The 125,314-nt window shown below is 41.2% G+C and overlaps 2 protein-coding genes across 8 annotated transcripts; one reads left to right on the top strand and one right to left on the bottom strand.

Moving 5' to 3' along the window:
• Positions 1-6,652: 6,652 nt before the first annotated feature.
• CBLB (Cbl proto-oncogene B) lies at positions 6,653-62,777 on the bottom strand. The gene is made up of 19 exons (XM_081198959.1): positions 62,636-62,777; positions 61,859-62,033; positions 53,457-53,707; positions 39,888-40,034; positions 37,298-37,454; positions 35,729-35,850; positions 34,979-35,116; positions 33,979-34,066; positions 32,384-32,515; positions 28,811-29,014; positions 25,180-25,365; positions 22,009-22,377; positions 20,605-20,699; positions 16,933-17,073; positions 15,653-15,729; positions 15,432-15,560; positions 14,258-14,398; positions 13,000-13,119; positions 6,653-7,641 (listed from the first exon to the last, which is right to left on the bottom strand). Exons 2-19 carry the CDS (start codon positions 62,024-62,026, stop codon positions 7,379-7,381), a joined length of 2,928 nt encoding a protein of 975 aa, XP_081055085.1. The 5' UTR covers positions 62,027-62,033; positions 62,636-62,777; the 3' UTR covers positions 6,653-7,378.
• Positions 62,778-62,795: 18 nt separating this feature from the next.
• Positions 62,796-97,783, top strand: LOC308589694 (uncharacterized protein). Of its 7 annotated transcripts, XM_081199112.1 has the most exons (5): positions 63,566-63,811; positions 64,125-64,214; positions 64,304-64,474; positions 96,683-96,725; positions 96,947-97,783. In XM_081199112.1, the coding sequence occupies exons 1-4, from the start codon at positions 63,736-63,738 to the stop codon at positions 96,721-96,723; spliced, it is 378 nt and encodes a 125-aa protein (XP_081055238.1). In that variant the 5' UTR covers positions 63,566-63,735; the 3' UTR covers positions 96,724-96,725; positions 96,947-97,783. The 7 variants fall into 7 exon arrangements, 1 of the variants encoding a protein (XP_081055238.1); XR_014009412.1 differs by lacking the exons at positions 63,566-63,811; positions 96,683-96,725; positions 96,947-97,783 and adding an exon at positions 62,796-63,485 and having other exon boundaries at positions 64,304-65,447; XR_014009415.1 differs by lacking the exons at positions 63,566-63,811; positions 96,683-96,725; positions 96,947-97,783 and adding an exon at positions 63,480-63,551 and having other exon boundaries at positions 64,304-65,447.
• The last annotated feature ends 27,531 nt before the right edge of the window (positions 97,784-125,314 follow it).

The raw sequence follows: 125,314 nt of genomic DNA, 5'->3' as shown, positions 1-125,314 counted from the left end.
GGGAGGAAGGGGTCCTGTGTGGGTTGCCACTATCCATTCTCAGCAAGGGCCATGGCAGGGTGCAGACAGCTCTGGCTTAAACAATGGCAGGCAGATGCCAACGCCATTCTGGCCAGTGACCCCTTCGAAGGAGACAAGCTATTTGGGGAGGGGCTGGAAGACACCCTGGCAGAGACCATGTTAACTCTGAAGTAAGGATTGAGAGAAAGGGTAAGGAGGGAAATTATTCCTCCTTTGGCGCCTACAAAGGCTCCTTCAACAACATATATACCAAGGCCTAGAAGCCCTCCGGGTGGGCAGGTGGGGTTCTTCTCAAACAGAAACCAGAATAACCAGAACTCTTTCTTCAACAGGCCTTAAGATAGTTACCACAAGAGGCAGCAACAGGCCTGACTCCGACCAGCTTCCAGGGAAGTGGGGCAGGGAGATATAGCACTTCCTCAGTTACAGGAGGCCACAACTACATACCGGTGGTTGCTCAGCATCATCCAGCAGGGTTACAGAATAGAGTTTGACCAGCTACTCCTTCCCCATTTCCCCCCTTTGCTCCTGATGCTTCAGGCACTCCAGCATTTGCTGGATATCAGGGCAACAGAGCATGTGACAGAACCACAGCACGGATCTGGCTGCTACTATTTTGTTAATGGTTCCAAGGAAGGCGTAAAAATTGAAGGCCATCCTGGATCGCAAGACGGCCAATCGGTATTTGAACCAGGACATCTGCTCAGACACTCTTCAACAAGTTGCAAGTGATATAACAGAGACCCTAGTCTGTCTACAAAACCACAGCTTAGCGGTGAACATGGGGGGGGGGGCTCAGCACAGATAATGGTGCACGAGGCAGCAGTGATAGACACCAAGTATGGCATGGTTAGCCTTCATGCAGAGCACACAGCCAAGATTTGGAGGACAATCTGACAGGTCCTGAGAGCAAAGAGCACGGACACCCTTCAGCTGGCCCAACTAGAGGGGCCCATGAAAGATAAATGCGCATTCAATCATCTTAATACATGACAACCTAATAGTCTTCAGAGTCTATTGATTTTCCATTTGGTCTAATACCTACCCTTGAAAGCATGAGTGGGGAAAATGCTTCTGTTAGAAAACAATTCTTGTTTTATTGTGGATCATTCTGATTTGATTGTTGTGGATAGCCACATTTCCCTGTATGACGAACATCATACATGGGGCACATTTGAAAATCTGCTGAATTAAAAATGACTTCTTCAGTCTGATTCCGACAACTGCGCCATTGGCAGCTCCTAATGTTGGCTGCCGTGGATGAGAGCTGCCAACCATTGACCTGCCATTTTATGGAGAAAGTTCACATTACAACCCGTGACAAATACAGTGGAACCTCGGGTTAAGTACTTAATTCGTTCCGGAGGTCCATTCTTAACCTGAAACTGTTCTTAACCTGAAGCACCACTTTAGCTAATGGGGCCTCCTGCTGCTGCCACGCAATCTCTGTTTGCATCCTGAAGCAAAGTTCTTAACCCGAGGTAATATTTCTGGGTTAGCGGAGTCTGTAACCTGGAGCATATGTAACCTGAAACGTATGTAACCCGAGGTACCACTGTATTACAAACAAATCTAACAAGGTATAGCATACAGTTGCTTCAAGAATTGAGTTTGGGGCTATCAATGTTATTTTTACTGTGGGCTCATGAAAGCCCCACATTTCAGTAACTTGTTTAAAGTGTAAATTGCCAACTTTCCACCTGGTACATTACTCATCATCCATATCAACTGATAGCCTTCCATTGGCTCCATAGCATTCTCAAAAGTGTTGTCAAAAGGAGCATTGTGCAATTCCTTTTTAAAATGATCGCTTATCGTTCCCCATCACTTAAGTATCCTTGCTTCAGCAGAACCCTTTATCTTGCATTAAGACTTAGCAGTTTATTCTAACTTAAGAGAATGGGTCTGATTTCTGTATTACATTGGGTTCTTGAAAACCATGAACTGAGTTGTTTCAAATACTTGTTTCCATAGCTTCAAAGTATTATTACAACTCAACTTTTAATTGCTAACAGAAGATGAAATGCCCAACTCTCTTCTAAGCCAAAAGTAGTATGTGTTAAGAGTGCTATCTAGTGGACACCTCCTCTGAAGATGAAACCAGAATGAGTGCTAGCTTTTCCTTAAGAAAACTGAAATGCCAGCCACCAAAACAGGGACTAAAAGGATACAAAGTGATTTAGGCTGGGCAAGAAGTCCACACACAGAGATCACATCCCTACAAGGATTCGGACAGAGAAAGTGAAGTGCTACGATGCTGAAGGAACCAGATAATAGGAGAGAATAAAACAATTGTATCTCATCAGTGATGCCATTCTCAGAGAAAGAAGCCAGTTATTCTATATACAGTTGTCACTAGACAATTTATGAGGTAGTCCCAGACACACTATAACATACTATTGTTACATATCCCCAGTCTTATAAAACAAAACGAATCCTATTTTGCTCATCAAACTTGAGTTCTCAAATAGGCCCCCATGCCACAAAGGAAGACACTTTTGAAACTGATACGCCTTTTAAAAGTAGTCTGTGTTATGGCATGGTGGTCTGTTGTTTACAGGCGGAAATGCCATGATGTGAAGTCCTCAAGTATGTCTATCATCGCTCTTTGGAGTCTGACCATTTTTTTAAAAAAGGAACCTATTATGCAAATGGTGTATTCACCCAACATACAAGGACTATAACTGTAACTATAACAGGAACAACAATTCCTATGCAAGACCAGTGGAAACTCACAATTGCTATGCAAACACACACACATGAACTTGAGAACATGTCAGTGGTACAGAAGTTTCCTGGATATCAACATATTATTTAAAAATTGTTAATCTTCACAAGTCCATATAAATAATATCAAATCCATCCATTTGCAGGTTAACTGTGGAAATGACATGATGCTTGGGTAAGACAAGTTAATAAACACACTCCAAGAAAATGTATGAATCTGTTAACATTTTTATAAAATACCTTACAAGAACAGATAAAGTAATTTGAGGTTACATAATATTCAGAATTGAAAAAAGAATGTTGAATAAAATAGGAATTGATCACATCACTATGTTTGCCACGTTAGACAAGTTTATAAAAAGGCTTTTTTTCAGATAAAATAGTTATTTAGAAGATAAACCTTCAAAAATGAAAACTATTGCAGTCCTTTCAAGAAACCAGTCCTAGAAGCACTACGTTCCAGGTCAACAGGCAGTACCTGATTAAAAACACACTTATCTGCTTCCAAGTTTGTCAAGCTTTTAAGACACAAATTAAAATATTTACCAGGTCAGTGCAAAGTAAAGCTTCAAGCTGGAAATATGATTCTGGTACAAATAAATTCACATTATGAAAAATCCTCAAGCACACACATGGGATTTAAGCAAACCTGGCACAAGACTAGTTGGCTATTTGAGGACACTGATCAAGCATTAAAATGGCAGCTCATTTAAGAGACGTTGAGTTTGCTTGCATTACATATTGTCTGCATTGTCGATGTGCCCCATCATCTGAGTCAGCAATTTTAGAATTCTTTAGCAGAAAGCTGACATTATGTTGAAATGATTAATTAAAGCTCTTGAGTGAGTCTTCGATGTAGGAACAGGATCACCATTATGAGTAGCTTAAATACCTCTGAAATTGATTCATTGAGAATTATGTGCTACCAAACACAACAGTGTGCTTAAATATGTGTGAATATTTGTACGAACAAGCCCTTTTTCTGTGGTAGAGACCTTGTTCAGAACAGAACTCTTGCCATATTATTCTGCTAATTCATGATCAATAACCAAACCATCAGAGAGATAATTTTGCATGGCTATACTATTAAGAATGCTTTTCAGGACCATTCTGTCATCCATGGGATGACTTTGAGTGGGCATTAGTGTGAACATTCTTCACTGGGATATGATGGCCTTGTAACTTCTTCAAAGACTTTATGAATCCTAGAATCATTAGATCCAGACTTGGGACAGTTTATGACAGGCTTCCTCAACCTCGGCCCTCCAGATGTTTTTGGCCTCCAACTACCATGATCCCTAGCTAGCAGGACTAGTGGCCAGGGATGATGGGAATTGTAGTCTCAAAACATCTGAAGGCCGAGTTTGAGGAAGCCTGGTTTATGAGTACGTTGACACATTCTTTCACAAGCTTTCATCTACTGGAATTAGTCCAAGTCATCCCAGTAACACAAAACACCACACTGTGCACTTTAGGAGAGTAGAATTAGTGCTTTTCCTAAATACCCATACCAGTGGTTCCCAAAGTGGGCAGTACTGCCCGCAAAGGGATGGTGGAATTACCTAGCATGGGCATTAAGAGGCAAGGGGATGCTGAAGGTGTAAATGACTGTCAGACTTTGAAAAGCAGGCATCACTGGATCAAATGCATCAAATTTTTTTTTTACTTTAAATAATTTAATTGGATTGTGAATAAATGTGCAATTAATTGTTACTGTTTTGAATTTTATTGTATTATTCTCTTCCTTTGTGGGTTGTGCATACCACTATTTTGAATAATGCTTTTTATAGGGTAGGGTAGAAGGGCACTGGGGCTGAGTTTATGGAACCCAGAGGGTGGTGCCCCCAAACAGTTTGGGACCCGCTGACCTATGCTAAAAAGAATGGTCTCTACTGCAATGAAGGTCTTGTGCTATGACAAGTAGTCCTTTCCCTCTTCATAATATATTAATCTTTTAAAATGGCAGAATATAACTTGTGTTTTCTGTAGGAAAATTGAAGTTTTTTAACTTAGCAGCACATCGACAAGGTTCTTATTAATTAGAAGGCTCAAAACCAGTCTTAATGATCTTTTTCGGGACTTATAGATAAGTCCTCTTCATGAGGACTAAAGAGATAGTCAAGTATGATTGCACAGAATTACATTTTGAATAGTTTAGAAGTGGGTATGTCATACGATCAGATCTTTAGGAGAAAATAGAGGATATGAAAAACTGGAATTCCAATATAAATTATATTTAAAACTTGTCACCATAAATGAGCTAGAGTGCCAAAATCAAATCAAGTAGTGTTGTGACAATGAGTTGCTAGGTGAAAGACCTTCTCAAAACTGGGCCAAGGGAAAGGACTGAGGATGTGCACCACAAACTGAGATGTCCCTGATCTTGCCTAATCTGATTTCTGGAAAATGGATCACAGCCTTAATTTTGGAGACCTGGTTCCTGATTCCCTCCTTGCAGTACTTTTTTCCACTAGTCTATATTCAATCAGGAACAGGAGTTCCTCTGAATGATTGCATCTGTTTTTATAAAGTCACAACAGCTTCATTGGATGTTGAATCACTAGGCCAGGTGATGTTGGGCATGTCACATATGGTGGTAGGGCTGAAGAGATGGGTGCCTTATATTGGCTCTAAACCAGGGGCAAGGAACCTATGAACATCTACAAAAGGAGTGAGGAACCCTCAGGCCTCCCTGTCTGGCCTTGGGACTCTCCCTGGACCCTTCCTCCCTCAGATCACATCCCTCACCGGACCTGCTCCATGCCTTCCTTGAGTGCTTGTGCTCATCTGGAATGTAGCCTTCAACAGTGACCATATCATGCTTGATCAAGGATGCAGATGTGTAGATAAATTTCTGTCTGCATGGCTGAAATGTAGCCTATTAGTCAAAGGTAAGAGTCACATCCATTGCTTCACCACTTTTGCTGCTGCCCCACTCCTCATAAGTATGTGGATCCCAGAAGGTTCCTCACAAGAGAATGTAGGCCTTGGGTTGAAAAATGATCCCCACCCCTTGTTGTAGACGTTGTTGAACTCCAGCTTCCATAAGGCGAAGCCAACTTGGCCAATGATTATGGAGGAAAGGAGTTGCAGTCCAGCAACATTTGTGGAGCCACACCTTCCTCATTCCTGCTCTGAACACAATTGTGGTATCAGAGCAGTCAGTGTATTCAGACTGTATTCTTCACAACAGCTACATGAGCAATAGACGATATGCATTTTCCCCATCTCACAGCTTGTATTCATTTGACCACCTGTCATTCCGGCTAAACAATGTCAGGGAGTGTATGTGAAAGTAAAGGGGGAGACTTCAATGTTGACAAGAGAAGGAAGAATGAGAGCACATGTGGATTTTTTTCCTGGAGCTTACCAATAACACTTCATTTAAGAAGTCAAAGGTCTTGATTCAGCCTGTGCTTTGGAACGTCACAGTGTGGGGCACCACTAGGAACTCAAGGCAAACATATTTAAGGTATCTCCAAAAAGGAAAATCCTGCGCAATTGGTTGATCTTGGCACTGAATGTGCTTTTAAGGTAATAATGTGAGCTTCGAAGAAATAGTGCCACAATAAATGCATTTGGATTCAACAGGGCAAAGATTCAAAGTACCTGTGTTAATATGAATTTGTCCCAAAAGCTGTGATGAACCAGCAAATAATTCTTCACACAGGAAATTAACTGATCCCACCTTCCAGGAGTGCAATCTACCTGGTCACTGCTAATATAACTCGACACAATGGATCTATTTGGCATGCCTGATAATATTCAAGGCATGAACATGGGCACCTTTCATCAAGCTCATCATGGAATGAAGGGCTAATCTGAAATGCATACAAATGGATTTTTAGTATATGTTCCAGGTACAATTTACATTTCAGGGAAACTATCATATAATGCAATTGAATATTGTGAACGTTTAATTTATTTTAAAATTGAAGCCATCTAGACCTTGAAAGTTATCGGCCATATGTCAAAGAAAAGCTGCCCACTGTGTTGCAGTCAAAATGCCCTCCAAGAGGCAGACCAAAGACAATACAATGTATTACACATTCAATTTTCTCTCTCTAAATAGCAAAGATACAACAGTAGGGAAAAATCAGTAGTGAAGGCCACATTTTCCCTTGCATTTGCTTGATGCTAAAATGCAAAAGAAAAGAAGAAGAAAAAGAGATTAAAGCTTCTTTAAAAGAAAAAATGGAGATAAGAAATAAGTGACTTATAGTTGATGGGGCAAGTCAGTACAAAAACAGTTGGAAATGCTACACAAGAGTAGAAAATATGAACAAGAACAAAAGAGGACTATCAGCTTGAAAATGGTCACTCACCACCTTGTAAACATGAAAATGCATTTCACAGATTAAAAGTTTATGGGAAGTAAACTTCTTTAAATTATTTGTCAGTTCAACCCTGATTCAAAAAAGTATGGCTAGCAAAAATACAGAAGATCAAATCCACTTATGTCTTGAAAGGAGCAGTTTCCCCTCCCTGAAAAACTGCTGGAACTCTACTCTTTGAAAATGTCTAGAGAATAATCTCTCTCTTGCACGCAGTGTTGCACTTGCATGTTAGCTCTCATGTTCACACTCACAAACTTCTGAAGGACAGGCTTGCTGCAAGGTTTTCCACACTGCTATAGATTGAGACGTGGGGAAATGGTCGGAGGAAAGCAGGCAAATTCTCTTAGAATGCTCCGTGCTACATCAAGGTTGTTTTGGGCTATTTCAAGCGCCCGCTTCACTTCTTCAAAGGAATAGCCTTCTCCCATAAGTTTTGCAATTTTTGCATCAACATTTTCTATAGATGGGTCAGAGTTATGTGCCTTCCTATGGTGTATTTCTGGAGCAGTCCGGCGGGGCAGTGGTTTAGGAGGTCTGGCTGGTGCTTGTGAACCATCTGCACAAGAAGAAAATCAAAAGAAAAACACAATTTGATATTCAATAAATGTAACGAGAGCCAACATTCTTAGTTATTCATAGCCAATGTTTCTGTGTGGAATTTTTTATTAATTAGCTTAATTTGTTAGGGTGCTGGGGAAGTGTTTGCAGCAAACCTGAATCATCATATGCCATTTTTATTTTTACACATACTGTTTCCTAAATGCACCATACGATTACACTTAATGAAGAAGAAGGTAATATGAAAAAGCAGATCACTGATAATCAAGATTGGGACTAAATTTGGCTTCTTGCCTTTTTAAATCTAAGGACCAATCTTACATAGTTATCAAAGCTCACAATGAAATCTGAATGGAATTGGAAATCTGGTACAACGCCATGTACCAAAACAACCCACAGTTCCATTTAAATTTTGTACAGGTAAGATCAAAATGATTTTCCATTTTATTTGGTGGCAGAATTAGTCATACATGCCTGAAGCCAACAGCAGAAAAAGAAAGGACACAATCAGTCAAAATTAAGCTTCTTAAATCCCACTGGTTTCAGTGCAAGAACTAAGCTAGGGTTTAAATACCGTATTTTTCGCCCTATAGGATGCACTGGCCCATAGGACGCACCTAATTTTTTTTGGGGGGGGGCGGAATAAAGGGGGGGAAAATATTTTTCCCCCAGGCGCGGGGCTGGGGCGGGGGAAGCCCGAGCTTCCCCCGACCCCAGAACATGCAGCTCTCCGCAAGCGTGGGAGCCCAGCGCTGGGCTCCCACGGCTTGTGGAGAGCTGCGCGAAGCTAAGTCTGGGCACGCTGCGCCTCCACGCTGTCCCCCGAGCTTGCGGGGCTGGCGGCAGGGAGAAGCACGCTTCTCCCCGCCGCCAGCCTCCAAACCAGGTCAGGAGACAGCGGGATGGCGGCGTTCCGCCTCCCCACTGTCCCCCGAGCTTGTGGGTTGGCGGTGGGGCTCTCCTGAAGCCTGCATTCGCCCCATAGGACGCACACACATTTCCCCTTCATTTTTGGAAGGGGAAAAGTGTGTCCTATAGGGTGAAAAATACGGTATCTTCCATGGATATCAACTATGGAGTGTGAAGCTTTATGTCTTCACCACACAATTTGCAATTTTACAAAGAACATAAAAAACAATGAAAGCAATTTCTATGGTGATAGATGGCTGATATTTCGGAAAGAAGCCGGAACTGGCATGGCCAACACATTCTCCAGTAAATGAAGAGGAAGAGATGGCACTGCAGGACCTTGTCTATCAGCTCTCCTGAAAAACTAGCCCAATCAGGCTTCTCCCTCATTGCACCAGCCATTCCATTAGACTAAAGAAGAGAGAAGATGGGGGTTTCCGGCCACACCCATGATCAATGGTGGATGTTCTTCGGAGCCCTCTGGGGGTTGAGAGGAAGTTCAGGCAGGGGAAAGAGAGGATTTATGAGGCATAAATCCTCGCAATGCTCCCCAGTGGAGTCTGGGGAGTTTACAGTATCTTGCATGCCATGCAATCCTGTGTCTGCCAACTTGAAAGGCAAAGTGGGAGTGACCTGGGAGGGTGTCCCTGCTATGGATGATCCTCCGCTACCGGCATGGTTTGCAGATGGTTCCTCCTTAATCTGAACAACTGGCTTTAATCAAGAGGCGCTCCTGGACCAAGTGAAGGATGACAACTGGACACTAAATAAGAAATGCTGCTGCTATGGGAGGAAATGATCGACTTGTATTTGCAACAGGAGCGGAAAACCTGATTTTAAGAAATTGTATTAAAGTAATTTGGCTTAATTTGTAATAATTCATGGGAATTATAAAAATAAATTTAGAGGGACAGAAAGAGAGAGAAGACTGGGGTACAGCTCTATTGACATAGCTGAGAAACCAGTAACAGTTGGTGTCTCTTTGAACGGTTGTCTTTCAGCTGGCCACTATAAGGGCTCTATAGCTATTAACTAGTGTTTTGAGTTTGTCCCCCTGCCCCCCCAAATTCCTTTTTCCTATTGGGGTGTGTCCCTCAGATTATAAACCCAAGGGCAAGGACCGTCTTATTATATATCATGGACGGGGAACATAGAGTCTCAGAACATCTGGAGTGTGACCACTCCCATCATTTTTACACATGATAAATTAGTGATTCATTTGTCATATTTTAAGGTTCCTATTCTGCCAAATAATTAAACAGATTCTGATCGGCCATAAAATGAGCTGGAATGAATATAAAATATGCATTATGTGTTGAATTGCTCAACACAATACAGAATACAAATGCTACCCACAAGTGTTTTATTCAATTCAGGTTAAAGGTGGAACAGTTCCTCATGAATATTATTAATTACACAGACTATAAATCCAATAAAAAACTTTCCAGTTTATACTATGACATGATTTAGTACACAGATTTTCATTTAATTCAGCTTAAATTGAAAGTATTGATACAATTCACACTGCATCATTATTTGAAGTGCTGGTTGAAACTCGTGGATATTTTAGAAGATTGTGGTAGAAATCATCCAAATATTGTAGCCCACACAAATATCAAGACGACTATAAGTACGTCATGCAGCAATTTGGTTAACATTTAAAAAAGAAATTTAGCTAGGATCAGAAGGACCACCAATAATGGAAAACAATTAGTTCAAGTTAAAGAATCACACCCTAAGTAAGTTAAAGCATGGATAAAGTTAACTATGCAAGCTTTAATGGTGGCATTTTATAAAGAGAACTGTTTTGTGTTCATTGTGGACTAGAGCAAGGGGTGGGGAACCTCTGGCCCAATCTTGGCCCACCAGGGAGTCCAATTTGGCACTGCATGAGTTGGCATCACTTGTGACATCAGCGGATGGTAGGAGGGCAGGGAATTCAGCATTTCCTGCAGGTTGAGCAATGCTGAATTCCAGCAGGGAACAGGCACCAATTCATGGGTTAAATCCTGCCACGTTGGATGCAGGTGAGTGACAGATTGGCTATGAGATGCCCATTAAATGCTGGCTTCTTTCTCCCCATCCCCCAATGGGGAAAGCAGAAAGAATGGCTTTGCTACCCCTGTGCTTTGTGAAGTGCTGAGCATAGGGCTCACAACAGCATTTGTGCTGCTGTTTCTAAAAGCCTGACAGCAAGCTGGCTGTGAGGCACCTGGGAACACAGTGCAAGGGCTTTTGGCAGGTCGGCGGGACAACCAACCTGTTCATCTTGTCATGCAATAATGACAATATGTGACTGAGAGTTAGGCAGGCCCACCCACCTCTTCAATTTGGCCCCTTGGAGCAAAAAAATAATAATGTATCCATCCTTGGAATAGAACCAAAGAACCCCAGCTGCAGCCATGGTCTTCTGAGGGGAAAACTTCTAAAATCCCAGTTAATGTTTATCATGGAAATGTTTAGGAATAAGGAGTTCATTTCCCAACACCAGCTATGTTTATCTAAAGAGTTTATCTAACTATCTTCAGTTAGGTATGCTTGGTCTGTAATGTCTGTTTCCAATTACAGTGGTACCTCAGGTTAAGTACTTAATTCGTTCCGGAGGTCCGTTCTTAACCTGAAACTGTTCTTAACCTGAAGCACACCACTTTAGCTAATGGGGCCTCCCGCTGCTGCTGCGCCACTGCTGCACAATTTCTGTTCTCATCCTGAAGCAAAGTTCTTAACCCGAGGTACTATTTCTGGGTTAGCAGAGTCTGTGACCTGAAGCGTATTTAACCCGAAGCGTATGTAACCCGAGGTACTACTGTACATGAAACTATACTTCATTAGTCTAGGTATACAAATGAACATTCAATACACTGCAATGTGTAATCTTATTTGGTGGAATGCAATATATATCTATGTCAGTGGCTTTTCTATTTTAGTGTTGTATTCTAATGTGTGTAAATGATAAACGGGCAAGTGCCTCATACAACCAGGTCCGATTTTTAAAAATATACATATTAATACTAGGCTTCGCCTTGCAGAACTACATTTTCATCTAACATCATGTGAATGTAGGGTCAAGTTTTCACAATGTGCATATGCTGCCTGGGCAGCTGCTGTTGCATTCAATAACTGTCCAAACTATGAACTTGTGGAGTACAAATCACACACTTAGCACATTCCTGAGGGATCTTGGAAGAATTCTTGTTGGCATAACGGGCACTCCTCTTAATTTCCTAGGTTACTCTGTGAAATGCAGATACCACTTAAGTGGTTGACAGGATGGCTCCCAGGTGCCTTCTCCTGCTAGGTAGAGCATGTTCAGCTACCTCAAGTAACTGAGAGCTAAAATCAGGCAGGGAGAATGCCAAAATATAAGCAGCAAAACTCACTGTGACTCTGACCTAACAAAATTCAGAGCTCATTATCAAGCCTATTCTGTGGTGGTGACGACAGTGAAGAAGTAATACTTCTCCACGGCTACTGTGTCCTTACAATGCTTCTTATAAGAGCTTTTCTGAGTGATTCATGGCCTACTTCGACTTGGCCCAGCTGATGATGTCAAGTTTGATGCATTTACTAAGTGATGATGTGTATACCACTTTGAGGACAAGCTCACTCATGTACACTGTGATTTGATGCTAATGTTGTGAAAGTTCTAGCTAGTGATAAAGTGCCCCATTTGATCCTGCATTACTGGATGAATTTCAGTTGCAGTGGCGGCAGGACACAGGCAAGGCAAACACACCCAATTCAGGTGAGGCAGTGGAAATGTTAAATTGGCCACACAGAGGTGCGTCTTGCATCTTCATATCTTCATCATGCAGTTTCTGTCACATACTGAAGATACACTTCTTTATCCTGGCCTTTTGACACCTGAGATGTATATTTTGCATGACTCACCCTATATTGTGATTGTAACTTGTTTAAAACTGCTTTTAACATTGTAGCTTAAATTGTTGAAACCCTTCATGGGGCCTTGTGGTGAAAGGTATATACATAATGTTAGCAATAATCCATCAGTCGGACCATACACCAAGATCTTCTCCTGAGGCATTCTTGTGGTTGCCCTGCCATCTGAAATGTGACAGGCAGGGACTAGAAGAGGCTATTCTTAGTTGTGGCACACCTCTTGTGCTGTTCCTGCAATATTCTCCTAGACCTTATTTCATATAGTATGATTTCCATTTGTCTATATGTAATATTACCTTTGTGTAGGGAGGGAAACTAGTATGTAGTGTGGGCCTGAGAAACACAGCTATCTCTCTAATAAAGTAATAGAAATACAATAGAAGTTCAGATAAAGATGGACAGTGCCATAGATCACCAATTTCAAATGTTTTTTTCTTCCTTATAGTAATTCATTGTGTTCAGTATCACAAAAAGGACAAAGTTATCAATTTGTTCTTTGGGGGAGAAGGTGGCAAAGAAATGGTTCTGTATACTGTGCTTTGCTTACCTGAACAAGATGGAAGCTGGTCATAGTCCTGCGATGTTCTGTGTGTTTTCATATTTTCACCAGTTAATCTTCGAACTGGAGGTAAAGGAACTAAGCCATTTACAGGATCAAAGAAAAGATCTATACAATTTTAAAAACAAAAGGAAATTTAATGTTCATAGGACAATTATAGTAATCAAAGAATATGAAGATCAGAAATGAATACAAATGAGATCACTGGTAGGCTAATAAATACAGGCTTAATTCAAATGCCACAAAATGAGCTATGGAAATGTGCACTCCTCCATACCCACATGCAGATTTCCCCTTTCCTCCCATGCTATGTCAACCAGGTAAATCACAATCAGGTGAAAAAGGATTTATTTCTTCTAAACTATGGTTTGCAAACCTATTTCAAAATATAGTTTCAAATGAAGGTTGGGCTAGAGCTGCTGTGGATTTTTGCCTCCAAATCTCAAGGTGAAATATACAAATAGGCCTCTGGTGGCTACCCTACATCAAACCTTCTCATGCTGTTTTTCAGTACTGCAGCCATTGCTCCCCACTCCACCCACTGAGCAGCAGCACATTAAAAAATAAAATAAAATCTGAGCAGCAAGAGTGGAAATACATTCAGACAACAGGGCTTCTGTACCACCTCCTCCCCTCCACTACAGCTCCAAAGTTCCCCTGAAAAGTCATTCTTGAGGATACAAGACTCTCCAAAATGAGATGGAATGCTCTTTGCTGTAGTATAGCAACAGAGTAGTATGTATCAACAGTAAACAGTGAGAACAGAAGTAGATCCAAATGGTGGTGTTTTTGAAGGGTTATGGAAATATAAGGCTACTTCAAGAGATTTGGACAATGTTGTGCGGTAGGCGCTGTACACCGTTATCTCACTATTTCAGAAAAACCCCCTATAATTTTGCAATAGTCCTGTAACATATGCTTCTTCTGCTTCAGCATGAGAAAGAGAGTTTCAGTTTGAGACTTAGTTACGTGCACGCAGACACCTGCTGCGTGATTTCTCCAATATGCCTCTTTGAACTTCAAGTGCCCTATCCAGAAGTGGTGCATACATTTGTATTTGTCCTTGCAATTTATCATTCACTATAGCATACATAAATCATCCATTTTCTTACGATGTCTAAATGGTAAGTTTATAGTTAGAAATACGACCAAAGCTAGCTAGCACTTGATGACAGTTCCCACCCCCATCTGTCTATGTCTCTACTATACTAGAAGATGAAAAATGTATTCCCTTTTGAACTCTTACCTGCAGGAGGAAGGTAGAGTTCGTGTCCCGACAAAGGTCTGCTTCCTGCAATGAGTGGCTTTGATTGCTCAATGAGGCTGTGGCGTGCAGGGGGTGGCGGAGGGGGAAGCGAGGGTGGCGGGTTGTCAGATGCATCTTCGCCTGCATTGAGAGAAAACTCATTAAATAAGCGAATCTTCATTAATGCTATGATCAAAAGTGAATCTTAAAATTGATTTTCTCTGGCCAGGAAGAGAGGTGCTTCCTCCAAAGGTTTATCAAGGAGTTCAGTGACTCCAGTAATGAAATTGTGCATCATAAAAGTGAAGCTTCCAGACAACACTTAACGCATGCTGTGAATGACCTTTCGCTGTATCGTTTTTAGAAGTTTTCTCTGTGTTGTAAAATTATCTGTACATCTGCATTTGAGCTTTTGTGCATTGTGGGTTCAATGATGAATGCAGGATGAACTTTCTTTCAGGTGATTATGACAGATCATAATTAAACCCATAAACAAGTACATATATGAAAGCTCACATGAGCTGTAATTTTAGCATGTAGCATCACTACCAGGAAATGCTTATTGACAAGGCAAGGGTCTAAACAGCAAGAAGAAACATGGGCAGGATCCATGGACCTGTCAGCTCAATTCACTGAGCCATGGAACATCTTCAGTGGGAAAATGCAATGGCAGCAAAACAAGAAATCTTAATGACTTTAAAACGAACACCGTAGTATAACGAAGTAGAATAAGGCTTGTGATGTCATTTCTTAAGAGCTTTTGAATTCCATTGTGCTTTTAAAACTTTGCTTTATGCAATAATCTTCTCATCTACAAATGTATTACTTAAGTTATAGCCTGGGTTACAAAGAATTATGTAGGGAAGTCCACGTGCAGGAGAGTAGTTCTTCCCTTCTAAAAAGCAGCACCTAGTATCATGTTAGAGTCATTTGTATTAAACTGTTTGACTAAAAGATATTTTTGCTGTGCTACATTTTATATCTAGTTGTATATGCATGTGTGTTCATTTATGTCAAGTTTAAACATATACACTATACCTACAATTTGTGGCATTGTTTGGTCTAATATGTTTAAGTAGTCCAACTATGAATTCATAAAAGAGAAATTCATTATTCCACCAGCTCTCCTCTGCATAATTTATGCTACAAAAATAGATGTAAAATAATGTATTACCTGGAGGGTGCACAAGCAGGTCATAATCGGAGGGAGTCCTGTTGACTACTGAGCCATGTTTTAAGTTTTCCCTCAAAGGAGGTCGGGCAGGTGGTAAAGGTACTGGAACAGTAGGCTCAAAGGTATCACCTAAATAGCAAAAGTAGATTTCTTAAAACTGCACCTTAAAAAATAATCTGATTTTCTTCTAAGCATGGAAAAACAAAGTTTAGAAGTCATACCCATCTCTGGATGTTTCAATCTTTTCATCTCAGAGGCAGAATTGTGTGTTTCGCTCATTATTCCATTCTCACATACACTGAAAGCAGAGATTGAACACCGGCATGTTAAGTTACATGAAAACAGAAAAAGGACATTCACCATAGATGATCATTAATTTATTAAGCCATTGTATTTCTAAAAAAACCTACTGGTTCACCTTTCTAAAATGGGGACGGGGGTCAGAAAACAAAACATTACTAATTAATAACAATTTTTAAAATTGAAATAGTTTTGATGTAATTTTTATTACTATCTTTGTAAACCACTTCAAGGTGCATTTGTAATGGTATGTGGTACAAAAAATTATTTATAAATAAATACTATCTCCAGAAAAGAATTCAAGAGCAATGCGTTGGGTGCCACCCACTTTTGTTTTGTACTTGGTTACAAAATGGAATTTTTGTTGCCCAGAGTTAAGAGTCTGGATTGCCCTAATTTTTTTGCTTTTCAGAGTTGCTATACCACTCAGTGTGAGAGACCTAACCAATATAGGGATGACCCTACTTTGGCAAGAGATGGGGAGGGAGATGTCATGTGGCTGTTTGCATGGCATTACATTGCCTCAGATGGAGCTGGGTGAATGAGCTGGTTTTAAATTACGCTTAATGTTGCTATATAGTTTTAATGCCCTGTAACAACTGGTTGACTGGGGATTAGTTGAGTTATCTGTATGGCTGGAATAAATGAATGTGAGTGAGGTTTGGCTGTGGAAGATGGTTAAGGATGTATTTGGGAGTTGTTACAGGTGTAGGGATGTGTGGGTATAATGGAACTGCAGCTTCTATTTCAGTTATTTTGCTTAGTTACTAATTATACTGTTTTATGTAGTTCTTTTGCAGACAGTTTATTTTTATCTAATATTTTATGTTTTGTTTTCCTGTTAATTAAGTTATTTTAAATGTGCATTTTTTAGTATTTTAACATTGTACTGTAATGTTTTGTTTTATTTTGTAATGTTTTGTTTGGTGCCTTGATTCAGTCTGTAAATAGTATTGAGATTATTATGATGTTTTAAATATAAAGCAATGGAGACATTATGTAAGCAAACAAGCAAGCATCTGGAGGATACCTTCAAAAAAGGTATATTGACCACATCATATTTTGTATGAAAATGATAGTAGTTGGTATCACCCTAATTTGAACATTTGCATCAATAAATTAAAACATGAAATTAAGCTGAAACTAGATATACTATCATGCCAAAGAATGATTCCACCATTGCCTTCAAACCATGCCTTACCGAATGTGAGACTTTATATTATGACAATGAGGTGACTGTGAAGTCAAAGAAACAGGATGAGATGAAGGAATCTTGTATTCATCTTCTTCTAAACATTCTCTTGGTTTCTCAGGGAGGGAATTTTTAACAGGAACAGGAGACCTCAAGAGAAAAGTATATCAAACCCAGATAAGTTTCTTTGTTATAGTAGCAGATATTGATGACATTTATTGGTGATTTAAATTGAGCTTTTTCCAGGGCTGTTAGGTTAAGATTAGCAGGTGGTCACCTAATAGGCTTCCCAACTGAGGAGGGCTTTGAACCAACAACTTTCCTGGATCCAAATGCAACACTCATTGTGCCACTCATTTGGTGATTTTTCACACTGTATGTAACAAAAATATGCAATAAATTCTACATAAATATGAATGGAATATGATGCTTATTGATAAGGTAGCTACATAACGTTTTCCTCTTAGAGCTAAGGAAAATTATGAGATTTCTGTTGCCCCCTCAGTTAGATGTTAGAAGCAGGGGACACGACCCTTAACATAGTAATTTTATCTTCAGCTGATGTCCCAAAGGAGAGAGAGAGATAACGGGAACTTAATTTTTTTTTAATCATTCATCAAATGATCCTGAAATATATAATGTAGGTGCCCAATATTAAATGACAGAGAGATGACATGTTTAGCAAGATCTGCACACTTCCATTTTCATTAGTTTAGGAACAAACTACATGCAAGTTTAAGAAAGCCTGATTCAAAAAAAAAGACCAGCAACAGCCATTTTGGGTGGAGAATAACTAGGGAAGGGTAAAATAGGAAATGCTTAGTTGTTTCCTATCAATGGCATTTCCACTCAAATTTCTTCCCACCCTCTATGCAGGGTGGGTTCCAGATATCTGTTTTAACTATTACACTTCATTCAATGTACTACATAAACTGCGTAAGGTGATTCCACATGTTCAACCTGGCCATTATGGGCAAGTTAAGAGTGTAAAAGCCAAGCAGAGTGAGAGTTCTACATATATTAAACATACTCCAAAGTTTGAAGAAGAAAAGAAGAAGAAAGTCAGTTAAAAGAACTCAAGACATTTAAAAAATGTAAAGCAGAAATTTAACTGACAGTAACAGAAAATGGATTTTCAGTAGAAGATGAGAATCTGAAATTTAAATATTCCTGCCGTGCAATATTTAACCACCTTCTGTAGAGGGAGCCAAAGCACATCATATATTCAAACAAAGAGGTTTCTGCCTCTTGTCTGTACCCCAACTAAATATTCAAAGCTAAAAGTGTTATCATAATTTTAAATTTAATGTTGCTAACCCACAAAACCAGGAGCACAGGATAAAGCTTTGTGTGTTCCGAAAGCCCTTCCATTTTCTCTAGACTTAGTTTAAACCATGTTGAATCCTCATTTGCCTTCCTTAAATGAGGTTGACTATTACATCTGAATAGATTAATTTTTGTCTTAAAATCTAGTCTGTTTTTACATAACGTTAAGGGGAATTACCCACCTTAGTTCATTCAATCCAGTTTGGTATATCCAAATTAACTTAACTTTGAACCCATCAAATGATCTTATTGTTAACGAACTCAAAGAGGCTTACTAAAGCCTCTTATTTATCTGATGGGATCTCATTGAGTTTCCTGGCATATACTGATATGTTAGGCTGCAATCCTACCCACAACTACACTGAAGGAAGCTTTATGGAACTCAGTGAGACTTACTCCCAGGTAAGCAGGTCTAGGATTGTAACCTTAAACATGTAAGACTGGTTTATTTAAAGGTGACTCCCATGTTCTGCAAATAGCTTTGTAAACCTCATTCTGCTTTAAAATCTCCCTACTAAACTATTTGCACCAGTCTTTTGAATTCCCGTTTAAGTTACAATAGCCATAAAATATTATTGATGAATATGGCTAATTTTACAATGCTATTAATAAATATGTCAAGAAATGTTGTATGCTTTAAAATGTGCTCCTATTTATTTTAAGCGTTTATATCCTACTCATCAAAAAACCTATTAAGGGCAACTTATCAATAAACAAACCAGCATTGATTGATTGATTGATTGATTGATTGATTGCACTCAACAATGTTAAGCCAATACAATGACTTCTAAGCATATTAAAGTTCCACAGTTCCACAAGAGAGTCACATCATATAGTTTGCCCTGAAAATATTGTTTTCCAATCAGTTGAAAAGGAACATTCCATCTTCCAAAGTTTTACAATGAGTAAAAGCTCATGGAAAGTTTTTGTTTGCCATTAACAGGATTTGCTGTGCTTAAAGAGCATGGCACATCCAGCTTACAAAGCAACAAACATATAGCAAAAAGATGTTTCTTGCAACTACTACTAACCTATGTATGCTGACACTTGTTACGCTACCACTACACTATTATATAACACTTTTGCTATTTATGAGGAAGTATCATGTTCTGAGAGCCTGCTACTGGGTCAGCAAAGCAAGAAGTTAAAACAAAGAACATCTGGAAACACAGCATAATATTAGTATGGTAAGAGGTTACCAAGAACAATAACCTAAACACAGAACACATTCCACACATGATGCATTGACTTTATATTAATTCAATACAAATGTGCACAATAAAAGAATGTACATGCCGCATTATGACCAGTAGGAAACCAATATAAAAACTGTGACCATTAGAAGGCAGGGGAAGCATACTAATGAACCCAAGAAAACACTTCATTATTACTCATTTGAAAGAAGTGGTTTCTTGGGCTCATTAGTATGCATTTACCCTAAGTTCCCATTTGCCTTTGGCTAGTATCTTATGCTGGGCTGCATCTTTCTATGAAATAAAGGATGGGGGTGGGGAAGAGTGTATTTCTTGTTCAGTTATGAGAAGCAAACCATAGGATCTAATCAAATGGGGCGTAGAATTTATTTGGTGGGTTTTTTTCCTCCTGGCAAAAATGCCTCCTGGGGAGCTGCTTCAACAAAATATACAAAATGAACTGCTAACATGCTTATTTCTTCTATCACGATGAACTGGGAATAGGGGAAGAAGCAGAGTAGCTCTGACAGGTCTCTTCATATTTTAGAGTATCTCCTTGAGAGGCAAAATCCCCATTTCCTCCACATGCTAATGCTGGTTTTTACAACACCCCTGTCGTATGCGCCACCAAATCCATGCTTTTCCAGAATAATGCTCATCTCTTGTATAACTGACACATTGTCCCACAATGGGATTTGGAGGAACTAGAGCATGCTGATTTTTCATTTCATATTCCTCCAGCAGGAAATTCATCCCCAGTTTCTTGTAAATATGAATCTTTTTAGGGTGTTTTAAAATCACGCACAGACAAGGTATAGATTTAGGTAGGTAGCTGTGTTAGTCTGATGCAGTTGAAATAAAATTTTAAAAAATAGTCCAGTAGCACCTTAGAGACCAACTAAGTTTTTCTGGGTATTATATAAGGGTCTAGTGATTTCTGTTTTGGTGTATTGTATCTGAAGAACTGTGCATACACACAAAAGCTCATACCCACAACAAACTTAGTTGGTCTCTAAGGTGCTATTGGACTATTTATTAATTTTTTATTTAGACAAGGTACATTTTAGTTTTAACAGAAATTTAATTTGTTAACTTAATCAAGCCAACTTTCTTTTCCCTCATACTTTGTAAGCAGTATTTGTAACTTTAAAATAAAACTTACTTCATATTCGGCAAGACTGAGGCAACTGGAGGTGGTGGTGAGAGCCGAGGTGGAACATCATACTCTTCATTTCCTAGATGGCCATTTGAAAATATCTGCAAAGGATGGATTTCTCAGTATTATAACTCTTCCACAACGAGTAGGTAAAATCAATAATTGGATGCATTATTTAAGTCCTTCTCCTCAAATTTAATGTATCTCAATCTGCTCTTTGTAGTCCAATACCAATATAGGTAAAGGTAAAGGACCCCTGACTGTTAGATCCAGTCGCGGACGACTCTGGGGTTGCGGCGCGCTCATCTCGCTTTATTGGCCAAGGGAGCCGGTGTACAGCTTCCGGGTCATGTGGCCAGCATGACTATGGCGCTTCTGGCGAACCAGAGCAGTGCACGGAAACGCCGTTTACCTTCCCGCCGGAGCGGTACCTATTTATCTACTTGCACTTTGACGTGCTTTCGAACTGCTAGGTTGGCAGGAGCTGGGACTGAGCAATGGGAGCTCACCCTGTTGTGGGGATTCGAACCATCAACCTTCTGATTGGCAAGCCCTAGGCTCATAATTCTATACAAATAGTGGTCTTTTTCTGAACTCCAGGCATTTAACACAGACTGGCCTAGTTTGCCATCATGCGAAGACAAACCATGGCTGAGTGTGTACAAACAAGCTTCTGAGGAGAATATTGTGGCTGCTTTGTTCCTCTCTGGTTGTTTTGCTGCTGTGTGTCACACTGAGCTAAGCCATAAGGCTTCATATGTAATCTGAACCAGGGCTAGTGGTTTAGCTGTCTCCAAAGTAACTATAAATCAAAACCAAGGTTTGTTCTTTGTTCACAGCATATGGTTAGTCTGGAGAGAGCTAAACTATGAGCCAGAGTTTGAAAGACACACTAAACTATTGCTGAGCTCAGTGTGGCACAGCAGCAAAATAACTGGGAAGAAGCAAGGTAGACCCAATCTCCTTCCCAGGAGGTTGCACCAACCCATGGTTTGGCTTAAACTGATGTGCAATCCAGGCCTATATTCTATGTTCCTTTCTGCCTTACTCTTCTCTCTTACTTAAATAAATATATTTATAAAAACACAAAGAAATCTCCAGAAAACCACAAAACAGGAAAAAATGAAGCTATTGGCAATAGAAAGTCACTATCATAATAATTTGATTAAAGTTTTTAATAGCTCCCTCTTTCTGGCCTTTTTTTGTAACCAAGTAACCCCCAAATTAAAGTGTACAAGCTGTAGCGTTACTTTAAATGAGTAGATGTAATTATTCTTTGATTGTTAACAGGATTTCAATTATATAGCTGTCAAATGGTAAGTAAAGAACAATAAAATGGCACTTGAACTTGTGGGCCACAGTGCCAGAGTGTGAAATAAAATGAAGCTTCATGCACCATGGATCTCTCACCTTGGCACTTTCTGAAGGCAAATCATGGCGTCTGTGTTTTCGCAGAAATACTGGGTCAGAACCCATTCGACAGTGCCGACCATTCATATTTGAGCTTGCTGTGAGTCCAGGTTTGGGAGAACCATCGCCTCCTACTATTCGACATCCTGCGATATTATTTGTTCCGCACACTTCTCTGGGGCACCAGGCTTCGAGCGGCATAGGCTGGTCTCTAGAAGGCACACTTTCAGGATGATGCAAGTGTCTGCTTAACCTATTATCTGGTGGAATGGGCGGGGGTCTTTCTGGCGGAGGTGGGGGAGGATCTCGTACAGGCGGTGGTGGTGCAGGAAGAGGCTTGTCTTGCTTCCTCATCATGCATGGAGAAGACTAGGGAGACGCAACAGAAAGTAATATATCTATAACTGCATGCACTACAAACAGGTTTGCTTTATCCACAGAATTATCTTCAGAAAAAAACTAAGCAAGGCTTTAAAGCGCTGGGAAAACTATTCTCTACCTGCAATGTTTTTCATTTACCACACAGCCCAATCCTAATTATTGCAAGTGAGATTGTAATAATAATTCTTGACAAGAAGTTGAAATTTAAAAGACCTATTTTCTTTCCCATATAAGTGGGAAGCAATATTCTGCATCTATGACATTTATTGGCAAGAGAATAGAATATTCTTTGCATGTTCACGCAGCACCAAACTTTTGCTAAGTAATAATGATCAGAGTATAACCAGTTGAAAACTTTAAAAATAAAAACACTATAAAATAGGTAATGTGAGTTGTAAAGTATTCATTACAGAAAATCAGCAATATACTCAATTCCCAGAATACACCATCATGTTCATCATCTTAAACTAATGTCTGCACTCACGGCTAAAGACCAGCAACACTGACCCTTCACTGCCAGTTTAAATGACAGTTAATTAAAATTATGATAGCAATGAATAAACATTTTATGTACTTCAGTTGTCTAAGAATTATGCAGCTAGAATGAAATTTAATTTGCAAATAGAACTGCCAAGTTAAAGGCAAAATGCTGATAAAAAGTAAATTGTAAGTTATCACTGGTCATCCACACACATACAGGCAGGCACACAGACTCACTAATACAGTTTTCAAAGCATGCCTTCAACATTCAATTAAAAATCTAATTATATATGGTGTACCAATTACAACCCAAGTGATCTTGCTGTAGGAAGAATGCTTGTGAATGACTGTACTATTTTGTTGACTATTCTTTCTGCCTTAAAGAAAGCATATTTTTCTGAATGCTTTCCCTCTTAAAGAGCATTTACAATTTGCAGAGAGTTCAGCTTTTCCCTTTATGTAACTGTAAACCATGGGTCGCAAATTTCTCACCTTGATTTCAACAACATATGACAAGTACAAATTATGGGTGGTATTCATCCAAGTAGAGCAAAAGCTTCCAGCTGCACAATGGAACTTCATCTCCTCCTCTCCTACCAAACCCTCTAAATCTGTTCTGGTGAACCCTCCAACTATCTGGAACGGATTTGGAGAAGGTGCAGTGTATGTGCAGGAAGAGGAGAGGGAGGTGAAAATCTGTTGTGTAAATGGAAATGCTTATACTAATGAAACATTTTTACTTGATACCACTCTATGCAAATGGAAATGGAGATAAATTTGAAAACATTGCACAATTTAAATGTAAGTCAGATAATCAATTTTTCAAAGGCTGCATTTGGATGTAATGCAAAGCCAAGAACCATCTTTTATTAAGCCAAACTGTACACTGGTACACGATTCTCCCTTTATTCACGGGGGTAAACAAATCATGAAACAGGCTAGCATAGTGTTGCACCCAAGGTTGTGGTTTGTTAGGGCAAAGGAAACCATGAGGTCAAATTCACATGTAACACTAAGTTGGCTTCTCCATGGCTTTGGAAAGAGGTGAAAAGTGGGGACGCTTGCACTGTGTGCACCAGTATGTAGCTTGTGCACAAATGATTAAGCCAAGTTTTATGACTTCGTGTTATGTGTGAACACGGCCACTGTTTTTCACTTGCTATTTAGTTTTGCAAACTGGAATAATAAATAGTGTACTCTATTGGCATACTTAAGTATTCATAGAAAGGTGAGATACAAGTAAAATTTGACACCAGCATTTCTACTGCGTTAAATTGGTATGGCATGGGATGGGGGATATTACAATAGAAACATGTTGGGTTTTTTAATGTCATAGGGATGCCTATGTCAAACATATAGCTTAGATTCTAATGCCCAACTTAATGTATGCTTTGTGGTATTTTTACTAACTCTAAGTCACTGAGGATCTTTACTATAGCTCTGTAAGGGCTCCCAGGTTGACCGTAAAAATTACTTTTAACCCAACTCTGGATGCAGGGTTATGCGGGTCTACAAAGTGGGAGAACAATATGTGGTTTTTTGTGGGGAGGGGGTTTGAACAGTCCAGAATAAACCGTATTAAACTACAAATGGTTTTAAAAATTTATTTCCCTTTTTCTTACATCCTTACCAAGTGCATGCATAGAGGATAGGAACTCACACTGTACTGCCTACTCCTGCAAAGGCAAATGAATATTGGATGGGGGGAGGTAGAGGTATGGAGTGACAGATGACAAGTCAGTTGAGTGATGGAAGAAAAGCAGAGAAGATCAAAGATGAAGAGGAGCAGCAGTGGAGAAAGCAAAAGGAAAGCAGTGGGGATGAGAATCTAAGTGTGAAAGAAAAAGAGGCAGAGGTAGACCAGTCTTCAGCCAGACAGAACACTGTCATTCAACAGCAGCAGCCAGCACCAAATGACTGGGAAGCTGTAGAAGCAATTATTACTGATTCAACAAGAGTAACACTGTTCTTTATGGGTATATGAGTTATTTGTATTTGATTAGAATTGTTATGTTTATTATTTAGTTAATGTAGTCACTTGTGAAAAATCCAATAGATGTTCTCTCTCTATAGCTAGACAGACAGTGATCAAGACAGAGAAAGGATTTGTTTTCATCACTGGCTTGAATCTCTTGTGGTGCACTGCAGCCTGCTCCTAAAGCAGTAGTTTGCAAGAATGGTGAAAGTAGCAAGGGCAACTTGAGACGCCTTCCCATGTACCAGCAGGCATCACATATGTAAACACTTACGGATCTCATCTAATTTCTTGGGTGAGGGTGTCAAAATCATAAATGGTATAAATAAGACTACCTTTGGTGAGCTAGTAGGGCTGGCACAAGGGGATCGAGCAACTCCCTTTTGAATTAGATCTAGTCGAGGAGGCACTGGTGGGAGGCTAAGATGAGGTCCTTGGAGGGGTTCAGGAAGTGGCTTTCTTCTTTGTGCTAGTGGAGAAGATCCTGGAGATGTCACTGGGGAATTCTGTCTTTCAGTACACTGCAACAAAGTATTCATAAGCGTTATAAAACGGTTTTGGTTTTGTTTATTGGGATACTTTCATATACACTTTCAAATTCTTATGGCTTATGCATCTATCAACAATTACACTGGCTATATTGCTATGATGCCCATAATTTATTTTGAAGTATTAAATAGCTATTTTCACAGCTAAATGGCAATTGCAAAGAAATGCAGCAGTGCTAGAATTTGGACAAACAGAGCAGAGATTCATATTATGAGGAAGATAAAGATATTTGCTCAAAGAAAGAGAAATAAAGACAAATGAATATAATTACAAATTGGTTCCATATGAGAGCATAAATATACCCTACACCAGGGCTTAACACTTGCCACTTGCTGGAGGTGGCAACTCTCACACTAGACATCCCACTGAGTTCAAGGGAACGAACTTTCTAGTGCTGAGGATTTTAGTCTTAAGATTATTTAAGATTGCTCAGTTGGGGATTTTTAGGGTAGCATATTGCTTCAAGTTACAACATCTGGAGACTCTGTAGTCGAGTTCTATCCCAAACTCCAGCAATATTTTCAAAATACAGTTAATTTAATGCACGACAATAATTTAATTTAACACAAATTTCTTTGCTCTTTTATATTGCATCTTTTAAATGTTGGTGTACTAATAAAGCCTACAAGAAAGATACTTTAGCTAAAACTGAACACACTTGAATATCTTGGAATTCTTAGATACATAATCCCATTGAAGTTTTAAGTTAATTAGAAATGAAACTTATTAGAGCAGTACTTGGTTTCTGCAAGTAGGGCCATACCCAAGAAATGTTACTACGTTTGGAACACCTGCAAAGTTGCTTGAAGATCAAATCCTTGGTATTTCACATATCAACAATGTGCATTCACCGCAATATACATATATTCCATATATATACATATATTCCATATATATATACATATATACAATATACATATATTTCATATATTCCACAGTGATAGACAGAAGCCTAAACATCTAATTCACACACATTATCTGACACTGATGTCAGTTTTGAATACTTCTTTTTAACCTGTGTTGTTTTTGGAAAATATTTATTGCTGGAGATATTGCAGTGTGCATGCTATCCTTCACAATAAGTGATTATTTGTAATTTTGCTGAGCTTGTTAGCTCTTCAATTGTGTTCCTGAGGCGTTATTGCCTAACTAGTATTGATGCATTTAAACTGTTTCCATTATCATGGGTGCCACTGTGGTCTAAACCACTGAGCCTTTTGGGCTTGCCGATCAGAAGGTCGGCAATTCAAATCCATGCAAAGGGGTGAGCTCCCATTGCTCTGTCCCAGCTCCTGCCAACCTAGCAGTTCGAAAGCACACCAGGGCAAGCAGAGGAATAGGTACCACTGCATCGGGAAGGTAAACAGCATTTCTGTGTGCTCTGGCTTCTGTCACGGTGTTCCGTTGCACCAGAAGCGGTTTAGTCATGCAGGCCACATGACCCAGAAAGCTGTCTGTGGACAAATGCTGGTTTCCTCAGCCTGAAAGCGAGATGAGTGTCATACCTCATAGATGCCTTTGATTGGACTTAACCATCCAGGGGTCCTTTACCTTTATTATCACATCAATAGTACAGTCGTACCTCCGCTTACATATCCCTCTGGATATGTAATCTTCGGGATGCGAATGTGGCAAACTTGGAAGTATTTTTCCGGGTTTCGCCCCGAGCGCATGCACAAAAGCACTCTATGCGCCGCACACATTCACAGAAGTGGTCCTCCAGTTGCGAATTCCTCGGGATGCGGCCGTGACCTCCAGAACGGATCCCGTTCGCAACCGGAGGTACCACTGTAGTAGCTTATCAGCTTTAAAACCTACTTCTATGGATGAGGTAAGTATTCCACATGTCCCCTCTGCTCAAACTGACTGACTACTTTTTGAGTTTGAGCTATTGCCCTTGGGGGGCAGGAAAATCTTACCTTCAGGAAGGAGGTGCCAGGAGGAGAAGGGAATGATGACAGGGCAGGTGAAACCCAAGAGGGCCTCCTCTTGGTGGCCAGCTTGCTTTATACATCATTTATAGTGAGATGCACAATGTCTCATGATATGGTGGCACATGATCTAGGAAGCTTTGCTGCTGAGCAAAGCCCCTTTCCATTAAGATAAGCATTATTTCAATACGACATTTGGGAGGGTGGGGCAGAGCAGAGGAAATCAGGCTGCTTATAAGTCAAGCCCTTGTAAGGCCCATCATGGTTTTTCAAACTTTCAACTTGAAAACAAGCAGTCAAACTGCAAGTTCAGCTGAGCAGCTGGGTGTTTGCCTATCTCTACCATTTTCTTATAAGTAAATAAAGTCTGTAAAACATGAAATACTTTACAGTTTCAGTCTTAAAACTTTTACAATTGAAATAACATGTCCACACTTTGTTCTTTAGTGTTTGTACAGGGTGAATACACTTTTAAGAATCTGCAGGCTTGAGCCCAAATGAGACTACATGGAACGGAGGCATAGAAAAAAGGCATAACTGAATAATCATCAGCTTTAGCATTCTGAATCCAGACCAATTACAGTAGCTAGACTTTAATATTGTATGACAACTTGTGCTTTGAGAGCATTTGCACATGGTATATTGGTTGGGTCGATACAAGTTTAACGTATCAGCTATTCCCATTAGAGTTTTCCTGTGAGAAAGATTGTCACTTCAGTTTTGTGATTTATTCCTCAGACATTACAAATTTGCATTTTTTGCATGAAACAGAAAAACATATCTGAACCTCATTACTTTCTCTTCAGACATTACAAAGCAGCTACTAAATATGCTCAAGGCAATTGCTCTGGTTCTGGCAAAAGAGTAGCAAACCAGATGGTATAAATGTTTCACAATGCAAAGCAATCTGGATACTGACTCGGCATGATGCACAGCACCATGGAATTCCCAGATTGCTCTGAGACTGCAGCAAGTGGGTAGGGAGATCATGATTTCTGTTAAATGTTCTGAGCATGAAATTGGGTATTTCTGTCCGCAATTGTGCAAACTGTGCTTTAGAAGGTAAACAGGATTCATTTTATTAAATTAGGAGAGGGGTGGGGAAACTCCATCCCATGGTCCAATCTTGGCTTGCTAGGTGTTCCAATTTGGCCTGCTAGGCCATTTCCCCCAAACTTTTCCCATCTGCCCATCTACTGACCTCACTGGGTTTAATTCTACATTGGCTGTGTATCCTGTCTGAAGGGAACAGGATCAAATAGCCAAGGCAGCAGAATTTAATCCATGGTCATCAGTAATTAGTAATGGCAGCAGAGACTCCTCTTTTCACACACCTGGCTGCTGCCTGCCCATTCACTTAAAGAAGAACAGTCAGCTGTTTTAAGCGGCACTTTTGCAAAGTGCTTAAAAACAGCCTTGAAACTCCCATGTCAGCCTCCAGAGCTATATTTTAAAGCACATGATATATCTGGAAATATATATATACCTTCCGCACAGAAGCTAATCGATTCATCATTAAAGATTCTTCTCTGTCGTCGTCGTCGTCCAATTCGAGCATGGGTATACCAAAACTATCCATAATGCTGCAGCACCTTGTGTTCTCATCTCGGGGATCAAAGGGGTCCACAATTATGGGTTCAGTTCCTTTGATTTCACAGCGGCAGAAAGGACACCCCTGACCATCAGACTCCTATATGGGTGAAAAGCAAAGTCCTTAATTACTGAGCACTATTTTTATTTGTATGTATAGAACATTCCTCAAGAAAAGGGAAATCAGTGAAAAGAATTTTAATTGTTAATTAAAATTACTGCAAAAGAAAACCCAACTGAATGTCTGTTATTCAAATATAGTTCTGTTTTATTTTGTCTTCCAGGCTTGCCTCTTCATGAACGTTCAGATATACATCTGGACTTGCAGTTGTCACTAACATGTTGCAGTATTGTGAATAGCTACACTAATGGGAACCTCTTTCATTTGGTAGAATTCCAAAAATTAGGTCAAAAGCTTTCATACCAATGAATTTACACAAACATTTCTAAGCAATTAGGGACATATTATCTAATAGCTTTCAAAAGGTCATATTTGTTTACCTTGCACATGAACATCATTGGTATTATGTTCCCAAAATTGTTAAGAGGAATAAACATAAATTACCCAATCTGTTTTTCTCCCTACAGAAGTAAGTTTTTAATTGTGCATGGTTGTTTTTTACATTTATAAGTAAATGCAACACAAACATAAACAACCGGAGAAAAAATACATGTTTTAAAGAACGGAGCAAAAGAAAGGCAGGCAGGCAGAGAATATCACTGTACAGCATAGAGGTACTATTTACTTTACAGTATAGAGGTACTATTTGAGGGGAAAAGAAGAAATATTTTTTGCTTTTTAACCACAGGCTCTATGCTTTATCAAGTGCTTTTGAAACTTCTCTCTTTCTCTCTTGTTTATTTATTTCTATATCACATGCATCCTCACACCATTATGAATGTAAATTATATCTATTCAGTCAGACTTGCTTAAATAAGACAATATACAAGTGACTTTTCACACTGCCTACTGGAAAGGAGTCTCCACATTTTGTCAGTCCTTGATAACTTACCAAATACTGACTCTGCCTTATCCTCAAAATCAGAACAGGAGTGCTGTCCTGTGTCTGAAAACGCTCAAAGCTTTAGAGGCATAGGGAATGCTTCTGAAGCAAAATGCAAAAAAATAAACAAACTCTGAACTTGGTCTCACTTTGTGCAGGAAGGTAGTCGGATTAAAAGAGATGACTGTTACTAGCAACCTTGACAATGCATTTGTAGATAACCACTTTGGGCTTTAAAATAAGCAATGATTCTATACAAATGAGTGATTAGCTACGCACACATATAAATTCAATTCAATGTTATGAGCATACAGGAATATTAGGGCAGTGCATGAGTATGAGAAAAAAAACTATTTTTAAAAAAACCCCAAGATAAGTTCCTTTTTCTTATCTTATACATTTTAATTTTTATTTCAATGTTTATTTATCCTAGTTTTCTCTCCATTAAAAAGTACTGAGAAAGTTGACATTCAGTACAGAATACCCAGAATAACTGAAGACATGGAGTAGCTTATTTTATTTAATAACGCAGATGTTTCACTATGGGAAAAGGGGACTGGCAATTTCTCCTTAGGCATGTCTAATGAGCCATTATGACAGCAATTAAACACTAACCACTAGCAAGTATCAACTGACATTGCTACAGTATGTTCCTTTCATCAACTCATTAATTATACAGAAGTTAAATTTGCAATGAAGTTTGATTAAATAGGAAATGTGGCTGCTAATGCAAGAAAAGCCCAATGCTCTCTTTCTCATTAGAATTCACTTATTAAGGGTTACACTTTAGCTGGAAATACACGATCTGTGTGTTTGGTTTGGGCCATATTCTTCATCCCCACTGAGGTGTAGAAGGAGGAACAGCACTCCAATGGAAAGTTAACACCTGCAATCTCCTTCTGCACTTGTTTTTACAGCTGCTACACCTAAAGACCCAACAGAGAGTGCAATCCCCATTGGTGAAAGGAGGAAAAGGGATATTTTTAATTCAATTGCCACCATTTCTACGGCCTTCTTAGCATCCTTAATAGTTTTTTAGATTCCACCAGACAAACAAAAGCATGTAAAAACAGAGCCTAAAATTTATATACACAAAGATCACACTGGGTGCAATCTGAGAGAGTTTACTTCCTGAGAGTCTGCTAGATGTAATAGGACTGGACTCGCTGGTACCTTCCATCAGATTTAAGTGTGTTTAACTTTCTTTGAATGGTTTCTATTTTAAATGCTTAGGTACAATTTAGGTACAAGTAGGCAGAGTTCAGGCTTGTCAGATTAATTTTGCTTTTTCCGAGAACCCCAAGATCTACCAACAAGAGCCTGGCACAATATTCTAAGATATAGCCTCTGAGCATGACTGAGCATAGCAAATTTTGTTTTCATTACTAGAAACAAGCAGAGCGTACGGTACTTTCACATAAACATTCACGCCTGGTTAAGTTTTCTCATTTTGAGAAGCCGAAAGTTATTTTGAAGTGAGTTGCTTCAAATAGCCATTTTGAGCAGGATTTAATCTCTGTCCATCAGCTGAAGAGCAGAGGTTTCATCCTGTTGCCTTGTACCCATGATCATGTTCTCTGCTGGGTATACAGCAAAAAGCTGCGGCGGAATTAAATCCTGTCCATCAGTGATGTCAACTGATGGGATAGTGTGGGCATGATTTGGGAAAAATAGCCTTGTAGGCCAAAATTGGATCCCCTTGTGGACCATGACTGGCCTGGAGGACAGAGGTTCCCCATTCCTACAGTAAGGGTTCTCCAGATTTGGTAAAGCAAAGGAAGAGGGGTAGGAGAAAGAGAGATGATTCACCTTAGCTTCCTCCTCGGCTTGGTGTTTTATTGCTGGGTGAGTTATTTATCGCACAAGTTCTTAGGAGTGCTGACCATTTGAGAAGTCTCTCTCTTCTCCACCCATACACCACTACTTATCTTCTCCATCCAATAATTTTTAAACATCTTCCTTGACAAGCTCACACCTAATAATGCTGTTACTTGTAATTCTCAATAGCTTATTGATCTAGCTTTGAATACAGCCCTGCATTTATTTTCATATATGATAAAGTGTGTCAAAGTGCAGGGCCAGATGCCCTCCACCCCATTCCATATAAAGAACATAACTGGACTGGCAACTGAAGCTTATTTCAATGCTGGTAACACGATAGCATTGTCCACAGCACCTGAGGCAGCACAGTAGTTTGAAGTGGCTATGACAGTCCATGTAGCATACATAGGTCTGTCCTCCCACAAAGGGAAATAGCTGCTACTCTGTACCTCAGCATCTGCCTTTCACTTTGCCTATTATAGGACTGGCATGACAAAGTGGAAGCAAAGTAGCAATATTTCAAAGCATATTCCTGAAGCCGATACTGCTGAAAATGAACAGTGAAAAGAGGACCACAACAAGCCGGAAAATAAACCTACCTAAATATATACATCTGGTGAATGAATACAAGAAAGAAAACCTACCTGCCATGCTGTAAGGCAAGATGTGCACATCAGATGCCCACAAGGCTCAATCTTCACATCTTTGTCATTTTCTGCACAAATTTTACAAAGCTGGAATGTGGAACCCATTTCACAGTACAATTCATATTGTTCCTGAAAACAAGACTATTGCAGTTAAGTGGCTCTGTGGGATGGTAAGTTTACAAGCTTGCTTCTAACACAGTTTGAGGTTTTTAAGCAAAACAGTGTTTGAGATCACCTATTTTTGAAGACATTCATGTGACAGAAAATACCTCACAGTAACTGGCTACAGTTACTGGCTAACATTATGATAGAAAACTATTTCAAAACGGGCATAACTTGAAAACAAATGGGGTTGGGGAGATACCCAGAAGACCTGGAAATGATACCTGAAAGCAGCAAAGGAATTATCTTTTTGTTAATTCCTCCTAATTTGCCATAGCAAGTGAAAGTTCATGTTCCAGCTAGAAAGTTGTGTCCATTTCCCTCTGTTGGGAACTGGAACTGCACGACAGTATGAAGTATCTCTAGCTTATATTTTAGTCTTTTCTAACAAAATCTTATCTTTGCCAAAGTTCTGCTCTTCTTCCTTAATTTTCCTGTCTTTTCATTTTTATAGTAGGTGAAATACCAATCAAAGATGTGTAAGGAAATTATAATCTTCCAATATCATCTTCAACATGTCATCACTGCTAGAAGGATAATTATCTCCTAAGTGCTCATAACATTTGTACTCTAGGTGCCAATTCTTCCTTAAATGTCAGGAAAAAATGTCACAATGCAAGCAGTAATTACAGCATTGTTAGCATACTCCACATAGCATGTACAGGCAACTTGGGGGGTATTCGAGGGTTTGTTTGTTATTGTTTTTTCATTTTAAGTGATAGTGATTTATCTTTACTATGAAAAAATACTTTGTAATGCCTATCAAAACATCAAGTCTAACAACATGCATCAGAAACATTCAAAATGCAGCCAGGGTATTGGCCAATCCACAACAGCTACAAAGAATGAATAGACCACCCTCATCAATATGACAAAACTACCAATGGATGGTGCAGAGAAGAAGAGATAAGGATTTCTGGCCAACACTTCCTCATTTTTTTATCCTTTCACCATATACGACCAAAGGTCACTCAAGCCCTAAGATGTAATTATCACCAGAGAGGCATCCAGAGGGGCCAAGCCGCTTGATAAAAATAAATTCACAGGCTACCAAGATCATTACGGTTTTAAACACCCTCCCTACTACAGTTCACAACAAACACACTAATTGCTTTTCATGAAGGTAACTGAATAGAGATTGTAAAGCAATTAATTATATTTTTGAGGTTAAGGATGATTTTATTTGGATGTTATTTTGAGACTATTGAATAATATTATATTTAGCTTAATTATAAAGTAAATCCAAACTTTTTCAGAGAGCCCCTATGCAAACCCATCTCATATATTTCCACACTCCCCTGCCACACCTCAATAGTGAGTGCCCATTAATGGGTGTAAATGAACATCTTACTAAATTTTGGCATTTAAATCTGTTGCATTGTTTTTTATTAATGTTTTTGCTATAAATGAAGTGATAATATGGAACATACCTGTGTAACTTTTATGTGATCATGTGGGGTGGGTTCACACAGTCCTGTCAGATCAGGATTATAACTTCTTCCATCTGGGTACAGATAGCTGGATTACAAAGAAATAAAGTTTACAATTTTACATTGCTTCTAAATTTTTTAACATTTAATCACACAATGTGCACTAACACATATATAGCTACAAGTTAAGAAAACCCAAACATATGGCTTTCCGAATGAATTTGATAAAACTGGGACAAGTTCACAAGGTCACTAGACAACACAAATCACAATAGTTACACCTGAAAGCATTCTACCACCAAGCTATTCATGAATGGTAAATTTAGATGAGGGTTCCAAAGGTTTTCTCACCCCACTCTAAGCATTTGCTTCCAACAACTTTTTACATTTCCTCTTGCCATTCATTACAATGTCCATGTTTATGTTGTTTTTCTTTATGCACTATCTGCTGATAATTGTAGCCCACTTTTCCTTTCATTGTCGCATATAAGTTCACCCTCACCGCTTCTCTTCTCGTCTCGTTTTACTGTTAAGTCAGCAACATAGACTCTAGTTTGCCTAAATTTGGGACACTAAAGAAGAGTGTTTGTTTCCCTTTCCCTGCATGAAAATTATGAGCACTCATTGCAATAAAGATCTAATTTTATATTGGATAACTAAACATTGGTCAGACTGAAATACAGTGGTACCTTGGGTTAAGTACTTAATCTGTTCTGGAGGGCCGTTCTTAACCTGAAACTGTTCTTAACCTGAAGCACCACTTTAGCTAATGGGGCCTCCCACTGCTGCCGCGCCGCCGCAGCACGATTTCTGTTCTCATCCTGAAGCAAAGTTCTTAACCGGAGGTACTATTTCTGGGTTTGAGGAGTCTGTAACCTGAAGCATATGTAACCTGAAGCGCACGTAACCCGAGGTACCACTGTACATACCGCTCTTAGGTGCATTCCATCTGTCAAAGAACCAAGATTCTGTATTTAAAGTAGTAAACATTTATACTCACAATCCCTCCCGGCTGCCATCAATCAGAGCTTGAAATAAAGGCTTATTATGAGGTATTGTCTGTAAAATATTTCCATCGCCAGTGACGTATCCAATGGCCCACTGTCCTAGTCGAGTGCAGCTTAATCTGAAAATGTAGCTATAAGGCAAAGTTACAAAAACACACTTAACAACATACAAAAAGACCTCCTGGATCAGGCCTAAGGTCCATCTAACCCATTGCCCTCCATGTTGTTTCACCCTCAATTTCCATTAGCTCAAAAATATGGCTAATAATCAGTGATGATGGGAGATGTGGTCCTGCAACATCTGGAGGGCCAGAGGTTAACCATCTCTCCACTAAAGCTGCAGTATGTGGTGCCTATAGCCCAGCCTCTACATGAAAAACATGGGTCCTGTTAAAAGTTAGGAAAACTTTCATTTAAAATTAGACAGAGGGGTAATAATCCCCCCAGTTCTGAAAGAAAGGTAAAAAAATCCGGAAGCAGCACATTTAAAAGGCTCAGCACTTAAAACAAGGGATCTATGTTTATTAGACTTTACTATGTTCACATAAGTGCATTTTATAATTTTAAAATGCAAATTCAGTCAGGTGAGCAACACCAGGGTTGCAGGTTTTTCCAGTGTAGCTAGGAATCTCAGAAAATATACCAAGTGAACACTGGTCAAAATAGCACAAAGAGCAAAAGGTTTTACTGAAGACAAAGGTCAAATGACCCTCTTCTAAGAAGTATTAGCAAAAATGAATTACCTTCCTGGTTTGGTGCTGTATTTTTGTAACCGTGCTTTAACTTCATCGTAAGTCAGAAATGCCATATATCCAGGATGCGTTACAGCTAGGAAGTTCCAGTTTCTTAATATTGAACCCCAAGGCTAAACACAAAGTGAAAAAAATACTGTATTTTTGTCCCATCTTTCCTCCAATCATTGTGGTGGCATACACTGCTATTTCCTCACTACACTTGCGACCATGTGGGGTAGATTAGGCTGAGAAAGAGGGCCAGCTTGAATCTAACAAGCTCACTACAACATGCTTTTGTAAGTCAGGATTTTGTTCCATGATTTGGTAAAGCAGGCAATGAGCTTCATGCCTGTGGGCTCCCTGCATCTCTCTCTGTGTTACTGGTTTCTGCCATGATTACTTTAAATCACATTTTTTCATTTTGGAAATAAAGGGAAAGTGCTTTAAAGTAAGCATGATTTTTAAAAAAACACTGAAACCAGCACATGAGGGGACGGGGAGCATGAGAACTGTATCCATCTTAATAAATCATGGTTTATTAAGCCAGGATCTTTATGTCTGAACCAGCACATTGTGACTGAGCCAAGGCCACTCAGTAAACTTCATAGCTAGATGTAAATTTTTGCTCAGCTATCCTCAGTCCAAATTCAACATTCCAGACAGTCACCATATCAAAGTGTCTCACAATGTATGCAAGATATACTTCTGAAGTCTACAGAATTATTAACATAATTCATTCAATGTACGTGATTAACTTTGATACAATTTAACTGGGGGAAACATGCCTAGGTTCATAGCAGGTGAAGAAAAGCCTACTGTCAGCTAAATATAAACTGTTGCTCCTCATGAAGCAGGTATCAGAACTTCAATCAAAACTAATTCTCTCTCTCTCTTTATATACTGCCTTTAATAAAAATTATATTAACATGATTCACAATACAATAAAACAATGCAATAAAACATAATAGAAAGCTGTAGTACCCAACATCAGGGGCCCAAGAATACAGAAGCAATTTCTATAATCTTACCTAGTGTTAAGTATGCAATTTATCACAGCAGTGATGCATGGTAATATACTAAACCTGCCAACTATTACAATTCTTATTTGGAGGTATATAGAGTTCAAGAATATAAACAGATCCTATCTCATATTCCCATACCCAGATGTTTAGTTTGTCAGAGTCTTCAAGCTGCCCTCATAAAGGGAAGAATTTTTTTCTTTTCTCATCTGTACTCTCTCCTTACACCATTATATTTATTGTGAAGGTGAGAAAAAAGTAATAGAGGAGCTCTAAGCATAATAAGCAAATTGGCTTTTTTATTTAAAAAGTTAAGCCAAAGATAATTCACACAAATAAAGTTTCCACAATAAACCAAGCCTCAGCTTTTATTCAGTTTTAATCAGACTTTTTTATTAACATTTTCTCTGAACAAAATGTGGCAAAGATTTTGTTTTTAACTGAACAAAATGGTTTATTGACTTCAACCATTAGTGAATGCTTTGTAGGGTTTAAATAAACATACTTGGTTGTAGACAACATAGGAAGAGGATGTTCAATATTAGGCTGAATATTTTACCTGGAATAATCTGGTGAAGATATCAAATTCAAAGACTGAAATGTAGTCATTGCAGGTTAAATCAATAGTAGATTTCAAAGCCATTGCTTCCAAACCAGAACTAATCTGATGCACTTCATGCAGACACTGACGGAACACCTTCCAAGGCACTATGGTTCTGTAATGCAAAAACAGTATTGAAGTGTTACACAATATGCTACCATTTTCTAAGTAACATCACATCCTGTAAAATCAGAGCCATGTAGGTTCATGATTACACATCATGTTCGCTTACATCTCCAGGTGAAGGGTTACCAGCAACCTTCTCCTGGCAGCACTATGGCCAGGGGCGAGGAAAGAAGATAGATGATGGACGGAATTGGTGTCTGAACAGCACAGCAAGATTTTAAGTTGGCACCGGGGGGAGAGCACCATTCAAGGTCTACTTAGGCAGCAAAATTACTTGTGTCAGCACTGAACATGGCTCTGTATCTAGGTAAAGGATACACAAAGGCATGGATATGTGCCTTTGGTGGTGGCAAGCCACACTTTGGAACATACTGGAAATATACCTGGCCAATTCCTTTTTGTAAAAAATTGATTGCCCAGAAAAAACATTTAATACTGGTTCACAGCCCTTTAAATAATGTGCAGATTTTGGAGGCTTCTTAAAATTGGTATCTTCACATAATTCTTTTCAAAATATTTTCCACTTGTATGATGACAATTATTATCTTTCCCGTGGTTTCCAGTTTATAGGAATGAGTACTATTGCTCAGATCCCAGAATGCACCACCCACAAACGAGAGGTAGCAATACATTTGGGGAAGCCCCGAGGTTTGCAGAAGGAAAAGAAACTGAAAATAGGGAAGGGGAGAACCCAACACAGCACCAAGGACTCAGTGAGCACTTAAGGATGACTGACTATTGAGGGAGGATGGAAAACTGGATGGAAGGAGAAAGCAATGGAGCATCTTGGGTGAACAGCACTGGCTGACTGAAGGAAACACTGTACAAGAGCAGCCGACATTGCAAAACTGTGTTTCAGGTCCCATTTGCTATTCCTGTTATTTGTTCACACTTCAACTCTCTGACAATAGAGTAATTAAAATGCTAAATAAATAGATAACAGTTACTTAAGACCACCTGAAAATGTGGACTACAGGGGGAAATATTGCTATTGGCTTCAAAGTTAATAGCCCTACATTTAAATAATATTTAAAAATAGTTCAAACCAGGAAGATGCTGCCCATCATGATTCATATCCAGACAGTAGCTGAATGCTAAATTTTAGCAATAAACTTCTGAAGTCTTAGTGCCATCTCAGCAAATTTCCCAGCTAATATATAGTGTAGACTTTTTTCCTTTTGATTTATTACCGCATGTATTCTTTCCCAATATACCCAGATGTTTCAATAATGCAACTTGCTGAAAGACAAGTAGGTAGATAGGTTGTAGGGTGTGAGGTTTTGAAGAGCCTATACTCCAATAGTTACAGTCACAGACCTGCCATAAGCAATCTTGCCAAAGGAATTTCCTACCTTGAAGCAAAAATAGCTCACAGGGAGTGGCTGTGTAAGAACTCTGTGGTAAACTTCACAGAATGAAATTTTAGATGGCATCAAACTCGCAGAGGTGAGCAAGTTCATTAATATATGGATTACACAGAAATGAGCTTCAGTCTTCCAGATCATGCTGAATTTCAACACAACCTTCAGCACTAAATAAGGTCATAATCACTTTTCCTAGTACAATAAAGGCACATTTTCTTACTTGTGCAAGGTCAACATGTTACCTTATATATGGTCTGGTGTTTTTTTCAGGGGTATTGTATTTTCTGAGAATTTTAGTACAGTATTTTTGTGCATCAGGAAATGTGATACTTAGATAACACCTATCATGATAGCTGTGCAATATTCAAATTTATTACCTTATAAAACCTGTTATCAATAATCACAAACCCACTCCTACCATTTGAATACAGCTACTGAAAATGGACCTTTCAGTCCAAGCCTTCCTCAACTGCTGACCACTAGAATGTACAGCTTCATATTGTTAGTTTTAGTAATCTAATTTTCCTTTTGAACTTTTTATATCTTTTGATTTCCCTTTTGAACTTTTATATCAATTACCTGAATATCAATATTGAGTTTTATTGTGGGTTTTTTGAGTCTCTGACTCCTTACTGTAATCTGCTTCAAGATATACAATTATATAGCAAATTGGTCTAGAAACAAAGGCTAGAATACAAGCGGCAAAAGATGTGTTGTGAATTTCACTGAGTACAAGTTTAACATGCCTACTGTGTGGTGGCGAGGGGGTGTCTCACTTCTCTTCCTCCATTGCAGCCTCAAGTAACTGTCCAGCACACCTTCTTTGTATTGTCTGGGGTCTGTTAACATCTACTTCAGGCAATTAAGTCTGTTATGAATAGTTTGCAAAGCACTTTAGCCACATCTGGTCAAAACCTTACATGACAAGTGTCTCTTATGTACTTGTCCTTATACATAAATGTTAAAAGGATACTAAAAATGGGGGCGGGGAGACTTCAGGACATCCTTGGGAATCATATGCAACACAAAAAAACTTTTGCAAAATTGACTATACTTACTTCTCACCGAAAAACTTCTTCCAGAATTCTGCAGCATCAGCTTTTGTGATACGAAAGTTGTCACCCTGGAACTGACCATTAGGAAAGATTGCCTTGATTTCTGCAAGCATGTGACTGAAGATGAGGGACAGCTTTGTAAGATTTCGCCTTTCAATGAAATAAAACAGGGGGTAAACTAAGCAAAATATACCGAAGAAGTCTCTTGTTTGAAAGGAAAACGAAGACCTGAATTTCAAAAATTCAAAAAGCAACGTGTGTCCCATGTTTTCTTATTTTTAAGACCACATTCATACCACAATTAAACAGTGCTTTGGAAAACATTTGCTAAATAATAATGCCAGTTCTTGGGTACATTTTAAGGTATTTAAATAAAAACAAAAGCCATATATTAAATTTCATAAATTGTTTATGTAGATTCAAAAATCTTCAGTAAGGGAAGTTACTGCACTTTAAAAGGTAAAATATAGCCATATTCAATGCAGTTGTTTCTTAAAACTGTTGAGGTTATGTCATAAGAAACAACAAAAATTGATACCTCTATTGTTACAAAACAATGCCTCAAGTAGCCACTGTAGGCAATCAGCACCATATAAGAGAAGATTTGTAAGACATAGTAAGACAAAAGAAAACAACTTGTTGATACTTATTGAATGATATCCAGGGAAATCAACTGGTTTTACAAAAGGAAGTGGAATTTATTTTAAACCACACATTAAGTTATTCTAAGGGCAAAACTGCTTTTCACAAAGTTCTTTCTAGCATAGATTTATTTAATGTACGTAAAACAGTAAATTTCACATTCCTTCCTGCAGAAGCACAGTTTACTTTCAAATAAAAATGAAACATGTTCCAGGTGTACAAAAAGAAATGCAGGCAAAAATACTTTACTAGCCCATTTACTAATATCCACATGCACATCACTGGTCAGATAGTGAGCCCAAAGAGCTACTTGCTTTGATAAAAATTGCTAATTGTCTTAGGCAAGTAGCAAATTATAAGGTTGGCCTTGATCTCAGCTTTTCAACAGCCTGTAGTTTTCAGTGATTAACACATAGGGAAGCTTCACAGACTTGTATTTTTCAATGTACATAGTACTTTACACGCAGTAACATTAGCAAGGAAACAGAAAAATTCTGACCCCAGGGAGCACACAGTCAAAATCTGGGAACCATTCAGAAACTGGAAAAGCAAGGTTGACAATTTAATGTCCCATGATGACTTTGAGTGATGTTATATTGGGGGTATTGTGATTAATTAAAGTGACAGGCAGCTCAGAGACCCAGACCCTGAACAGGGAGGCCCAAGGCTGGCATCAGAGTGAGACCCTGACAGATGGCCAATGATGCCTCTCCTGTGTGCGTTCGAACATATATTTCTCTCCAAACTAGCACACTTTTCTTACTCAAAGTAGTCTGTGGTATGTCACTGATATTTGAAGTGTATGTATTATTAACTTTGTAGTGTTCTTCCTTTTCGTTCTTTTGTAAATTCTATTCTTTAATAAAGTTTGTATTTTTAAAAAAGTCATCTTGGTCCACTAACAAAAGGAAAAGTGCTAAGACACATCCTAAACAATGCTTGTATCAAAAACTCAGTATTAATGAAGTATGTTACTACCCAGGAAAAGTTCTGGAGCTGCCTGAGCCCCAAAGACAAATTTAATGCACATATTCTGGTAATGCTCAAAATCGTGTCTGACAATATCCAAATGTAAACCAAAACCCAACCCTCCAATTCAGTAATTGTCATACCAAACTGAGCAACAGTATCTTCAAAGGTGCCCAAATCAATGAAGTTTGGAAAGATTTGATCCATCATCTTGATTCAAAAGGGTATCCAATGGTTTCCAAACACAGACCCAAATCTGCTCCTCTAGCTCGGGAACTGTTGTATCAAAATGGTGCTATTTGTAAAGGTTTGTCCCACCGTTTTGATTCAAAATTGTATCCAGTGGTTTCAAAATGTAGACAAAAACAGCTCTATCTTGGGAACCGTCTGTGTGACAATACATCAAGAGGCACCCAAGTTCATAAAGGACAAACCACTTTCCAAAATATATAGTAGATAAACAACATAATTAAACAACTTAGTTAAACTCAGATAGAAAAGTGGTGAGAAACAACTAGGTGGTGAATAAGTTATATCAGTGATTAGATCTTCAGCCTATGTAAGCACAAACAACTATTTCTAAATGTCAACCGTGGCATGCCCTGACCCGCTCTAACAGCTAGAATTTCCCCCCAAAGTGTGTAACCATCATCTCCTACTTGTAGATGAAAACCACTGCATCTTGTTTGTAACCTCAGCAGATAAGATAAATGATCTGTTATCTTTCCCCTGACAACCTCTTAATATTTTCTCTTTAATCTTCTACTCTAGGCTAAACTTACCCAGTTTCTTTAGCTCTTCTTAAGATTTGCCATTGAAACATTTATAGTCTTTTAGAACAGTGTTTCCCAACCACTGTTCCGCGGCACACTAGTGTGCCACGAGATGTTGCCTGGTGTGCCGCGGGAAAAACTAAAAAATTCGAAAGATTTTTTTTTTTTTAAAGTCAAATTTTCGATTGGGGCGCCATCACTAGATGACCCCTGGGGTTCCCTCCCTCCCTCCCGCTCTGCGCCTCCCTCCTCCTCCTCCTCCTCTGGGGAGGCCCTTCCTGGCTCTCGACCAAGGCTTGGCGGCTGCCACTCACTCACTCGCTCACCCACCCGTCCCTCCATCCCTGCACCCGGCCTCTCCCCCTCCGTCGCCAGTGCGGGGGCTGCCGGGATCCGTAGTCCCCTCGCCCTTGGGCTCCGCGCCCGCGCGGGGTGCGCGAACTACGTTTCCCAGCGTGGCCTGGCGGGCCGGGCGTTTTGTTTGAAGCGCTCTTCTCCCGGCCATGGAATGAGCGCGGCAGCGGCGGCCGGGCGGGCAGGGGCTCTTCTGCGCAGACCCCGCGCAGCCTGCCTGCGCCCCCGCGGAGATCGGGCGGCAGGATGGAGCCCGGGGATCCCCGCGGAGGCGGAGCGGCGGAGGCTGCCCCCCAGGTAGGGCTGCGTCGGGGGGGTTATTTTTGCAATGCTGCATCCGCGCCGGAGGGGACGCATCGGACTGCGGGGAGACCCCTTGGCGGGCGTGCAAGGCAATGCATGCGTGCAGGCGTTGCATGGAGTGCAGTGCAATGCAATGGCAACGCGGCGCCCTGCATGCATGCATGCAACTTCCACCGGCGCTCCGGACTTGGCAGGTGAGGGGGGTCCCCAGTGGGCGGCAGAGAGAGCCGGGAGGGCGAAGGGGAGCCGGGGGGAGCAGCACTGCTCCCCGAGCCGAGCCCGGGGGGAAACTTCGGCGTCGTTGCACGGGTGTTGGAAGCGAAGGCTGGCGGGGGCCCCTCGCCTGCAAAACCTGGTCGCCTCTCATATATTTCGTGCATTGCATTCATCGCCCACTTTCTCCTCCAACGAGCTCCCGGGGGCGCGCGCGGTTCTCCCCGTGTTATCCTCGCAACAACAGCCCTGCGAGGTGGGTCAGGCGAGTGGCCCAAGGGAGCACCCAGGGATTGTCCTGGCCAAGTGGGGTGATTTGAACCCTGCTCTCTGCCCGGTCTTCGTCCTCATTTAGCCCCCACATGTGCATGACTGTGCATGACTGAGGTTTTCCCCCCTCGTCTTGGCTATGGTGTGAGTCTGTGCTGTTAATTAATGGGGTTCTGCCTTCAGAGAAGATGAGCCAGCCCTCAAGGAGGTGATTATGTAATTTGCTAGCAATTCATGTCCCTCCCAGCGTGACGCTGCGCGCTGACGTCACGGGGCTGTAATGGTGGTGTGCTTCGAGATTTTTTTCATGAAACAAGTGTGCCTTTGCCCAAAAAAGGTTGGGAAACACTGTTTTAGAACTCGTCTACTATATTGTTTCCAATTTGCCAAAAATATACACAGCTCCACGTGGTATTCCAGATGTGGTCATAATTTGAAAGGATGCTCTTTTCCCTCCTTGTACTGTAATGCCCCACCCCGAAAGCACTAGAAACTCCAATGAAACACAGATGAAAATGTATCTGCATGAACAGACCCTAGAACAGGCATAAGCAAACTTGGCCCTCCAGATGTTTTGGGACTGCAACTCCCATCATCCCTGACCACTGGTCCTGTTATTTAGGGATGATGGGAGTTGTAGTCCCAAAACATCTGGAGGGCCGAGTTTGCCTATGCCTGCCCTAGAACAAGTGTTTCTGATCAGACCACAAGCCAAGCTGGTACTCAGGAAAGAGTGGGGAAGAGACTTCAGAGCAGGAGAAAGGACAGCTCCCCCCCTCACTCGGACCCAAACCTGTTTGTCCAGAAATCAAAGAGGGGCAGATATTCAGCTTCAACACAGCTCTTGATACCTATCTTTCATATTCATGTCTATGTAATGCATTTTAGCAACACATAACCTTAATATGCCAATAAAGTACAGTGGCACCTTGGTTTACAAACTTAATCTGTTCTGGAAGTCCATTCTTAAACCGAAACTGTTCTTAAACCAAGGCACAGTTTCCCTAATGAGGCCTCCTGCCGGCCGGTGCCCTTCCACTGTTCGAATTCCATTCTTAGACCGAGGTAAGGTGTGCAAACCGGGACACTATTTCTGGTTTTGTGGAGTTTGTAAACCGAATCATTCGTAAACAGGACTGTTCTTAAACCAAGGCACCACTGTATACTGGGTGAAATTCAAGGAACCCTCACTAGCCTACAGAGAACACACATCTAGTGGCAACAGCTTTCAGCATGCAATCACTTTCCTTTAGTCCTGGTGTTTGCAGCTTAGCTTTTGAAGCAGAATTTAACTTGGTTGAATCGACAAATATAACAGGTTCTCTTTAAATACCTTCTTCCCAGACTCCAGCTCTGGTCAGGATGGGACTCACATCTATCCTCCCTTCTCCCCTTAGTCAGGTGTTGTCTGTGTGTATTACCTGCAACAGCTCTGCACTGACCAACTAAATCATTTTATTTCACCCTACTACAACCACAACCTGAAATAATATACTGTGGGCAGGAAGGAGGAGAGCACCAACATACATGAATAAATACCTTTAAAATACTTTAAATAAGGTATCTGCAACAAAATGTCCCTGTGTGTTCAAGCCTTCAAAAAAAGGGTTCATGTTCAATACACAAGCCAGTCTGGAATTCATAGGGTAGAGTGGGGAACCCCAGGAGGGACAAAAGGCCAGTTTTTCTTCTCACCCTCTCCTAACCTGTCAATGGATTCTCAAGTGGCTTCTGTGGCCCGGAGTTACTATCCTTTAGCTTAGGCAGGTTTGAGAGCTACAACTATTCCTGGACTGGAATAGATGGGACTTCAGTTGCCCATGCTTGGGTGACCTGTTTAGATTACTGCAATTTGTGGGGCTGGCCTAAAAGTCTGGAGGCTGCAGCTAGTGCAGAATATGAATGCTTGGTTGGTAAGTGGGTCAGCCTTATGGGATCATGTGTCAGCAATCCTGAATCATGCACTGGGTATGCAATTGTATTTAAATGTTTTTACAGGTTCTATATGTTTTTATTTTATTTTAAATTGCATTGTTTTATCATTTTGGTGTTTGCTTCCTTCCCCGGGCTCCTTTGAGTGGAAAGAGAGGATACAAATTAATACTAATAAAATAAAATGCAGCTGCAATGAGGCAGAAGCAAAAAGAACAGAAACAGAATTATCTAACTGCAAAAGTCTAGTTTAATAAATATATTTTAAGGAGGTACCAAAATACCATCGGAGATAGTGCCTGTCTGAATTTTGTGTGTGTGTTTGTATAAAATAAGTACTGCAGATTACATTTAACTTTCTAATGAAATAATGGGTTCTTATTACAACTCAGTATTTTGATCTATATATCATGAAAGGCACATATGTCTTACAAAGCTATTTCAGGACCAAAATCCCACTATTCTTTATTATTTTCACCTGTATGTTTCCCATCTTCACACATGAAGTGCTCTGTCTTTTCTTAATATCATTCTGAAGACTTCAAAAGTGAAAGGAAATAATAGAGCAAGTTTTCCTTTCATCATAAGCATCTTGTTGAATACTGCTCTTCAGTAATGAGCTTGTAGCACTGATTAAAGTGGAAAATAGTAGTTTTGTTTCTTTTCATAAAGCTGAAAGGAAAACCCTCCTACACTCTCCTTCTCAAGACTGAATCCCCACTTTGTTGCTCAAGCATCTTGCTCACATTATGGAACCTTTTTTTACAGATACAGAATCTCCCACACAACTTCTCACAACACTAATTTCTTATAAGCCATATTACTCAATGTAAGACTGGAGAGAAGGCCTGATCTCCCCATGAGGCTATGGGCATTTTCATTAAGGTATTGGTATGAGTAATACAACTAGATAATCCAAACTCAGAGCAAGCATTCAGCACGGTAACATTGCTGGCCATTTGGTCTCTTAGCATGTCAAATTGTAATTGGCCAGTACAAGCCACTACCTCTGAGCCACTCACCTTCTTCTCAAATAATCACAGGAAATAAGACAGAAAATCTATTATCAATAGACTGCAACTTGTTTAACTGTGGGCATTAGTCATACAAGGAAATAATCAGACACAGGTCTACATGCTGCAAAAGTTTTTCGCTTGATTGTTAAATGATGTGCTACTTGAGACTGTCTACCAACTTTAAATATTCATACACAACAAATATTCCACTTTTTGCAAATCATGATAAAAGCTGTGAATAAGGCACTTGCTTTATTTCCATTTCACTAATCTTCATATAAACTTCTTCTTCTTCTATTCCAAAGCGAACATGTCAAAAACAAAATTTCCCAAGCACTACGTTTGTTTGGGAGGAATATCTATATATCCCATTTACCAAGAGTATCTATGTATCCACAGTGCCAGAGCCAACACAGCTTACTAAGCAGTTCCCAACATCTTGATTTCCTGACTATTATGAAAATGGTTCAGATACGAGTCTTCAAACTCACAAGGCATAGTGTCTACTGTTGAAAGGGCAAACTATACCAGAACTCAAGTGAAAGATGTGTAAGCTGCAATATGCTACCAATAATTTAAGTCAGTATGACCATTTTTCTTCTGAAAGCTGCAGTGCATAATATTCCCTAACACTCTTTCCTCAGATTCAAAAGCCCACAAATAGCGTATATAAATGAGTTACATCAGATGCTTAAGATGGAAGAAATAACAACTAGAGAAAAAGCTACAAAAAATGTATGCAGGTAATTAGAAATTCCACTGCAGTAGGAATCCCATGTCCAGCCACAAATTATATGTCTATGAAAAAATATTCTGTGGGCCTGCAGAATGCTCACACTCTTCATTTGTTCAAAACGCTGCTACTGCTGAATTTGCATTTTGCTAAGCCATTCCTGCCTATCATTTACCTGCAGTGGAGTTGCTTCCAACAGCGTCACTTTTCCAGCTTAAGATTTCAGAAACCTGTATAGGCTTGATACACTTATCTTCATACTACAGGTCTATACTGCTAAGACCCAAATACATTCCACTAATTTGTTCTAGGCAAGGTTTTTCTGTTTATTATTTTATTGTTATTTTAAATATATCTATCTTTAAAGAACCCACTGAATTCAAGGGACTTACCTGGGAATAAGTCCTACTGCACTAAATGAGAGTTTCTTCTGAGACATGCACGTAATTGTGCTGCTATGCTATCAAAGGGAACAAAATGTTCAGATCTCTACATGCAATGAAAGGCCAATTCTATATAGTGGTACCTCAGGTTACATACGCTTCAGGTTACATATGCTTCAGGTTACACACTCCACTAAGCCAGAAATAGTGCTTCAGGTTAAGAACTTCGCTTCAGGATAAGAACAGAAATTGTGCTCCGGCGGCACGGCGGCAGCAGGAGGCCCCATTAGCTAAAGTGGTGCTTCAGGGTAAGTACAGTTTCAGGTTAAGAATGGACCTCCGGAACGAATTAGGTACCTAACCCGAGGTACCACTGTACACACATACGGCAAATTCCTCAATAATGTTTTAAATTGGACCAGGATCCAAAGAGCCCTACACTGGTATGGAAGCACTTGTGTGTACCTATGGGATAACTGCCAGTTTTCCTTTCCAGCTGCAGCCTGCAGCTCCTCACAACTTGACGAATATAATTCACAGTGTGCATGTGGAACACCACACACAGCACATTTCCAGCCTTTTGTGTTCAACAGAAACCTAAACAAAAAGCTATAGGATAGACCATTTCCATTTTGCTGAGTTTCCCTACAGAAGAGAAACTAACAAAAATCCTCCCTACAGATGCAACAGCAGGTTTATATCTAATGGGAGTGGGGGTTGGTTGCCTTGCTTATGCTTCTCTTATTAGTATCTCAGCATATAGTATTAGGGAGAAAAATCTAAGCACAAGCTGCTTGACAGTGGAATGGTGATGGACTCTCCTTTAAGCAGAAGTTGGATGGCCATCTGTCATGTGTGCTTGAGTTGAGATTCCTGCAATGCAGGGGGTTGGACTAGATGACCCTTGGGGTCTCTTCTAACTCTACAATTCTACAATACTAACCATAAAAGGAATGCATACATTCCATACAGATACAGTACAGAAAGTGGGGTGGGGTGAGCAGGGACAGGAAAAAGAAAACCATTAAGTTCTTAGCAGTAAGACTGACTTAATGTATGCCTATCTTTAAGGTTCTCCCAATCCAAATGTTATCAACAGCTCTGAAACATAAAAGCAACACTCATTTATTAAGTTTAATTGAAGATTGGATACATTTTGATTAGCTTAAGGGGCTTTAGAGGAGGCACTGTTGGTGATTATTTGCACTGCAGACCTTAAAGCATTTACTGTTCTAATCACTGAGAGAAGGAACTAGACCTAGTGATTTTATTCATAAACGGCACCAGCTCATTGCTTCTGCACTGCAAAAACAGTAGTTTACTGGTAATCTTAATTGCTAGCTTGGAGGGGAAAGGGTTTAACACCACAAGCACATTATTATTTATTGCTCTTATCATAGAACAATGATTAGGCAGGTTGTAACATAACCAGATTACACACTATTTGGCATCAGAAGGATCACTGCTTGCAAGCAATGTGGTGCTTTTAAAAAGGAAAAATATAGTTTGGGCTACATGAACAACAGGGATAATGCAAACATTTACTGTATAGGCGACCACCTCTCATCTGGATACCAACTGAGTCAACAACAAACTATATCACTAAATGTCTCTGATCAGCACTGATTTTATTATGAAGCTCTGAAAGCCATTACTGTTCATTCTTCACAGAGTATTAATTAATAGGATTAAAAGTAAAAGATCAATACCATCAGGATGTTGCTTCCTTTTCATATTTCAAATAAAATCTGTGTCTACTCTAATGTTAAGGCAGCATGCAAACAGCTTCTCTGGAACAAGGATGGAGAAATGTGATCCTCCAGATGTGACAATTGATCATGCTGGCTAGATCCCCAAAACTGGAGGGCCACAAGTCCCCTGTCCTGGATTAAACTGACACACACTCAGGAAATTTTGACAAAATGATGACACCAAAATACAAACAAAAGCAAACCAACAACACCCCCAACATGATCTGAGAAACATATACCAGGAAGAATCCGAGCCACTGCACATTGCATCAGCCACAGTTTTTTAACACTCCTCACAGGCACATCCAGAACACACTGCAATAGTAACATCTGGAAATGGCCAAGGCATGCAACATTATGGCCAGATCTGTCTTCTCCAAGAAAGGGTGTAGCTGTAGTGGGTACAATAGCCAAAAGCAGAACAAAAGCACTCCTGGCTACAAGCATCCACCTGGGCATCCAGAAGCACACCCAAACTGCAAACCTGATCCTCTACAGGGAATGCCACTCCATCAAGAACAGTATGTACTCCCATACCAGATCAATGTGTCTACTGGCCATCAATACCTCTCTCTAGTCTGGATTGAGCTTCCACCTGTTAGCCATCTACAGTCCATCACTGCATCCAGGCAATAGTTAAAAGGTTCTATAATCACCTGTGTGTTCCTTCATTGCTGTTTTAGTCCTCTACCTAAGCATTTCATTAAATAACCAAGGAACAGAGTTCAATACAATGAGCAGGGGCACTTGGGAGTGATCCTATCAACCAATCCAGGTCATCTTCCCATTCCACAGATCAACCAGGGATTTTGTGGGATTGTCAGCTGAATTGGCTGGCCTCCATGTTTTCAGATAAGAATCACCTCTCTTTTATCAAACTCTTTAACAGCAACTAAGTATGCTTAAATTAGCAATTTTAAGAAGTACATATTAACATTAGAATGCACATAAAACACTCAGGCAATAACTTCATCACGGCAGTATGCCTGGACTTAAGGAGGTTTTGATTTGTTTTTGTCACACACTGCCAGAATATATTTCTGAAAAAGACAGCAATGTGCCACTTCAAAGTACTTCCTCTTTTAAAAAAAATTCTACCAGGCTTTCATATTTCTAATTAAGACATTCTGTTCTGAAAAAACTGTTCAAATAAGCAACATTAAGTTACAACTAAACACAGCTTAGGGATATTTATTCACCAGTTTGAGCTCTCCTTTGCCATGAATTGTAAAGTTCACAAAGGATTAGCCATACCTATTTTAAAAACATTTTAAAAAATGTTTTAAAAACATTATCCTGTTTGCTTTAACAGGGAAATGATTTGTGTGACAATAGGAAGTAAACTGAGAATCACTGGCCAAGTTCAGACATAACAAGCCAACCACAGTTTGTTACATGAATATAAATGGAGGACCTCATGCTTCTAGTTACGTATGTCAGTGGTCCAGTTCAGATGCAAGAACCTAGCACAAGCCTCAAGTAAATGTGTCTTCCCCTCCCCCTTTGTATGCAAGGGACAAAGATCAAAGCTTTCACTAACAGTAACAAACTGTAGTTTCTTGCTGTTTTCAGGTGGCAAATGGTAATTTATTCAACCAGTTTTATTAATAAGCTATGAAACTTCAAAACTCCTCCTACTGAACACAAATAAGGGGGAGCAAGCTTGCCTGAGCATGTGCCAGCTCACCCATGTGGCAATACATGGCATGTTGTTACATCTGAACTGATTCACTAACTTTGAGTCATGAAGAAGACAGTGTTCATCCACCCTCTCAAAGAAACTGAAGACCCAGATCAGTATACTACTCACTTATGTTTCCACTGCTTCTTGGTTTTCATAGTTGCTCTCTAATATGGAGGCAGAAATGGGACTTGCAAAAATATATATATACAGTGTTCCCTTTCAGTGTTCATGCTGGGCAATCACTTCCTCTTTCAATATACAGGCCACTTCCCAACTGCATGTGTTTGGCACGCATATGAACTCTTTTGCACACTGTTTTTGCCATGAAAAGGAAGCGGGATAGAATAGGGCGGGCTTAAGCGCATCCCACTGATGCGCACGATGCCTCGGAATGCAATCCCCAAACAAATGGGGAGTTGCCTGTACTCCATTTCGCTCCTCCTCTTTCTTGATTTTCCATCCCCACTCCAGCAAGACACTGAGGATTAGGTTGGGTTGCGGTGGCAGCAGAACTTAGGCTTGTTGTTTTTTCTACTTCTGTAAATGTCCAGGTTCACTGAGAATGCTTATTACCTGCCTCTTGTTGTTTCTCAAAGCCGGATTTGTAAGAAGTACAATCCAATGCAAGTTTAGCGAGAAGCAAGTCTGGATTCGATGGGATTTATTCCCTACTAAGTATGTTTCAGATAGCAACCTACATCATCTATTTCCATTTGAATTTTACTTGGCATCACTCAATGATGCATACATTCAAATGCAACACCACATGGTGCTAGCCACAGTTATTATAAAAAAATTTCTCCACTCTTAAGCCTGTGTTTTGAAGTGACGTTTTCCCTTGCATCTGACATTATATTGGAGCTACAAACTGTGTAAGGATTTTATAAAGAAAGGGGAGGAGGAGGAATGTCCCTGTCAAATGCAAAGTAGCATGACTAACTTGCTATTTGCAGCTTGGCCTATTAACGTCAACAACAGAACCACACTTTGAGAATGAAAGAGTATCATAAGCACTACTATTTTACTATGCTCTTTAACACACACTCAAAAGTTCACACATGCTCCATTACACATAAACTCTTTATGGGTGTATTTGTTTTAAGTCAGAAATGAAGAAAACCTTTTCCATAGTTTAAAAAGCTTTGAGACATTAATTTCCATTTGAATCTTCCACCCTTGCTTAACATCCACGTCTCTTCACTCTTGCATGATTCCTTCACAAAGCAACATTCTTAATTATTATATTCTTTCCTGCTACTTTCTCAAGCACATACAAAACTTAACTTGCTCAGAAAATAATTTCACTCAAATCAATATATGAAGTAGCTTTTCTTGCCACTAGGATTCAAGACTAAAATACCTAGTATTAATGCCTAGTCTTTTAAATAAATGTTGAGCTCCATGACACAACTTTGGCCACAAAAGACATGAAAGATGAACAAATAAAATCAGAAATAAAGAAATGTCCAATAAGTACTTTTAACTGTTTGCAACAGTGATTAAGTCAGATTTTTTGGTGTACCATGAACACTGTAGAATTGCTCCTGCCCTGGAGTGGGATAAACTAAGAAACCTTAGCTTCCTGTTACTTTCAAAACCAGGAATCCTGTTTTTTCCACTAACTATCCATGATAGCTATCCCTAAGCCTAGGTTGTTACTGGCTTGCCAATTATACAACAAACCATAATTTCTGGTTCAGATACAATGGGAAGCTAAGGCTTCCTGGTTTTCTACAACAGAGAAAGAATGTTGGGGCTATGTATCTCAATATGCTGCTTGTTCACAAGAAACCATGATAAGCCAGAATGATTGGCTTATTATTAAGTATGATCATTGTCACCAACACCTTACTTCATGAAACCAGGAAAACAAGTGTCAAATTAATATTTTGGAAGTGTTGACAAATCCAGCACCAAACTCACATTGGCCACAAAGCATCTCCAAAACTATTTTACATAAATACTGAATGGAACTACCTCCATTCCACTTTCAAATTTCCAAATGCATAAGCAGGGTCACCAACATGGTTCCCAAAGGGAGACAGGCACCCAAGAGTCCTTCCCTGTTACCCTCAAGGTCTCTCTCCACACTGAAATTAGACTTGAATATGCATTCTATTGAAACCAATAGAATAGGATGCAGTGTGTGCTTGATTGCAGAGTGTGTTAGAACCCATAGCTGTTTCTCCAGTTTGCTATATGCCCATAGGCCCAAAAAGATAGGTAACCCTGCTGTTAGTTTACATGCATCATGAAAGCAAACCTCCAACTATGGCACTCTAAAGAGGCTATATTCCTGTACAATATGAACTGTACATAAAAAGTAAGACTTCATAAGAAAACAGTTGCATCAGAAGTTCACTTAAAAGTTATGAATACTATAGAAATTTAAAAAAATGCAATGAGTTACTAGTTGACCTTCAGGTCACTGTTTTCAGAAAATAAACATTATGTCCTCAAATAGTTAAGTATCCAAATACTGCTGAAATATACAAATAAAGTTGTGCTAGAATTGGCCATGACCAATTGGCCAAACAAAGTTTTCTTACCTGTCCTGTGATTGCTCTTCATACATCCTCTCTTTCCCCTCTTTAAAAAGTCTTATAGCCCGTTTTGATTTTTTCATGAGACTGTCAATATAGATTTTAAAATATTCATTTTCACTGAGCTGTGCAAGTTTCTGGTTGTCGTCATACTTGCTCAATATAAGTCGCAAGTGTTGATAGGTATCTGGTAAAATGTCAAGTATATAAGGTGGGCTGTTTTTCAACTGAAGTTTGGGGTTCTGACACAGTCTCACCTAGAACCAAAGAACAATTAAATTTCACGTGAATGATAAATTATCTAAATAGATAAAACTTTATTGTATATCAAAGACAGCATTGGAAGCATATATTTAAGCCAAAACATTGTATATTGTCCCAATCAATCCTAGCTTTGCTGATGAAACAAGAACCATTTGGTCAGGAATGCGCTGCAGACATTTGTAGCGTGGAAGAACATAAAATAGCTAATTTCAAATGTACAGGAAAACAACAGCTTTCACACTCCCTCCTCCCACCTCTTCTTTCATTCCTGCAAGGAAACCCAATCTTGATTTGAAAACTAAGAATACCACATGATGACCAAACTTGTGGGGCTGAAAACATGGTTTGATCCTGGTTCAGATGTCATATGGAAATATGGCTAGTTCAAAATCAAGAACAAATGCTTTCTATTTCCTGGTGGACATGAAAGAAAAGAAGAGGAGTGCATGTGAACCCAATGCCCACTGCAGCTTATTCTTATACTGGGAAACGATTTCCTGTTACCTCTGAACTGATTCAAGTTTATAAGACTGAAAAATATAAATCCCAAGCAACAATTGGAAGCAGTGTCCAAGACCAATGAGTTGTATATCAAGTGAAGTAACAGAACACATAACTGATGCCAGGTTAATGACATTAAAATTTAGGGGGGAAATTTAGCAGTCTTTTAACATTGTTTTCACTACCGGTGTGACTTAAGTATATTTATGAGGCAACAGCTGATGATGTCACACTATGAAGGAAAGGAGCTACCATTCACAGAACTTGTACTCATACAAGTTCAGCTCTTCATTCAAGATGCAACAATGCTGGATGCTATCCATTGCTGACATAAACTTCAATAAAGAATTTAGCGATGTAAACATGTGAAAAGATATCAACAGCAGGAATGCATAAATAGAAAACTACTGAAATCAAGACTGAATCAAGACTTAAGATGAAATGGGGAATATATATATAAAACACCACTGTTAATTCTACATCCTATGACAGGCATAGGCAAACTCTGGCCCTCGAGATGCTTGGGACTACAATCCCCATCATCCCTAGCTAACAGGACCAGTGGTCAGGGATGATGGGAATTGTAGTCCCAAACATCTGGAGGGCCAGAGATTACCTATGCCTGTCCTATGAGGATAGTCCAACACCACAAATATATGCATTAACATATATGCATTAACAATAAGCAAGAAGCCATCAGTTATTGCAATAAAAAAGCTGACCCATTCAACTGTAGCTTAGTTACCAATTACAAAACATGCTCCAAACTGAGGAAACATTTATTCTGGTAGTAAGTGTTCATTAACTTTTACTGGTTGGGTTTTTCTTTTCTAGTAAGTACCTAGTGCTTTAAGTGATATGAAATTAAACAACAACATGCATGCAACAAGTGATAAATATTTTCCTGACTACAACAAAATTATGCAGGAAATAAATATTTGGCCAGTTAAAATCTTAGCAAGGGTCAAATATCTGGTTCTGTGAAATTACAATATTGAGCTTTTGAGGGAGAAGAACCACAATATTTGAAGCTGCAAGCACCTGCTTCAGACATTATGAGGATTGAGAGTGCCTGACCAGGCTTCTATGAGGATCTTTGTTCCAGGCCAGTGTGGTGTAGTGGTTAGAGTGGGGAACCAAGGTGCAAATCCCCACAGAGCCACAAAGCCCACTGGGTAACCTTGAGCCACTCACAATATCTCTCAGCCTAACTTACCTCACAGTGTTAAATGGAGCTGGAGGGGAGTGCATGTGCCACCTTACACTAATAATAATAGTAATAATGGGACCTCTGAAGCATTCTACCTTAAACCATTCTTCCAAAGGGCTAACTCCATCCCAAACTGAAAATGCTAAGTCATTGCTGGAAAAAATGTAAACGACTGAAGCACTTACTTCATCTACTAACAAAATACTGAGCAGCAACCCAGTCATAGATAATACACTCTCAGAGCTCCATTTCTAACTTTTAAGTGTGAAATTTGAACACACAACTCCTCCAGCTACTCTTCTTTAAATATTCTGTAGTGTCCACAGTGGAAACATAGTCTCCTACTGGAATTAGCAGCAGCAACAATATCTGAGCACGGTGGGATTGGATATTTTACATCATACCCTAGTCAAATCATTGGTCTATCCAGTTTAGAAACTGAGATATGAAAGCTAGGAGCTAAATGGCACCTTAAACCTAGGTTATGGGCTCAACAACAGAATGTCTAGGTGCACTTTTTTATAACAAGAATACAAAGCTGAAAATGAATGAACTGCAGCTAAAATCTTATGTTCATTTTTCACGTGGTCTAGTCCTCATCTGAAGACTTCAAAAAACAAAGCCATGCTTCCCCTCCTGCCCCCCCCCCAATACTCCTAAGAGGGTTCCTTCTCGAATCTTCAGAAAGTGGCTGGAAGTGGGGAGGCAGAAAAAGGTCCTCCTTTCCTACCACTCTGCAGACAAGCCCTGGATTCTCCCTACACTCCCTTTCCTTCATATAAATATATATTTTTGGCACCAAAATGAACACATATTAAAGGCCTCTACAACTGATGGCAGAGACACCCACCTTGAGTGTTCAGTTTGCAAACCTAAGATTTAAGGGTCCTCCAATGATCCCACTCCAAAATTTCTGAGAGTGTGAGGTAGATAACTGGCTACTGTATTTCAAATTAAAAGCACATCATACATTAAAAGTACATTAAACAAGACAACTTAAACCTAAACAAAATATGTTGGGTTTAAAAGAAAAGAAAGTTTTTAGGTCCCCAATCCATGCACGTTTTACTTGGGAGGAAGGCCCATTGAACTTGGTTGGGATTTACTTCTAAGTAACAGTGGCAAATGTTAATCTGAAATCTTGGGCGCAGTACTGCACCCTGAACTCAGAAACTGCTCGCGTTTATGAAATTCCCGGTCTCAAAACGCGCCTAGAACAATGGGAGTTTCGAATGCTGGGTTTATCTAGTTCTATCTAGATAGCTCTTCAGTCTTTCAGTCAGGGGTATTCTGAACCCTACCTGGAAAGGCCAGGGATAGAACCAGGAATTCTGTGTGCAAAGCAGATGCTCTACCACTGAGCTGTAGCCATCCCCTATTCTTACACTGTGTGTTAGCTTTCTTTTATTGTCATCCAGCCTGGAGGCCAGATGTCAAGCAGAAATGCAAGATATAAATATTTTAAATAAACAAACAAAACATCCAAGTGGCTTTTCAAACTGTAATTAGCCTCTCCTATGAAGTGTATGCAATTTGTTTATTTCACATTATACAGCTCAACATTTGCCATCCATATAGATTTATACTGTCTGACATGTAGAACGTAGCACTGGACACAAACTTGTAGCACTGGATACAAACTTACTGAATCCAATCAAATTCAGGCAGCACAATCAATGCCCATTACCTTCTACTTACATAATAAGGTACTGAAATGAACAATAATTTGTGTAGCTTCCAAGAGTTCCAAACACTGCCTCCAAAGTTGTCTAGGGATGTTTATCTCCACCACTATCACCACCAAAAACAATATGGAGCTATGGACAATAATCTGTCATTTTTGTTTTGAAACGCTTGGAATGAAATATATACAGAAAAACTGCATAGTGACTATTTAGATATTTAAAAGATAAACCATCATTTTAATTTGTATACTGATTTTTTGTAGAATATGCAACAAACTTGTGCTTAGCTATCAGATCATCTGGACGATAAATAACAGGCTTTTAAATACAGCTCCAAACCAGAGAAGCATTTGGCACTATGTGGCTGAAAACGAACCATAGCAAGCCTTACCCTCATGTGCCACACACATGGGAAGGAGTTTAAAAGCTTCCACTTTCAGTTCTGTAAAATCTGATGTGCCCCCTTATCTAAGGTAGTGGGGGGTGAGTAGCTTAATCTAACTATATTTGGAGCAAACATGATTCTGCTTTTGCTTAACTAAGCATTGGTAGAATAAGCCAAATTTCCCCAAATTTGGCATAAAGGCTTCATTCGCAACACATGCTATGTGAAACTACAGCTTACCATTACCAGGACCACACAAACATGTGGATTCCTAGAGAGAAACTTGGAGCCACAACCACTTTATTCCTCCCTGCACTGAGCCTTTGGCTTATTAACATTCTATGCTCTTTTAAATGTGTTTGGGGGGGTTTTGTTTGTTTTATTATATATTTCATGTTTTCATTTTGTATTTTTACATTGGAATCTCCCGGGGAAGGGAAGTATACAAATTTAATGAAGAATAATAAGAAGAAGATGCAGGTTAGTATGCTTAAACTCTTTCCAACTAATCACATGCTATAGCTAGGAGAAAGCTTAAACACAAGCCTCGGTTTGGAAAACCTACTAAACCAAACACTTACTAAGCTCAATGTGCCAACAAAAAGTCCTGGAGATGACCAAAGCGGGTGTGAATTCCTATTTGGGAGCCCTTGCATTTATGTGACCCCAGGAAGCCACAGTTCTGTTTACCATATTGTGCAAACCAAGCTAATGATCTTACTAAAAAAAAAAAAAGAACTTTCAAAGGGTGGGCGTAATAAGAGTTACCATGGCTTTTTTTATATGGCTGAGTGCTACAATTGTACTTGGGCCAGTTAGACTCTAATCACAAAAACAACCTCATCATATTGAGCAGTCTCTGGTATTTTCCTCCACAGAATTTTGTTGCAAGAACTGCATTGCAGGATCAAATCATAAGCTGCATTTAATTTTGGAAATGCTTTTACAATCTAGTATTTATTTCAACTATGAAAAAACATCCCTTTGCCATCTGCTAACACAAAAGATGGCTGAATAGTTTGTTCAAATGCATCCTCTCCACTACAAGTACCAAATACTCAACTCTAGATACAAATAACAGGATTCTAACATCATGACATCATCCTGTCTGGTATACTTTAATTTAATCTGGAGATAAAATGTGATTAACTGACAAAAGCTTAAATGGGATACATTAAGATCCAACTGAGGACACTTAACCAATGGAAGAGGGGGGTGGGGGAAGGTATAGCATCTAGACTTCCTAAAGCCTTCTGTAAAACAGACCCTATACTCTCGTGGGCAAAAACATTGGCTTGGGCCCTAAAATAAGTTAACTTAAAGAAGTCAATTTGTGACAATTCCCTTGTCACTGTTGGCAGGGGAGTCCTCTGGAAGAGACAGAGGAATGAGGAAACTTTTCTTTCACGAACTTCCATAAATTAAAGGGATACAAGCCATTGTAGCAAGGCTTTTAAAAATCAAGCAGTAATGATGTAAACAATAATATCCTTCACAGTTTGCATAGTAACTGAAACAAGAAAACAACATTAGAAAGCTTTCTGAGATTTAGACCTAATACCACTTAGAGAAGAAATCTCAGGTTACATCCCTATATCTGATGAATACTGCTAATAATTTTACATTCCAAATGCTATTGTACTGAATGCCAGTTATAAGGCATTATAGAAGTTATGTCCAAATAAAACTTACATAGACAATTTAACAATACATTAATTTTAGACCTGAATAACAGTATCTTTTTGCCATTCAGAACACACCTGCTAAAGTCTATACCCACAAGGCAACTTCCTGTTCTCCTAGATTACAGCTACAGCACACAGACACAAGTACTGTAACTAAATCTGGGCTCGCTTACAGCTGTATGGATAGGGCCACTGTAATGAACTACAGTACTGTATTTAGCCATTCTATGAACTGATACTATGTTAATACTGGTCATTCATACTACTTTTGAAGTGTCAGCAAATCAGTGCTTAGGATGGGGCAACAATTGCTGCTTCAGAGAAACACCTTAAGTATGTTGTTACTATAACCAAATACGCAAGTATAATTCAGTAAATTAATCAGTCTACTTCACCACTAACTGCACATATATCCCAGACAACTGTGATTGTTTCCATCATACGTTTGTTTAGCACTACCAGTTTGCTATATAAATAGGATAGAGATGGCATGCCAAGGCGGTTTGCTATTTAAAGTTATAAACCTAAAAAAAACCTTACTTGGACATCAGTCCCATTGAAATCAGATAAATATGGTTAGTAAGATTGGCAAGATAAAGCTGTGAGGAAGTGACAGTGCTAGATATAGAAACAATGCACAAGGGATAAATGAACCTAGGTTCGCAAGGGGCAACTAAAAAAATTCCTCATTTTCCTCCAGGAAGGCTTTTGGGAAGAAACATGAATGTAAAAAAAAATGAAATCTTAAAAATGAAATCTTAACTTAATAGAAACATGTTAAAAGCAAAAAGATATCAGCATCTTTAAACTGAATACATTAAAAAAAAACCTGACCCATGGAACTCAAACAGTACAATAAGGATGTCTATATTATGGCCTCAATGTATGTCACAAAACAAAGATCCACAGAGTTTGTAGAGACGTCTGCTTTGTATTATGGATTAAGCAGCCCAACTCTAACTATTTTTTACTCAAGTTCTACTGAATCCAACTGGAGCTACTCTGGAAAGCATGGCCACAGATCAATGGTAGAGCACATGTTTGTTATGCGGAATATTTCAGATATGATCCCTGACATTTCTAGTTAGAAGGATTATATAGCAAATGAAGTGAAAGACACCACCTGAAAAAAGCAGAGAGCTACTGCAGACAGGACTGACTGGACTAAATTGACAAATAGTAAGGTAGACATGAACTGGTATAAGATGTTAGTCTCAAGTAATGTCCATAGCACTGGAGCCTGAGCAATACAGTTTTCTCAGTTCTCATGTTATGGATTTTGTACTATATCAAGCAGGCACCAAAGTGTAACTTCAGAAAGAAAAGAGGGTTTATGATCAACTTGCAACGCATAAATTATGGAAAATCTATAGGATATCTAAACTGAGACTAAAGTAACTTGCCCTAATCAGGTAGGTAGATAAGGTATTATAGGCACACACTTTAGCCTGAATTACTGCCAGTCTTAGCAGTAGTAGTAACCTTTAAAGTTGTTCTGAAATCTCTAGGCTGGCAACACAAACAATCAAAACTTGAGTTCCAAAGAAGTTTATTTCTAGACTTCAACACCAGGAATCAAATGTGCGACTTTTATGCAATACATTAGTCTTGAATTCCAAGTTAAGGCTTGATAATAATTGTAAAAGGCCTAAGAATCAGTTGTGGCTGTTTAAGCATCTTCATAGAGACATTTACTGCTTGTCAAATGAAAGTTCTATTGCTCTCTCAATAAACGTTCAATTCAAAGTTGTAAGAATTCCACCTAGTTATGTACAATAATATTCTTTACCTATATAGAAACTTCATATATTCATTGTAGGTGAAATATCAGCCATAAAGCCATGAGTAAAGACTATTCTTTTGTTTTAAGAATTTAATGCCAACTGATGTTGCTTGTTCAGTTGTGAAGGATTAAAAAGAAAGCCATCAATCATCCTCATAGCCAATGCTGCACACTTAATTAAATATCTGTCCTGTTGCCTTAGTAATGAACCATATTTTTCTGCAGTGAGAAAAGGGATGTTGCATGCAACTTAGTAGAAGTTGCAATGACTAAACGTGTTAACTATTCTACAGCAATATTTAACAAAATAAGTGATTCCAATTCAGATACAGGTTAACAGATAATTTTTGATTCGTACACCATGCCTCCATGGTAAACAACTCTCCAATAACTATTCAAGAAATCACATAATACATTTTAAGGAACCATTAAAATTGAAAGCCAAGGCCATTAAATTTTGTTCATTCCTACGAGAGAAAGCTGGGTTTTTTTTTATTCCCCTAAACTGCAAATTGAACTGCATGCATATGATTAACATAAGAGTGCTTCACAACTTGATTACCTTAACTGAAGTTTCATTTTCAAGAAGATATTGTAACAACATGCTCCAGTGGGGAACCAAAGAACATTTGGTTCACAGGAAACAAGCTGCTTACTCACAACCCTACAAATCTCTACTATTTAAAGAACTGTGCTTATCAAAAGGTACATTTAAAACAAATGTATTTTTCCCTCTTCTGTATTAAGGAGAAAACATGAGCCACGGTTAAATGGGGATCTGCCATAAATATGAAAACACTCACTCTTTCCAAACAAGGACACAAACTGATCTGACCATACATGTACACATATAAATAGTCTTGACTATTTTCTGGTACTCAACTGACAGACTCACCACTTTATCCATTAATTTCCAAGTTTTTTCTACAGTCCTGCGATCAGCAGCTGCTTGCTTGGGGGGGCCAACTGCATCCTGAATAGCATCAATGAAGCCCAGAATACGCCCTTTGCGGGGGTTTCCTCCTCGGCCACCTGGGTTCCGGCCGTTGAGGGAATTGGCCATCTGGGATCTTAATGTTGTAAGAAAAAGAAGAGTAATGTATAATATCATGAAATCTCCTCACCCAAACTGACACCCACACCCCACCTTCAGCTAATCACCAAAGGGCAAACACACAGTATAGTGAAAGACCAGGTTAACTTTTGACTATAAGCCCCCCTCCCATCACCCACCCATGGTAACTTTTAGTCAGAAGGAAATGATATTTGATGGATCACGTCATACACAGTCACTGACGGTACCTTAGCACAACTTATGGAAATATACCGCCTTAACAATCTTACAAAAAAACCAACAACCCCACACCACTAATTTTACCCATCAACTTCCTTAATACCTTCAAAATTTAAAGTCACTGGTGAACAGTGATAAACACTCTCCTCCGTTTTTTTAAGTTCATGCTTTGTCTCCCTCCTACATGCTCTCACAGATAAATGATTAATCTCCACACATGGTTTGCAAGGGCCACACAACACCCAATACCTAACCAAGGCACTGGTGGTGGTTGTTTTCAAGTGGCAAGTTCCCAAACACCAAGGCTGGGTGGGGTGGGGATTTAAAATAAACAAATACAATAAAATCTCTTATGCCAGCTATATTCAATATACCTACAAGTTAGAAACCTTGAGCGATATTTGTAGATATGTATTCTTAAAGTGTGGTTTTTAAGGGGGGAAAAAGAGGTGGGGGGAAAGGAAAATCCAAAGGAAAACGTTGCTAGTTTTTGTAGATCCCAACTCTCTCCAAGGTCAGTTTCAAGCAGCAGCGAACGTCGGAGGGGTCGGGGGTGAAGAAAGAGGACCCCCAAGAAGCAGCCCCTGACGCGTCTCTCTGGCCCCCTCACTTTGTTCCCTCTCTTCGCGGAGCCTCCCGTCCTCCTTCAGGCACACGCCATCCCTCGGCGGCGCAGCCCGCCGTATTAAATCCCAGCAGTTTTCCTGGTTCCGGTTGCTCGTCGGGCGCTTTCTGTCCCTTGCAGCAACAGCAGCGGCACTCTCCCTTCCTCGAAGCCTCGTCCCCCACCCGGAGCCTCAGGGGCGAGGACTGCAGCAGCAGCAGCACAGCCAACAAAGAGGACGGGACGCCGCTCCCCACCACAGTCTGTGCCGTCGCTGGGGCTCCTCGGGGAAACATGGGGGGCTAATCCGTCCCGGCGGGCCCGTCGTCGTCGCCGCCGCCGCCGCCGTCTCCTCAGCAGCAGCAGCAGCCCCGCTGCCCTCGCTCATCGCTCTGCCCCGGTGAGGGGCGTGCGGGGGCGGCGCTCGAGGGGCCGGGCCGGGCGGCGCTAGGACCCGCCCGCAGCCGAGCCCTCCTCGGGAGGAGGCGAGCGAGTGGGCAAAGAGCTCGTGCAGCCGGCGGCACCGCGCCTGCGTACTGTGAGGGAGGAGGGGAGGGGAGCGCCTCTCTCTCTCTCTCTCTAACGGTGCTAAGGTTCAATTCCCTTGACATTACCCAATCAAAGGTGAGCGCGCGACTGCTAATAGGGGGGAGTCAGGAGGAGGAAAGAAAAGTCCAAGCTGACAACTTGGTAAGGCTCCCCCCCCCACCCCGCCCAACTTTAAGAATTCTGGGGGCGGGGGAGGAGGGGGGCAGTTTGTTGGTCCTCCAGTTCCTGACTGATAAGGATATAGGCCAATAAGAGGACGGAGGAGGACTTCCGGCGCTGAGGGGGGGAGTGTTTTTTCCCCCCTTCCCTCCCCCGACTGTGATTCATGAATCGGGCCGAGAGAGCCAAAGGAACTTCGTCTCCGGAAAGTATACGGGGGTCTGTGGGAGTGAGGAAAGCAGGTGAAAGAGGACCGAGGAGGCCGGCGGGGGGGGGGGCGGTATGATAGAGACAAGGAAATGTATCCGGTTTTTGAGGCAAGGGAGGCTCATGGGAATAGGAATAGGCACCGCCTCGGGGGGAGTCTGGATACGGAGTGTTACGTAAGGGGACTTCTGCGTGTTTCTTTGCTCCGAAGTAAGCCCCCCACCCCGGATTCAGTAGCGTGTTACCAGGCCTACCTACCCCACCCCGGCGATCGTACTGGTTCAGATTCCGCGCGCAGTTTAATCCTAAACACATATGCTCAGAGTTAAGTCTTGACGCTCTTCCCAGGCACACTCAGCCTGCAGGGCTTCGCATTAGGATTGCGGGGGCAAGAAAAACGCAGCAAAGCAACTCGACCTCGGGCGCCTTTGCTCAGAGGTAAGTGCCGCTGAGGTCAAGTGGGCTTGCTTCCCGAGCAAAACTAGCACGTCAGTTTTCAACATTTCCTTCCCTCCCATCTGTTCCAGGCGACATCAGGCTGCCATCCTGTCGACATGCCCTGGGGAGTAAAACCCAAACGAACTCTCAGCATTGCCTACTTCTGAGGAAACAGACATGCACAACCTTGTGTGCCGCAGAAATCACCCTAGGTCTGCCTGTCAATCAATGGCTGAGGTCTCCTGCGCATCAAGTTGGAAGTGAGCCCCACTAAATTCAGCAGGGCAACTTTAGAAGTGTGCACTGCACAAGTTTCACTGCTCCCCATAGAGCAGCATGTGTTGTTTTTTCCAATGTCTCTTGTTACTCGATCTCGCCCACCAAAGTTAATAGTGTGTGAATTCAAAAAGGGCACTTTGAAGCAATGCTTCACAACAACCCAGAGTTAGAACAAAGTGCCAAAAGGGTGATTAAGGAAGGGGGAAATGTTTTCATATAAAACATAATCTGTGATATTAATGTTGCTTTCTTGGAGTTAAGAATTCACCATAACAAGAAATCCGTTTACTGTGAGATACAGTTGATACCACAGATGTTGACCGTTAGATGTCAAAGAGTGCCATTTTCACATTTCCATGTGTTATGGTGTCCTAGACCAAAACCAGGTAAGTGAAGCACTGGGCTCTGGGGAGGAGGCACAAGGGTCCTAGAGTCCTCACAGCTCCTTCTCAAAGCCTAGTTTACACTTTCCCAGCTTTGGGAAGGAGGTAGGGGGGCTCTTGAGACCATGCTACACCCTTGTTCCTCCATCCCAAAACCTGGCACCCGGCTCAGTCAGCTTTGGGAAGGCAGAACAAGGGCTAGTTTGTGTGTGTGTAGAATTTGGCCTTGCTCCCCACCCCCCTAGACTCTTGTCAGTGCAATCTATGCATATTCACTGAGAAGTAAGTTCCATTGTATTCAACTGTGGTGCTTACACAAATGAATTCACATAGGAATGTTTGATACCTATATGTATAAACCTGCATTTTTCTAACAATTCAGAGATACACTTTGTGCTTCCACCTTAGCAAGGAAACAGCATACAAATGAGGATATGCAGTGGGGGGGGGAGTAAATTTAAAGAATCACAGAAAGAGGGGGAGGGAAGTTGAGGCTTGATATGTAAGGATTAGTTTTGTTGAAATGTTTGTTATAAATGAAAATCATAAATAAAAAACTTTGTAAAAGGAAGCAGTGTACAAATCACTTGTTTTTAGCCCTTTCTTGCATGTGCCAATTGCACATTTTTGAATGTGTGGGTTAAGTACCCTAACAATTTTGACTCCACCATAAACTAGTCAAGTAATATCAAGTATTTCTATATAAATTCATATGAAGTAAAGGTAAATCACTTACCAGTACATTTTTAGGGACTTCAGCATTCATCCCTTTTTGTGCTTCTGTTTCTCTTGAATGCATTACCAAAAACAGTTTATGGAATTTCATTCTGACAAGTGTGAATAAAAATCAGCTAAAAGAGGGCTTTAAAAATATCTTCATCCCTTCAGAGAAACTAAATCTTACTTGGTTTAAGCATAAGCTTCATATAGCCTGGGAATAGGAGGCAAAGCGTTTAGATCTGCTGTGTAGATGTAAAGGAAGAACTTCATCCTTCAGTGTTTATTTCAAAATGTGTTATTTCCTGAGAGAATAGCTTTCAGCACTTTGGTGAAATTCTCATTTCTTGTCTAGGGGAAATTATTTCCAATCTTCAGCTTGCTGTTTCTGTAAGAAAAATTTGATCTCTCTTGGCTGTCTCAAAATGTTTTGAATTACATTTGTTCTTCAGTATATGGAATATTTGTATAACTCAGTCTTTTAAAAGAGAACATATATAGTAAATCTTTTACTGTGCTTGGAAGTGTTGATATAATCTGACTGTATCTCACTAACAATAGTAGCTGCTTTAATGGTAGTGAGAGCTCAAAACTTCCACCCACTGAAACTCTCCCCTGCTTATTGTAGAAATAGGCCACGACTTGTAACTAATAGAAAGGAATTCAATCTGAATAGCACTTACACTTACTAAAATAAAGAGGGTTATTGTTGTTTCCTAAAACAAAAACATTTCACTAGCATGTATAGTTTTTAAACAACAAAAAAGAGCAGCATAACATGATCTGGGCTACAATGCTAAAAACAGTTGCTAGGGAATAAACTCCACATCTGCTGGCATTGCTCAGAAGAAGAAGAAGAAGACAACGGCCAAGCCCTGAGAAGAGAACATTTACAGTGTCTCTGAGCCCTGCCCCAACATTGGGGTCCAGAGGCCTTTCTTTTCAGTAGCATACAGAATACTGGGCAGATGAAAGTGTACCCCTACCCACCAATCCTTACCACCCATTCCCATTTGTGCATACTGGCCCATGGTTAGCTCTTTGGGGTGGGGGACATAAGGTTAGTGCTCAGGGAGGGCAACTTGCCCAAAGTTCTCAGACTAAACACTGACCCAGGCTAACTTTACTTAGCTGCCAAAATCAAAGGAATTATCTAACGTTGCAGCTAATGGCACATGTTGGGCTGCACAATAATGCAAGCAGGGTGAAACAACTTGCTTCACATGGTAATATGAGGGCGGCAGAATTGAAGGCAGGAATTGATGTGTGAACTGAGATGCAGGTCTTCTTAATGTGAAGGCCCTAGTTGGGTAAGCCACCCTTTGGACTCTGCTTCAGGCATCAATATACCTCGGGAGGGTATTGCTGGAAACAAAGGGCTTGCACTAAGGTCTGGTTGAGCAGGAAGACTTCGCTTTCATACACTGCTCCAAAAAGAAATCCCCTTACAAGACATCTTACCTGCACTGCAGATGAATGTGGATTCTGACATTTGGCTCAAATATGCAAGTGCTGCTCACACACTTGTAGATAAATTCTCATGTAGGCACATAAAAACACACACACCTGCACACGTATACCAACATATACTTAAAACTGCACAAATACAAAGTTGGTGATGAGTGAGATGGAACAAGGCAAGGAGAGCCTTTCCTTTGCTTGCCTCTTCTACATACGCACACATGCATAGCTTGGGCAATTAACTGGCTAGGTGGTGCTTTTATCTTAGAGTGCATCTGTATCTGCAGGCCAAAGTGTGCTCCCTTGCATTACAATAACACACCACGGAGAGCAGTAAGTTTACATTGAGGCTATAAAAGTACAGGCTCCTTGAGAGCACCTCCCTTTTAATTTATAACATAAAAATGTGTCAACTTAATTTCAAAACATCTTTGCCCCTGAGGGAATACTCTTGTATTCATTGCCATGTCGTTTCTTTTAATAATTCCATTCCATCTGCTGAAGCAGGTGCAGAGGGCTCTAACCAAGATGTTGCAATGCATTCTGATGCCTCACACCATCTCTTTATTTTGTCAAGTCTTCCTTGGAATGTCACAGTAGCTTCCATCACCTGTAACTGCATTCACTACTCAGAAAACTCTAAATGGTGCATAAACATTTATTTCATATTATATATATCTGTGTGTATGTGTGTATTCTTCAATACAGTAAAATGAAATTTTGAGCCTGCATTTATTTTTAAATAAAATATTGAATGATTTCAAAATGTTTCAGTTTCAGTGATGCAGAGTGGCAGTTTCAAATTCTTTCTAGTTTTCACTCTGACTAATATTATGATGCCGCTCAGCCCTTGCTAACTCCTTTGCACTCTTTTTTTTGTGAACTTAAGATGCAGCTCTTGTTATTTTTCAGAATTTAATGCCCAGTTACACATAATTAGTTTCTCTGAAGTTACCAGATGCAGGATTTCAGTTCTGCTTTTAAAGTTTCATTTTAAAAAACAAAGTACACTGGAATGAAACCCGTTACTTGTAAGAAGTCCTACTGGCATCATTAGTTGTGAAAGTTATGTTTTATCTGAAATTATAATTATTTCTGCCTATATTAAATACATTACTGGATATTATTTAATGGGAATCATTTGTATTCAGACTTTCTGTGGCAGTGAATGCGTAATCAACAACATGAATGAACTCCCTCCCTCAAAAAAACAACACCAAGTTTCATGCAAACTAGTCATTTTATAGTGCTTCTGCAGAAAGCAGAATTACATTGCTTAAGAGGATAGTAACATGCAATGTAAAGGACATAGTTGAAATTTGTGCAGCTCTAAGGAATATAAAATGAATGGATGTGTTTCCAAAACATTAAATTGAAGGATAATGTACCATAACGTATTAAAAATGTGTAATAGTCCTACTGGTCTTGTGTGGGGAAAATAGTCTGGGGCGAGGGGAAATGTATACTTATGTGCAGCAGGCTGTAGATCATCCTATCCAGCTTCCATAGCACTGTTTAATTAAAGTGATTTTATATTTGAAGCAAATGGCTGAACATGTTGCATATCTGGAAAGCTGTTTTAAAGCCATGGGTCTACCTGCCCTAGTGGTTTTCCAGGAAGCTCTTAGATGTATCAGTTAGACAACCTTCCTTGAAAAAAATGAGCTTGTCCACTGCTGTTTCTATCCACTTGAAATATGTGGCCTTTGGGAATGTTCCAGAGCACATTCTTAGTTCATGTAAGACAGTAGTGAGGCAACTTGTGATTGGCCAGTAACCCACACAAACACATGAATCTTCTGCAAAGGTTCAGTGGCTGAGGTTCAGGAATTGCCAGGAAGCCAAGTCAGCGTTGAAACTTTAATTTGTAGAAAGTGTGAAAACCAAAGCCACTGAATATTATTTACCCTAGGATATTTGGATAAATTTATTGCACTGCCAAATTATTAGGACCACTGCTGGGTGGTCTTAGGTAAATCACTGCCTCATATTCAACCCATGCAGATTCATAAGATGTAGATCACAAAGCACCTTTCACAATCGAGAGCGATTCAAAACATTTGCAAATTTAATGACCACATGAAAAAGAATGAATAGCATTTATGCATACAGATTTTTATTACTGGGATCCAAAGCCATTACATTCAATCAATGGTTTGCTGTTAGCCAATGTGTATGAAGGGAATATGCTGGCCTGCCCCAGTTCCACTGCACACACCAGCCAATTCTAATTCCAACTTTCCTGCATTGAGCAGGGAAGTCAGAAGAGTTGTATTTCTAAGCATGTTCAGTTGAGCACACTTACAAACCTGCCAACAATCAATAACCATGATAATGCAGGGTTTCTGGTTACAGGGAGAGTGGTTGGAGCAAATAGGGATATTGTTGGGATTTCATATTATTGGGATGTGAAATTCTCTGAATGTGTTCCTGTGTTTGGGAGTGGATTTGAAGCAAACGCCTAGCAGAAGGTGTGGTGCATTTGAGGCCTGCAGCCAGTGTATTAATATTGATTAAGGATTAATCTTCCCTTTTAGGGTTAAGCAGTTCATATTTATGCAGCTGGCACCCAGCAAAATGATTTTACAACTCTATAAGCCACAGAATGATGTTGTAAATTTGTTCTTCAGCTTTTTACCCAAGCCAGAATTTCACTGGTTGTAGCATTTGCCCCAAAAGCTCTCTTCACCCAATCATGGCACAAAGAGTCCAGAGTCAACATTATTACTTACACTGTGTCTTAACAGCATCAAGTAATGTGCCAAGGAGAGGCCAACATTTTCATTAGTTCTGGTGTAGAAACGAAGTCTTCCATGAAATGAGTTCTTCGTTATCACAGCTAACAGATTACACTGGGAGGTTTGTCAGTACAGACTGTAAAAATGCATTCTGCAGGTAAGGCACTTCCTTAGAACAATCTTAGCATAGCCGTTCACATCCTGTGAGGATACAGTGCTTGCAGCTGTGTGACAGTTGGGCACAATCTAGCTAAAGTGCATCACTTGAGTAAGTCTGATTTGTTGCAGAGGAAGAATAGTTCCCTGTTGCTGCTTAAAAGCACAATCCTATACACGAGAGCAAGCCCAATCAAGCTCAGTGAACTTATTTCTGAGTAGATGTGGACTGTCAGTCTCTCAAAAGTCAGAGTAATTCTATATATTTTTCAGCTTGGAGTTTTGGTCAAATTTCGACCATCCACTAGGGGGGAAACCCCAAACCCACCACAATTAAAAATTCAAATACCACATTTTACAACCTGAATATCAGAATGTTTGCAGGGCAATATGACATGACAATTTGGGGCCCCACTTTATTTTTAATTTTTACCGTTCATTTTCAGCTCTAGGAACTGAATGAATCTCCATCCATATAAAAACGAGAAACTTTTTCATCTGCTAAGACTTGTTGAAGTCTATTTATTGAGTCCCACTTAAAAGTTTGGTAATGTTGGCCAAAATAATTCCCTGGAACTTTAAAATCATGTGGATTTTTGGCCGTCCTAAATATAAAGCTGAGTCAGATCCTTAAGAAAACTCTTTTAAGGTTAAGCCCTTAATTAGCCAGCCAAGTGACTCAGTGCCATCCATCCATCCCTCACACAGCTGTTATGATGGAAAGAACTGCTTTTGATATCCGTATACTAATGTCCCTGAACAGCAGTGACATAGCTTTTTCAGGATGAATGAAAGGACAAACTGCAAAAAAAAAAAAAAGAGTGTGCCAGCAACGGCCCATATCCAAAGAACAGCAACGTCCTTGGGCACTAGAAGGAACTGGAGCAAAACAACGAATTTAGTGACAATAAGCTAAGTTGCAAAAAGAAAATTGCACCACGTCAGCCATAGTGACACCATGACTAAGCTCCCGGACATGGACCTTGGTAATTAAGGTTTCTTCAGAAGACCTTTGCCTACATTTCCATTCAGTTAAAGTACAAGGCTGAATTGGGGGAAGGTTATGTCAGTGATAGTATATCTGCTTTGCATGCAGAAGGACTCCGGTTCAATCTCCAGCATCTCCTGGTAGGGCTGAGAGAGATCCCTGTCTAATATCCTGGAGAGGCTCTACCAGTCAATGTAGACAATAGTGAGCTGGATGGACCAATGGTCTGACTCAGCTTCCAGTGCTCTTAAGGTGCCTGAGAAAAAGCAATCTGATCCATTGTTCCCTGCGTCCTTGGTTTACATGCAGTTCCACTTCTCTCGGCTGACTCATGTTGAGCTGGATCGGAGGATAAACGTGACTGCCCAGCAGAAGCAGCTCCTGTTGTGGCAGGGAGATTTCTACACTAGAATGAGTCCAGGCCACCAAGCTTACTTCTAGGCCAAGCGTGTGGTACGCTACTGTCTCCTGAATTTTGTGTCATATACCATTAACTTACCTCAATCCATTTATCCCACTTGCAGCCTGATGTCTCCTGCCACCAACTGACAATTTGTCATTATTTATTTATTTATTTATTTATTTATACCCTGCCCTCCCCGGCCAGAGCCGGGCTCAGAGCGGCTAAAAGGTAAAGGGACCCCTGACCATTAGGCCCAGTTGTGGCCGACTCTGGGGTTGCGGCGCTCATCTTGCTTTATTGGCCGAGGGAGCCAGCATACGGCTTTCGGGTAATGTGGCCAGCATGACTAAGCCGCTTCTGGCGAACCAGAGCAGCACACAGAAACGCCGTTTACCTTCCCACCGGAGCGGTACCTATTTATCTACTTGCACTTTGACGTGCTTTCGAACTGCTAGGTTGGCAGGAGCTGGGACCGAGCAACGGGAGCTCACCCCATTGCGGGGATTCGAACCGGCGACCTTCTGATCGGCAAGTCCTAGGCTCTGTGGTTTAACCCACAGCGCTACCCATGTCCAGTAAAATTACAATAAAAACAAACCGTAATAGGGGGGGGAACCAATTTAAAATACAGGTTAAAATGCAATTTAAATGTAGCCTCATTTTAAAAGTAGCCCATAGATCAAAACCATAAGGGGAGGGAAACATAAGGGTCACACCAAGTCCAAACCAAGGGCCAGGCGGAACAGCTCTGTCTTGCAGGCCCTGCGGAAAGATGTCAATTCCCACAGGGCCCTAGTCTCTTGTGACAGAGCTTTCCACCAAGTCGGGGCCAGTACTGAAAAGGCCCTGGCCCTAGTTAGCACCCCAAAGTGACCATGCCACATAGTAAGGTCAGTCCTGCTAGTATTACATCTAGGAAAGAAGCCACGTTTCGGTATATACATTGATTAGCATGGCACCTTTTGATTATTATGATTTTTTGTGGTGCTGTGGTACAATAAAGGAATTTTGTAGAGAGACAGTCAACTTCTGGTTCTTCAACAGTAAACCAGAGGTTAAAATTTGACTCATTAAAGAGGAACTGGACAGACAAGAAAGCTGGGCAGTGCTGTTTTACTTCCTCTATTAAAATGTGTTTCCTCTTTTCTAGTTCCTCACCTGCGGTGTTGAGGGAATTGAGGGAAAGAAAATGAAGTTCATTGCCTGCTTACCAGAATATACTCATTTTTCTTGCTCCAGTAGCCCAAACATTTGTGATAATGTTTCTGCCTGAGAAGCTTGATCCAGTATGATAATATAATCATTAGCTTCTGTGGTTGAGAGTTATGAAGAAGCATACTTTGCAAAACCTGTTAGGCCTGGTTTAAGTACAGCACTATGATTTATTAAACCACGGTTTAGCGTTATATGTCAGGTTTGTCCAGTGGCTTAACTATTCTTCGTTTACTGCCAGCAAATCACGATCTGAAGCCATAGTCTGTTTAAACTGATATTCATGCTACTATTGGGGATATATTCTTCCCTTTAAGCACTATATTCGTTTTACAAAACATGACCACTGAGTTGTACCTGCCAACCGCTCCTTTCATAAACATTGATTAACACATATCGTTTGTTCTTATCTGTTTATTTTTGCTGTGTCATGATTTAAATTAAAAGGCAGCATATATTACCCTAGTACTGAACTGAACTGAAGTTGCAAGTCTTAAACTTAAGACCAAGTGAAAATCGCTTTTACGTTGTAAAAAGACAAGTGATTGTTGCAGACAGCTCAATAATACTAAAAAGGGTGTTGGTAATGGGTCACACTTATTTGATTTGGATGACTAATATTTTAAAATTTCAGCAGGCTGGAAGGGTATTAGTTCCAACCATGGCTGCTGGTGATTCATTTGTATACCTCCAATTCTTTGTGTTATTTTTACTATTCCCAATCTCTACTTTTAACAGCAGTATGTATGAGATGAAGCCTAATTAAAAACTATAGAGCATCATTCATATTTTATCAGTAACATAGATTTTAATACATAATTCATTCTGAGAAATGTTTGCAGAATTTTGTATTTGTGTATTTGTGTATGGAGGTTGGTGGTCATCGCTACTTACTTCATAACAGTTAGAGTAGAACTGTCATGGAGTTACTGATGTTCTGTACTTTTAATTTTAAAAACCCTTGTACAAGGGGTAATTTCCTCACCTTTTTTGTTTACTTTAAAAACATCATTAGTCAGATCTATTGACACAACTAAAGTCAACATTTCAAGGTTCCGGTTTCAACCCATAATGTCTTATGCAGCTCAAGACCACAATACCTCAAGGGCAGCCCCTCTGCGCATGAATCAGGATGGACCCTTGGCCACTTCATCAGAGGCAATTCTCCCTGTACCTCATCTCAGAGAGAGTGGTGACATGAGAATATGCTTTTTTTCAGTGGTATCTCCCTATTTGTGGAATACTCTTCCCAGGAAAACATGCCTGGCACCATCACTTCATCAATGCATTATTTTAGTCTCTTCTGTGCTGCTCATTTTTTAGTGGGGCAGGGTTTGTTCTGAAGGCGTGTCTCCACCCCCATCGTTCAGCCTGGACACTGAGGTCCAGCTCCAAGGGCCTTCTGGCAGTTCCCTCCCTACGAAAAGTGAGGTTACAGGGAACCAGGCAGAGGGCCTTCTCAGTAGTGGCACCCGCCCTGTAGAACGCCCTCCCATCAGATGTCAAGGAAATAAACAACTATCTAACTTTTACAAAACATCTTAAGGGAGCCCTGTTTAGTGAAATTTTTAATGTTTGATGTTTTATCATGTTTTTTATATTCTGTTGGGAGCCTCCCAGAGTGGCTGGGGAAACCCAACCAGATGGGCAGGGTGTGTGTGTGTGTGTGTGTGTGTGTGTGTGTGTGTGTGTAAATAAATAAATAAATATTTAGTGTGTTGTTGGATGAACACTTTTTTGGGGGTGGGGAATTCGTACATCGTTCTTTTATTTTGAGTTGGTTTTTAATTGAGTTTGTTTCTAATTTTTATTTTTGTTTAAAGCAACAAACAAATGCAGTAAATAACATTATTCCAGACCATGGAATGTGATTTAATGCCTTGGTTCTTCAGCATAATATTTATCAAGGGCATCTGGCAGATAGGTGCTGTGCACAGAAGTAGAAATGAGCTCTACCCACAGGTTTGCACGCAAAAGCACATATGACATTTGAGGAAAGCAAGGGAGGGCCAGGAAATATGTAAAGAAGAGGACTAGTTCTCAGAAATGACACGCTGCTTGCATCTGAAATAGCACGCCTTTAAGATGCTTCTGGTGGGATGCAGATATCATTATTCATTTAAGAAAATGCTGGATCTTGTGCATGTGACAGTATCCGAAGCATAGCACATCAGATATCAAACCTCCATGTGAGCTTATCTTCAGTTCAAAAAGGGGAGGGAGAATGATAAGTAGAATCCTGTGTTGTTTTCTCCCAACATATTTTGAATTGAAGTTCTGAAGCTTCAGTTGTTTCAGACATTTTTGTGTGGAGCTGTGTCTGTGTTTCATGCAGAGCAATTGGAGGATTGCACTGTAAACAGATATAATTAAATGATTAACAGTCAGTGTCCATGATGTTTTTGCCTTCAGGGGCTTCCCCTTTTTCAGTTGAATTAGCCTTGCTAATGTCAAAGGAAGTGATAACTCGAACCGCAGGCAATCTGTCTGTGCAGTTGTCAAATTTCTTGTTTCTGAATTCTCCAAATATGAAACCTGCAATCTTTTCAGAGACCTTTCTGCTCCAGTATTGCTAACACACACACACACACACACACACACACACACACACACACATTTCATATGCCACGAATCCTCAGGAGAGACGAGCGTCATCTTTATTTATCAGTCTTAATCAGAGTAGGTTTAGCAAATGCTCAAAACAAAGCAATTAACTTACAGCAGTGCAATAAATCTTACTCTGCTGGTGGGAGGATCAGAGAAAGGAAAACCCAAAGGTTCCCGCAGCAGCTTGCCTTGCTGCATTAGGTTCTCTCCGGTTCCTCAAAATTCTACCTGCTTTATTTATAGCCTTCAAGCAAACCAAGGGCTGCTTCTGCACAACTTCTGTTTCTTTCAGTGAAGCCTGCAGATGAGCCTCATGCAAATGGAACTGAGTAGGAATTCGATGCCAGTCCTTCTCCATGGACTGCACCCATCATGCCTACCCAAAACCTCTTCAGCGAAGCTGTTGAGCTTTTATTCGTTTTGCCCAAACTTGTTCAGCCTTTTTCTGCAAAATCACAAAGAAATTGGATGCTTTTGAGCTATTACTGAGGAAAACTGCACTGCCAACATGGGCTGCTGTACGTCCAGTTTTCCCAGACGTTTAGCTGATTTCGGCCCAGACACTGCTTGTATTCCGCATATGTTTGGGAAATTTTGGACGTATGGCAACCCTAGAACTACCCACCTGTCAGATGGGGTCCTGTTGGTTATAAGTCCAAAGAGAATGTCGCTCCTTTCCATCACCTGTTGCACTGTCTGTGTGGGGCTCATGAGGAATGTGCCTGTGGCCCTGCCGTTTCACCAGGTGTAGGGATTTCCACTTATCGTTTGTAGACGCAAGCTCTGAGTCACACCTCTTGATCACCAGGTGCACCACTGCAGTAAACCCTCAGATGTCAAACGGGAAACCTTCAAAGCAACTGTGGGAGGCAGTGGCATTTTTGTTCTTATTTTTCTCAAGCGTTGCTGGCGTTGTTTTTAAGTCTATGCCAACTGAAAAGACACTGAGGAGATTATCTCCATAGGAAATGTAGGAACAGTGTGGCATTGCTTTGGGGCTTACTCCATCGTGAGTGAAGGATAGGCATCTTGTTTGGCCCTCCATAATGCTGCTGAAGTCCTAACACCTGTAAGCACCTGCCAGTATGTCTAATAGTGATGGTGGGAGATGTAGTTCTGCAACATCTTGGAGGGCCACGGGTTACCTAACTGTGCTATTCAACTTCTCTTAATTCCTGGAGGTATACTACTCTTAGTTCCCATACCACTGAGAATGAGGCACGTTCACTCAGAACAAAGTCCCCAGTCATAAGTCTGCTTATGATTGAGCCCTAAATGATTAACTAGAGGAAAACAAGAGACTCAAAATATTTTCCAGTTGCATCACTGGTTCTTAAAGATCTCCATAAGAAGAGTGTTATGCTAATGAAGCCAGCTATTTATTTATTTTTTATGTTAGTAGCATAGACCAATTCCATTTTATTCACAAGTTGAAAGGTGCATTGTATAGTCCTCCACACAGCGATATCACTTTGGTTTCTCAACCAGTGGTTTACCAGCACCACCCACAAATTTGCTTGCACAAGGAAAGCTTACATGCCAGAATAAAAGTTGCTAGCCGAACATTCCGTTGGAGTTGTAACTCTTCTCATACAAAGATGCTTTTACGTGGATACACTTTTCTGATTTGCATTCTGGGATAGTACAGTCACATGGAGGCCTGTAGCACAGGTCCACCTTAACATCTATATAACTATACACAAGGGAGAAAAGGGCAACCATTCTCACAGCCTCATGACCAAAGGGCAATTGGTGGGGGGAGTGCAAGGAAAAGACCCTGATACTGACCCCTCAAACAGATCTATCAACTACCTTTTTTTTAATAGTTACATTTGCCTCTCCAGTCCATCTCTTGTAGGAATCGTTATAATTTTTTATTTTCAACTTGACAGAATACCTCACAGAAAAAAGAAAATCCTGTCTCCTTATGAAGCAAAATTCTTGAAAACTAAAAGCTCACATTTCCTGACCAAATGTTTGTCTTAATAGAAGAAGTTGTATCTTGAGCTTAACATCTCCTTTCTGGACAGTTGCATCCAGAGCACTGAGGCTGTAGAAATAGGTAAGATAGAGTTTCAGTTATTAAGGGTTGCAGCTAAGACCTTTTGTTCTTGTGGTTACTTTTCGTTTCCTATCCGGTTGAGTGCTAACTTGTTCATCAATAAGCAGCCTCTTGTTCTCGGCCTACAAAGTGAGCAATCCTGTCTTGTAAGAACGTAACATAGGCGAGCAAGGAGAAAACAGTGATGGGAAGTCTCATCCTGACTGCTTCAATCATAGAGGGAAACATTGGTAACATTTGCTTGCTAAATTGTGCTTGAAAATGTGGCTTGATCAGTTTCAAAGTGGATCAGGAAAGAAAAAGAAAGACATTCTGGGGAGACTGGACATTTTGGAAGAGATACTATAAAATAAAACGTACACAACATTTTTAAACATTGTAAAATGTACCAGTTTATTTTACAAACTGTTTATTTAAACTATTTATATACTGCTTTGCTAGTCTCTAAGCAATATACTGCTTTGCTAAATAGTCTCTAAGCAATTTACAAAGTTTCAGTAAAAAACAAAAAATATATAGTTAAAACTATAAAAACAAACTACAATTAAAATGGCTGCTGGAATAAGGGGAGGGGCCTGTTTGACCTTAACTGGAAGGGAAATCCATAAAATTGGGTCCATAATGCTAAACACACAGCTCCTGGTGGGTACAAACCACGCATCCAAGTCACTTCCTCCAAGAGCTCAGTCATCAGGCAGGATTAGGCAACCCTTGGAAGCACCCTGGAGCCAAATTGCTAAGGGTCTTGTGAATTAATACAAGAACTTTGAACTATGGGGTATGCCTCTGAGAGCATGCACTTACTGGAATTAATTTTTGTTTGGGAACAAGTGATTAGTCCTGTTCATATCTCAGAGATAAGTGCTGACAGGTTGCTGTTCTTTCTGCTGAAATCCAAGAGACAAATTGCTATGTACAGTATGTGAACTGTTACCTTCCTTTGAAATTAGCTATGGCTCATATATATATAAAAATCTAATTGAAACTATGCACATATCTAATATTTAATTATGCTCACTTTTATTCCTTGTACCATATATTGCCCCCATACCTATTGTCGAAAAGAAAAGCACTCACAAAATTCCCATAGATTACTGAAATGCTCCAACCCATCATTTGAGAATTATAGATGTCGATACTTAGGAATTTGAACAAAGTTTGGGCTTTCTTAAGAGGATTTGGAGCTGTGCAAGAGTTGAGCATATGCTTATACAGAATAACAGAGCCCAGGTTGTCACAATGTGGGCAGCAGGCTACCCACTTCTGCATTGCCAAAAAAAGAGGAAATGCATCATTACAAAAGAGGGCACAGATCCGCATACAATTTGCTTATATAAGAATCTTCTCTCCCCCCCCCCTTTTTGGGTAGTTTTCTGGGTAGCCACATGCCCGAGGTGGGCAGGACTGGAGGCAAAAATGAGCAGAGCAATGAATGTTAATTTTAGCTTTGTACAGTAAGCTAGTTTTCTATATACTGTCACAAACCCCTCTTTGTCTTCCACCCAGGCAAGCAAGGACACTTTCCAGTTTAAGGGCATATTTCAGCCAGGCAAAAACGCTCCTGGAGAATGCAAAACAGGGCCAAAGAAAAGTGGGGCCTAGGAAGAGAGGACCAGATACAGAGGCCTGGAGAGCATTTAAAAATAATTTTCATAATTAAAAAATAAATACATTACATTACATCATAGTGGGGAAGACTGTGACCAGATGACGTCAAGGCTCCTGCTCTTCCATCTTATGGTACTTTTTACTGGACTTGGTAGCCTTTCAGATTGAGGATTACCCACTGTAAAGCAGGCCACATGGTCACTCTAATAGGGAGGCTAGGGAATGTAATACACCCTATGAAAATAGAGCCGAAAACCAGCCCTATCATTAGGCAGGGTGAGGCAGTCTGTGTCAGGCGGCAGATCTGGGGTATGAAATTGTACACTGACAATTAGTTTATTACAATGTTTTAAAACTTCAGGGGATGACATCATGTTTTTGTTTCAGGCGTCGTAAAGTACAGTAAGTGGTGCCTTTCTCCTGAAGGCAACATTCCTGCAGGGGGGGGGAATCATTTGCTGGTGCGCTGTAGAGCACAATTACTGTCTCTGACCCTGTGCCAAACAAATGGAGCTCCAGAACAAGGCTGGAAGACTCATGGTGCAGGAACTTGGCTAAACTAAACTGGGCTTCTGTGTGGCTGGATGGGAAACCACTGGGAATCTCAAAGATGCTATAATTAGTTTCACAGAATAAAGGTGAAATGTAAGTGTTAATACGTTATATAGAGGTCTTTCTTACTCTACTCCACTATATAATCCCCCGGTGGGTTACAACCATACAACCTTAAAACCCAATAAAACAATTTAAAACAAGCCAGCAAAAAACAGAGGTGGTCCCACAAATCCGAAGTGTCAGAGAAATAACAGAAACTGAATAAGGATGCCTGATGCATCTCGGTGGGGAAGGAGTTCTACACATTGGGAGCTGCCCTTTCTTAGACTGCCATCCTCCATGTTTCCAAGGGCTGTGGAACTACTAATAGGACCCCTCTCTGCCGATCTTAACACCCAAAAAGTTCTTTAGGGAAGCCCTTCAGATATTTGAGGCCTATGTCATTTAGCGCTTTTAACGCCAATGTAAACACCTTGAATTAAGGGACACGGGTGGCACTGTGGGTTAAACCACAGAGCCTAGGACTAGCCGATCAGAAAGTCGGCAGTTTGAATCTCCGCGACGGGGTGAGCTCCTTTTGCTCGGTCCCAGCTCCTGCCAACCTAGCAGTTCGAAAGCACATCAAAGTGCAAGTAGATAAATAGGTACCGCTCCGGTGGGAAGGTAAACGGCATTTCCGTGTGCTGCTCTGGTTTGCCAGAAGCAGCTTAGTCATGCTGGCCGCATGACCGGGAAGCTGTATGCCGGCTCCCTCAGCCAATAAAGCAAGATGAGCGCCACAACTCCAGAGTCGGCCATGACTGGACCTAAAGGTAAAGGTCAGGGGTCCCTTTACCTTTAAACACCTTTGTAACTGGCTGACTGACCGAACCCAAAGGGTGCTCATCAATGGTTCCTCTTCATCCTGGAGAAGAGTGACTAGTGGGGTGCCACAGGGTTCTGTCTTGGGCCCGGTCTTATTCAACATCTTTATCAACAACTTGGATGATGGACTCAAGGGCATCCTGATCAAATTTGCAGATGACACCAAACTGGGAGGGGTGGCTAACACCCCAGAGGACAGGATCACACTTCAAAACGACCTTGACAGATTAGAGAACTGGGCAAAAACAAACAAGATGAATTTTAACAGGGAGAAATGTAAAGTATTACACTTGGGCAAAAAAAATGAGAGGCACAAATACAAGATGGGGGACACCTGGCTTGAGAGCAGTACATGTGAAAAGGATCTAGGAGTCTTGGTTGACCACAAACTTGACATGAGCCAACAGTGTGACGCGGCAGCTAAAAAAGCCAATGCAATTCTGGGCTGCATCAATAGGAGTATAGCATCTAGATCAAGGGAAGTAATAGTGCCACTGTATTCTGCTCTGGTCAGACCACACCTGGAGTACTGTGCCCAGTTCTGGGCACCACAATTCAAGAAGGACACTGACAAACTGGAACGTGTCCAGAGGAGGGCAACCAAAATGGTCAAAGGCCTGGAAACGATGCCTTATGAGGAACGGCTAAGGGAGCTGGGCATGTTTAGCCTGGAGAAGAGGAGGTTAAGGGGTGATATGATAGCCATGTTCAAATATATAAAAGGATGTCACATAGAGGAGGGAGAAAGGTTGTTTTCTGCTGCTCCAGAGAAGCGGACACGGAGCAATGGATCCAAACTACAAGAAAGAAGATTCCACCTAAACATTAGGAAGAACTTCCTGTCAGTAAGAGCTGTTCGACAGTGGAATTTGCTGCCAAGGAGTGTGGTGGAGTCTCCTTCTTTGGAGGTCTTTAAGCAGAGGCTTGACAACCATATGTCAGGAGTGCTCTGATGGTGTTTCCTGCTTGGCAGGGGGTTGGACTCGATGGCCCTTGTGGTCTCTTCCAACTCTATGATTCTATGATTCTATGATTCTATGATTCTATTCTATGATTCTATGACCTTGAATTGGGGCTGGACCCTCACTGGCAACCAGTGCAGCTGTTTCTAAACAGGGACAATGTGCATTCTAAATGAAAACTTGGCCAGCTGTGTTTTGGACCAGTTGACATTTCTGAACCTTCTTCAAGGGCAGTCCCACGTAGATCACATTGCAATAATCCAATGTATTTTAGTACCATGTGACTTAAGTATCAGCAGCTCCCCAAAGTTTTGTGTGGAGGCCCTTCCTAGCCCTGGCACCTGAAATTTCTAGCTTAGGAATGATGAACTTGGTGTTAGTATCTTGGCTCACAGGCAGAGGTACCTGGCCTCCCCCGAGGCAATTGAGCGAGATACTGTGTTTACCTTCCGTCTGCGACCCCCGGCAGGCTAGGTAAACAAACCCGGCGATTCTTCTCATCAAACGTGAGATAGAACACACCCTCTGCTTCTCTGCTTCTCTCTCCCTCCCTGCATTCTCCCAGGGAGGAGAAATGAGACAGACAGGAGTCCTTTTACATGTTTTATTCCTGTCACTCAACAGTACATAGAAATGTGACTGTTCCCTTCAGACTCCATCAGAAGAGTCACAACTCCTCCCCTGTACTTCCAGCACAGGTCACATGACACTCTGAGCTAACATCCGGTGCTCAGTACAGAGAATAGGTTCCACCTTTTCTCCAACAGTACATCTGCAAAACATAACATCCTGTTTTGCATTCCAGCAATCTGGAGCTGGCTTTTGCCTTGGTGCTTTTTCCCAACACTTGGGACCCTTGAGATACTTGTAGGAGTTGAAGACCTACAAATTCTGGATGGCTACAGGTTCCTCATCCTTGTTTTAATGAGCCAGGGACTGAACTTGGGAAGTAGATGTTCTGTGTCTGAGCTGAAGCTGCTCCTCAAGTGCATTCCAATTCTCCACGTAATTTGCAGAAAATGCTTTATTAAGCACATTGCCACAATACTATTCAGTGTGCTGAAACTTTGCAAAAAGCTACAAGCAGCACTTTGTGTGTGACAAGCATTCACTTCCAAGGTCCACGGAGGGAGAGGCAGAAATGTAACGTTTGGGATTGAAACATTAATGAGAGCTTTCACTGTCCATCATCATTTCAGTGCTGGTGGCAGCGTCACAGCGGGGAAAATGACTGTCCTCTCCAAATGACAGGTTACAAACAGTGAATGACAGCATAAGCTTCTTCAAATCAGTGGGGTGGGAAAAAGCTCCTCCACCGAAGCTTATCACGAGATGAAAGGCTACAGCAAAAATTTGCCCACACTTCATTAATATAACCATGAAACTTGATCATATATTTGGACCTGTGTGACAAGTATTCTATCACAAACCTCTACCTCAGCCTTCCCGAACCTGGTGCCCTCCCATCATCATTCGACTCCAACTCCCATCCGCCCCAGCCAGTATGACCAGTAGTCAGAGTTTATGGGAGATGTACTCCACTAGCGACATCTGAAGGGCACTAGTTTGGGAAAAGCTCCTCTAACCATTCAGACTAGGGATCCTACTATGTGCTAAGACCAAAGGCCATTTCAGACTATTATTATTATTATAATTTATTATTTGTACCCGCCCATCTGGCTGGGTTTCCCCAGCCACTCTGGGAGGCTTCCAACAAAGATTAAAAATACATTAAAATGTCACACATTAAAAACTTCTCCATGTGCTATGCTCCTTGATTCTTCTCACATTCTTTTGCAGTACTCCTTTAAACTGTGCATTCAGTGTCCTGGTCCTAAACTTGTGGAACTCCTTCTTGCCTGAGATTAGACAGCCACCCACTTTGCTGAACTTCAGGGGTATCACAGAGACTTTCTTGTTCCATCAGGCATTTTAAGGTAGCGTTTGGTTTCATGATAACTTTCCATTATTTTATTCTCTTTATGGTTCGCTTTTATGCATACCACTTAGAAATGCTAATGATTACATTTGTTTCACAAACAATCAATTTAGTAAAACACTGCTTGGTAATAATATTCCTTGGTTTCTGCACCACAGCACATTGTAGAAGGCGGGCATTGAGTGTCACTGGTCCCATGGTATGGAGCAGTCTTCCAGCAGAGATTTGGCAGGCATCCTCGCTTTTGACTTTCAAGTGTCTCTTGAAGAACTTTTTATATTGACAGGCCTTTGCAGCTGCTTGATTTTTGTTTTCAGTTAGCCATTCACCTTAATGATTATCTGCATTTTTTTAAAAAAAGGGGGGGTGTTGTCCCAGTTGCTGGAAGCCACCAGAGGGGAGAGTCCTCTTCTGCTCAGGCCCTGCTTAGTGATTTCCCACAGGCATCTGGTTCATAGAATCATAGAATTGGAAGAGACCACAAGGGCCATCGAGTCCAACCCCCTGCCAAGCAGGAAACACCATCAGAGCACTCCTGACATATGGTTGTCAAGCCTCTGCTTAAAGACCTTCAAAGAAGGAGACTCCACCACACTCCTTGGCAGCAAATTCCACTCTCGAACAGCTCTTACTGTCAGGAAGTTCTTCCTAATGTTTAGGTGGAATCTTCTTTCTTGTAGTTTGGATCCATTGCTCCGTGTCCGCTTCTCTGGAGCAGCAGAAAACAACCTTTCTCCCTCCTCCATGTGACATCCTTTTATATATTTGAACATGGCTATCATATCACCCCTTAACCTCCTCTTCTCCAAGCTAAACATGCCCAGCTCCCTTAGCCGTTCCTCATAAGGCATCGTTTCCAGGCCTTTGACCATTTTGGTTGCCCTCCTCTGGACACGTTCCAGTTTGTCAGTGTCTTTCTTGAATTGTGGTGCCCAGAACTGGACACAGTACTCCAGGTGAGGTCTGACCAGAGCAGAATACAGTGGCACTATTACTTCCCTTGATCTAGATGCTATACTCCTATTGATGAGACCCAGATTTGCATTGGCTTTTTTAGCTGCCGCGTCACACTGTTGGCTCATGTCAAGTTTGTGGTCAACCAAGACTCCTAGATCCTTTTCACATGTACTGCTCTCAAGCCAGGTGTCACCCAGGTGGTTGGCCACAGTGAGAACAGGATGCTGGACGAGATGGGTCACTGGCCTGATCCAGAAGGCTCTTCTTATGGTCCTAACATTCATTGTGCACCGCCTTGATATTTTATGATATTGTGGTATGGTAATACTTTTATAAATAAATATTAAAAACAGGACTTCATTGGAGATAAAATCTTTATGCAAGATTATATTTTGAGAATGTTTAGGGTATCAGCAGGGAATCCCAATGCAATATAATACCTTGAAATTGTTAGCTTATCAGTGGAAGTACAGCGGTACCTTGGGTTAAGTACTTAATTCGTTCCAGAGGTCCGTTCTTAACGTGAAACTGTTCTTAACCTGAAGCACCACTTTAGCTAATGGGGCCTCCTGTTGCTGCCACGCCACCGGAGCACGATTTCTGTTCTCATCCTGAAGCACTATTTTTGGATTAGTGGTGTCTGTAACCTGAAGCGTATGTAACCTGAAGCGTATGTAACCTGAAGCGTATGTAACCCGAGGTACCACTGTACACTTTTAAAGAATCAGTTAGTTTACACACCATAGAAAGGAACCCAAAAAGCATTTTAAACCCTACGAACCAGCTCTCCTATTTTCCCCTCACAAGAAGTCCTTTATTTATGAATAGATTTGGCATGGGTGAGAAGTCGTGTCGTTATTCTGATTATTCTCCAAAGTTTGACGAACATCTTCCTTTCCAGTCCTTCATGATTCTAAGAGTTCTAAAGAAAAGAAGCTTGAGTGAACAAAAACTTAGCTGACGTAAGGAATTGCACCAGGAAATAACTTTCCAAGTATCCGAGAATGCTCCATTAATGTTTCATTCCCATGTGGTACATATTTCTATTGCTTTCTGTGAATAAGTGCACATTTTCCCTCCCAAACATTTACAGGAAAAGGAAGCATTGCTGATGTTACTAATCTGGGCCTTGACTCCCCCCTTCCCATTAGACAGGACTCCCAACTACGACTATAACTACGTCACTCGGAAACACAATCGTCTTTCCACTGGTTGGGAATCTGAAACTTCAGGGGGGGGGGGGAGCTTTACCTTCACGCAATACTTCCAGTAGCCTTATAAGGGCATGAGTACTTTTTGTTGAGCAACAACTTTCTTATGTGGAATGTTATTTCTGTCTCATGTAAAAATACTGGCACATTCTAGCCAAACGACTAGCAGCTTTTCAGAGTAATTCAGAGGCTTAAGTTATACAGACTCCCTCTGCTCTGAAAACAGACTTCAGATAAGGCAGGAACCTGGTAAACCTTTAAGCTTAATAAATAATCTATGATAAGCACAGTAATTTGAGGACAGGAATTCACCAGTAGTATATTACGTATTTAAAAGATGACACTTTTTAAAAAAGCAATGGGGGTTAGTGACTGTGTTTTGTCCAACAGATTAACCAAGACAATCCCATCAGTTTAAATTACACTTAACACTGAGCTCTGAAAAACTGCAAAAAAGTGAATAGAAGTGACATGATTCAGCCTATTCCAGAATGGTTATCTGAAGGGAATGAGCAAAATCCAGAGGAAAGCAAACGGACCTAAACCCTGCTGAAACTTGAATCAGCTCCTAGGTCACCAGAACTGAACTTCCTACAAGCCCTTTTGTAACATCAGCTACCAAAGGCTGGTGTTGTGTGACGGCCACATTGCCTCTGAGATTTGCATGGCCTGTTTCGCAAGCCCTCCTGATGTTGTGGGCTGCAGTTCCCAACCAGCAGAGCTGGAAGGCACCAAGTTGGTGAAGACTGTCGTAGAATGCAAACTCAGCTTGCATGGGGCAGTCTTGGGCTGCAGCATCACTGTAAATCCAAAGAGGTCCTAGGACCCATTGTTCTGAGATCATGAATATCCAAGGAAAAGGTCACAAGACTAAAACGAACAAGGTTTAGAATACAGTGGTACCTCAGGTTACATACGCTTCAGGTTACAGACTCCGCTAACCCAGAAATAATGCTTCAGGTTAAGAACTTTGCTTCAGGATGAGAACAGAAATCGTGCTCCAGCGGCGCGGCGGCAGTGGGAGGCCCCATTAGCTAAAGTGGTGCTTCAGGTTAAGAACAGTTTCAGGTTAAGAATGGACCTCCAGAACGAATTAAGTACTTAACCCGAGGTACCACTGTATTTGTAAACCTCATCTTGTCCTTTCTTGCCTCTGGTACTCCCCCCAAATGCCCCTTTGCGGGGACTTACACCAGCATAAATTACAGCATTTTAAGATATGCCAGTTGATTCCCAGCTGTGTCAGGGTGAGGGACTTGCTCTGGCGAAAAGCCCAAGATCCACCAAATCCAAACCCTCTCACCCTGGTCAATACTGGGTGTGGATTGTGCTGTTACACTACTTAGGGCAAGGATAGAAAAGCAAGTGGGTCTCTAGACATTGTTGGACCAATGCTTCCATTATCCCTGACTATTGCCCATGCTGGCAATGCTGTGACTGATGGGAGTTGGAGTCCCATAACATCTGGAGTACCACAGGTTCCTCATCCCTGATTTTTACCTTAAAGATTACCTTAAAGATAGAAGCCAATTGGGTCCGGGGGGGGGGGAACCAATGAAGAAAACACACCACTGAAATAACCCACACTATTTGCTTTCCTCTAATTGACAGTCTCTTGGCTGCAATCTAAGCCGGTATAACAGACTCCATAGGCAGGACCATGTAGAGCTTATTAGAATAGTATAACCAGGAAGGCATAATGGCAGTGTCCGGGCCTGTCATCTTTGAGATAGAACCATGAGATGCCAACAAGTATAAAACACTTTAGAGTTTTAAAAATCGACGTTCAAAATGTGAATTCAGATTTTGCTTGTTAATAAAGTAAACAAAAATGGAAATTCTGTCGGATTTTGAGTATTTGCAAAAACTTGGTTTAGCTTTATTGTGCATTCAGTTATTTATTTATTTACGTCATGTAGATCCCACACCTTCAACATAAATTCATGTTCCAAGGGCAGCTAACAGAGTAGTAAGAAACAAAAAGGTCAATAATATTACAAAGTAATACAGCAAATTAAAACAAACTAAAAAAAGGTAACAGGCCATTCAAGTAGACAGTAAAATCAAAGTGATTTAAGTGGAAAATGCTTACTTGCACTAGCAGTTCCCAAAAGCCTAGGTAAACTAATGTTTTTACCTGGCACCTAATGATAGTAATGAGATCTATAGGTGAGCCTTCTCAGGTAGGGCATTCCAAAGGTGAAGAGCCATCACAGAAGAGGCTCTCTCTTTCCTGTCACTACCCACAACACTGCACTCAGTGGGGATACCAAGAAAAAGATCTCAATATATCCTATTGATTACAACAGCACCAGAATGTGATTGTTTTGGACTTCAGCCAATAGAACTTTATATTTTCATTAAAGCAGGCTGTGGAATAAATTGGACAGCTCATTATTCTGAAGCTGATAGGATTAAATCGTAGAGATTAACCATGTCACAAATTGAGGGCAGAAATGTTCTTTCTTGTTTGTTATCCTGCTGTTGTCTTGCAACATTCCTATAGCAAAAAAATCTCTGCTCATTTCTTGAGGGGGAAAAAGACTAGATTGCCCTAGAAATGTCATATTTGGAAAATAGGGTTGAGGATAATTTTAAACACAGCATTTGTTTTTGGCTAAAGCAGACATTCGGAATCAGCAACATCAGAGTTGCAGCCTTAAAGTTTAGGGTGGTTCTCATTTTCTCACTTCCTTTCTCTCCCTCCTTTAATTATTTGTGTGCTGTAAGTTCAAAGTGGAGTCTTTCACTTAATCACACAGTGCAGAGCAGTGACTCTACAGTTCTGGTTCACTGAACTCTGTTAAAGTCTGTGACTAACGGCCAGACCATATGATCCTGCATATGTGGGTGGTAAACTGCCACACATTCTGGTCGGTAAATGAGAAAGGAAGGGAGCAGCAACTGCTGGGAAAGATGGATTGCTTAAAAAGTCTGGCAAACTTGGTTTTAAATTGAAGGATGCCTCGTTCCTGGGCACACTTCTAGGAGATAAAACAACCACACCTGTCTGACATGGCTGGATAGTGTTCCTTTTAATAGCTGTGATGTAGTTCTCAGGTCAAAAATGCATCAGAATGCTCTTTAAAATGAGTGGGAGTATCCATCTAAACAGTTAAGTGTTTTAGCTGCACAATGGAACTTGCTCACCCTCTGCTATCTCCATGTGTCTTGCTGGTGCTGAACACAGCAGCTAGGTTGCTTTGGGGGGGAAACTACCACCAGAATATAACACTTTGCTTGTGGGATTTGCCCTAACTTACAAGGCCAGGACCAGGCTTCTGGGGAGACCACCTTAACCCTTATAGGTCTACACAAGAGGTTCTCCTGCAAGCTCCAAGGATACCATAACTCAGAGCAGAGCTTTTAGTTGGCCGCCCCATTCTGAGGAGTAGCATTCATGTTGAGATTCAACTCGTAACCACTATCTGCATGTATGGGAAACAACTGAAAGCAGTCTTACTGTGAAGAGCCTTCCTAGCAAGATGAATGGGTCTCTGCCATGGGTGTATATTTTGGATTGTTGTGGGTGTATGATATTTTCTGATTTCTTCTTAGCAGCGCTGAACCTGTTTTCATTGTATGTATATCCCCATAAGCTGTGTGGAAGACAGATGATAGATAAATAAACAGTCAATTCTAGGGGTCTCACCAACCCCCTACAGCAGATTTATGGGGTGCTGTGGTGAGGGCAGGGAAGTCCTATTGTGCAGCTGAGACTGCTAATGCTAGTGGAACTGTTTAGTTGCATACCAGCCAATATTTTGCAAAAAAAAACCCCACCAACCTACATATAGAAATGAACATTTTGAGAGAAAATACATTGCACTTTAAGCAAGCATTTAAATGATTTTCTTTCATGCAGATTAATATGGAAGCAAAACAGAAAGGACTTTTAAGGGAACAGTGACACAGATCATAAATAAACTGATCTGTCTGCCACCATGTCTGTTTAATACTACTAATGGTATGAATGCAAATGACGTGAACTTCCTCCTCCACTGGAAAAGCTAAGTGAGGAGAAGCACTTTCTCAAGTCACTCCTGGAGGCGTTGTCTCTGCCTATGTGCTGCCTGATGGTTGGTGCTCCAGCTTCCTTGGTTATCTCCCTTCAGGCCACAGCTGTGTGGGAGGCATATGTCTGTGCCTGCAGAGCAATTGCACACCCAAATGCCCAGCCGTCACAAAGGCAGAGGACCATCTCCACTGCCTATTTTCAGACAGAGAGGGAATAGTGTGGTGTAGTGGTTGCAGCAGAGTCCAGTGGGCATATTTGGAGTTTTGAGAAAGGTCTGTGGGTGGCAGTCACAAAATGGCTATCAAAGTGCTGGTTTTGACCTATAAAGCCTTAAACGGCTCAGGACCTCAATACCTCAAGGACCGCCTTGTTCCATATGAATCTACCTGGACCCTGAGATCATCTTGAGGCCCTTCTTTATGTGCCTTCTCCTCAAGAGGTCCAGAAGGTGGAAACACAAGAATGGGCCTTCTCTGCAGCAGTGGCTCCCTAGCTATGGAATGTTCTCCCTAGGGAAGTTCGCCTAGTGCCTTCATTATACACCTTCAGGCGCCAAGCAAAAATGTTCCTTTTAAACTATGCCTTTAGTTGACCTGATTGACATCCTATACTCTTTTAAAATGTGGCTCTCTTTATGGGGGTGTTATTGGGTTCTTGTTCTTATTTTGATTTTATATATTGTGATCTTTTCTGTGAACCACCCTGAAGGCCTCCAGGTATAGGGTGCTATATAAATTAGATAAATAAAATAAATAAACACAAAAGAGCTGAAAAGGAATTCATACCACAAAATGGTACCTGCATCCACTCCCCATTGCTAAGAAAAATGTCCCCCATGTCACCCCATGCTTTTTCACAAACAGAAGTTCCTTGTACCTCTCCTCTATTCAGACCCAAATCCTGGAATCCAATGAAATGTGAGTATGTTTAAGGAGGTGTGTTCAGTGCAGAAGAGGCAGAAGCAATGCAAAGAGGAAGTGAACAGGAAGAGCAAACTGTCTCTTGTCCACTGTGAATTTCTAAGGGGATATTTACCAAAACTTTTTGTAGGTGCCACACTTGGTGCTATTGGGCAAACTGATACCCATTGTGGCATGTTTGGTGATCTCTGGGTTAGAATGTTGCACTAGGACCTAGGAGACCACAATTCAAATCTGCACTCGGCCATGAACCTCACTGGGTGATCCTGTACCTGTCACGGTCTTGCATCCTAACCTACCTTGCAGACTTGATATGAGGATAAAATGGGAAAGGGGGGGGAGCATGCATGCCATCTTGAAAGAAAGGTTGAATGGAAATAACTGATAGATAGATATTCACAGACAATGGTGAAATATTTTGGAAAAAACATGTAAAGTACCGTCAAGAAATTTGGTTTGCTGATCAATTACAGACATAATACTATCAGATTTGACATTTAGCCTGAAGGAAATGGAATTAACTATTAAGATGTTGAAGCAAATAGGAACAATGGCAATGTTTGCTTCCATTCAAGCCTTGGCAATACCAGCCATTTTAGAGAGAAAGCAAAACAAAGAAATTATTTTCAAGAGAGATTCTGTCAATATACACATAAATGCAGTGTTTATTCCGTTCCTCTGTAATACCCACCATTGTCTCTCAGTGAGATATTAGTAAATAGGAAAGCAACAGCCATGGCAACCAACCGTACTGAATCCTAGTCAATATTCTCAATGCAATTTAAGAAATCGGTAGACTCTCCCCAATAGGACTCTGTGCTACGCATGGAATGCTTTTAAGAAATGCAAACATCACATTCACATTAAACATAGAAAACTGGGAGGGGGAAATGGATTTTCAGAATCATGGAAACACAGATTTGTATTGCTGGAAGCCCTAAGGCCATCTGTTCCAGTGACTTGCACTGAAGCAGGATTCTCAGGCCACACGCAAGGAGTTTAACTGCGACAAAGCATTAATTGATGCACATCAATGCAAACAAATGCACACATCCTGTATCTCATTTGATTCTCTAAGCTCCCTGCGAATCATGGCATAATTGCCCTTCATGTGAACTGAGGGTGGAGAGGACTTGCATTCCCCCCCCCCCCATGAACCTACTCTCTGAAACAATTTGCAAACTGAAACTTAGCTATCCTGCAAAATCCACACTTCTCTGAATTTTGTGATCCAGTTGTCTGTACAGTGGTACCTCGGGTTAAGAACTTAATTCGTTCCAGAGGTCCGTTCTTAACCTGAAATTGTTCTTAACCTGAAGCACCACTTTAGCTAATGGGGCCTCCTGCTGCCACCGCGCCAAGATTTCTGTTCTCATACTGAAGCAAAGTTCTTAACCCAAGGTACTATTTCTGGGTTAGCGGAGTCTGTAACCTGAAGCGTCTGTAACCCAAGGTACCACTGTACATATATTAGGGGAGAGTGTGCATAAAAATGCATGGAAAAAGGCACAAAACACTGAAACATTTTCTCATGGGGAAGTCACTCTGGCTACCCCTTTATTTGTTTTGGTTGCCTTTGGCCACACCTTTTCCAGTTCCACAGGATCCTTGTTGAGATGCAATGACCAGAAATGTGCACAGTAGCACCCTAAACTAGCATAAAGGCATTATGATCCTGGCAGGTTCATTTTTACTCCATTCCCCAATGATACCTAGCTTTTTCACAGCTACTGCACACTTGGTCAGCCTTTTCCTTGAACTAGCCACCCTGCTATACTCCAAGGTCTCAATGGACAATGCTCCCCATTGCTCCTGGACAAAACAACTTTTTTTAAAAAGGATTTTGCATAGTGTCTTTTTTAGATCTTGAACTATTTAAATTCTGCTTATTCAGTCTCTCTTAGCCATATTCCAGTGAGACAGCATTTGTGCTACCCTGGAGCGCACACCACATATCCTGCCACATCACAGATGGCTAGCTCTGCTAAATGCTATATCCCACATCAGAATGAAGTGGGATTGTCAGTGGGAGGTTAGGAAGTGGGGTTGAGATGTCATTTGTTTATTCATTTGCCTTCATTAGAGGAGCAGAAAGCAATAGAAGGAAAAGGCTTTCAAAACAAAGCAACAGGAAGCCGAGGCATTAGGAATACACTGGGATATGAAAATATACAGACCAATTTGGGGATGCATGTATTGCTTTTTTCACATTGAGTATGAATGAATGCTTGTTTCACAGAGGGGATTTAATACATGAACATTTAAGGCGAATTCTGCTTCCATCCTTTGAGTTGTCGGCATTTTCTGTAGTCAATATAATAGTCTCAGCTGGCTATGGGCCAATTCATACAGTCAAATGATAGTAATCAAATCATAGGTTTATGCACTGATAAAGCAGCTTTTATTGACATGTACTGCATACACATGATGAGACAGTTATCATATACGTGAACATTGGCTTACACCATTATGGGCTTTTTCCATTCTCTCTGTCTCTCCCTATGTTTGAGGAGGGGAAAGTTAATCGATACTTTTCTGGAGTCAATTTCATTAGTCTTTAGTGAGTAAATGACAATTGTCAGTCTGCAATGACTGAAATGGAAAGGGATCTGTGCCCTGACTGCAGGAGTGGCTAACCTATGACTCCCCATAAAATGAGCTAGCCATTTGTCTTACTAAAAAAATTTGAGAACTAGCATTGAGCCCCAGAGTGGTACGGTCAACACAGTACAGGTGCGTAGCAGTGGACTGGCCCTGCACACAGTCATTATGCTCTCTTCAGGCTTTGTGAAACTGAATCCATGTTGGATGCATGGGGCAGCACATACAGGCCATTTATCTGCCACCCCCCAACTTTGCCACAGTTAGTGGCAAGGTCTGATAGGAACTTTTGAGTGTCTTCACTTGAACCTGCTGACAAGCCTTCCTGCAGTCAAGAGCCCTACACTGTCAAGATTCCCAGTCACAAAGAGACTTGCAGGTGTGTTTGCTTGAATACACATGGTCAAGGGTGGCAAGAGCCGCATCAGCCTGAAGAGTTTTATGATGCCTGAAGATGGCTTATGTCAGCAGCCCATGCAAGGTGCTGATGGCCAGTTAGCAGTCCTGTTACTGCATGGGGTTGAGCTCAGTGTCTCCTGCCTGCTGTGCAATGCCTGCTGCTGGCAGAGATGTAGCATTTCCTCCTCCTTGTTGCCTCTGAGTTTCTGTAGTAATTTATTCATAATACCTCACCTGCTTCTGGGGGTCATTTTATTCTGTCAACAAAAGAGTTCTGGGTCTTGTGGTGTTGCTGTGAAAGAGCTGTTCATTCACAAGTGTTTGTGCTTTCTCTGTATCCCAAAGATATGGACCTCTTCTCGGGAGGAGATGTGTGAGCAAAATGCCAAACAAGCTATGGAAGGCACAGCTCAGCCTCAGCGGCACTTCTTCTCAATTTCCATTAACTTAAGCTATTGTTGAATGTCAGCGGACCAGGGTTTGATCAAGTGAAATTACCACTAAAACTCCGTCAATTCTGGGGCGATGTTTTAAATACACAAGGGAGAAATAGTCCCAGTTGTGTATCTGCTATTTTGTTGCTCCTGTTTTATAAATTGGGTAAAGAGTTTAGCAACGAGTATGACGAAAAGATTTCACTTCCAGCTCCCAATTGCATATTGGATATCTGCAAATTAGCCAACATAAACTCTCTCATACATCTCACGTAAGGCTCATAATGGGACTACTTATGAGTAAATGCGGATATTTCTTGAGGGTAAAGGGTTCAACCATACTTAGTAAAGGTTAGGCAGATATCATAACTAATGGCATTATTTTCATATGCATCATATATGGACTGTAGATATTTCCTACAAATGTAAGCAAAGCTCCTCAGCCAATTTATCCACATGCAGACCCAGGATAGCTACAAGAACGCAATGACATCTCTATGTGTACGAATTCTGAGTACACATTTAAGGGCATCAGGTTGACGAAGGCTAGCCTACACTCATTGGCAGCAGCTCTCTAGGTTTTCAGACAAGATTTTTTCCTAGCCCTACCTGGAAATGCCAAGTATTAAACCTGGGATGTTTTGCATTCAAAACATGTGATCTACCACTAAGCCATTGCTTCCCTATAGTATAGTATATTGCGATTCCAGAATTTATTTGCAAATGTTATAGCAAGAGCACCGCAAACACTAATACCAAAAACATGGGTGCAACTATTACGTTTTATAATGGATGGAATCTTTTCTATTTTTCATATTGAAACTGTCCAAAACAGGACATTAGAGCAACACTTCTAAGAACACTAAATATAAAGAATGATGAGGCTAAAATAATATATGAACACTATTGCTTGCATTTCCAAATACAGTGGTGCCTCGCAAGACGAAATTAATTCGTTCCGCAAGTCTCTTCGTCTTGCGAGTTTTTCGTCTTGCGATGCACGGTTTCCCATAGGAATGCATTGAAAATCAATTAATGCGTTCCTAGGGAAACCGCCTTCAGACCAGATCCGGGGACAGTCTGTCCCCGGACCTCTTCTGAAGGCTGGGGGGGGGGACAAGGGCTTTTCTTCCCACCCCCAGCATTTTAAAAACCCCCGGGACAGCGGAGGACTTCTCCGCTGTCCGGGGCGATTTAAAAGCCCCTGGGAAGGCAAGCAGGGGGGACAAAGACTTTCGCCCCCTGCCTGCCTTCAGAAGGTGTTCCCGCCCCCAGCCCCGCTTCGGAACAGCGTTCCGAAGTGGGGCGGCTGGGGCAGCTGTTCCCGCCCTCCCTCCCCACTTCGGAACAGCGTTCCGAAGTGGGGCGGCTGGGGCAGCTGTTCCCGCCCCCCCTCCCCGCTTCGGAACAGCGTTCCGAAGTGGGGCGGCTGGGGCAGATGTTCCCGCCCCCCCTCCCCGCTTCGGAACAGCGTTCCGAAGTGGGGCGGCTGGGGCAGCTGTTCCCGCCCCCCTCCCCGCTTCGGAACAGCGTTCCGAAGTGGGGCGGCTGGGGCAGCTGTTCCCGCCCCCCTCCCCGCTTCGGAACAGCGTTCCGAAGGGGGGCGGCTGGGGCAGCTGTTCCCGCCCCCCCTCCCCGCTTCGGAACAGCGTTCCGAAGTGGGGCGGCTGGGGCAGGTGTTCCCGCCCCCCCTCCCCGCTTCGGAACAGCGTTCCGAAGTGGGGCGGCTGGGGCAGATTTTCCCGCCCCCCCCTCCCCGCTTCGGAACAGCGTTCCGAAGTGGGGCGGCTGGGGCAGCTGTTCCCGCCCCCCGCTTCGGAACAGCGTTTTAAAATGCTGGGGGTCGGCAGCGAAGCGTTCGCTGCCGACCCCCAGCATTTTAAAATCTCCCCGGGACAGAGAAGTCTCTGCTGTCCCGGGGAGATTTTAAAATGCTGGGGGTCGGCAGCCCCCCAGCATTTTAAAATCTCCCCGGGACACGGGGAGATTTTAAAATGCTCCCGACTTCTCTGCTGTCCCGGGGAGATTTTAAAATGCTGGGGGTCGGCAGCGAACGCTTCGCTCCCGCCCGCCAGCATTTTAAGATCGCCCGGGGCAGGCGGGGGGGAAGGCAGGCGGGGGGGAGCAAAGACTTTTGCCCCCCGCCGGCCTTCAGAAGAGGTCCTCTTCTGAAGGCCGGCTGTGGGCGAAAGTCTTTGCTCCCGACCGCCAGCATTTCCCTATGGGCTTTCGTCTTGCGATGCAAGCCCATAGGGAAATTCGTCTTGCGAAGCGCCTCCAAAACAGAAAACCCTTTCGTCTTGCGGGTTTTCCGTCTTGCGAGGCATTCGTCTTGCGGGGTACCACTGTACACAAGATGGAGGGGCAAAAGTAGTTCTCACTAATTAGTTATTACTAAGGACATTGCGATGGGAATCTCAGCTTGCAGCCCTAGGCCCACTTACCTTGGAGATATCCCATTGAATACAACAGGTCATCTGAGTGAACATGCATAGGGTTACACAGCATGTCGCTTCTGAGACTGACATACTGACTTTCCAACTTATCTGTCTGACAGCTGGCAATTGTTGCTATAACCCTTCCCCAGTAGAGGAAGTGGTTAATTTAACTGTCTCCAGGAACCATCAGCTAATCAGATGGGATTTTGGGGGGGAAAAACCCTCATCTGGTGATTCTTTTTCCCTGGCCAATTCTCAGGTAGGCTTTAAATTTTAAAAATTACCTCTTTCCAGGAGCTCTCAGCTATTCAGAAGAGATTTTTCAAAGCATTAATGTGGTATTTCTCTTTCCTCTCCATGTCCCCAGGTGGACTTTAAACCTGGAAAATGTATCTAGACCTTCGTACAGATGGTTGAGCTTTGTGTAAAAATCAAGGGCAAACTTAAGTACCCATCCGAATGTGAAAAGAGGGACTTTTAACTTCTATAAAACAAGGGATTGTTTTAGAAGGTCAGCACATAAATTTTTTGTTCCTGTTTTATTTTATCTTGACAGGGTTGGAGAAGTTGGTGGTTAGGAGCATGGGTGAATATTAAAGGTTAGTATTTTTCTTCTGATGAATTTCATGGATTGTAAGAAGAGAATAGATTTCTTAGGAAATGGAACACAATTAAATACCTCTTATGCAGCCACTTTGTCTTATTCAAATAGTACATTGTGTAGGGCCCTGCATGCTCTTTATATTAAATCTAGTGTAGTGTTTCTGCTTGTCCTTTGAAGTCTTAATATGGCATTTCTCTTTTCTCTACGCTTCCCCAGATGGACTTTAAACTGGGAAAATGCATCTTGGGCTCCAATCCATGAACTCTACTAGGACAAGTTTTTACTTCTCAGCCTTTGCTCCCATTCTGGAAAAAAAATATGAAAATTAGTGGCCTGCCTCAAAAGGCTGCTGTGAGAATGCACAAGTTAAGTTTGAAAGTCCCAGCTATGTCAAGTGTCTCTTCACCGGATGAGAAAATAGCAGTGGAAATTCTTTTTTCATCTTCTAAAGCTCAGCTGCTGCCTCCCATTTGCTTTGTTTTGTCCCACATACAGGAAGCAACAGCTGAAATGCATAAAGGCAAGGCACTGCCATATCCTCAGCTGCTGTTCAGACTAGGTGGGAGGGAACTCATGGTCACAGCTTGGGGAGTGGGAGGGGAAGTAGCTGAGGTATATAATGAAAGAGGGGGTTTTGCCCATGGACTCTTCAAGTGGGAAACTCTTGGAGACTGTGAAGACCCTGCTTTGAATCTTCACCCTGGAGTTGCACTGTCAGTTTCCTGCTAAAACAGGATTCCTCTTGCCAATCAATAGGGTTTATATACCCAGATACCCAGAGTGCTGGTTCTGAGGGATTTGAACAGTCACACTAAAGCCATTAACTCTGGGACAGCTCAGGACTTCATGGCTGGTTTGACGCCTGTGGGTCTGTCCCAGCGTATCATTGGCCCAGTGTTTTGCATTTACTGAGAATTGCATAATAATAATAATAATAATAATAATTTATTATTTATACCCCGCCCATCTGGCTGGGCCTCCCCAGCCACTCTGGGCGGCTTCCATAAAAACCAAAAATACAATAAAATATCACATGTTAAAAACTTCCCTGAACAGGGCTGCCTTAAGATGTCTCCTGAATGTCAGATAGTTGTTTATCACTTTGACATCTGCTGGAAGGGCGTTCCACAGGGCGGGCGCCACTACCGAGAAGGCCCTCTGCCTGGTTCCCTGTAGCTTTGCTTCTCGTAATGAGGGAACCGCCAGAAGGCCCTCGGCGCTGGACCTCAGCGTCCGGGCAGAATGATGGGGGGGGGAGACGCTCCTTCAGGTATACTGGACCGAGGCCGTTTAGGGCTTTAAAGGTCAGCACCAACACTTTGAATTGTGCTCGGAAACGTACTGGGAGCCAATGCAGGTCTTTCAAGACCGGTGTTATATGGTCTCGGCGGCCGCTCCCAGTCACCAGTCTAGCTGCCGCATTCTGGATTAGTTGTAGTTTCCGAGTCACCTTCAAAGGTAGCCCCACGTAGAGTGCATTGCAGTAGTCCAAGCGGGAGATAACCAGAGCATGCACCACTCTGGCGAGACAGTCCGCAGGCAGATAGGGTCTCAGCCTACGTACCAGATGGAGCTGGTAAACAGCTGCCCTGGACACAGATTTGACCTGCGCCTCCATGGACAGCTGTGAGTCCAAAATGACTCCCAGGCTGCGCACCTGGTCCTTCAGGGGCACAGTTACCCCATTCAGGACCAGGGAATCCTCCACACCTGCCCGCCTCCTGTCCCCCAAAAACAGTACTTCTGTCTTGTCAGGATTCAACCTCAATCTGTTAGCCGCCATCCATCCTCCAACCGCCTCCAGACACTCACACAGGACCTTCACCGCCTTCACTGGTTCTGATTTAAAAGAGAGGTAGAGCTGGGTATCATCCGCATACTGATGAACACCCAGCCCAAACCTCCTGATGATCTCTCCCAGCGGCCGCATGTAGATGTTGAAAAGCATGGGGGAGAGGACAGAACCCTGAGGCACCCCACAAGTGCAAATGCAAAAACAATTGCAAAAACAATTGCATTGTTTTATTATTTTTGTAAACAGCTTTCAGGCTTTTTTTTAAAAAAAACCAATGGTGTATATGTTTTATGAAATAAATAAAAATATAAGACTCAGGTTAAACCCCCCTTTTGTACTGCCTATTGTTGGCCGCCTATTCATTTCTGAGTGTAATTCAAATTGCTGATTTTTACCTATTAAGTCTTAAATGACTTGGGAACAGGCTACTTGAAGAATCACTTTCTTCCATATAATCCTGCCCAAGAATGGATATTATCTTCAGGGGCCCTTTTTACTGTCCCTTCATATGGTGTGAGACGGCCTTTTCTGTGGTGAACCCCTGGGAGATGTGCATGGCTCCTTCAATGCTTCTCCTTTGGAGGCATTTCCTGTTTAATCAGGCTTTTATGCCTTCCTAGTTACTTGGGCTGCTGTGAGTTACATTGCTTTCTGTAATTTTTAAAATGTTTTATAATGTTTTTCTTGTATGCCACTCTGATCTGCTTTAGGAAGAAGAGTGGGATAGAAATGCACTTAAATAAATAAACAAACACGTTCCTTGCATTGTGGGGTTGCATGTTCTACAAGCATGTAAATTGGGCTGCATATGAGGTGACAGCTGTAGTGATTAGCATGCTTAATATCCAGCCTGGAAGAAATGCACCCAGATGTGATGTTTTTTGCCATATGGCTTTCTCCTGAATTTTTATAGAAAGTGACTTCTTAACAACAACAACAACAACAACAACAACAACAACAACAACAACAACAACAACAACAACAACATTTTTATCATTTATACCCCACCCATCTGGCTGTGTTTCCCCAGCCAGCTTACAGTACATAACTGGCAGCTTACAGCACATAAAAATGGTAAAACATTAGAATACTAAAAACACGATAAAATATCAAACATTAAAAACTTCCCTGAACAGGGCTGCCTTCAGATATCTTCTAAAAGTCGGATAGTTGTTTATTTCCTTGACATTTGATGGGAGGGAGTTCCACAGGATGGCCGCCACTACCGAGAAGGCCCTCTGCCTGGTTCCCTGTAACCTCACTTCTCGTAGGGAGGGAACCGCCAGGAGGCCCTTGGAGCTGGACCTCAGTGTCCCAGCTGAACAATGGGGGTGGAGACACGCCTTCAGGTATACTGGGCCAAGGCTGTTTAGAGCTTCAAAGGTCAGCCCCAACATTTTGAATCATGCTCAGAAACGTACTGGGAGCCAATGTAGGTCTTTCAGGACCGGTGTTATATGGTATTGGTGGCCACTCCCAGTCACCAGTCTAGCTGCCACATTCTGGATTAATTGCAGTTTCCGGGTCACCTTCAAAGGTAGCTCCACATAGAGCGCATTGCAGTAGTCCAAGCAGGAGATAACCAGAGCATGCACCACTCTGGCAAGACAGTCCAGGGGCAGGTAGGGTCTCAGCCTGTGTACCAGATGAAGCTGGTAAACAGCTGCCCTGGATACATACCGGTAATTAACCTGTGCCTCCATGGACAGCTATGAGTCCAAAATGACTCCCAGGCTGCAGGCCTGGTCCTTCAGGGGCACAGGTACCCCATTCAGGACCAGGGAGTCCGACACACCTGCCTGTCCCGTCTCCCCAAACAATACTTCTGTCTTGCCAGGATTCATCCTCAATCCTCCAACCACCTCCAGACACTCACATAGGACATTCACCACCTTCACTGGTTCTGATTTAAGATAGATGTAGAGCTGGTATAAGGGAATAATTTAGTTTTGGGGATTTCTGCACAAGTCCCTATTTTTATCATGGACAAATGAAGGCAGAACTTCTACCAAAATATGCTTACTTGATAGCATTTTTGAAACTTGCTAATCATAGTGATAGCTGGCATTTGTTCATTCATTGATTTGGTGGCTGCTTACTCACCGAGAGAAGAAGAAGAAGAGTTTGGATTTGATATCCCGCATTATCACTACCCGAAGGAGTCTCAAAGCGGCTAACATTCTCCTTTCACTTCCTCCCCCACAACAAACACTCCGTGAGGTGAGTGGGGCTGAGAGTCTTCAAAGAAGTGTGACTAGCCCAAGATCACCCAGCAGCTGCATGTGGAGGAGCGGAGACGCGAACCCGGTTCCCCAGATTACAAGTCTACCGCTCTTAACCACTACACCACACTGGCACAGAGCCATTTCAAATTAGCTGAAATGGGTTATACAGAAAGCATTTGTTTAAAAATGAATAAATAAGAAAACATTTATGTGCATGCAACCCAGATGTTGAGATCATGCATGATGATTACACAAAAATACATTTCACTTGGTACCATCTTCCCAATAATGTACACCACATGTACACATAGGAAAAGAAGTATGCACATGATTCTCGCATGCGGTAGACCCACATGGGTTACTCTTTTCTGTCCCTATTATATGCCACAACAGAAATATGAACAGGCCTGAAAATGCTAGGCTGCTAGAAATCAAAAAAGATCTAGAAATATGGTCAAATTTGAAATTGTCAATGTTAGGCCGAATTGCTGTGATTAAAATGAATGTATTGCCTAGAATGTTATTTTTGTTCCAGACCTTGCAGATTCTGGATAAGATGGAATGTTTTAAGAGGTGGCAGAAAGATATCTCGAAATTTGTCTGGCAGGGCAAAAAGCCCAGAATCAAATTTAAGATATTGACAGATGCTAAAGAAAGAGGGGGTTTTGCCCTGCCGGACCTGAAACTGTACTATGAGGCAGCAGCATTTTGCTGGCTGAAAGAATGGATGCTCCTCGAAAATACAGACATCTTAGATCTGGAAGGTTTCAATAATGCTTTCGGTTGGCATGCATATCTATGGTATGATAAAGTCAATAGTGCCTTTAAGAATCACATTGTTAGAAAAGCATTGTTTAATGTTTGGATAAGATACAAAGATCTGTTGGAAAACAAAACCCCTAGATGGGTCTCACCAGTGGAGGCCAAGGCAGTGAAGAAACTCAATATGGAGGTCGGATGGCCGAAGTATTGGGAAATCTTGGAACAAGATGGAGATAAGTTCAAATTGCAAAGTTATGAGAAACTGAAGCACAAGGTACAAAATTGGTTTCAATACCATCAAATAATGGAATTTTTCAAACAGGACAGGAAAATTGGCTTCCAGATGGAAAAATCAAAATTAGAAACCGAATTGTTAGAACCTAGTACTAAGAATTTATCTAGAATGTATAACTTGTTGCTGAAATGGAATACACAGGATGAAACAGTCAAATCAGCTATGATTAAGTGGGCACAGGATGTCGGTCACAACATCATGTCAGATGACTGGGAATGGTTATGGAACACCGGTATCAAATTTACGGCGTGTAATGCCTTAAAGGAAAATATTATGAAAATGGTATACAGGTGGTACATGACCCCAGTCAAACTGGCAAAAATTTATCATCTGCCCGATAACAAATGTTGGAAATGTAAAGAGACTGAAGGTACCTTCTATCACCTTTGGTGGACATGCCCGAAGATTAAGGCTTTCTGGGAAATGATCTATAATGAAATGAAAAAGGTACTTAAATGTACTTTTCCTAAAAAACCAGAGGCCTTTCTCTTGGGCATTGTCGGCCAATTGGTGCCAAAGAGGGACAGAACTTTTTTTATGTACGCTACAACAGCAGCAAGAATACTCATCGCAAAATATTGGAAGACACAAGATCTACCCACTCTGGAAGAATGGCAGATGAAAGTGATGGACTATATGACATTGGCCGAGATGACAGGCAGAATCCGTGACCAAGGAAAAGAGACGGCGGAAGAAGAATGGAGAAAATTCAAAAGTTATCTTAAGGACTATTATAAACTTAATGAATGTTAGAGTGTTGTGGTTTTCAGGAACAAAGGGATACAGTGATATAAGGTCAGAATACAGAGATGACTAAGATGACAGAGGTTGGAAAGTAACAATTGGGAGTTGCTATAAAATTATGGACATTGGGATGCAGAAAGGGGGGGTATGGGGAAGTCCCAGAAAAGAGGTTTATGAAAATAAGTTATGAAATTATACGTGTATGTTTGTCTATTTAAGTGTTTGTTTGTTTTTTAAAATTCTGTAAAACTAATAAAAATTTATAAAAAAAAGAAAATGCTCGGCTGCTAAAGGTTCCTTGCTTTCCCACCTTAGTGCCTGGGGCAGGCATAGGCAAACTCCAGCCCTCCAGATGTTTGGGACTACAATTCCCATCACCCCTGACCACTGGTCCTGGTAGCTAGGGATGATGGGAATTGTAGTCCCAAACATCTGGAGGGCCGGAGTTTGCCTATGCCTGGTCTGGGGTATGAGGTCTAATTCCTGACACTTCGCATTTCTCCCTGGTGGAACCCATATCAATAGACTTGCTGTTTTTAATGGCAGTCTGATGTGTTGCTAGCTACTTAAAGGACTCAGGCCGCAGCCCCATGGTACAAATTTGCATGCGCACATGCTAATTTATAGGCACACATGCCTCTGTGAAATTAAGATCCTGGGTGACTCAACTGTCCTCTTAAGCAAAGTTTTAAAAAAGTGGGGGCGGGGAAGGAGATAGTTTAATTGGTAGAACATGAGGCTCTTAATCTCAGGTTCATGGCTTCAAGTCATATGTTGGGCAAAAGATTCCCAAATTGCAGGGGCTTGGACTACATAACCCATGTGCTTCCTTTCAACTCTACGTTTCTATGATTCAAAGAGAATCCAGCTTAACTACAGAAGACTAGGACTCAGCCGTCTGTGCCACTTACAACACCCCTGAGCACAGCTGTTTTCTCCCTTGTGCTTCTAGTGTTATTTTAAAAAGATAAAAGTTCAAGTGTGTGCATGTTTTTTAAAAAGGAAAGAAATGGTATAGATTTTAAAGACAAAGCCGAGCTGCTTTTAGCAAATCCCACTAAGACTGGATATATTAGAGGAAAGTTACAATGCGTGCTCATTCTATCATTTTTATCTACACACATTTTACAAAGGATGGGGCTGGGTGGTGAGGATTGTGTATGTTTACTTTCGACAGTCGAGAGGGGCACTAAGCTTTTGATTCCAATTTTAGGTCCCAGTCAACTGCCTCAGGCAGTACATATATACGATGGGAAAGAGCGCCTCTTCAAAAACATCCAGAAATTATTTTGATGTATCTTGCTTGACTAGACAGTTTGATTTCATCCTCGTGCCACTGGCAATTGCTGCTTCTTGATTCTGCCTCAGAATTCTAAATTACTGTACCTTAAGCAAACATTTTTTCTTTTACGTATCCAAGCTGCAGTGTGTAAAGTTTACCCACTTGGGAAAGAAGGAGGACAGAGGAATCCTAACTAGGGACCAGAAGGCAGCAGATGCTCCACCCCCTTCCAGAACTTTCTGTCTCCTGGGTAGGGTCCTTTTTGTGTCTTCCTTGCTGTGGAAGGGCTCGGACTGGCTTAGAATCCAGCAGATCCATGGCCCTCCCAGCTTTGCCCCCATGCCATTTTGTGGCCCTTCACTGTTGATAAAGCCACCCCTCATCACCCTTTCTGCAACAGGAGCCTCTGTGGTGGTGAAATCTCCCTGTTGACAGAGGCCTGTCGATGTGGATGACTGCTAAATCCTAACCACCTCCTGAGGCATAGATTAGGGTCTCTTGCAGCCTGAAAGAGATGAGAGGTAATGTTAGAATACTTGTAAGGAAAGCCTCCTGGAATTCTAACAGTGGGGAAAACCTTAGCAAGGCTGCTTAAGTAAGGGCTACAAAATCAGCAGTTCCTCCTTCTCATACCTGTTTGCAGGAGTAGAAAACTATCTGGATTTCACATCAGTCTCTAAACTCACATGTAGCATAAGACAGTCAAGGAACAACGCTCCTTGCAATACTTAGATTTGAAAGGGTCTGTACACCCACAAAATGCACATTGTGTTTATTAGGAAAACTGGTGATCTCTGGTAAAGACCCTCTCACCAGGCCTGACTTTCCACAAATGTGTTAATCTGGTGTTCTTCTGGGCTCCTTACTAAAATCTCTTTTTCTGAAGAATAGAATTTTCTGGTGTCAGATTTTCTTTCCTTCTCTTCCTGCCTTGGAGATTTTTCTTTTTTAAAAAAAAAAACACAGCAAAACAATGTATCATGCTGCTGGAATGTAAGCTACAGCGAAAGTCAGAATTTGGCTAAAGGTTAGTTTGTCTGAAAGAGCCTTGTGGTTTCATGTTCTCTAATACGGGCGAAGCACAACACAGGAGTAGCAAGGGGTGGCGTGTCCTGTTTGAGGTGAAACAGGAAGTGCTACCTTGACCTGATCTACCACTTCTGTTCCCGCCACCATACCTGTTGCTGCCAGCATTGCTTTTCCGCCTTCCCTGCTGTCTCGGCTTCAGGCAAAGAAGCAGTGCTGGAATTGGTGCTAATTCCAGTGAGATCTCACCAAAATCACACAGGATTTTATGTGCTGAAAAGATCTCATGCAATTTTGTAAGCAATTTCACCTGAATTCGGTACCAATGTTGGTGCTGATACTGGCATCGCTTCTGTGCCAACAGCAAGACACCCGTGGGGCTGTTGCTTTGTTGGCTTCTGCCACCTGAGGCAGCCACCTCAGTTTGCTTAATGGCAAAGCCGGCTCTGGCCTGTGCTAACATAAGGCAGAGTGAGGCAGCTGCTTCAGGTGGCAAATGGTGGGAACTGGACAGAACTGTGTGTGCCACCTGGCCTTCCCTGTGCCCCTTAAGCTAGCCTTCTACCCTCAGGTGAGGTGGAGGAAATGTTGAAGTAAGATTAAACAGCCAGTCTTGTCAGCTTTTGTACACAGACTGGGTGTACACAGACTTTGTGTCAGGTAACAACATTTACTGGGTTGGTCCTGAAGAGAAGGACAAATTGGGTTAAATGGGAAATATTCTCATAGAATCTATATCATCACCATTATTTTAATGATTTCCACTAGCCCCTTTTTATTTTGCATTAGCTCACTGTGCTACATCCATAACCCTACACACTGCAGAACATCCACAAGGGAACATTTTGGGTTCATTTCATCAGAATACACAGTAATTACAATCAATGTAAGTGATTGTTTTAATGGTGATCATGACAAGAAACTCCCCAGTATTTTCAGGAAAACCAGACTTTTTTTGTATCTATGAAGATTTAGCCCACCCTGTCTGCTGTCGCCACCACATAGTACAAATGGGCTGGTTCTTTCCCATCAGAATATAGGGCGAAGGCAGTGAGAGGAACATTCTGTTCTACTCCATTCTGTCCCAAGTGCTACCACTTTTGAAGGCTGTAAATACCTTAGCAGCGGAAGCTGAGGCACTCGCAGCTCCTTTTCATGCCAAATTTATTGGAGGAAAACATCTGCTATTAAACCGAAGAGGGAAGTTAAAGAAACACTGCTGAGTAAATTGGGAATTGAATCGCCAAGCAAAGCTTGACAGTGCTGGACCAGTCTCTTTAAAGGGGTGCTTGCCCTAAACATTTTAAAAACAGGGGCTGGGGGGAACATTTTATGAGAAAGTGGGGCACCTCTCCGCAATCTGTCCCCTGAACTCACTTTTCCCTTTGCTGACCTCTGACAGAAGAGGCTCTGGTTGGGAGAAGGGTGCTCTGACAGAGCTTCACAGTGGGCGGTTTTGGCCCTTCCATGTGGCAGAAATGAGCACATGAGCAGGATAGTGCAGTGTTCCTTTTTGGGATGCTGGGGGTAGAAGCATGCCTTTATGAGGCAGTCCTGCTTTGCCCTTTGCCTCTTCACCACCCAGAGTCTTTACCCAACCCCCAGAGCTCCTGTGTGAGCTGAAGTCAGACTTCCTCAAGCTGGGATAGCTTGATTCTTCTTGCACTTCGCATATTGAATCATTCCAGAAAATGTTGCTGGACCGATAGTCACAAACTTTGCTTGCAAGTCTAAGAGTTCTAGGGAAGCAACACAGGTGAAAAGTGTCACTTAACTTCCCAGTTGCCAAATCTTCTAATTATAATTGCCTCTCCATCTTAAAGGTACACAAAGCTGGTCAACAAGATTATTCAAATACCAGAATGGAAATATTGAATCTGCATATAACCTCAGTGCCTTAGTGCATTAAAGCCTAAAGTCTATGGTCCAGACAAAGCAAAGATGACCTATTCATATTTAACACCCTCCCCTCTGTGTGTGTTTGTGTGTGAATTGCAGGTGTCTATATGAGAATGTAAGTGTTTTGAATGAATGTTTTAGGGCATATGTTTCTGTTTTTAAATGTAAGTTGTTTGGAAACTTAGTTACCAGGCAACTAATAAATCTAAAGTAATTATTACTTCATGGGCTTCTTGCAGAAAGGCAAAAGGCTTCCCCCCCACAAGCTGAAGATGAGCTGATAAATGGACTGTACCATTTCAGTCTACAGGTGGGGCTTGTATGATTAAATGTTGCTCCACACAGTTCTGTATAGAAAACACAAGCATGTCAGGGAGAAGTCTAGATGTCTTCCAGACTCTGCCGTTTTCCACATGTGTTGATGATTTTGCATGGAGCCATGTGAGCCCTCAGCTGCGGTCTGAAGTGGTACAGCCACTAAACATATTTACCACTTCAAATGCTATTAGTGAGAAGTAAGGCTATGTGTAAGTTGGAAATGTCATAGGACTGACATGACTCTGAAGGTTCATTTGCATGCACTGACATCATCAGTATTAAAGGGATCCGGTATATTTTTCCTCAGTGGAGGCAAACACTTTTATAAAGTCCACACATCATGACCTTGCACAGCCTCCATTTCTTGGCCTAAATGGAAAGCTGTGCTAAAAGAGGCCAGTTGTGACAGCAAACTTTTCCTGTGTCTGTCTGTCTATCTATCTATCTATCTATCTATCTATCTATCTATCTATCTATCATCTATCTATTATCTAAATTACCAGAGAACAAAGACATTGATTGTTTCATTTTATATAAATATAATGGGAAGTCTGGTCACTAGTGATGAAAAGGCACATTTTTGGTGAATGTAAGACCAAGGTAAACAATACTGTTTGCTCTATTTGCATCAATGACTAAACTTTGCTTGGTGGTTAATTTGGAACAGCTGTGAAAGAAATTATTGCCCACCCCTTCTGTTTCTCCAGAAGAAACCCTCTAAGCCTTCGTCTTAAGTCAAGATGGTTTAAAGTTCAATAAGTTGTACTTGTTTTCCTTTTTGTATTGATTATACCCTTGCGTATATTTTGAGTACAATATAGTGCATTATCTATCTATCATCTATCTATCTATCTATCATCTATCTATCTATCTATCTATCTATCTATCTATCATCTATCATCTATCATCTATATCTATCTATCTATCTATCTATCTATCTATCTATCTATCATCTATCTGGGTCTTGTTGTTGTCTATGTACTGTTAATGTTTAATAGGCCAGAATCTCAATTTACTGTATATAAGTTAAAACAAAGGTCTAGCTAGTGGGTAAATTTTAACACGCACACCTCCCCCAACCTGCCAGCATACCTGTGCTTCCATTTTATTCAAATTTCAGCTTAGCCATCAGAATTTATCTGATAAACTGTGCAAAACAAGTTCACATACAAAGCGGTGTGTAAATGAATATATTTTTCACTATGTAATGTACCCCTCCAGTACTTTGGGGGGCTTTTATAGTATGTCAGGGGTGGGGAACCTCCCTTGATATGCAAGGAGCTCTAACTTGCCTGCAAGGCTATTTTACCTAAACTATGCCACCTGTCAATCAACTGATGTTATGGATGGGGGCAGGGTTCAATTCTACATCAGCAGCGGGATTTGACCCCCTACTCATTGGCTGATGAGACAATTGGAAAGAAATCTATTCTTCTCTCCTATTTTTTTAGGGGAGACTGCTTGCAAAAGAAATCATATTAGGCAAAATTAAATGCAATAATGTCCACAGAAATGCATACTAAAATGCTGACATTGATGAGCTTTTTATAAACACAAGCTGATGTGGTGATTTGAACTTAAGGCTGTAAAAGTGAGAAACTGAGAGAAACCAAAACTGACAGAAACATAAGAAGAGCTTGCTGGATCAGGCCAGTGACCTGTTTTGAATGAATGTCTCCACTGGCTGTTGTTATTCCTTATATATCTATATAACTCTTTTGTTTTATTCACTGTGTGACTATTGTTTTAAATAACTAAATAGGCTTATGAACCAAGGAGTGCATGCTAAAAACCCCAAAGATGCTTTTCTCTTCTTTTTAAAGAACACAATGTCTCCATCGATAACATTGCTATAGTTATTATGTTATAGAAAAGTAGCTCACGTAACAGAGGCTGGTACCACTCTTCATGCTACCAAAGACATGTTTTTTAAAGAAACATATAAAGCAATTTTTGCTCTGATGCTAAATTGCTTAGAAAAGTTTATCCTGTTTCTCTGAGCCTCAATAGAATAATAGTGCTTAAGGCCTCTTTGAAAAGCTTGTGTGCCTAATTTCCAAGGCAATTAAGATCCTCAGATGACAAGACGAAGTCATTTTTATTTTTTCTGCCTGCCTGCCTTAATTGTCTTGGGATTGATGTGAATAGAAAAGCAAAGTTTCTTTATCACATCACCGCATCCACCTTCCTATTTAATGTTCCAAACTTGGTATAATACATTGTTTGCACACCACATATATTTCTTTGCTACCGTGGGCAAAAATATTCTTTTTAAGACAAACAGATTCCTCCTTTCTTTTGCAAACTCCTGTGCCCCATAAAAATCTGCTCCAGGGTGTTTGGGGGGAACTTCTAAAATAGGTTGAGAGGGGACTGTGGAGGAATGGGGAATCAGTAAAATTGTTGCCCCTCCCCTTCTGCCAAAGGAGTTTCTGCTGGATTGGAGTCCCTTCCCTGAACCCTTGCATGCACAGTTCAATTTGAGATCTAAATCAATGGGATTTATTTCTGAGAAAAATATATTTAGGAGGAAGCTGAAAATGAACTCCAGTGTCTGGAAGACTAACTAATTAGGAGAGCAACCTATACACAGGAAGCTGGTATAAAGCAAGCCTAGTGTAGGTTTGGTGGCATAAGTACACCAAATCTGCTTACACTGGAGCAGGTCTACTTTTGGTCAAAGCCTGGCAAAAGGAAAACAAGCCTTTAAAAGATTGTTTGAGTTGCACTACATTTTTCATGGCTTCACCTAACAACAGCTTGCCAGATCAATGACTTAGCTGAAAGAACTCAAAATCCAGCCGCCTGGAACACCCCTTTTCATGGCTTATACTACCTTGAGATCCACTAGGTTTGGGTCGGTCCACTGGGTTCTGACTGAGCTGATATAAGCAAATTTTAAAAAATGTAGTATAAACACTAACAATTGGGAAACACTTGCCTGTGAGCACTCCAACTGGAGAACAGCCTTTACCAAAGGTGTCATGGGCTTTGAAGACACTCGAACTCAGGATGCAAGGGAGAAACATGCTAAGAGGAAGGCATGCTTGGCAAATCCACACCGTGATCAACTCCCAGAAACCAAGATCCCCACTGTGGAAGGACGTGTGGATCCAGAATTGCCCTCCACAGTCACGGTCTCATTGTTAAAACCGTGTTTATGGAAGACAATCTTACTTGGCTATGAGTGATCTCCAAAGAACAAGAAGAAAGATGGGAGATACTGTATGCTGGTGTTCCTCCTGCTGAGCAGAGAATGAGGTAGTTAAGGTAGCATAGCTTTGCTCGGTGCTATTTTTCTAGAAAATGAACTTCTCCCTTGTTTTCTTATAATGGCAATGGCGCCCATCTGAGAGGTGCCAGAGCTGAGCTCTGGCTGAAAAATGCTCTGACTTTGCTGTCACCAGGAACCTCTCTTCTCAGCTGAAGATCCACTGGATCCCAACCCTGCTCATCCCAGCTGAAATTTTCATAATATTGCTCCCTTAGAATCAGATGAGCATTTTTAAAAGTTAGAAATATAATTAATCAAGAAGTCACAAACTGAGACAGAAAGACATCTCACCAGAAGAAAGAGATGTTGAACTTCTGTGCAGACATTTGGAGATGGCAATAGATCCCATTAAAAATACCCAGCCCTATTCTTTGATGTCCTTTAATTTTTATGTTACTTATGTATTTAAAAGATTTATAAGCTGCCTTCTGAGATAAAACACTACTCTCACAAGATGGATTAAATCTAAAAACAAAAAACAAAACCCAGTAAAACATATTACAATTTTTTTAAAAAATATATACTTAAATGATAAATATATGAAACCAACTTAATATCATTTAAAACCAGCTAAGCATTAAAAACCTTAGAGCCATTTTAAAATCCTGTAGGACCACAATAGTGTTTATGAAAAAGCAGCCTGAATCAGATGAATCTTTAATGCCTGCTTAAAGGTCTGCAAGGAAGGAGCCATCCATGAATTCTCAAGAAGGTTGTGCAACCTTGGGACCATCACTGAAAAAGACACCTCTCTCTCTCTCTCTCTCTCTCTCTCTCTCTCCCTCTCCCTCTCCCTCTCCCTCTCCCTCTCCCTCTCCCTCTCCCTCCCTCCCTCAGCAACTTAGTTGATTGTGTTGATGGCTGTTGGGCATATAGGGAGGGCCTCAGAGATAGATCTTAAAGCATCGGCAGGCTGTTACAGGTGAAAGCAGTACTTTAGGTAATCTGGCCCTAAATAACTTCCCAAACCCTAGGACACTTCATACATTCCAGTTTTCTAAATCCAGCAGGGAGCCTCCTCTATGCAACAGACATGGTATTGAATATAATGACAGCAACAGTAGGAGCAAGTGCAGCTTTGGGGATAAGGCTAAATTTGTGGCCCTGAGTCTGCTTTGAACACGCTTATCCTCTATGTATAACATGTGAAGAAAGAGAAGAAGAAGAAGAAGAGTTTGGATTTGATATCCCGCCTTTCACTCCCCTTCAGGAGTCCCAAAGCGGCTAACATTCTCCTTTCCCTTCCTCCCCCACAACAAACACTCTGTGAGGTGAGTGGGGCTAAGAGACTTCACAGAAGTGTGACTGGCCCAAGGTCACCCAGCAGCTGTATGTGGAGGAGCGGAGACAAGAACCCGGTTTCCCAGATTACATGACTACCGCTCTTAACCACTACACCACACTGGCTCTCATTACTTAAAGAGTAAGAATTGTGCAAATGTCTCAAAATATTAATATTATATTTTCATCTAAGGAGATTTTTTTTGTTTTCTGCGCTAGTGAAAAGCATTTAAAAACACTTTATGAAATTATCATTGGCATGTCTCCTTCTTCTAAATGGTGGTTTAATGATGCCTTCTTCAGGGGCAGAGCCATACAATTATCTCCATAATCACTGCTGACCTTTTAAAATATTTTCCATGTCTACAGATCTAATATTTCATTTGTCAAACATGAAAGGTGGAATTCATTTTTTTTAATGAAGAAGGGTAGTGCAGCGCCTGCGTTGCAAATCTACAACCTACTTAAACCCACAAAAGCAGCAATTAAATGAATCCAAGAGGCACAAAGACCTGAAACAAGACCTTTACCCCAGAAAATAACAATCACAATGAGTGTAATTCTTAATCTTGAAGTGTTTACTCAAGATTGTATCATGGCCAGAGTCTGCTCTTTCCATTCTTGGCAAAGGGTGAGAGTTGACTGGCTCTGGAACAGGACAAAATCTGGGGAAGGTACCAAGAGATAATGCTAGCACATCCAAAGGCACAGGGACCAGTCAGAAGAATATTGGGTAACATATACATGCAATGTTTGGAAAGGACCACCTGGGGAAAGGTGGCGAATCTGTGCCTCTCCAGGAGTTTTGAAGGGCAGCAGATTCCTCAACTCAAGTAGACACTCCTAGAGTATAATTGTGTTGCGCTTGAACCATGTCCATGTTAGGCTTCCTCCCCCGTGGTAGTAAATAAGAAGAGATCAAATAAAATGAATGTCTTAACAGTTAGATTCTTTAATAATCACAGTGAGAGACAAAAGAACCCATCCAGCTAGAATGGCGGTGCTTCCAATTCAGGCTCACCCCCCCCCCATCCCTATTAATCTAAATCACTCCTACGTTTTGTAATCTGAGTTTGTACCCTCCACTTTCTGTTCTGAGACTTACTGAGCTCTTCTCAACCTTGGGGAAGGCGCTGGAGGAATGCTGTCCAAAGACCGTAAATAACCCTCTCTCTTCCAGTGTTTCTTCTCCTAGCTGTTCCCCATCCAGTATTTCCCAGCTTCTGCCTTCTGAACTATACCCCTCTGCAAACCACTGTTCCAAATCTATACTGTCCTTCTGCTCCTGGGAAGATTCAGGATCAGGATCGGGGGAGGGGTGGCTCCCACCATTCTTCCTCAGTGCAGCCCTCCTCAGCACGGTCCCTGACAGTCCACCAGGGTACAGAATACAAGATAGAGTGCTGCTATTACTTTGCAACATGTTGCATAGTTGAGAACATTAAGGTCTAGCAATCCAAGGAACACATCAGAGGAGGGTCAATCACCCCCTAGTAAAATTCATTTTAATCCATTTAAAAATGTTGATACATTTCAGCAGAACTTTCAGTCATGGCATGTTGGTACGCATGAGAATCAAGAGAGGATTACAAATCAGGAGGTCTAAGTAGCCAAAGTCTCCATGAAACAGAATCTAGAGAGTTGTACGAGGCGTGAGGCTTGTGGAAACATACTAACAAGCTATGGATTTATTAAGCCTAAATCGGGACAAAAGAAACATGCTGTCTCTCTTTCTGTCTCCTCAGAGAGAGAGTCAAAAGCAAAAGCTATACACAACAGAAGTTCCCAGCAAACTGTGCTGGAATGTAAACAGACATGTGACATGTAACAATCTCACACATCTGCAACTTAAGGTGGAATGGGATTTTCCAACAGTTACTACAAGTAACACACTGGGGAAGAAGGATTGTATCTCACCCTACACTCATCAGCTGATATTATCTAGCAGGAGTGCCAACTTGAATAAAATATTGTTGGGGGGGGCAGGTAAGCCCTGCCCTGATTAAATGATCACAAGTCGCAGCACACACACCATTTGAATGAATGGTAATGCCCTTCAACTTTTTCGGGGGGCCCCTCAGATATTTTATTTGAGCGCTGAAGTGACCTCGGCCCCTAGGAGTTGGCTTCTATGTTACCCAGTCATACCATCTGATTGACAGGTGGGCATGGTTGGGAGAAAATGGCCTTGTGGGCCAAGACTGGCTTGCAAGTCAGTCATTTCCCAGCCTGCAGTAGTCCAAATATAAGTAAAAGATCAGCATATCTTGTCCCCAAAAACTCACTCTTATACCAACAGGTGGTTTGCTTTACTGTAGGTAGTAATCCAACCTGGCAAAAGGTATTTGTTGATTAGGACATGGATGGAACAGTAATTTTACTCACTGCTATCTATGGCAAATGTGTGTTTTTATCTGTTATAGCCGCTGTTTGCAGCAAGTTCATTCAATAAAAGTGTACATTCATATTAAATAATGGAAAATACACATGATAGCTAAATTTCCGTTGTCCTTTGTTGGGATTATGGAGGAAGATTAATTAAAAGAGATTTTCCTGAGATTTTCCATGTGTTTCTGAATGTTACAAGTGGTTTGGAGATTGAAGCCCATGGTTTTTGGTGGTAGATGCCATCATACCACTGTAAAGATTAACATTTTGTTGTGGTTGTTATTCTTCTTATCCTGTGTATTTCAGTTTGGGACAGCCTGGTTGATGGTTTGTTAAATTGCTCATAATAAGGCTTCTTAAATGTGGACATATGCACCAATATTCTGACTGATTAAGAATGTAGTGAGTGGTCAGAAGATTTAGAGTTCCAAATTACCTATGTATCTAGAATTGGCTGATTCATTCAATGGTGGAATAATGTTCTGGTCTGGCAATTGCTTTATGAAGATACCTGATTTGTAAGAGGTAAGACATGATAGTTGGTTCACATTTCTGATTTACAACATAGCATTTCTTCTAAGTCATGCTGCTGATCTGAGAATCAGATCAGTCCTTTTATTTTGGGTATACATATTTAAATTATTAAGAAAATTGGCTGAGTTGCTTGTTTTCTGAATCATGGCTTTAGATATCTTAGATGAAAACTACATGGCCTTCCTGTTTCAAAACAGTTATCCCAAGGTTATGAATTTTTTCCTAATTTTGTGACTTTGAAACCTTTCTATTTTATTTTATTCTCTGTTTATGCTGTTTCAGAGATAATTTCATTGACTTTCCAGAATCTTCTTTTGCCAAATATCAAGGTTATCAATATATTAAAATGCACTGTACTTGTCCCATCAGCAAACTTTAAAAAAAAACTTTTGCTGATAACAGCAATATTTCTCAAATCTGTTAATACAGTGGAGAAAGGAATGAATATTGCCATAGATAGGACTGATTATTTTATGCAGAAACACAATCTCTGAAGTGTCTAGAAGTCACAAGCTGGAAAGTAGACTGACTGCATGTATTGTATTATATTGTTTTGTTTCTCTCTCTCTCATTTTTCTTCTGGTAAACTCTGGCAAAGGTGGTATACATAGAGTTAATAATTTAAAGTACCGGTATTTAGGATTGCATCCAAAGCAGTGTGAAGTCACTGGCCTGTTAGTGCAAGGATTTCCATTTGCACAATTGGATGCCCCCCTCTCCCTGTGTGCCCCCTAAATCTGTTCTATGGGTTGCCCCAACCCTCCAGAGCAGATTTGGGGAGGGCATGGGACACAGGGGGAAGAAAGTGGGGGATAACTTCCATCAATTGCACAAGCAAGTCCTTGCACTACAGGACACATTAGTTGAATATAACCCATATTTATATTTACATTTATATTTATGTTATTTATATTATTTATATTATTGTACAATACAATCATGTTTTAAGCACCTTCAAGTGTTAGGCAGTATATATTTTAGTTTTTGTTTAGTTTGTTTAGTTTTTATTTCATTTACATCCCACCTTGCCTGCAAGGAGATCCGGACGATGTCCTGTTTTATTCTCACAGAAACCCTGTGAGGTTGGTTTGGCTGAGAGAATGTGATTGGCCCAAGGCACTAGTCCATGCTGGCTAGATGCAATCCTCACTGCAGCCTTACAACGTAAAGTAGACATTGCACATGAGGGCAGTAAGAGTCTTAGAATCATCAGTAGTTACAGAAATCATCAGTAGGAATAGCAAGACTAAACAAAGTGAGGGAAGAAGAATATGTTTTGTTAGAAAAAAGCATGAGGAAAAATTAAATTTTAGGAGTCTGAAAGCAATATAGATGTCACACAAGGTGCAATTTTGCAGATAAAGTGGCTCATGCAAGGCCATACAGTGAACTCCATAGCTGGGCAAGGATCTGAGGCCAGGGACTCAGCTAGATTGGTAAAGAAAAAAGCCCAGCTTTTTCTAATCCATGTCCAGCACTCTGCCCACTAGGGTCTCAAACTATGACATGCAGTAGTGGTGATTTGTCCCACCTACCTTGAGTAATAGTACTAAGATAGTAATCAGGCTTGTTTTGATAAGCTGTAAGCTACATTTAAAAAAATAGGGCTGGTCAACTAATGCAAGAGAAGGAGAAGGAGAGCAGGTGCCGTGAGAACTGCCAGTTAAATTCTGTGTCCTTTATGGTGAGTTTGCTAGCAGCTCTAGGTGACCCTGCCAAATAGCAAGCATCTCGTGATTCTCCTGCAGGCATTCTTGTGTAGATTAGAAGCGGAATGTCACACAGTCAGCTGGGTTTTAGGCACGCCGGATGCCTGAGATGGGTCTTTCTTGGCAGCCAGCTGGAAACACCATTTCTATTGAAATATGCACCTCTGGCTCCCCTCTTTTATGAAGCCTTCGACTGCACATCTCAATCCTCACCCATAATATAAATGAAACGAATTCTTGGCGCTCTTACTTGCACGTATCCCTTATTAACCTTTTCTCTTCCTTCTCTTTGTTCTCTCTCACCCATGCCCTCTGAATTTAAATCACACACTGTATTTATGCTACTCCATAACATGCTGTGTGAACTGATGCTATATGGCTATATAATCCTTTCACACAACATGCCCTGTTCTTGCTCACCACACAGGGAGGGAAAAAGGAGGCAGGCAGGTTTTTCGGCCTCTCATAGAGGGAATGCTGTTGAAAGCAATGGAGGATAAACCTGGAGGTTTGAGCAAGAGAAAAAATATAATGGAGGGGAAACAATACAATGTGATGCTCATTTATGACCAGGAGTACCTGCATCATTCTGTTCAAATGTCTGTCAACCTGCTTCTTTACTACCACATATCCATGTACTAGATATACATCTTATTTGAAGCATGGAATAAGGCAGGGAGTGGGGAACATGTGGCTATGCCCAGTGGCGTAGCCTGGGTTGTCAGCACCTGGGGCAAGGCAAGTAATTTGCGCCCCCTAACCCGTGGATTTGCGCCCCTAACCCCCAGATGTTGCACCCGGTGCGGCCGGCCCCCCCTGCACCCCCATGCTACGCCACTGGCTATGCCAAGTCCCACCAACTGCAGCCAGCATGGCTTATGTTCCAGGTAAGTCCAAGAACATAAGCAGGGTCCACCAGTTTCCCATCCTTGGAATAAGGACCTTCTCCCTCAACTGTTTTGCTCCTACTTCTGTAGGAGACCTGTGGAAAAAAACACAGTTGCCTTATTTTTCATATGAACCTTTTTTTTTTAAAAAAAAATGAATTTAATGAGTAGCTTGACTAGGCAAAGGTTGCTCAACTTTTTACATCTAATGCTCACTAGAGAGCATTTTAAAACCACAGTCCTTGGCAAATCAGAAACTCAAAACATTCACAATAAGAACTCCAGTTAAAGACATGACTCATTAATGAGTAGTTCATATGGCGGAGAATCAAGGAATGTGTTCTCATTGTGTGGAACTACACTCCTTCAAGAGAAAACTATCCTTGCCAAGTTACTGACCCTATTTCCCCCCCCCCCCCTCAGTCTGTGTGATGTCAGACAGGCAGCACTTGTTTGTACCAGATTCCTGCTTTGGAGAATGAAAGCACTACCATTCCTTTGAAAAATGTAAAATATATGGTATGTAAGGTAAAGGACCCCTGGATGGTGAAGTCCAGTTAAAGGCAACTATGGGGTGTGGTGCTCATCTCACTTTTCAGGACAAGGGAGCCAGCGTTTGTCCACAGACAGCTTTCCGGGTCATGTGGCCAGCATGACTAAACCACTTCTGGCACAACGGACAGAAACCAGAGTGCATGGAAACGCCGTTTGTATGCAGAGCAACGGAGCATAGAAGCTGCCTCACAGAGTCAGACAAGTGGTACATCTATCTCAGTCTTGTCCACACTGACTGGCAGTGTCTCTCCAGGGTTTCAGGCAGGAGTTCTCCCTAGCCCTACCTGGAGATGCTGATGAATTAAAGATGGGACCTGCTGCCTGCAAAGGCAGTGCAAAACACTGAGCGATGGCTTTTCCCCGAGGAGGTGGAGAGGAAGATCTGTGGCTCTTTCGGTGTCTCTGGATTATAATGCTCAGCAGTCATGCTCATCGGCCATGCTGACTGGGGCTGATGGGAGCTGGAGTCTGATAATGTTTGAAGAGCCTACCGGCGCCCACTCTAAGGTGTCAGTGCTGTGGGCAACCACACCCAAGTCCCAAAGGTACACTTTCCAGTTCAGAATCTCTGAAGTCCATAGTCTGAGTGAGGCAATGCAGTGCTCCCTAGACCCTGCAAATACAGAAGGCCAGAGCATAATGCTTATACTAGCCAATCCCAAGGCTCTGTACTTTCTGCCAATCACAGGGACTAATGTTGCACATCCCTAGTCTCAAAGTGGGCTCTGAAACTTTATCATATATAGTCAATGGTAGCTCACTAGGCTAGCTCCTTGCTGTAGATCCTAAGGTTCCTAATTAAAATCCTAGAGTGCTTTATATGAGAGAAACAGTCTTATGGGGTTGGGATATAGACTTCTCCTGTAGCTCCTCTACTCCCAGCACTGGTTTGAACCAGCCACTGCAGAGGCACATAATTGCAGGGGAAGAAAAGATTAGTCGTATACTGATGAACCTCAAAGGATTGGTTTGGGTTCCATTGGAAGCACTGCCCCAAAGTTCAGGCCAGTTCTTTTTTTATATCTCTTTTGTGACTCCTTTAAACATTTACCTTGATTTCAGTCATACCGAGAGATTGACAGCATGGTGCAAAGCTTTAATAAGGCATATCTCTGTGGCTTCATGTGCTCTGCAGCTCACTTTGAAAGCGGGCACCACTGAATGTTTCTAATGGCCAGCTGAGTTAAACTGATGAGGCTACCAATGCCAGCTCGAGTTTGATGTAAGAATCCCGTACTGTTTAAACCAAAAATACCATGGAGCGGGGAGGGATTTGCAGTCATAGGCAACCTGTGCAGCAACCTGTGATATTATGACTCACTTCATTTGTCAGAAAAATGCATTGAATGCCATCTGGTTCAGGCACTTGGTTTTATCAGAGGCCACTGTGGAGCCGGCATGGGCAGGGGGCAGATGCAGCAGAAGTGGCAGACCCAGCCTCCAAGCAACCTGCCTCTACTGTTGCTGCCACTGTGGCAGCAGCCAATGCATTCCTTTGAGGCTGGGTCTGCTGTCCTATGGATCCTGCACCTCGCTGATGTCTATGCAACATGAAAATTCACTGTCCAATAAACTTTCATAATGATGATCATTTTGCTATGACATAACCAACCCTGCAATACTTGCAATATTTCCTTGAAGGCACTAGAGCCTATCTAGACAATATATGGTTGCTGGCAGAATATGCATAGGGGTCAGGATCACCCCTCTTCCATTTCTGTATGTCTCCCTACATATGTTCATTATAACATCTGTACAGAGACAACTCTGTTCATAAATTATGATGTGTTTGTTATGATCAGTAAGAGACACTGGGTTTCAGCTAAGTCATACGCTGAAATCTAAGTACTTGATTATATGAAATACATTGATTTCCATGTGTCTTTCCTGTGTTTGACTTAGCTGGATACAACCTAGGACCAGTTGGCAAGATCCTGAACTCCTTTGCACATCTTGAGTCAATGCACATATATCATCTGAAGCAAAGCAGCATAACATCAAATGGAGTCAGATGGAAAGTGAAGAATATCACCTTAGAATTTCACTGTGAATTCTTAGAATATAAGATGAACCTCTCATCTAAATCAGGCAATGGTTCCTTAGGAGCAATTCATTGGGGCAGGCAGGCAAATAAAATAAACACTTTCTGTTTTGGCAACAGCTGGAAGGAAAATATTTTTAAGGGGCTTGAGGCTTTGCTTCCCTGCGGCTTGGAGTCATTGTTAACTGGGTAATGAGAGTGTCAAATGTTATCAAACTATAATGTGAGTGAATACTGTTCTGACAGGTAGAAATGACTTTACTAGGAATCTGGCAGTGAAGACATTGACCTTTTTTAATGGACTGGCATAGCAAGTTCCAGCTCCAAATGGTGGTAGCTTTGTCAGCCATCCTTAGGTTGAATGGATCCCTAGATAACTGGCTGGTAGTAGAGGCAGATGCTTAATTTGTACCAAGCTCACCAGGGCTCAGAAGCTGTTCCCAGTGAATCACATCAAGACACCATAAAGTAGTATTAGGTGCCTTCTGAACACGTGCTGTGTTCTCCCTTTCATGGAGAAACCACAACCTTCCACCTCACTTTTGAGATTTGGAAGCAGGGCTTTGAGGTAAGATTGTCTCCTTGTTTTAAGGAAATAAACTACTGCACAGTTGCCTGCAACTAGGCTAGTAACAAATCCTCTCAGTGTTAGGGTGGCCACATACACCGGGGTTGACAACATGTCACCTGTAGGTGCAGTGGTACCTTTTAGGTCTTCCCCAGGTGCCCACAAATCTGTGAACCACTCCCACTCTTACTCACTGCCTCCTTGGTCTTAAGGTGGTATGGTTGGTTATCCTTTTCTCCCTTGAAAAGCACATACAGCTGAAGCTGAAGGAGGAAGTTGGATGCGTGATGCTGTTTCCCACTTCCTCTTTCAGCTTTTCATGGCTGAGATTAATTCTATCTCGTTTACCCAGGTCTCATAGAAAAGCAAAGTGTGCATGTGTGCCTGCTCTCTTTCTTTCTTGCAGGAGAATTGATCTGGAGGAAGAGAGAGGGAAATAACCAGAGGAGGTGGCACCCACAGTACTTGCTCAAAAGTGCTCACACGCCTAAAGAGGCTAGTGACACCTGAAATACACGTTGCCAAAAAGACCACAAATCCACCTAGACCCTGGACATTTTGGAGGATATACAGTGTTGCCAGACTGCCAGCAGAGTTGCTGTTGCTGCCAACCTCGCTCCTCCAAAAAGAGAGAGAGAGAGAGAGAGAGAGAGAGAGAGAGAGAGAGAGAGAGAGAGAACGAACCAACCCTGAGAAACTGCTGGAGAATTTCTCCTACACCTGGAGAAATGGTGAATTTAAAGAGGCCTTTTGTTCACAGTTCTTGGTGGGACACAGTGCTGCCAACTCAGTTTGCTCCCAGCAAAGCCATAAATAAAGCTTTCCAGGAACATGGTGGGCTGGCAGGGACCTCTGTGTGACAGGGATCTTTTACCACAATGTGACCACAAAAACATTACCTTGAAGTAGAAAATGATCATGTGTGAAGAATATGAAGATAACGTCTCCCCACCCCCCATTCTGCTTGCCTGCAAAAAGCATTTTTACTCTGGGTATTTTCAAAACAAAGTTTTAATTAACCTTATTTAAAATGATTGACAACGATTGCTTTTTCAGTCGGGGCCTTTGATGGACAACGCTGTCAAAAACAAACAAAAGGAATGAATTCAAACATCAGATTAACCCAGTGACTCACCACTGTACAGAATTTGTACTCCTAGGAAAAGGATACTGTGACTCCTTTCTTAACTCTTCTCGCTGTGTAGGCGTTTTTAGATCAGAACCAGATGTCAGATCTCATGAATGCTGCAATACCTAGGGAAAGCCTAAGGAGAACACGTCAAAAGGGAGGAGACCTTGGTGGGTCCCCCACAACCAAAAATGTAGGGGATGAAGGAAATGATGAGACACACTGAAGTATGAGTGTACATGCCTGGGTGGAGAAAATGAACCTGCGCATACTAAGCCGAATGTCTTCATGGAGCTGACACATGCTCAGATGTAGATGCATAGAACTATCTGCATTACTGGGAACACTAGTAGAGTTCTTGGTTGTATGGAGAATGCTCTGTGTAATTTTACTTCCCTGGAGTTACCCTGAAATGGACACTACTGTGGCAAAATGATACTTCTGAAGAATAAACTGAATACTACATCTTACACAACAGCTGAATTTTGGAAATTCCGAATTATATCACATATTCTGCTCTCTAAATATATTATTATGAGTTTGTGGGTAAGCAGTCGATGTATGCTAAGACCCTTCTAATTCCTGGATCCAGCAAGTGCTAAAATCTAAGGAAGGATTCAATTTGTTCAAAACAGCACAAAAAGTGTTATTTCTTGAGATTTAATCGATCGTAATTCCCAGTTTCTTCTTTTGACTCTATGCATTTCATCAAGGGTCTCCAACATGGTGCCCCATATGCACCACAGAGGCCTTCCCTGATGCCTACAGGGTCCCCACACCCCAAAATTAGACTTTTAAAAAGCATTCTGTTGTAGCCAATAGAATAGTTTGTGGTGTATGTGTGTGTGTTACTACAATTTCTCTGGTTTGCAGATGTGTCCATAATCCCCCAAAGTTGCCAATCTCTGCACTTTAACGACATCAGTTTACGAAAAATACCAAGTCTGTCACACAGAAACATATGCACAGATTTGTTTTTTTTTTTATCATTTGCCTTTTAAAAAGTCTCAACAGCATTATGATCCTTACTGGCTAGGGCCAAACCTTATTTTCAAAGGGCAGAGTGTCAGTCAACTTGTGACGGAATAAGACTTCAAAATAATGAGAAATAGGAGAAAACAGGAAATACCTTCTTCTGCAATGGAGCAAAATAAGCTTCGCATTACAATATGCTGACTGAATGCTACCACATATAAGCCTAGAGACAATGAGCAACATTTTCAAATTGCTTCACGAGCCACTTTTGTATTCACACTGTATACTCTAAATGGTAAATATCTGAGACAATATGCTGATAAAGTGGTCCCCAGGAGAGACATTTAATGAGTATACAACCCAGTGGTACAAAATATTTGACTGTTATTTTGCACCCGCTGTATGCAATCATACTATTTTACTGTATGGTTGTTAAAACGAGAGTGCCTCATTGCAGGAAGTGAATTCTCACAGGGTGGAATAGAAGAAGTGCAGAGGATACAGCTTATTTCAAATTCAGAAAAGTAAACTTCCTTGCCTGCCATGGATATGTGGAGTCTTTCAAAGGATGAGAACAATATAGGCACAGCAAAACCTATCTTTTCACTGAAATAAACAGGGAAGGAGTTCTATGACTGGACCTCTGAATCCAGGTATTAATACACAAGGTATTAATACACAACATTTGTCTTTATTCTCCAAAAGGGATGAGGAAAACAAAATTATTAAGACCGCCAAATTTCAACTACATCTATTTCAACTACAGGGTTGCCTGTATAAAGTTGCAGTATGTTGTTTCATGCAACCCTACCATTAAATCTGCATTCCTAGGAAAATGTGCTTTTATAACATTTGGATTTCTTTTCTTTTTTGTATAATAATGTTTTGCAACACCCACCGACACCCAGTTTATTCAAAAGCAGACCCAAAGGTTTAAGAGGCAATCCATTCTTTTCTAGGGAGGGGAGAATAATAATACATTAACTGTGCAATCCTCTGCATGTCTAATCAGAATTCTGTGCAATTGACCCCAAGTATAAATGCTAGCGAAACAAGAAAATGGTTCAGAGGAAGAAGAAAAAAGTTGGGGGACAAAATAGTTTCTCCTCTAATTACTAGGTCAACTTACCTTTCCCCCCTGAATTGTTGTTTTTATACAGCCCTAAAATTATAGTAATATGTTTGACTTTACCATTTTTGAGTAGAATACCTGCCCAACCAATATCATGGGACATGGGTATCGCTGTGGGTTAAACCACAGAGCCTAGGGCTTGCCAATCAGAAGGTCGGCAGTTCGAATCCCTGCGACGGGGTGAGCTCCCATTGCTTGGTTCCTGCTCCTGCCAACCTAGCAGTTCGAAAGCACGTCAAAGTGCAAGTAGATAAATAGGTACTGCTCTGGCGGGAAGGTAAACGGCGTTTCAGTGCGCTGCTCTGGTTCACCAGAAGCGCTTTAGTCATGCTGGCCACATGACCCGGAAGCTGTTTGCGGACAAACGCCAGCTCCCTTGGCCAGTAAAGCAAGATGAGTGCTGCAACCCCAGAGTCGTCTGTGACTGGACCTAATGGTCAGGTGTCTCTTTACCTTTTTAACTTCAAATACAGAACAGAATAAATTGTCTACTCACAGAAACAGTGACTCAATAATTAGTGATGAAATGCTGCAGCAGAGCAGAGTGTGATGGTAAAACTAACAAATTCATAATGTGTGTGTGTGTGTGTGTGTGTGTGTGTGTGTGTGTGTGTGTAGCAATAACAGCTTTGGAACAATGCAAACTAAACTATACTAATCTGCACTACAAGCTCCCTGTTCTACATTTTTACAAGCTTGACTGTTCTACATTTGGAGTCTATTGTTAATGAAGCTATACCATGAGAGCAGGCTTCCTCAACCTCGGCTCTCCAGATGTTTTGAGACTACAATTCCGATCATCCCTGACCACTGGTCCTGCTAGCTATGGATCATGAGAGTTGTAGGCCAAAAACATCTGGAGGGCTGAGGTTGAAGAAGCCTGGTGAAGAGTTTAAACCTCACCAAAGTGTTTTGCAGGCATGTTCCTAATAAAAAAAAGGCATCAAATAGAAAGCAGTAATGATATGCGTGCCCTTGATAAATAATTGTATGGTGATAGAACATGCTTGTAATGATGTGACTGGAATAGAGACTAGTTGATTTAGAAGTTACTGGAATAGAAATTATTCTGGGAACTCAAATGGATGTGGAAGTACTTTATAAATGTAAATATCAGTGTATGCATTTTATAGATACAAGGACAGAGATATCCCCCTAAGATCATTTTCTAATTCCAAAAACAGAGCCGAGAATAAAACGATGGTCTCTTAACTTCCCGCAGTGCCACATTATTTGCAGACAGATATCTATTGTGGTTTTGGTCATTTATTAATTAACATACACAAACATAATGTACCCAATAAGAGAATGGGAAACACTAAGAACGATTGTCCTGCTGGCATGATGCATTAAAGGCAAGATAGAGATGAAACAATTCAAAACATTTCAACATTTGGATTTTTACATCAAAATCTAATTTTGAAATTAGAATCAAAATTTATCATTTGGACCACTCTTTCATAGGAAACTGACCCACATGCCTCCTTTTTTTCCTTTTTTCCAAAAGCCTTTTATTAGGCCAGAATGTTAAAACCATTTATGTCACTGTGAATGTTTTATTAATTTTTACTATAATTCTGTAGAGCAGAATCATAGAATCATAGAGTTGGAATAGACCACAAGGGCCATCAAGTCCAACCCCCTGCCAAGCAGGAAATACCATCAGAGCACTCCTGACATATGGTTGTCAAGCCTCTGCTTAAAGACCTCCAAAGTAGGAGACTCCACCACACTCCTTGGCAGCAAATTCTACTGTCGAACAGCT

The sequence above is a fragment of the Podarcis bocagei genome (genome assembly GCF_964188305.1).
Source record: "Podarcis bocagei genome assembly, chromosome: 6".
NCBI lineage: Eukaryota > Metazoa > Chordata > Lepidosauria > Squamata > Lacertidae > Podarcis > Podarcis bocagei.
The sequence above is the reverse complement of the archived record's forward strand: the minus strand, read 5'-3'. Positions and strand labels throughout refer to the sequence as shown.

What these genes read in the sequence shown, in the direction of transcription:
- CBLB (XM_081198959.1), bottom strand. Translation starts at nt 62,026, where the DNA reads ATGGCCAATTCCCTCAACGGCCGGAACCCAGGTGGCCGAGGAGGAAAC. An exon ending in ATCACATAAAAGTTACACAG is followed by an intron (nt 32,516 to 33,978) that starts GTATGTTCCATA and finishes TCTTGTTTTCAG; the next exon opens with GAACAATATGAATTGTACTG. An exon ending in TCAGTCTTGCCGAATATGAA is followed by an intron (nt 17,074 to 20,604) that starts GTAAGTTTTATT and finishes TTTTCTCTTGAG; the next exon opens with GTCTCCTGTTCCTGTTAAAA.
- LOC308589694 (XM_081199112.1), top strand. Translation starts at nt 63,736, where the DNA reads ATGAATCGGGCCGAGAGAGCCAAAGGAACTTCGTCTCCGGAAAGTATA. An exon ending in TCGGGCGCCTTTGCTCAGAG is followed by an intron (nt 64,215 to 64,303) that starts GTAAGTGCCGCT and finishes CATCTGTTCCAG; the next exon opens with GCGACATCAGGCTGCCATCC. An exon ending in TCCTGCGCATCAAGTTGGAA is followed by an intron (nt 64,475 to 96,682) that starts GTGAGCCCCACT and finishes TTATCTTGACAG; the next exon opens with GGTTGGAGAAGTTGGTGGTT.